At 39.9% G+C, this 138,748-nt stretch overlaps 2 protein-coding genes across 2 annotated transcripts; one reads left to right on the top strand and one right to left on the bottom strand.

The window, feature by feature from the left end:
• Positions 1 to 24,569: 24,569 nt before the first annotated feature.
• On the top strand, positions 24,570 to 91,494 carry TLK1 (tousled like kinase 1; the record flags this gene model as incomplete). The annotated part of the gene is made up of 21 exons (XM_079538990.1): positions 24,570 to 24,711; positions 52,668 to 52,786; positions 55,690 to 55,761; positions 60,395 to 60,470; positions 63,881 to 63,927; positions 64,394 to 64,480; positions 65,894 to 65,983; positions 67,347 to 67,439; positions 68,739 to 68,849; positions 69,446 to 69,582; positions 70,796 to 70,984; positions 77,654 to 77,720; positions 80,682 to 80,779; positions 83,378 to 83,459; positions 83,745 to 83,836; positions 83,923 to 84,012; positions 84,515 to 84,684; positions 85,960 to 86,095; positions 88,502 to 88,613; positions 88,915 to 89,022; positions 91,318 to 91,494. The coding sequence occupies 21 exons, from the start codon at positions 24,570 to 24,572 to the stop codon at positions 91,492 to 91,494; spliced, it is 2,295 nt and encodes a 764-aa protein (XP_079395116.1).
• A 16,452-nt stretch (positions 91,495 to 107,946) lies between these two features.
• Positions 107,947 to 122,455, bottom strand: GORASP2 (golgi reassembly stacking protein 2; the record flags this gene model as incomplete). The annotated part of the gene is made up of 10 exons (XM_079539176.1): positions 107,947 to 108,266; positions 108,969 to 109,064; positions 111,066 to 111,155; positions 111,536 to 111,659; positions 111,774 to 111,906; positions 112,464 to 112,594; positions 113,030 to 113,116; positions 113,558 to 113,761; positions 114,560 to 114,640; positions 122,393 to 122,455. The coding sequence occupies 10 exons, from the start codon at positions 122,453 to 122,455 to the stop codon at positions 107,947 to 107,949; spliced, it is 1,329 nt and encodes a 442-aa protein (XP_079395302.1).
• Positions 122,456 to 138,748: the final 16,293 nt, after the last annotated feature.

The following is a 138,748-nucleotide window of genomic DNA, read 5'->3' as shown; positions in this document are numbered from 1 at the left end:
CTTAATTGAATTTGTATGAACTAGAAATACAGCTTAAAAGAAAAACAGCAGAATAGTCTTTAGGCTTTATCTGAGATTGCAACAGTTTAGAGAACAAATCTGTTTGTTATTTTAGAACAATAGACACCAAAATCTCACAGTTATAGAGTAGCACTTATCCAAAGGGCTGGAAATGTAGGTAATTCTTTGAAGTATAATATACACCATCAAGAATATTAGTGTGACAAAGCTTTGAATGCTCACTGTTTGCCGAAAGTATCTTATCAGTTGTTGCCATGAAATGGGACTAAGCAACAAGACATTCGCATTTTCAGAGTATGCTTACTTGGTCAGGTTACTGCAGTTTTGAAGGGAATGTGAAAAGTAAGAACACAAGTGAATTAGTTCAGTGTCTTCTAGAACAAATTGATGGCATACAATTTAATACATGCTCAAAGAATAATCTGAGTATTCACATGTATTGATGCTAAACAAACCTTAAGTACATTAAAAACACAAACTTGGTGTATGCTTCTAGTTATAAAAACAAGCAAAATATAAAGATATCTAAATAGGACATAAAAATAGAATGCTATGCAGCTACTAAGTAAATCCTTCTCTGTAGCATATCCTGTTCAGATAGAAAAATGTTATGTAAATAGATGGTGAAAATTCCTAGAAACGTGAAAAAATTCCAGATGAATGCAGGTTAGGGAAATGAATGATAAGCGATATGAGGATGGCATAGAATGTGGTATTTTAGTAATTAGAAGGTACAGTTCACCCCTTTACACCACACAAAATCACAGTAAATTACTCAAATTAGCAGGCATCAAATCTACATTGATAGAATAAATATATGTAGTGTATCCTGCTATGTACACTACAAGTAGGTAAGGAATCATAATGTTCATAGGGCTAAGTGATCAATGGGTTATTAAAAGCCACCTTCGTTAGATCTTCCATTTTTAGTTTTATATTGTGTGAGTGAAAGGGAAAATCTGCATTTACTATTTAAGACTTCAAAAAATGTTAAACAAGAAAACAAAATGAACTACCAAGCAGGCTAAAGTGTTTCTTTTTACCTTTTCTGAAATCCTAATATTGCTCAGCAACAGAACTGAAGAATAAACCTGAATACTAAATTGGTTGAGTAGGCACACTTTATTGAATCTAGAGAAGATAGAGGCAGAGAAATAAGTAGGAAAAGAACCAAAAAGGAACGTACTAATTGGCATGACAACATGTAGTTCCGTAATAGCAGCTACTATTTTATATAGGATGACACGTTCAGTGCAGTGTCTGAGACATCACTCAACACACTTTACTTTCACTTACGACAGTTTCTCTTTAAATTGGTATTTAGGCTAGGCGAAAGCCAAGTAAACGTAACTGGTTTGCTAAAAGAACATATGATTGAATAATTACACTTGGATCAGACTGGCTGTAATGGAGGGCTTCAATGCCGAGCCAACATTCTTTTTTTTTTTCTTTAGCATCAGGCACACTCTGTCCTCCATTTCCTCCCAAATAGCAACTGCTTCTCAAATGGAGGAACCCTAGTCCTTCATTCTACATTAAGGAAAGCTTTGCCATTTGAAATGGCTCTGTTTGCTGCATATCCTATTAAGCACAGTAGTCAGATGTCATTCTGAAGAATCGGGCAGCTTAGTTTCCAATGACATTGATTACATTCAACAGTGAGAGGGTGAGAGAATGGTGGGTGGAGAAGCGAAAAGACAGTGCGAGGCATTTCAAGGAGGAGGTTTGTACTCCAGCACTCACATGTGGGTGGCAGTCCCTCTGAGATGCAGTTTTTTCTCTGAAGCAGAGCAGAGTTGAATTCTCTACACTCATTTCAGGTTTAATCTCCATCCTCACAAATGAGCAGTACAGCCTTTAGTCACACGTGTGTTTATTTAAAATGAAGAGAAAATGACAGTAGCAAGAAGCTGCATCTTTAGAATGGTTTTCACAGAGAGACCCTGGCATGTTAATCCCTGGCATAAATGGGTGTAATTCTCAATGACAATGCTAGGCTTGTTTGCACAGAGGCTGAGCTAAACCCAAGGATGATAAACAATGCTGTTTAAGATCAATCATTTAATCCTTTTAAAATTTTTGTCATCTAACAACCAAAGATGTTTGTGTTAATAAAAGATGGTGTGACAAAGCTATGATTGTCACTGAGCATGATTTGCTTTGTGATTAAAAAAAAACAACAACAAAACACATACATTGATAATCTTATTCCAGATCAACGTTTCATCTTGTTATTCAAGAGCGAATATTAGTGAGTTGAATAAATAATTGGCAGTAGTTACCAAACTATGAAGTAAGGTCTGTTTTTTAAATTGGAAAAAGTGTGAGCTTGCTTGTACAAGGAGAGAACACTAAAATCACACTGGCAGTAAGTGTGAAAAGCAGATGAAAAAATGCAGCAGCGTGGCAGTCTGAAAAGCATTTAAGTATTATAATATAATTTAAGATTTTTAATCAGCTACTAAACCACGCTCTTTTCTTGCATCAACTAGCTTGAGGCAAAGTATCAAAGACAGTAAATATTTATTTTATTTTGTGGCAATTAATATTTAGTAAAAGGCCTCAAGGTTAAATCTGAAACTTTGACCCAGATTCCTAACGTCATTTATGTCAGTGTAAGACCAGAAGACTCTGAGTCTGTGGAGTTGCTTCAAGATGGAGATTAGTTGTTTTCAATTAGAATCCAGATTAACCGGTGCCTAGTATTCCTCATAAAAATAAAAATGCAAATACTGTAATACAAAAATGTTCCGTCAATAAGAACATCTACGTTAATCATTAAAAATTCACGATCGGTTCTGCAGAGACAATAGCTTTTGTTCAGTGCTCATTATTTTGCTCTGAGGGCTGAAATTTGTTTGCTCATGTTTGTGTTTATATTTTAGTGTAAGATATTCAGGTTTTTTTAATTCTAAAACATTTTCTAATAGACAGTAAATACTATGAAACCTGGCAACCAACTGAATAAATGTATTGCTTAAGGTAAGTTACTTACAATAAAATTGTTTAGGGGATGTTCATTTCTGCTGTCTCTCAGATTCTTGAGAAAGTACCTGTGAGGAAACATGCCTATTCATAAACATAACATTACTTTCAAGACTAAAGCAACAAAATTTGTGAAGATATGGTTTATAAAAATGAGAGGAAAAAAATGGCTTTTAAAATGCATTTTCAGAAACTGAAAATGTTTCCCATCTTTTTAAATTTCACAGAAGTTTGTTATTCTGTGACCAGAAAACTCTGTGTATCGTTATTTCCTAAGGAAATACCAGTAAAGCATTTTAATTTAAATTTACACTATACATGGGATCTGATTTTTTCACAGTTCTTTATTCTCCTTTTCTGAAATCAGTCCACTGGATTAAAACAGAAAACAAAAACAATAACACTATTTGAAAGCCACAAATTCTTGATGGTAATAGAGACAAATATTGAATGTTGTTTCCGGTGGATTTTCCTGCCATCTGTAATATCAAAGTAGGGACAATTTTGTTTGGTAAGTTCCCACCATTTTTCTTTTCTTTCAGTAGAGATACACCCTATATATGTTTGTGATACTTCATATCACTCTCATATTTTTGTTTCCAGCTACTAAACATTAATAAAATTTTTGGAGAGTACTACTATTTCTATTCATAAAGTGAGTAAACAGAAAGTTTACCATAAATCTCCAAAAATAGCTGCAAAAACAGTGACAGCTTCAGGCTTCTTGCTTTTCATCCCCAGCTTACTAGGCGAAATCAGCAATGAACTTTCCTCAGGGGAGCCTAAAGTGACCTTTTTTTATCTTAGGAGAGGCTGCTAAGTATTTCAATGCCCCCAAACTAAAAAAAAACAAAAACAAAGCCAAGTTTTTCTTATTGCCAAAGAGAAGCCTAAAGAGCTTAGATTATATAACTGCTTACACATGTAAATGCATATATATCTATGTGTACATATTATGAAATGAGAGCGTAGGGAACATCAGCAGTCCAGGAGGTAGAGACCTGTAAACTGGCAGGTATCCAATTAAAGAGAAGCTCCCACATGAGAAACAAACAAACAAAAAATACTTTAAAGAGGCATTTAACAAGGAAAAGAGAAGGCTTGCACGTGCACAAATTCTTCCTAAGACCAATGGTAGCCTGAAGTAGGAGGATTGTTATTAATAGACTTCCAGTTTTTCATTTAAAAAGTATAAGCTGCAAGTCTCACGTCTGGGCTTCCTAAGCACTTTCGTAAAGGGGCCTACTAGTGATCTGGGTTTTCCTGCTGTCAGCATTGGTGCTGCCTCATGAGGAAAGTTCATCATTTGGTTTTAGGTTTCTCAGTGGAGGGGTGAAGATTAACATTCTGAGAATGATGGAATCTTGTATGTAGCTTTGGCGACCTGCATGGTTTAGTTCTTACCAGTGCTCATATCAGTGTCTCAGCTCTGCCTTCATTTTACATAGTCTTGAAAATTGTCACTGCCATGACAAACATCATTTAATTAAAATAAAAGATCAAGAAAGTGAAATGCAGAAGAATGGCAAGTTTTAGTCTCGCAACGAGCACGAAAACTCTCTCAGAATAGCTCATGCACTCTCTATACAGAGAAGGTGGAGCAAGTAGACATTGTGGGAGGTGACAGAAGGATAACCGAATGTAACAAAGATAGCTCCAGTGAAGCCTTAGGTTGGGTGAATTTCAACTGCAATTGGGCTGGTTGGTTTTTTAACCTTTGGTGAATTGCTGCACTTGGTTGGAAATTTTGCTAAAATAGGACCATAGGACCTTAACTGACACTTAAAGAGCTGTCACAGAGGATCAGAGTTACAGAACAGCATTTTCACTTTCACTGTAGATAAATTTGAATAATCCAGTATCATGTAGGACAGTAAGATGAGCTCCTTCCTGAAGAAGCAAGGTTTTACATAGGTGAGTCAGTGCTTTCTTATGACAACATTCCATGACTTCTGCACCAGTCTTAGCGGAAGAAATGCTTTCTGTGCACGTTCCCGCTTGCACATGCGGGGTGGGGAGGGTAAGGAAGAGAGAAGTCCTGCCTGACAACAGTGATGTCTGGCGGGCTGAACGCACACGGTGCAGTGGGCAGCCGCTCTGGCTGGGCAGGCCTCCTGGCTCCTGCCTCCCTCCCAGCACTCAGGGCTGGGGCACAGCACATGCTGTGGAAGTGCCATCTCCACACCCACATGCTGAAGTCTTCCAGGAATGGAAGTCTTGAGCAAACTGAGGCTTGAAGGGTATTGTTGTGGCAGGCCAGGGGGGGGCCCAGGGATACACCAATGCCTGATTACATTGAGCAGATGCTTCATTATTTACATTGATTACAGTCCAGGTACACAAAACACTCAGTGATTTTGAATTAAGGGAAGAATATCTAGCAAACCAAGGGAAGACTATTTTGAAGGAAGATATTACTTTCTGTAAACTTTAATCCTCACTACCGCACAGTGCAAACAGAGCTAATGGGGTGCAAAACATCTGTAGCTGCATCAGGCTCTGAACGATTAGCCGTTGCATCTAGCATGTAGTGCTGTTGTGAAGGCAGTTCACATGCAGCTGATTGGTTAGTCAGAAAGAAAAATCATTACCCCTACTATAAGATGCGAGCTTCAAAATGAGGCTGTGTCCTCATTTACCATGAGAACTTAAAACATGCAAAGCGTGAGGTTCTAAGAGTTAGTCAGCCATGTATAGGTTACAAAACCACAATGCGTTAGAAACTTGTGTTAAAATTTGAAATGAATATCATTAATTTGCTTCCAACTCAACACCAGTTTGATCAGTTTCGTTCTATCTGGTGTAAGAGTAAGAAAGATGGTTTTACAGTAGGAGAGGATTTCTTCATAATATCACAGCAGGATGTAAACACGAATTTCTGATTAAACCAAGGTGGGCGACTGCACTGGCACTTGTCTTAAAACGTACCATTATAGCTCTGCCGCTCTAGGCTGCTTGGCTGATGCTCTGTGACACCTGCTGAACCCTTATTTCAGTCTTCTCACTCTTCAGGCCCTGAGGTTTTGGTCATCCCTGCTAACTCTCAAGATGCTGCCACATGAGATGAAACTAAATTTACATAGCGCATGCAAATTCATTGCATAAGATATATTTGCAGAGTTCTTTGTTGAACATTCCTAATGCTAAAAAGGGCCCACAACAGCTCCCTAGTCAGTGGCCACTATTATGCAGTGTTTTTGCACAAAAACACTGTGCAGTTCCAGTAGCTTTGCACAAATGCAGTCCCTCTTGTAGAGAGTATCTGTAATATGACACTTTTAATGTAACATTGCAGTTTTCTTTCCCATGATTCCTGACTCAAAACTGATACAGCAAATCCTGATTTGCCACCTGGGAAACACGGAAAAATTTTGCCACCAGCTTCACCCAAGACAAGAATTCATCATAAAGAAACTTCACAGTCAGATCTGCAGCTATTGTGCATCCCCATCCAGGTAGATCTCTTCACACTCTGTTCAGTTTAATATGGGAATGTTGTTTTCTGAACCTTATTGATATTTGTGGTTTTACTCTTTGAGATAGGAGAATGTGGAATCTTTAGACAAAATGACAAGGAGAGAGCAAATCATGCAGCTTTAGTGTGTCTGTGTGTTGCTGCATTGTTGCACTTGCTTTTTAAAATGAGTTTTTCAGTTCTCCTCAAAAGTGCTGTAGTAAACGATGACTGTCAGTGTTCAGCAGTCACAGGACAAACGCAGTCCAGAGCCTCTGCCTGCACCTTGCCGACAAGGCCTGTAATGGGAGCACCACGATGGCTTTGTACAAAGAATTTCACAGAAGGAAAGTAAGCTGTTCTCTGTTCTCATTTATAGATGGAGAGAGAGAACTGAAGAGTAACCTTTATGGAACTCACATGGCACCTGAATAATTTGCATTTAGAAAGGATGTTCCTTTCGTGTTCAATTGGTTTATTGAATCTGTGTTAGACTCCTGTAAATGCTGCACAGCTTTTGCATCTCTAGTACTTTTCCTAAATGAAAGACCAACCTTTGGAGTCTGGCTTGGTATATTACATTTATGTTTAGTCTAAAAGAGGTAATGAAAGTCATTGAAGTGAATGGCACAAATTCCCTTGGTCCTTTAGAAGCAGCTTTAACAACAGTCTTACTTGGATCTTCAGAGTGACAGGAATTAACATCATTACTATCCATAGGAACATACTTCTGCTTGAAACAACCCTCACAAATTCATATTTCAGTAATTCTGTGAGGGCAGACTGTAGTGCCAAAGGAGGAAAAGCTGAGTATGTTTCTTATTCCCAAGAGAAATTAAAAAAGAGGCAAGTGCTTTGAGTGGTTAGCAAGTCTCTTCGTGCTGATTATAGTGACCTGCCATAAAGAATTTTGAAACAGAACTCATGTTTCTGAACAAAAATATTTTGAAAATGAGTGTGTTAAGGAGCCCTGGGGTAGGCGTGACTGTGGTCTGAGCTTGATTTTTTCCCTATAGTGTATGGATTACATTTAAAATAAATTCTTGCGGCAGATAGTGGTCATGAGAAGTTTTGCCCTGCAGGTCAGACAGAAAGCTGTACCAAACGTATAGGACCACCTTGTGTAGCTAGGTGGGAGGGACTTCTGTAACACATCTACCTCATCCCCTTTCCATTTTCAGTGGTGTTGTGTAGATCTCTCAATATCTTATGTGACAATTTTATGGACGAGATAGTATTTAACAAGATATTTGAGATATGGAATGTTTGAGGTTTGGTTTGAGATTTCTGTACAAAGGCAACATCTCTTAGAAATCAGACAGAAATCTATTTTGTGAATTACATGGGGGAAGTGCTTTGTGGAAAACACCCACAATCAAGTCACTAATAGGCATTATAGCTTTAATATTCTACTTTATTTTCCCAGCATTAGACACTCTCAGTAGCATTTCTGAGATTACCTGTAACGACTTGTTTGTACTAAGGCAGGGTGGCAGTTTAGCTGTGACTCTGCAAAGCGGAAAAAAGTTGATGTCTGTGAACTCTGCACCCACACTCTCTTTATGGCAACTTTGCAATATCTGTGCAATTGTTTTCTTGAGCCAGAGTCTGGAATCTCCTGAGTTCCTCTGAACATACACTAGCTTCGGTTATTGGTGTCCCAGCCATGCAGATCTCCTTGCCAAACAATCTGGACAGTTTTTAAATGCTGTATTGACAGAAAGGTTATGGATGCAATCCTGTGTTCTGTGCAGCTGCTTAACTGTTTTGGATGTAGACTGAGAAATTGTCCCATCCCGCTGAATAATAATCTTATCTCAGTCAACGTCAACTCATGGTTGAGGTGGGGCAAGAGTAATATAACAGTGTGCACAGCAGTAACTTTGGCATTTAATACTCACAAGTAGCATCAACCAGTGATGTGTACTCTCAGAGGTAAAGGATTCTGTCTGTTTGCCTTCTGTTCCTTGTTGTGCCTTTCCAAAGAATAACAAATCATACCCAGTATGCTGCTCTATTTTCTGTAGGTGTTTCAAAAATGAGACTTGGGGTGTTTAAGGGATCTCATAAAGCTCAAAAATTAAACATGGATCATCTAGAACAATGGGTCTTCCCATTGTTCCCATTTTTCTTCTGTTTCAAGCAACGTAAAAGGAGCTTTACTGTTTTGTGCTCCGCTATAAGGACCCATATTTATATACATGATTGTGTAAAGCAAAGTAAAAATTCCAAAAGAAAGCGAGCTGACTTCTTCCTTCCCAGCTCCATGCAGACAAAATGTTAGAAGGGCAAAAATAGCAATTGTGGTGCTTTATGCATTCCTGGGACGTGGTCAGGAAACAATATAGAAACACATAAAAAATAGAATAGAATTAGAAACTAATGTGCAGAAATGTCTTGCTGCGATTTTGCTTCTCCCTAAATAATGCTATAAATAAATGAATTGGTGCAACTGACATTTCCCCCCGATGACCTAGAAACTTTATTTGGAACAAGGCTTACAGGATATTTTATAACTTCTTTGGGATTTCTCTTTACTTTTTAGTAACTTGGCATATGAATTTCCGAGTGTAATATGGCACTACCATCAAAAAGAAGATCAAAATAGTGACTAGAATAAGTGAAAAGGAGATAGAACTAGCACAAATCTGTATGGAACAAAGAAGTTACATTTATTATCCAAAGTACATCTCCCATTGGGAGCTTGGGTAGCTATCATACAAATCATGATGGAAGATGTCATCTAATGAAGGGCCATTGTTATGGGAAGCAGGTAGTCTCCATTTCAACTAAAAATCTAGGTACAATGATATTAGATTTTAGCATGCAAGGAGCCAAAGGAGCCCCGTCTGTTATTAGGCACTTAATCTCACTACCTGATGTGAAATTGTCTAATAGGAAAATCAGGTATGAATTTCTGTGGAAAAAATGCAAATTGTATACAAAGTTGTCTCTATGAGTCTTGGTGTTAGTGCTTAAAGGTTAAGTTCTGGTTTCAATGAAACAGATCTTGTGGCTGTTCTTGGAGTCTGTGAGCTTTATTAAGTATATGAATATCAAATAACACCATACACTTGATTTATCTGATAGCAAGATATGTTTTCTTTGCCTCCCTTGGATCCTCAGACCTTGACTGAATCCTATCACCTGAGACAGGCATTTCTTTCTCTGTTGTTTCTGTGACATCTGAATGTAAATGTGAATGGGGAATCTGTCTTTGGAAGACATAAATGAGATTTGTTGTCTTTTAGTGGTCAGCTCTGGTATATACGCTCTTTTATGTATCTGCATAGTCTTACATAAGACAATGAATGAGAATAAGTTTTACCTAGGGAGACAGATGAGAAATAAAGGATGAGTAGATCTCCTCATCCACGTGTGAAATTCTAGCCCTATTTATAACAATGAGAGTTTTGCTACTGACTTCAGTAGGATCAGTTTTACCCCTACAGTGCAGTTCTGCTTTCCTTGAAGAACTAATGTATAAAATACAGCTTCTGCCAGCACATTACCAATGTATTAGCATAGAAAGAGAGTAGCATTGAATAACATCCATAACCAGTAATAGCTGCTGTGAGCATCCTGTTGAGCAGTGTACTAATGTTAATCACCAGCTTCCTGGGTTTAGTATATAGTATACTATATATAGTATAATACTATTTTCTTCATACCTGGATGAGGCAGACTTAGTATGAGTTGGGGTTCTTTGTGGAACTGTGGTTAGTTTTTGTTTTGTTTACTTTTTTCTTTTTTTAAAACTCATCAAAGGATGTCTGATGTGGTGTAGCTTCTTTGATTTTTGTTAATAAATCACACCATTTATAACTAAGCAAGTTTTTGAAGCCCTTCGAGGCACAGTTTAATTTTTCAGCTCTTTTAGTCTGGTTCTGCCTAGCTCCTTGTTAGCTTCCCATCCTCAGGTCTTGCCTTTTGTAAAGCAGATATGATCATGCATGCATTTTTGTGAGGTGTCTCTCACCTCATGGAGGAAGAAAAAAACCCTGTTGATTGTGATTACAGACTTCCCTGACCCTCTGCTCAGTAGGTAGTGTGCAGTAGACATTAGTAACATTATAGAGGCTCTTTGGCCAGTGTGTTGCCCACAAATCATGGATTGAAGACCATTGCTCAGTATCTTCCAGGTCAGATTAATATACTTTTTCTGACAGCACTGTTTAGATGTCAGCTAGAAGAATCACTCCTTCATGTGTTTGTGTGAGAACGAATCCTGTAGATAAAATTATATTGCATAATAATTTCCTGCAGTTCTACAGAAACTTGCTAGAGTAGTCCAAAGTTTAATTCAGCATCTCCCTATGAAATTGGATCTCTACTTTGTATTTCTGATTGCTTCTCTGAGGTCAGTTGATGACCTGGAAGCAATCGTTCTTTTTCTGAATAGTGCTTTGGTGCCTCCTACTAAAGTAGTGGAGATCACCTTCTGCTGAACTTGTATGTATATGCAGCAATAGCAGCCACGATGGGTGTTTCAGTGCACTGCGTAAGATCTTTCAAGTTAAGGGGGCTCTGACGGATCAGTTAGTTTTTGTGTGCCTGCATTTGACTGCACAGTTTAAATCATCTGGCTCAGATCAAGTGGTAACTTATAGTTTCAAACTCAGCAGTGTCTGCTGCAGGGGGAATTCTTCTGTTCCTGTAAATGAGAAAACAACACTCATGCTAACGCTGGCCCTGGAATTTCTTTGTAATAATCCTTCCTGAGAAACTCTAGCTTTCTTCATTGCAAATAGGAAAACGCTTGAAGGAGAATGTGCACATGACTGAGAACTTAAGAAGGAAAGAAAAGGAGTTTATCTAATTACTTCCAAAATGTAGAAGTGAGAAAGAAGAATGTATATCAAAACAAAAAGAAGTGAAACAGAAACGTGAGGTGACATAATGCTTTAAGATTCTGAAAGGAAACTGGAGATTTTACTCAAGGTTGGTCAAAGTTCTACATTGAGATAATAGAACACACCATCCTGAGATACTCAGCTTGGTAATTTGAGAGCACTTCATTAACTCTTTTCATCCTAGTGTGCTTCAGACTGAGCATCTCCAATTTTGGCTTTTTATACTACATGCAATAGATTCATTTTTCCTTTCTTATAAAGGAAGAATGGAACTGTCTTCAGCAGTATACTCTAAAAAGCTTTATGGATTCAAGCTGTCCCTTAGTGTTGTGGAGGATGCAATTTTGATCTTTTTCTCTAATGTATGAACTATGATACATCCTGACATACATCTGTCAGACCAGACTGAAAGCATGGAGCATGGAGACACATATTACTAGAACTGGGCCAAGAAATTGGTTTCAATCTAAAAAGGGGGATAGAAATGTAACATAGATGGGAAACAGAGTACCTCAAAGTAAGGTCATAATGGAAGATTTAAACTGCACAATTGAACAGACAGTAACAAGAAATCCTTAAAATATGCTGCAGTATCTGCATACAGATACTGACTTTTACAAATGTGCAACAAATGTGGATTGTTTGTGAAAAGAAAAGCAATAGGTCAAGATGTAAAATAACGGAAAAAATCAACTCTGCAAAGATAAATATTTATTTCTGTGGACAGTAACTGCTTTCTACTAAACCTGACAAGAATGATGATTCCAACCCTCTTTAATATTTACTGAAGAATTAGGAAGCTAATGGGAGAGTGCAGCAAAAATCCCCTCTTCTGCATTCTAGAGAAATAAGCAAGCCTAGCATTGCCAGGCCATACTGAAGAATACTCCAGTGTACTGAAAGCTACAGGTCTGCAGATCCACCTACTAAAAAGCACCAGCACTTGCTACTGAACAAAGCAGAGGCAAATATAAAATGAAAAATCCCACATCAACTGAAGGATGCCGATGAATTCTTTCTCATCTGTTTTTATGATTTTTAGTACTTCGATGAAACGCTGCTGTATGGCAGATTACAAGCAAGAGGTGGATGCATCTGGTTTGTTTTAAAGCCTCTTCCATTAGGGACAGGTAAGCATCAGTGTCATCTTTTCATACTGTAGCACATTTTAATATCTTCTCTTATTCTTTGGGTTGGTTTCCATTTTCAGTCCTTAACTTATGACCTCTTTTCTTTTTGATTTAGACTTTGATTACACTCCAGAAGAGAGAATTCACTTGAACTACAAAATCCATTTCTTATGGTACTAATAAAAATTGTGCCTACTGAAAACTGCAGTGGAAGAGAAAGGGAGGAAGCCTAACAGGCTTAACACCACCTTTTGTCTGTATTGTAGCAAGGGAAGAGGGAAAGATATCCAGGAATTGTCTTATCATATCACATACATGAGCATTTTTGTTCTTCTAATCTTTTTGATTTTTCAATGCCTCTCTTAACCCTTTCTTCTTGAAGCAAGGAAGGAAAATGATATTACAAGTATTCAATTTTTTTCTTTCTCAAGAGCAGCTAGTGTCCCTTGTGTTGAGAAGGAATCGGGACCATGTGGAAAGCTAGATTTCAATTGAGGGCAGTTTGTGGGGTTTTGCCTATAACTAAGGTTTAGCTGAGTTGCAGCTGAAGTATAGTTTAGCAGAGTGCAGATTCTGCATTTTTCTACACTCATGTATTGCTTTCTTACCTCTCCTAATTTTCTGCTTTTCCTTTCCTTCTCTGAAGGCGCCAAATGGAAAGCTGTATAATCTTTTTGAATATATTCTATGATTCTTGCTGATGAATTAGATGAACAGCTGCTTGGAACAGCCTGGGAATACAATTTGGTGAAAAAAAAGAGATGAGATACAAACAGATTCCCTTATGATGCCATTCATTCCATATGCAATATTATCCCAGAGGGGTGGAAACATGGCAAGACCTAAAATTCAATTTGAATTTGAGCTGGTTTTTAAAGAAGCAATTCTACATACACTGCACCCACAAAACCATGTGCAAATTGGCACACACTTTCACTTTTTTTGTAAGAACAGCCTAGTTGGTTGTATGCATTTTTCTCTCTGTGCAGAAGAACTTTTACAGGGACAACTATTGTAATTTCTTTTCACTATTTCCCAAAGTTATGCTAATTCTTACATTATTTGATTCTCATCATTTCTGTGTGCTTTAAGCAAGGTGTGAAGGAAAAAAATGGCTCACATTTTGGCATGCAAGACAATCAAAAATCCATTCCAGTAAATGAAAAGGAACTCATTGATATGTGTCAGTGTTCCTGTAATATCCTCCTGATCACATTCTGCATTGTAATTTTGTGTTAAGACTGGAAATTAAAGCTGATCTACTTCTCAGTTGCCTTATGAATGTTGTACACCAACTGAGCAATGGGCATTTTGTTTTTCTTGTCTTGTTGCTTCAGTAAACTCCTTCCAGGTTCTCTTCAGCTAGCAGCCTCTTGGGAAACACACACAGTATTAAACATGCCTGTCTATAGAGATGGGAGAGCCAAAGAATTACATTGATCTTGGATAAATTATCATTTAGTTCTGATCATTCACACTACTTTAGAAAGGTTGATGAGATTTTTTTCGATGGGAATCTTGCATCAGTACAGGTTGGGGCTGCCTGCTGGAGAGGAGCTCTGCAGAAAAGAACCTGGGGGTCCTGGTGAACAACAGGTTGGCTGTGAGGCAGCAGTGTGCCCTTGTGGCCAAGAAGGGTGGGGTGCATTAAAAAGAGCATGGCAGTAGGTCAAGGGATGTTATCTTCCCCCCCTTACTCTGCCCTGGTGAGGCCGCATTTAGACTACTGTGTCCAATTCTGTGTTTGATGGTTCAAAAAAGAGAGGAATCTCCTAGGAGTCCAGCAGAGGGCCACAAAGATGATGAAGGGCCTGGAGCATCTCCCATGTGAGGAAACACTGAGTACCCTGGATCTGTTTCAGTCTGGGGAAAAAAATGACTGAGAGTGAATCTGATAAATGTTTATAAATATCTGAAGGGAGATGGGAGGCAAATAGACGAGGCCAGGCTCTTCTCAGTGATGTGTAGCAATAGGACAAGGAGTGATGCCCTAAAGCTTGAGCAGTGGAAGTTCTGTAGTAATGTGCAGAAGAACTTCTATACAGCAAGGGTGATGGAGCACTGGAACAGGTTGCCCAGAGGGGTTGTGGAGTCTCCATCTGTGGAGATACTCAAGACCCAGCTGGACATCTACTGGTGTGGCCAATTGTACAGTACCTGCTTTAGCAGCAGGGCTGGACTGGATGATCTCTTGAGGTCCCTTTCAACTCCTGCAATTCTGTGGTTCTGTGATTCTGTGATCGTGGCAGTGTGGAATATGTTACAGCATGTGGCCACACATTCCATATTTTGAACTAGGTGACTCTGTTTTTAGTAACTTGTTTCCTTTTACCTCATTCTATATCAGTATAGTATAAACCCAAGAGGAACTGGATTCCTTTTTTTCCAATTGATTGGTTGGAACACATGGCAAACCTACTATGCTGTGTTTGTTCTGTAAGCTACAAACTTGGTCTGCAAATGCAACAACTCTGAGTTCTAGGAAAATAAATAATTTTATATAAATAAGTTAAAGTTTGTTCTGGAACAGAATTGTTTTCATGCTTGGATGATAGGGAGAGGCCTTCTTGGTAGTTATGTAAAAGTGGAGAAAGTAAGTCTATATTTTTAAATTAACTCTTAGGAATCATCTCATAGCTTAATATTAGTCCTGAAGGCTGCAACACAGATAATGTTTCTGTTTCTTTAAAATGGATTGTGTTAGCTCTGGGGATGAAAACATCATCAGCTCAACTGTAACTATAGCTAGATACTTTGTGCTTCTGTGCACGTGCATAGCTTGATATTATCTGTGTACTGGTAACAGTGATACCTAAGGCTACCATGGATAAACACTGAAGGTTTCTGATGACAGCATCTTCAGCACAGGAGAAAAGCTCTAGTGTGGTTTGTGATACCATCATAACCTGAGGTGCTGACAGAGCTCCATTCACAGTTTCCCTGCGAGTTGCTTTTCTCAATTTCATGTACCATTTTTGTTTCTTGTTGAAATTCATAGATATTTCTTTTCTCTTTAAATAAACCCAGACTAAAATTAAGAATTAAAGTCAAAGTACCTTTTATTACTCTTATTATTTTACAAGAATTCAAAATCTCCGTTGGACATCTTAAAGTTTATAAAATGAGTATTTTGGACAATAGAACTGTATTTTAAGAAGTACTGTAATTAATCAAGAATAATATTTACTTAGTTACATTCAACACAACACTGATATTCTGCCATGTATTTGATCATATCTCTCAACATGACAAATAAACCTATTAGCATTATTAAAAAAGTGTTATAAAAGAATATCAAGTACTGAATTAAGCCTTTGTGATGGGATAGACATGGAGGCTGGCTGAAAAACATAAACAGTATTTGCCATTATAAGAAAGCGGATTGTGTTTTTCTGTTTATATTTGGTTTTGGGGTTGTTTTTTTGTTTTGTCATGTTTATGTTTTCAAGTTGCTAAAATGAGCCTAATTTTTTTCATTATCCTAATAATTTCTTATTTTACTGAGAGGTTTTAGAGAGAGACTTTATTTTACAAAGGCCTTGACTGCAGTTATACTGCTCAACATATTGCAGTCAAGATAAAGGAAACAGATTCTATACTACTGAAATCATTGCAGGAAAAAAAAAGAAAAAGAAAAAGAAAAAAAGGAAAAGAAAAAAAGAAAAAGAAAAAAGAAAAAGAGAAAAAGAAAAGGAAAAAGAAAAAGAAAAAAGAAAAAGTAGAGGGGCGGGAAAAGACCTTGAAAGGTCATCCAGTGCATCCCTGTTCTGAGGCAGGAAATGGGTAACTAGGTCATTCCTGACAGATGTTTGTATAGGCTACTGTTAACCACAAATGAAGGGGATTCCACAGCCTATAAACCTATTCCATCTAATCTAGACTTCAGTTTGAAAGGGAAGGTAGTTGGCTTTTTTGTTTTGTTTTCATCTAGTCTACTCTTCCTTGCTGCAAATTAAGCAATTATTTGTTGTATTTCAGGTAGGAACAAAGAACTGTTAATCATGACTTTCTGTACAATGCCTTTTAAAATATGCATTTTCCCTCCAGTCTTCTTTTCCTGAACTAACCAAGCCTCATTCCTTCAACCTTTCCTTGTAAGTCCTACTTTCAAAATAACTTATCATTCTTGTAGATTTCATTTCAACTCCATCCAAATTGTTTAAATTGTTCTTGGAGTGCATTGCCCAAAATTGTACAGAATGCTCCAGCTGAGGCCTCAGCAGCGCTGAAGATTGCAAAATAATTAGGTCCTGCATCTCACATACTGTGCACTTCCTAATACATCCTGGAATTAGAAATGCTTTTCTGCAGCATCATCATGTTATTGACTCATATTTATCTGGAAATCCACTCTAACCCTCCTATCATTTTCTGCAATCCTGTTGCCCTGTTAAAGAGTCATCATATTATACTGATATGTTCTGTTTTATTTTTGTCATCAGTAGTACTTAGTACCTCTCTGTCTAATTTGAGCTTGTTTCCGTCAGATTGTTGCCCGAGGTACCTAGATATTTTGAATTCTGTTCTGTTTTTCAGTGTGTTTGCAACCCTGTTCCAGATTTTCTGCAAATCTTACAAGTTTACTCTGTTCCAATATCCAAGATGTGAAATGAAAAATTGAACAGAATAGGTCCAATGAGGAATCCCTGAAGGATGTTACTGCAGGAAACTGTTGATAAATACTGTTAGGGAAAAATATTTAACTGCTTGTGTGTCAACTGTCAATCTCTTACTGCATAATTATTTTCTCCCATGTGCTACCCTCATGCCTGTATACTAACTGTCAAATAACCTTTGAGAGTATTCTTCAGTGATGGATAAAGTATTAATGAAAGTCAGGTCAGCTGAACTCGAATTCCTAAGAGAGGCACTATTTTAATCATTTCCAGTCTTCTAGAACCTCCCTCACACTTCATCAGTTCTCAAAAGAAAAAGAATAATCAAGCAGGGGCTATTTTAGCTTTCTAAGTGCCCTAGAATATTTTAGCATATTTTTCTGTGGAAATATTTATATGATCACTAGTCAGGCCATACCATAACTTCTGAACTTGTTACTCTCTTTCCAACCAAATTAGACTGAATAGTAGTGGTGTCAGTGGTACTATACTTCTGTAGGTTTTGTGAAAATGACCAGGTAAGTAGAGTCCCCCACATCAGCAAAGAATTCAGTGTAAATGAAACCATGATTTCAGGCATTGGAAAACTCGCACAAGAACATTGTTATGAGTATTATATCTGAAAATGTGAGTCTGATCTTTTACTCCAGGCTGATCCGAACATGAGACACAAGACTACAGGGCTTATCCACAGCTTTCTTTACACTTTTAAGTTGGAAGGATGGAAAACTGGCTGTCTTAATATCACTTAACTCATTCCCCCTTTTTTTCTGATCTGTGCTTCTTGACTTTTATGAAAACTAATTGCTTTGAGAATCTGATGCTAAGATTATTTTTTGTAGACACGTGAAGCACATTAGGCAAAAAAAGAACACTGAATATTTTTGTCTTTTTTTTCTGTGTTTTATCATTCACTATCTTTCTTGTTAGATACTAAAACTGAGCCTTCTTTTGTTTCCCTTCTTCTGTGTTTACCCTGTGATTGGCTTTCAGTTTGTTTCTTCGTTTAACACTTTTTGCCCCAGCCTTCCTGATTTGATTCCCCCATGACTTTTAGTCATTTGTTCTTGTCTCTGAATATCTGTGACAACCTCCTGGGTTGCTTTTTTTTTTTTTTTTTTTTTGTTGTTGTTGTTGTTAATCACAGAATTCTTGATGAAGCTTTGCTGCTTTCTTTCAGTACTTTCTTTGCATCAACACAGCCTGCTGTTGTGTCTTCTTAATATGCCTTTCTCAGAAACTATCAGCTCTCCTATGTTCTAATTTCCTTCCTGAATGTCTTTCAAAAGATCTGCCCACCCATTCATTCCTTAAGCCAGTGAGACTGCTTTTGGAATCTCATTCTCTCTCTGTCATTACATGCTTTCTTTGCCATCATTAATTTTATTGTTCTGAGGTCAATATTATAGTCTTCCACCTTTGTCTTATCAGTTAATAGTTCCCAATTAAGTAACACACAAGGCAGCCTCTTCCCTCTCATCTCCTAACTCTTGGAAACCACATGTTCTCAGTACCTTTCAGGAATCTGGTAGCTGGCTTATCTCCTGTACTGTTATTTTCCTGAACATTCTGTGTGTGCTGCTGAGGGCTGGTGAGGAAGAAGGTTGGCCCAGGTCTCCTATGGGGACAGTATCCTTCAGTATCCTTTTTTTTTTTTTTTTTTTTTTTTTTTTGAGGGAGGATGTGCATGAAATATGACTTGGACATACATAGGGAGAGGACACTGGACTAGGTGGGTGTCAGATCTGATCAAGCAAAGCAGGTCCTCTGTTCCCAGCACAGTGTCATCACAGTGTGAAGCAGCAGTTCAACAGAGCTAAAGCTGAAAGGGGGAAAAGGCAAGAAATCTGTAAATTACAATATGTCTTTTGGATATCTAATATTTCATTATCTCTCAGGGTTGTAGTTGATGTTATATGGCCAAAATTTGAAGGCCTTATTCACAATTACATTAAAAAAAAAACACTGGTCTCAAATTGGTATGACTTGTCTGAACAAAGCATCAAGATGTGCCCCATTGCTATTAGAAACCATACACAGACATGGCTGTCTGCAAACATTGTCCATCTCTAATGGCTTAAAATCAAAGGCAACAAAATAAGCTCCAAGCAAGGTGGGTACTTCATGAAAGAAGATATAAGGTGTAAACAGTGAAACGCAAGTATGAAAGATGTATGGAAAAGCACAAACTTAAAAAAAAAAATGGAGAGGAAGCCTGACACATAAGAGGAGACTGTTTACCAGAGAACAGTATTATAAAAGGAATAGTCTGAGTGTAGGAAAAAATTGCAGGGAGCAGCAGACAAGTAGATTGCAAGGGATACAGGAAGAAGAACAGTAGAAGAAAATGAAAATAGACAGGTGGGAGAGAAGAAAGTGAATGCGGCATCCATCAGGTTTGGGTTTTTCATTTCTTCACCAGTGAACATTTAAGTCCCAGTTATTTTTGAAAAAAAATGATAAACAGGAAAGGATTGTAAAAGTGTCCTTCATTCTGACTGGAATGTAGCTAATCATCTTAGTAGTTAGAAGAGAGAGTCTGGTGCTGAGAGGAACATTTCTATCGTAAGAACACAGTTTAATTTTTGGTTGTGGTTTGAGAGGGGGGTTGTTTGCAGGCTTCTTAGAGATTTGAGTACAAGTAATCACAGCAGAGGTGGATCACCAGGTCTGACTGCTGGTGACGATAGCAAAGGTGTATGATAAACTCAATTTATGACAATTACATGGATGATAAAAATAGATCTGTGCTTACATGGTGTTTGTGTTCTCAAGTGTAGGCTTTATGTGATACCATTTTTTCATTTTGGCTTCTCTTCATCTTGCTATGCTGGTATATTTAGGGAGGATATTTTTGCTTGTGTATTATTTATGTATGTTTTTGTTACCTTGCAACTCACAGTTGCTAGCAAGTGCTATATTAAAAAAATTATAAAGCATGTAGTGTGGTATGTGGCTTAGGGAGACAGCTCTAATTCAGTGAGCTTCAAAATTGATTTAATCAAGATCTGATAACATTTTCCTATAAAAATACCATTGCTTTAAATCAATTTTTTAAAAGTTTAACTACACTTGAAAATTAATATTGGTATAATTACAACATTCCTTTCTGCTCGTAAGTAGAAATGCTACATGAGAATCAGGTACAAAAGCTGTTAAATCTGCAGGCGTGTTGTACCACAGTAATGCACTTGCTGTCACAGTCACTTGGCATTTTACCTTGTACTCACGCCAAAGCTGCATTTTGAGTCTCCAGGATGCAGCCTGGAAGATTCTAGTCGGCACTGCAGCTCTGATGGTGGGAGAGCATCAGTGTGGCATGGGGAGGGTCTGCAGTGCACGCAGCTCTGTTAGGTGTGGGAAAGACAGTGTGTGAGCTGTGAACCTCTGCCATTCACTATGACAGAGAACAGTAGTTTGAGTTATATTTTTCTGGAATACTACATTCCATCTAACCTAGAAATATCATAAATACATCATTTTAATGATGAAGTAATTTAGGCATTTTCTATTTGAACCAATGTGCCAGTATGTCCATTTTAGTTAAGAGAATATTTTTTCTACCACATTGGCGGCTGGTGCTGGTTATAGGGGGTGTGTGTCCTTCTACGTATGGGATAGGAGAGAGCATGTACATTTGTGTAGGTAGATGGATGTATCAAATTGGTCTACGCTGGCAAACATACTGCTACATCAGCATAGAGCACTGCAACAGCTCATGTTTCTCTTTTAAGGAAATACATCTACAGCTATAAAAACACCTTCCCGGTGGCATAAAATGCTGTATCTGAAAAACTGTGTAAAGAAAAGTGGAGAGAAGCAAATGAGGCCACCTGCCACATATCTGATACGTCTGTGATCCAGAAGTGCCAGGATGACAGGAAACTAATAAAGAGTTTGTGATTTTCATAACAAACAGAACCTCGCTTTTACTGGCATCATAAGTAATGGTGGCCCAAATGAAAGGACCTGAATGGTGTTTGGTGAAGAGAATTGCTTATTTGAGAAAGACAAAAAGAAGTCTGGGCTGCTCCGCTCTTCGTTGAGGAACTTGCACACAGTCCAAGAAGATGGAAGAAGGCCATATACTGAATATTTCTGGTTAAAGATGTATATGAGAGGATAAAAAGATCTCGTGCAATTGTTGACCATATTACAGACCCTAGTGATCTCTGAATCCTGCCATTTCCCTGATCTCTGGCACATAGAGACTGATATAAGTTTGGAAGCATCTAGTTCAATACTTCTCCAGGGGTCTTATCCATACTCATAATTATGGAAACTCTTGCCTTTCAGTCCTAGGAGAAGCACAAACCTGCTAAATCAAGTTCCCCTTCTACCTCAATTTCTTCTGATTGTCCCATGAATGTAAGGTCTCCCTCCTAATTACTGACATAATTTAAGTATGGTCTTATTTACAACTCATATGTAAATATACATTGTTAACATAATTGGTCACATGACTTGGTCAGTCACTGCTCCCACATATCTCAGTATCTATTAGTTGCACGAAACTTCAGCCACTTGATTGAAAAATGATAGCAGATTGCTGGTGGAAAGAGAGATAGGAGACCCCGTTACTGGGAACATGTACTATTTGATTATAAGAGTGCCTGTTTCTCACGAGGACACCAAAATGCATTTGGTGCCAGTGAACAGCAAAGGTGAAGGTCATGGAAAAATTAAAATCTCTGAATTTGTAGCACAATTGTAGCATTCTTCCCCTAGAATACCTGGGTAAAGCTTTGGTTTTTATATGTAATGCCTGAAATCGTCTCTTTGTTCTGTAATAGTTTGTAAAAGTTTAGAAATTGACATTAGACCTGAGTACACAGCTATCTTTGTAGGTGCAATGCAAATGCCTATAGAAGGTCACTCCTGCTGCAGTCTTTCTTATTTTGCTATGCAGCTCATCAGTCCTTTTCTTTAGCTTCTTCCTTATCTCCTAGTTAACTTTTCTTACTGTTCTAAAGATTTTGGGGTAGAGTGTGAGTTTATCTGTGCAAGAAACTTTCATCACAGTAATTCCATTGGCAAAGCTGAAAGCTCTCACCATTCTGTTGTTTCAGATTTTTGTTGCTTGGCATTTCTTATCTTTGGAATAATGACATTTCAAAATGTTTTCCTGTTCTTCAAGTGTCCTTGATCTGAGGGTTGCTGCTGTGATAAACCTTTGCTAGCTAACATTTGACTTACTTTCATGGGAGAAATAGCACATAAGCATTTCACTCCCTTCTGTTCTGATCTGAATTTCAAGGTCCTTTCTTAGCATGTAGTGAAATCCAGTGAGCTTTCTCAGGACTAGGTGGGAATCAAGCCTTCCCTCGTATGCAGATACGCAAGAGCATCTCTGTTTCTATCCAGTGCAATCCTACTGAGTGGAACTTTCCTCATTTATCCCACCTTGAGTCACGCCTGATATCATAGGTGCTGCGTACCCAGCAAACAGTAATTGCAGACTATTCCGCTCCTGAAAAAGGCAAAGAAAAAGATCTAATATAAAAATATTTGTATTATTTTTAACGAAATTAATAATGAGTAATAATTATTTGGTATTATTTGGGCTACATTTCGTTTTTAATGTTTGGGGTGTGTGCAGAGCCCACTGCTCACTGCTGTGAGAAGTCACCCATTTGCCCACCAGGTGATGTTTGATTGTGACTGAAGAGCATTGTGCACATTTATGATGCTACAGAATTAGTCTTTTAGAATGTGTTTGGAGAATTCTAAAACGTACCTGCCTAAGCCATTCTGTGATTCAAATGTTAGCACCAAAGCAATGTGGCTTTACAAAAAAAAGGACACCTTAAAGTCACCACTAGCTCTGACACATTAAGAAATGTTTTTAATGAAAACCCACGTAACGAATGGCATCTCCCCTGTCATTAACTGTTTCCTGCATCATGAAAAGTAGTGCCCCATTGAACCGGGAATCCCACAGCAGCGCTGCAATGGCCTGTGGGCAGGAAGGACGTGTTTCTGTAGGTTTTTCTAAAGGTAGCAGGGCTCTCATTTGTCTGAAGTGGATACGCGTGGGCCACCAAGATTCTGAACATACTGTTTCTCCCTGGGATGGCAGCAACCCACCATCAGTCCACCAGCCATTGTTCCTCAGGCAACAAGGCACGCTTCTGATCTGGTGTGGGTCATGGGCATGGCTTGGTTTTAACTTTGCAGGAAGGAGCTGTAGCAGCTCCTCAATAGCAATACCGCACTGCCTCACTTCATGTCAAAGTACTAGCCAATTGCTGTCATAATTTGCTTAGTAAAGCCTGAGTAGTCTTTTCTGTGATAAGTCCTTAAAGGCAAAGAGGTCCTGGTTAGAGATCATTTCTCCATGCCAAACACATGTAGAGCTGTTCTGGGCCAGGTTTACTTAGGAAGTAAACCAACTGATTTTTTACTTCAGGTTAATGCTGAATTGCTAAGATGCATGCAGTGATGCTGTATTCTTGTGGGCGGTGAGGATCTCAGATAATTTGACAGATGTCGCTTGGAGAGAAAGAGGAGGGATCGGTGATGGCTGCTTCACGCAGTCTGCCACCGGCCTGAGCCGGAGGGGACGGCAGTGAGCGCAGGGCCAGGGGTCTGCTCAGCGTACGGGAGTGCCGTGCCCAGCACGTGGGGACCCTTATTCCCGCATGCAACTCCAATCAATTCGTAAGCCACAGCTCTTCCAAATAAACGAAACCATTAAGTTACACTCGCAACTGGAAAGGCTTTGTTCCAGACCTGACTTTTCCCCGTCTTTCACGTTCTCAGCAGAGACCGCGTTGGCGGTAAAGAAGAGCAGTCGGGCTTTGGACGCGGCCATGCCGTGCTCCAGCCCGAGGGCGCGCGGTGCGCGGCGCGCAGGGGAGGAGGCGCCTGGCACATGGCACGCGGCTCGGCCCCGCCGCGCCTCGGCGCTCCCCGCAGCCCCGGCTCCCACCCTCGGCACCGTGACGGGCACGGGGCCCGCGGCGCGCTCCCCCCGAGAGCATCGCATGGAGCGTTCGGCCGCGGCTCCGCCAGGGAGAGCGGGGTGGCGGCGGGGGCTGTGGGGAGGGGGCCGGGGCAGGTGCGTGCGCGGGGGGCGCAGCTCCCGCCCGCCGCCCCTGGGCGGCTCCGGTTCGGCGCTGCTCGGCTCGGCTGGGCGCCGGCAGAGCGCGGCGCTCGCTCGGCTCGCGATCGTGTTTGCGCATGACCCCTCCCCGCCTGCGCCCTCCCCTCCCCTCCCCGGCGGCGGCGGCGGCGGCGGCGGGGAAGGTTAGCCTCAGCCTCAGACACGGGCGGCTGCTCGGCGGCGGCGGCCGCGGCGACGCAGTGCAGAGGTGCGGGCGGGTCGCGCCGGCCCCGCGCCCCGTCCCTCCCGCGCCCCGCCTGCCTCCGGAGCCCTCCGCCCGCCGGCGGCCTCCCCGCGCCGGTGTCGGGCCGGCCCCCCGGCCATGAGCGCGGCGCTGGGTGTCCCCCCGCCGCGCCGCCTCCCCCGCCGCCCCCGGCGGCTGCCAGGCTCCAGGAAAGTAGCTTGATGAGTGTCCAAAGTAGCAGTGGAAGTTTGGAGGGGCCGCCATCTTGGTCCCGGCTCTCCACGTCCCCACCGAGCCTGCAGGGCTGCTCCGCGGCGGCCTCCCAGCTGCACGGCACGCCGCCCGGCAAGCCGCCCAAGGAAGGTAACCGGCGCGCTGCGGGGCTGCGCGGGGGGCCCGGCCCTCGGGGAGGGGCCCGGCCGCCGCCGCCGGAGGCCGGTCCCGGGCTGGCGGGGAGCGGTGGTGGAGAGGGGGGTGCCCCTCGCGGCCGCGGTGGCGGCGCGGGGTCGGGCGCCGGGCCCGGCGGCGGCGGCGCCGAGCGGAGCCTCCGGCGCCGGGCGAGGGGCTCGGCCCCGCCGCTCCTCGGCGCCTCCTCGTGCCCCCCTCCCGCCGGGCCGCGGCGGTCCGCTCCGGCCGTCCTTCCGCTCGCATCCTCCCTGGGAGCTGTGCCCTCCTCCGGCGGCGGAGTAACGGCGGTGTGCGGAGCGCGGGTGGACGCGGCCGTTGTTTCTGGATGGAAGGAGTCGGGCACTTTTTGCACCGTGGAGGTGGGGTAGGGACGGAGCGGAACCGCGGGGCTCGTCCCTGTCGGGAGGGCCCCCAGGGAGCGGCCGGCCCCGCGGCGGCGGTGACAGGGCGCCTCGCGGCCACCGCCGCGCTATGACTGCAACTTTCTGCTTTCCTCCATCACGCCTCGGATGATAATATTTTCCTCCTCCCTCCTCTGCTCCTCCCCTCTTGTGTTACACCGACAAGCAGAGCGGGGTGTTGTGGGTGTTTGCGGGGAATAGCTGTATGAAGGTTACGAGCAAACAAGTCCCTTCTCTGTTCCGTTCGGGTTATTGTCTGCTTTTCCTCCTTGCATTGAGATGCGCTGCCACAAGATGTAGCAGTTATACAGCTGGAGAGCGGCTCGCGGCTTTCTGCTGGGAGAACTACTTGTGGCGGGGGAGAACTTTTGTGCACGCGCACCCGCGTGCTGAACAGTTGTGTAATTTCTCTCCATTTGCCCCACTTTGATCAGTTCCGCGTAGCTTGCCTACGGATGTCTGCAAAATGTCGCTAGCCAGGCAGGAAACTTGAGAACTTGAAATAGAAATACCAGCGAGAAGAGCGGTCTTTGTTTTTCAAGTCTTCCTGTGGTTTTTTTTGTTTTTTTTTTTTTGTTGTTGTTGTTGCCGCTGTTGATAAGCAGTTTGAGGGCTCAGTGACGGGGATTCGCTCTCCCAAAACACAGGAGGTGCTTCTCCATTTTCCGTGCCTGCAGTTGTCAGACTTGTATTGCTCCCGTCACTCTGCACGAGCTTCTCCTGGCAGCCTGACACGAAATGCTCTAGAAAATACCTGGAGAGGGATTACAGTATATGTTAAAGATGCTGAGTAAAGTGGCAGGCATTTTGTGCTCCTGCGCTCCTGGAAGCCGACTGGCAGCAGAACGGCCGCCCCCAGCTGAACGTGCAGCTGATTTTAACTTTATTAGGAGTAGGTTTCAGCAGTGTCGCAACACTTGTTATGGATGTGTGCATGTAATATTCATATGGAGTGCCTGTGTGGGGATATTTTGGGATGTATTTCAGATACCAGGTGCACAAGCCTGAAATGATTGTTGCAGCACAACATACAGATAACACAAATATATATATTCTCTCTTTTTATATATTTATACATTTATTATTTAAAGAGAACTGGTGTTCCTTAAGCATGTCATCTAGGCATGGAAAAGCAGTTTTGTGATGTTAATTTTTAAAGCGGCGATGATGAGGATGGTGCTTTTTACATCCCTTCTCACGATTCCTGTGGTTGGATTGTTCCAAGTGCTTTAATTTACACTGTGCAGATACGGGGTTTCAGAGCTGTGAAAGCTCAGCTCTGTGTATGGTGCTGTAACGGGCCTTATTTGTGTAGTGTTCCCACACTGTGATGGCTGCATTGCCTCACTGGGCAGTTCTCTTTGGGAGTCAGTGTGAGATATTGGTGGTGCCTGAATCCCTATTTTTGGCGTAAGCTGGCAGGATGGTAGCAGCGCGCTTTGCTTTGTAAGTGTGTATTTTGAAATGGAGCATTTTGTGTGAAAGCAGTAGGCCGTCAAACACTGATAGGTTGGTGTGCTCATAGGCATTGGATTGTACGTGTGCAGGAACGATGGCAGGTCAAACTAACAAGTTCAAAATAACCTGAAACATGGTGTATTTAAAGGAGCTTGTGTGCGTGCTGGTTCTTGACTGGCGAGTCCAGGCAGCGCTGCCAGACTGTCTGTGTTGGAAGCAATATGTGAGGGTGTGGGCCTTGGCGAGACCAGCACCGTGCTTGTACGCTAGCACCAGTGCTGTGTGTCCAGGTGTGGGCCTGCCATGCTTGTGCTGAGCCTTTGGCCTGGGCCTGCCGTGTTTCGTTATGTGATACCTGTCCCCTCTTCTCAACTCCTGTCTTCAGCAGGCCGGCTTCCCTGCCAGATATGCAGGCCTTGCGTGGTGCCTTGCAGCGCAGCAGCTCACACAGCCTTACCTGCAATCTGCTGGGACAGCTTGGCAGTGGCCCACATGGTGCTCACTATGTGAAGGTTCCTGCTACTGGGAGCAGGAACCCCTGGCACCCTCTTTTTGCAAGTCCAAAAAATACTCTCTGAAGCCCTAATATGGAGAAATCAAGCAAAATCAACCAGTCAAACCAACCTCTGACATATGTAGCTGTCAATCAAAGTTCTTTTGTTTCTCAAATTTTAAATGTAATACTCTGTCAATATTGAAATAGGAAATACAGGGTGAAATTGAAGAAAATAATTTATCTGTTTTGAAATGCGTTACAGGTTTGTAGCAGTGCTTCATGAGGTGTTGTCTTCTCTTACTATTTGACTTGTAGGGGCATCATTGCCCAGCTGAGTAGATGTGAATTTGTGCTTTAGAGCTTTAAAATGAAAATATTGGCATGGACTTAAGTAAAATAGTATCTGTACACTTCTCTTGTATCGGAACTGTCTTGTGTTTCCAATTCCATGTAGTATCAAACTTTCCTTCTATCCTTTGTTTCATATGCCAATAATTTATGTGTGGTATATTTGGTCAGTCATTTATTCAGGAACCACAAAACTTAGGCTGTGAGGAATTTGGGAAAACTGTTAAGTAGTGTTACTGTAAACGCTGTATTTACTGAATCTTGTGCCATAACTCAAGTAACTGCAGTCATGCAGCTTGGCGTTTGAAGTTTCTTTACTGTTCATGCGTGGCACTGAAGAGATCACATTGTACAGCTGCAGGGTGCTGGTTTGGAAATGGGAGGCAACCAGGCTATTGCAGAGAGGACAGAGAGGTTTTGGAACGCGTATGTGAGTGTCTTAAATATTTCCTCCTTTGAGGTTGGAGGCAGGTCACCAGTCCCTGGCAGTTCAGCATGGTGCTTTGCAGGTTGTTTTTTTGTGTGTGCTATTGGCTTTGTAGACTTTACTAGGTGCAAAACGAAGTGCTAAACGAACTCTGAATCACCAAAATAGGAATGGGAAGGATCACATCTGGAATTTGAACACAAGTTGAAAGGTGATGACATTGTGTTAAATAAATCCATGACGTTTTTCTAATACCATTTGAAGAGCTATTGTTGTAGTTGTGTATTGATACATGCACGTGAAAGCTACCTGGTTGTATTCAGACTTCTAGGTTCTTCTGTGGTTGTTTGCTTCCAGTGTAGCAACTCAACTGTTCTGTTTTCTTAACCAGTAAGTTCTCAGTAAGTTGTTTTACTGCAGTTTCTTACAATTTAGATACAAAGCTTTTGAGAATTTAAAGGACATAACCAGTTTATGTGAGAGCAAAGAATGGGAACACTTTGTATTTGAGGGTGATGGTATATTTTTACTGAGAACGAGCACAGCAATCATAAAAGATTGTTTAGGCTAACTGCAGCAGGTGTTGTGTAAAACTTGGTGTTGTGCCACTTGTGTGCACCGATTCTAGCTTGTGATATTGCTATCTCTATTGCAGATGTTTCTCATAATGAGCTAATACAGTGCCAAATTCTTATGTGAGATTTTTTTAGTGTGCCCAAGTCAGAAGTGGGGGAAGAATACCTTTCCCACATTAATGTGGACCCTTGTTTGAACCTGAATGTCTGAGAAGTAAGTGCTGTGGAAAACAGAGGAGATTAACGGTTGGGTGATTGTTTTGTTTTATTTCTGTTTTTCCTTGTCTAAAATGGAATTTTGCATTAACTTACTCAATTTTAAAAGGAGAGTGAATCAATATTCTTAAGGACAGGCTGTATTTATTTATTTATTATTACCTCAATTCAAATGACAAGTATGTTCTTTTGTTTTTTTTCTCCTGTCAGCAAATAAAGTTCTTCTTCAGCAAGCTGAAATAAGCTTGTCTCTTTGTAATAACTTTGTTTTGTGGTAGGTATTGATATTACCTTGGATTTTCCTCTAAATGATTACAAAATGTCAGGAAAGACTAGTATATGCATATGTATCATGGTCAAAGTGAGGTCTGTGGAATTTCGCTACCTTGGAGAAAGGAGATTATGAAAATATGGCTGGCTTAAATAACTCTCTGTGCTTTCTGTGTTCTTCATATAAGGTGGTGTGTTTTTTTTTTTTAATACTTGTTCCCAGCCCAATTCACTCTAGTACTAAATATCTCACACACTGAAATCTTTACACATGCAGGAGTTCAAGCTGAACTTACTTTGTAAACATATACTATTTAGTAGAATATTTCCTGAACTGCAGCTCCACTAGAATCTAAAAGCATATGAGGGAAAAAGAAAACTTCTGTCTTTGTGAACTTCTTTTCGTTTGGCTTGGTTTGTTTTAGCTGTAAAAGAGGGAAAGGGAAATTTGGTTTGCTGGGTTGCTCTGAGTGGAAGTTAAAGTTGTAAAGGGGAAGAAAGAGCACCTTCCTATGTTCAGAACGTGAGTGTGGGAGGGCAGTCGCACAGAGCTCCCACTCGTGACTCAGTGTAGCCTTAAACAGAAGCTGGCCTCTGAAATACTCCAGGTGGACTTGAAACTAGAAAATTTCTAATGAAGATGGCAAGGGAGAGGTACTGGGTGCAATGTTTAAGAATTGAATTCTGCTGCAGCAGAGAAGAGCTAATGAGCATTGGAAATTGTTCTGGATCCTACAGTTCCCTACATCTTAATCCAGTCCTTATTGAGATGCTCAATTTGGGATAGGAACTCAGGATCTGCATCCTTCCTAAGCACCCTCTCTCTGCAGGTTTCGTTCCTTCCATTCTTTCCTGAGCACAGCACCAGAAGGTACCAGCAGGAAGATCCTGGTAACCAGCCTTTCCCAGGGTGGCCATGGTAAGGTGGTGGGAGTGCACGAACTTGTAGGCTTTGGCAGAGTTTGCTCAGACTGGCCCCAGCAGAAGGGCTGCAGGACTGGGCTGTTGGACATGCTGGGGGCTGGCCCTGAGAGCCATGGGGAAGGTCTGTGCTGGGAGGGGGACTGGAGGTGGCAATTATATCACTGATTTTAATCATGGCTTAAATCAGTGAGCAGGAAATCCTGATTAAATAATTGTTTTTAATTTTGTTTGCGATTGTGCTTAATTATTTTTCCTAAAGAAAAGTTGATTCTAATTGGTCTAATTTTATCGTGCTTCTTACTAGACAGGGGGGATGCATCTATATGCATTTATTTAAGTAATTACTTACAGCTTCGATTCTTTGTGTTTAAGAAACGTAATTCCTGGTGCTTTAGATAATAAAGTTAGCTGGAAGCCAAATAAAATGAATCCTAATTGTGCTAGGTAAGAAGTAATAAATATATCCAAGTGTGTTTTTGCATTTAATCCAGCTCAAACAGAAGCGGAATGTCTGTAGTTTGAGAAATGCGTCAGTTATTTCTGGTCACAGAATGAGTGGCCACTCTTTCTTGCCCCTCACTGAGGAGTGAAAGTGGCCCTTCCTGCCCCGAGCTGTCAGTTGCCACGCAGTGCTGGCTACCACTCGCTGTCCTGAGCTGCTAGGCAGAAGGTCTGGGGTGCTTCCAGGCTGCGATCGGTTGAGCCCACAGCTCTGGTCCTGTCTGTGTCGTGCTGCTGCCTCACAGTGCCAAGGTTTGAGTTGTCGGAGTGTGGTTGAGTCTGGTAGCTTAGGGATATGGAACTTCACCTCCAGATGTTTTTACTTGAATTTTTACATCATGGGAGGGAAGCAGTTCCCTGGTACCACCACCATTGCTGAAGGGTAACAGCAGGAGCATTAAGAAATGGGCCTTGCCTCACCATATCTGCACAGCTGTAAGTGGGTGAAAACTTAAAGGCCGCTGTGCTTTGTAGTGTCCTTATGAACAAAGCACCCCATCCTTCAGGGTTTGGGATGAGGCTAAGAAATTCCAGAACACCTTTTACAGGAAATGAAACCTAACCATAACTGCTTGAAAGTAAAGCTTGAAGTACAAGTACTGGATTCCTTTTCTTTGGATTTCTTATACAGCTATACCTTTAAGAGAAAAGGAAGGAAAATGTGTTTTTTGAGGAATAACAGGAAGTCTTGATGTGTGACATCACATATGCCTAACCTTTTAGGGAGTTGGCCTGCACAAGAAGGACGTGGGGCTGTTAAAGCAGGCCAAAGTGAGGCCGTGAGGGTAGGGGATGCTTCATCCCTGGTGGTTGTCAAGGCCAGGCTGTGTGGGGCCCTGGGCAGCCTTCCAACCGAAGCCGTTCTGTGACACTTACTTAGCTTTATGTCAGTATGCTGAGATCAAAGCATACAGATGCTTGAAGCACAGTGTCCTGCTGCTGTGGCTTCTGGTGGTGTGAGGTTTGTTTTTTTTTTTTATTTTATTTTTATAAGAAAAATTCTGAACAATATGTGTAAGAGTAACAAACTGGAAAATGATGAATATAAATGTCTTTTCTGAAAGAATATATTTTAGATCATGGTCCTGAACTTCATTCAGTGAGTTTCTGATGCCCAGGATGTTAGCTGGTTTTAACAGAGGCACTTCCCAATTCTTTCACCACTCAATGAGATCTCGATTTTAGGGAAACCAACTCAGATGATGTTACAAGTAGAATTTCTATTGCATCTTTCTTTCCTTCTTTCTGAGACTTGTCAGGCAATGCAATGCATAACTGTGTTTGTTAAATATAGGTGTTTTTCTTCTGGTTAATACTGCATTCTCATTGGTTCCATGCTTTTGTCCTACATTTTGCAGCTGTCTTTCAGCCAATATTGGTTTCTTGTTTGTTTGTTTTTTATAGTTATTCCCTAATATCCTCTTTTTAGTTCCTTGGGTCCTCAGAGAGATCAGTCTTTATTTCTTAACTTATTTCTAGTAAGGGTGGTGGGAGAGGGCATGTCCTTTAATAAGCCATTATGTTCATTATATAAAGAAGCATTTGAAAACAAAATCTCCATGTTATTAATAATATGCTCTTCATTAGTTAAAAAAACCCACAAAAACAACAACAACAAAAACTTGTACCTACTATCGTTGGTATGTAGAGAGAATTTTTAAAATGTTCATTTGTTTAGAAAGGACTGTGATTTTTGGTCTTTATTAGCAAATTCTCCTAGTCTACACAGTAGTGCTCAGTTGTATTAAAAGTTGTATTAAAAGATGTTCTACAAGTTCTGAAATTTCTCAAAGAAAAAAGCCTCTGTGTTATTTTTCATGATGTTCTTCTAACCTTTCTTTTGCCTTCGTTTTCTGTTTATCTGAAGAGGAATGGCAAGTAATCCTGTGTTTGCTATGCTTTGAACTACAATATATAGCTTGTTAGAAAATAATCATGCTTCATCTTTGTTCACATATAGTATTTAGAAGATTCTGTGCTCAACTTTCTGTACTGTCCAATGAAGAAACATGCTTCAGGTAACTTTCTTTACATTCATTGTTGTGCATGTTGCATTATGATCTCCGTTCTTCAGGATAACTTTTTATTCAAAAAATCATGTCAAAATACTACATTAATATAATGAGATTCATTGCTTATGTATAACACCTTGTTTTCTGTAATGACTGATCTATTTAAGATCATCCTCAATGACTATAAACTCTTCTGATAATTTACTCCCTTCTGTGCTTTGGTCACTGAGAATTAATTGAATAAGAAAACTTAAAAATTCCAAGTTTATCTTCGGTGTGTGAAAGAGTTCTGACTTACAAATGAGAAAATTCATTGGATACATGGTGGTGTAAAATGTGTTTAAATCAATTGGAAATACACTAATGCATTTGTCACACAACACTGTTGTTACTAGCTCACTCTTCTCATTCTTTAATTTAACTTTATAGCTGGTGCACACTGATCTTCTAGCCAAATACTTTTTTTTACCAGCTTGTTCTTAGACAAAGAATGTAAATTTTTCTGTCCTCAGTTTTACTCATTTGTATGTTTTTTTGTTCTTTGTAATTTTTTTTTTTTTTGAAAACAAGCTTCGAACTTCAGCCTTATGTAAAAAATAAACTCAGGAAAGAGTGGGAGAAGTTCAACATGATGAAATACCAGCTCAGCTTTTTTCATGTGTGTAGTTTAAAAAAAAAAAAAAGTCTACGTAGCAAAACATGTTGAGAGTGTCAAAGCAGTGCTCTTTAAGCTGAAATGGCTGCTTTTGATAGCTCAAAAACTCAGCAAAAAGTTAGTCTTCTAAGTATTATCACTAGGTGTTCTGGTCTACATGCTGTCACATCCTGAGTATCCAAGTGGTTAATATTAACGAACAGTCAGTTTTATATATTATGTAAGGACACACTTGATTTTTTTGCATATACAAAGTGTGTGTGAAGTCTTGATGAGCTGTTTGGTCATTAGGAGTACAGCTGTTAGTAGGATTTGCCATTCCCCATATCACTCTATTAGACGTGAAGCTTACACAAAAAATGTGGTTCTGTTACAGTAAAATGTTCTAAAGTCTTATTATGTACTTCTTCAAAACCTGTTTCATAGTTTCAGATATATCATTTTGCTAAACCTGTTGATGAATATTGCAGATAATACAAAATATGGTTGCTAGGTTTGTAATGCTGATTTTCCCATACCTTGAGTTCCAGCATTTTCTACTGCTCTTTGCTTTCAAACAGAGGAATGGAAACACGTCAAGTTCACAAAAAGGCATAATTTGGTTGTGTATTGCATCAGTATTTTTTTTGTATTTTTCTCCCATTCAGTATCTTTGCAACATATAACTTAATTTAGATACGAAGTACTGAAGCCATGATGGCAAAACGGTTTCCAGTAAATGACCTTAATAGTGATTTTAAAAAAAAATTATTTATTTTTACTCTTCATGTGGTGTGATTGAAAGCTGACCTGATTTGTTCTCCTGGCTAAATCTCTCAGAGTGTTGTTCTCTGAGCCCTTGCCTTGTTCGGCTTTTCTAGAGGAGTGCAAACAACAGCCACTGCTCCCTGCCCGTGTCTGACACCACCTTACTGGCATTCTCCTTAAATCTTCCTTCTTCATACTTTATTAAAAAATAAAGAAAAGAAGGTGTAAGCTTTGTTGTTGCTGTTGATCTCGCACCTTTGCATTCCTTGCTTTGTAAGGGACGTGGCTGTGGGGCAGCAGTGCCAGTTGCTGTGTGGGCTCCCCTTCTCACTCCCGGGGCAGGCTGTGCACTTTCTCAGCCATGTGCCCAGGGCTGCCTTCCCACCACAGGTTCCCCTTCTGACTGGTGCCTGTCCACAGGCATGACCTCTCTTGCCGTCCTGCTTCTCTGCTTCCTCTCTGCATCTCTTAACTTCATTTTTCCTCTTCCTGCTCACAGCCCCTCGCTCAGCCTTTGCCTGCCCCATTACTGGGTGGCTGAGGAGTGGCTGCTGCCCACAGTTGGTTTGCTGAGGGAATGCTGCCTTTGGAGTGGGGAAGGGGTGGCATTGCCATGCCCAGTGTTGGGCCATGACCCGCATGAGGGTACACTGCTGCGAGGCTGTGCTGCCAGTTTCTCTGCACCCTGACAGCAAGCAAAAGATGGAATCCAGTGTTAGGATTATATAGAGGTCGAACTGAAGGTTTGTTTTTTTGTCAAAAACAGATTTTATTGGTATTTCAGTCTTTAGTAATGGGAATTCCTCAGGTTTTTTAGACTTCAGGTTAAGGCAGGTTATTGCAGTTGCTGTTTGTTACGTCCACTGAGTCACTGAATCTGTTTTGTTGCGGCCAAAAATGCAATAAAATAGCTATCTGTCAAAAACAAAACATTTATGGTATGAGTTGTCTCATTTGATAAATAATCGTCAGTATGATGAATAATGTTAGCTTTTAGTACTCAGGAAAATATTTTGTTATGTGAAAGTAAGAAATGAAAGCAGTGAATTAGTGACTCAGGTAACTAGATGAATACATATTGTGACTAACTATTAAGAATTTAAGTTCATTTCACAGGAGATTTAAGTGGACTTTTTTGAAATTGTGCTGAAACCTACATAGTATGTAGTATATAATCGTTTATGTCAGATGTGCCACCACATATGTAGAAATTTGCCTGTGTGTGGGTTTGTTGTGTGCATGCCCTGTGCGTAGGCAAGCAGCATTCCATGCCCAGCCCCACTGCTGGGACTGCCACTCACTTGTGTGCCTTTCTCCTTGTGAACTGCACCTGGCAGAATGTTCTCATTCCTGATGTGTTTTGATTGAGTTACTTTTGCTAGATCTTGCATTTCAGTTGTCTTTTTGCTCTGAGGTAGCTTGCTAAAGCAGCACACATAGGCGAGGGGCACCCCCGGGTGCCTACCTGCACCTCTGCCCACTTGCACAGACTCTGGGCTTGCTTGGGATGGAGAGTGAACCTGGCAAGGCTCTGAGGCCCCTCTCCAAGCCCACTGCAGATTTAGGACTATGTATGGTTTGCTTTTTAAAAACATCCTCTGTGCATTTAACTTGGTGCTTAGCTATTCCCAAAGTCAGGATCGTGGAACAAATAAGGTTAGCCATATGCTGGGCAGAAGGCATCCAAATTTGCCATCAGGAGTAAATGGTTGACACTTAGTGGTTGATCACTATCAAGCCATTTGTAAGCATAAGGCTCTGTGAAACTCGCTTCTGCCATACAAGGAGTTCCATGGTCCTCCCTTACTTGTTGCCTGAACTCTGGGAAGGAAAACTCTTCCTTTGTCTCTTGTTTGGGAATGAGAGCTTGGGTCACAGTTGTTACTGAAGTGATGGCAGTGGTTCACAGGAGCCACCGTGACATTATCCCTTAAAATAACTGTTGTTAGTTTTGTGGTGCTCCAGATACCATGCAGCTGTGTTTCCAGGTCTTTCTACAATATAGGTGTTAATTGCACATGTTTTTACTGATATATATTGAACATATCTATGTACACATATGTATACATTTGTATATCATTTGCAGTGCCTAAGATATTGGGCTGCTGTTTTCTTATTCCTGGTTGCTGTGAACTGTAATGATTTTACAAAACCTAATCCAGGTAATCGCAGGCTTTGTCCATTCTTTGTTCAGTGAGCAGGATGGACTGTCCTCAGGAAAGGAAAAAAATGAGAGTCTGTTTTATTCTAAAACTTGAATGAATGAAAGTGATAGTATAGCAGAAAGAAAGTTGGTTTAAAATTAGGCAGTGAGTACTGGATAGGAGAAACAGCTGTAATGCAGATTTCTTTAATGATGATGCTGAGCAAGTTTAAAGCCAGATTTTTGGTGGATGATTACTTATGATATTTCTTTGTGAACTGGATGAGTGCTGAATAAAAAATTAAAATGTATTTTTTCCTTTTGATTTTTCACCTACTCATCTGTGATTTCATAGAAGTCTTACTTTTCTTCCTATCTGTAGAGAGGGAGAATGCTGCATAGGAAAATGTAAGTGTAGTCAGTGCTATATCAGGTGTGTGTGTGTAACTGATTTACTTGGAGCTGCGTTCTGAGGCAGTGCTTCCTAAAAGGAGCTCTGGGGAAGTGCCTCAGGCGGCAGAGCTTGTATTTTATCAGCTGGAGGCTGCTGGTTGGGTAGCCGCTCAGGAGGAGCAGATGTAGTTGCCTGATTCTTCGAGCACCACCTAGCCTCCAGATAGGGTGCCTACAAGAGACAAGCGATCAGTCACGCAATTAGCGTGGCCCTACTCAGCACAGGGACGGGATCATGGCTGCACGCGCTGCCCGGTGTCGTGCTGTTCTCTCGGCGAGCTTCTGAAAACTCTGAGTGTAAATTTTGTTTCTGTTTCTGGTGTTTTACATGCTGTGTGCGCTGGGTGGCTATTTTGAGAAGGAAAAAAAAATAGGCAGTGTTGATGATGTTTTGAGGTCAATACCTTTTTACTTAAAATGGTGTAGCTGGAAAGCCAAAATGGTTGATGAGCTTTGAGGTTACAGTCAGAGATGAGTTGACTGTCTCCCTTCAGTCTTAGAGGTGTGATTATGTATTAATATATATCTATTTTTTGTAGATGTGATGTGAAATTGTAGTCTCTTCTATTAGTATAAATGGATTGAAGTTGCAGCTGATCACCGTGTTAGGAAAGAAAGGAAAGGAATAGATTGCTAACAATGCGAAAGACTCAAGGCTTCCTTTTCATTTCTCCTGATCAGCATGTTGCTCGCCGTGCGGCACAGCTGGGCTGTAGCAGTGCAGGCTGGGCCTGTGTGCTGCAGGGGCACCTGGGTGCTGCGAGCTGCGGTTACCCCCACCCCACAGAGCTGGGCGTCTGCTCCCGAGAGGCCTGGGAGATCAGACAGGCAGGGGCGGCGGTGGGAGCTGCGGAAGTAAGGCGATTAGGAAGTTGGGGGAATTAACAACTGCAGTGTGCTCCTACTGCTGCAGGTACGGCTTTCAGATACCAAATGACTGGCGTTGTCACTGAGGAAAATAAGCTGCATTTTTTCATGAAGTTGTTTTGTTTTTTTTTACTCTATAGATAAATTCTGGACAAATCTATGTGGGAAAAAAGGTATACAACTTGTTTGTTCCTTCATGGTTTACTTTTTCCAAGTGAGAGAAGCAGAAAAACCCGGTGGGTGGGGGGCACTGCTCTCCTTCCTGCTTCCTTGGTAGGTGACCTCTGCTTTTAACTTCCTATTCACTCTTTCCTTAGATAGCAGAAGCTGCTGTTTGTTTTTGATATGTACAAAAGGCCTGTGCCATTTTAAATTCTTGCAGAACAGCCATTTCGTGGGCTCAGGCGTATAGGGCTCCTGGTTTGTTTCCTTGTAACTGAGTGCAGCAAATGAAATTGGCCATACTTTCTGGTGTTTCTTTAGGTGGATGTTTCTTCTTTGTGATTGCTCTGGGCTCTTAGTGCTTTTCAGCACAGAAGTAGAGAGGGATGGAAAGGGGAGCTTTTGTAAGGGTGTGATGCACTTTTTTAGAGTATCACAAAACTCGTGTTACCCTGTGACCTGTTAGTCAGTGTTGCCAAGAAGTGACCCATAAACTTCAGGCATGCTTCTCCCTACTTGCTGCCTGTTTACCAGAGGGGACAGGGAGCATGTGTTTTTGCAGTGAATAAAGCTGAAAAGGGCAAATTCTGCTTCTCTCTTTCTGTCTGCGTGCCTTTTATAGAGCTGTCTGGAAGCAGCAGTAATTGCTGCAGATTCCTCTGCAGAGATGAAAAGGGTAGAGATAGGCAGGCAGCGTGTCACCTGCATGTGTTTGGCCTAGGCATTGTTATTTTTTTCTCTCGTCTCACATCATGTTGTGTTGAAGGCAGATGTGTGCTACCTAGGAATACAGTCTTCTAGTGTTTCTGTCACAGGTGTCTTACTGTAACTTTGGCCAAGACCTTTGTTGCGTTCTGTAAAATGCAAATAGGCTTTCCCTTTTTGAGGAACTGTGTGCATAAACTTAGTTTATATATCATATATTTGTTTACTGATATACTATACAATGCAATGCAGTAACACTGCTTTATTCTTCAGGGCACTAAGTGGACCTTTTTATTTCTACTTGATTCATTACACATGTCTAGAATACCTAAAAACAAACAAATGAAAAAACTCAAGCACCACAAACCTCAAGTAGCACTGTCACAGTCTTTCTATTAACTTGATAGAATACAGTCATAGATACAGTGTATTTAATGCAGCTTTTCCTTAACCAAAATGTTGTTGTCAAGGAAAGTTACTGCTCTTGACCTTACAGTTATGATGTGTGTCTAGGTTTCAGGCAGCTTTCTCCTGAAAATGGAAGAAATGATGGTTTAAGGCTTAATAGACTTTAGATAGCATTACAGTCATGTAGTCACTGGTCATAGTGATCAGAGATGACAAGAAACATCAGGAGGATATATTGATTGGCTACCCAGTTGCTGCCAATCCTAGAAGTGGTCTTAAAGGAAACTTTATTAAAAACACTTTAAATGAGTACTTGGTTCTTCTGATTATTCTGTCACTAAAGGAGATGTTCAGATCAGATGGTGTAATTAAAAAGATTTTATTGAAGATATGTGTCTTTATTGGTATTTAACCATTGTTCTAAATGGACTAAATGCTTAAGTAGTGGTGTAATTAGCAAGAATAGATAGTCACTTATCATGCTCTCAAGTATGGCTTTCTTCAGATGTTTGCAATGGAGAGTTACCAGGGAAGAGTGTTAACAAACCTACTTGTTTCATTGATACACACAGGCTCTGCCAGTTCATCATTAAATGCTGTAAATTGATGGTGTTGGAAAGCCATGGAAATCTTTCTGCCAAATCAAAACCTACTCTTTGATCACTTTTGGTAATTGAGAATAATCCAAAGAACAATTGCAGATGAGTAATCTAGATTTAAAAAACGTGGCAAAATTTATTACTCATAATCAAATAATTAACAGGTTTTAAAGGAATGAATATCATTTCCTTTGAAGAATGTGCTCAGAATATCACCAGTCTAGTTTGCAAATGTACAGAGTTCTTTGTCAAACTCTTTCTGCATACAACTTTGTAGTCCACAACTCAGGAAATCTGTTTTTAGCAAATGCTTTATTATTTAAGCTCTTAATTTTGTGAGTTCAGAGTTAAATTTTTGTAAGTAGGATATGGTCAAAAGGGTTATTATTCACTGTTAATACTTCTCCTGCGGAGTATGTTCTGTTGTGGCTGTTTTGATTGATAGAAGAGGACCTTGGTGGGAAAAGACCCTGCAATTCTAGATTTCAGCATGGGAAGTATGCTCAGCTCTTCCTTAGCTCAGTATTGTTTTTGAGTTTACTGGGCATGGGGAGGGATCTTGGATGTGGGGGATTCTTTGTCCAAGTGAACTGTTCTGCAGTTTGGGCACGGCAGGTATTTCTGTTGCTATACCCTTGACCTGATCTGTTGAACTCGGTTTTTCTCTAGTTAAGGAGCGTGGAGGAAAGGAGAAGATACAGTGGTACCAATTTTCAAAATGTAGCCTCATTATTGCTGTTGCGGGGTGCCCATTCCAAGGTAAAGGATTTCAAGATTCTTGTAATATACTGTACAGTTTTTCAGTGGTCTTTTTTTCCCCCCCCTTTGTTCATTGAGCTAAATATTATTCAGAGGACTGAGGACCTTGTAGTGGTTGTTGTTCATAGTGCTACTTGCTATGCTCATGCTTCCTGTATGTGGTGCTCGTGGAATTTTGTTAGATGCTTGGTAAACAGGTAGGTAGGTACAGTATGCAATGTTGATGCTGTATCTTATCTTTACTAATTATTTTATACTTGACAATTGCTGTCGTTAAGATGGGGAGAAACACTGTGAATGTAATGACAGTAATTTCAGAGGTGAAATGGGAAAAACCTATTCCGTTAAGAATTCCTGTAAGAAAAATTAGAAAGAAAAAGTGTGGCTAAAAACTTACTTGTTGTAAGGACTCATGCCAAATTAAATGTTGAATCTTATCTTCGAATAATGAACAGGACTGGAATGAGACATGGCATGTGATTGTTTCAGTGAATATTACAAAAAGATCTGCCCATCAGCACCATCAATTATTAGGCAGACTCCAGTCTTGAAAGATGTCATAGATGTGCTCCATGTTTCATCTCAGGTCTGGAATGTGATTTTTGAAGATGCTCCATGAGTTGTTTTTCATTTTTCAAGTATTTCTGTTGGCTGCATTTGTCCTTATCTTCTGTTGGTACTGTGCTGCACCTCGAGTAGATTATGATTACGGAAGTGCAGTAGATTCTTGCCTGTGTCACTAAAGAGGAGCACAGTTATTCTATACAGTACGTAGGGAAGATGTTGTCACTTAGAAATAAGAACTCTTGGTTGCTTCAGGAGGCCAGTGTGTTGCTCATGAGGTCAATTCAGTAGGACCAGAGGGACTTGTCAGAAATGAGGAATCACTGACATGCCTTGGACATGGTTGCATGCCCAGTTCAGCCCCACTGACAGTAGAATAAATCCTAGGGGAGCTATTGTCCTCTCAAGTGTATGAATCATTCCTGAGATTTGCATGAGCCATGCTAAGTTTCCATCCCTGTGGCACATACCCACGCACATGAGCATGTCTTATTGGTTTATATCCAAAATGAAAGCTTTGGTAGGCAACTTGTAAATCCGTCTCTGCTTCAGCTGCCTACAGCCATCTGATGAGGCACATAATAGCCAAGAGATCTCTAGGATAGATTACCTATATGAGAGGTGGGAAGAATGACAGAATCTTAGATTGTTACCTGCATATGCTTCCTCGCTGAGTTGGAATGGGATCATGTGGCTTGTTAATAATTCCTTCTTTAAGACGTTAGTGGAGGTTCACTCAGGAGCATGTTTCTCCACAATTCACTTTTCCTTTCCAAGTTGTTGGCCAGGTAATTGAAATCTAAAAACTGACAGTCTATAGATGGAGCCTGAAGATCATTAGATTTCTTTTCTAGCATTAAAAAATTGACTTCTGTTATTTTTCTGTAGAATAATTTGCAGAAAATAACTTATCAATCCACCAGGCGGCTCTTCTCTGTTTTGGATCATATTTCTGGACTGTTGAGCTGTTGAAAAAAGTGAAATGAATAATCTTTAGACAGCATTAAAAAAAAAAAAAAAAAAGATCTACAGTCATTTGAAAAAAAGACTGCGAAGGACTCCTGAAAATAAATGGACTGCATCTTATGGGGAGAGGGAGAAAGACACAGAAGATTTTCCCATTGTTTCAGCATGAGGAGAATTAGCATTGAATTTTAGAATGCAGGTAACCCAACAGCCTGACCAGCTCTTCCTCTTCAGGTCCTTATTTCATGGGAAATCAGTCAGAAGTTTTGGCACATTTTTTTTTCTCCCCATCAGAAAAGCATTGTTTTCTTTACATTGTATTTTAATAAGGATGCATCAGCAATCACACAGCTGTAATCTTTTGTAAAAGTTCTCTGGAAATGAATTTTACAAATCACATTTGCTATGTTCTTTTAAGCCAAAATTTGCCCATTTTTTTTCCTACCTACATGTTTTACATAGACAGAGGTCTGATCTGTCTGCCTTCTAATTCTGCAGCATTTACCAAAGCAAAATATTCTCCCTCTGTTTAGCACCCCCTCTCTAGTAGCAGCAGTAGTTGTCTTTCACTTACATTGCATTCTGATGTCCATTCTTTTGGACATTATCTAAGTTGTAAAATACCTGGGTAGTTCAAAAACCTTATGGCTAGGTGAAGGGCTAGCTAGAGGTCTGAAATTTGTTTTGAGTTTACTGTAAATACATAAAGGAATAAGAGGGGGGAAGAAATAACAACAAATGCGTCAATTTGAATTCTAGTCGCATTTCCAAGCAGTGCCTCTAAGAATACTATTAAAAAATACAAAAATAATTCATAAGCAATGTTGTGGCCTTATCTTTTTGGATCAAAACACAGAATTCAGCAATATCTTCCAGTTGTTATTCTTTGTGGTTAGGTGTGTTTGTGGGAAACAGAACTGCCTAAATTTAGGAGCTAACTTAAGTTAAAAAAAAATACAGTTTTCCCTGCGTTCCCTGTTGTGTCCTTTGATGTTACCAGCTCGGGGACTGAGAAATGCTGTGTTTTCACTATTCGTTTAACATCACTCTTGATTAATGAAATGGAATCTGTTTTTTTTCCTGACCTTGGGCTTAAGATATGTCTCTCATTAGGAATTTCCTATCACTTGCTAGTGATAGGAACAGTATCAAACAGCTAGTTTCACTTGAGCATTAGGATTTTCTAGTATTTTTTCCCTTTCCTACTTCATGTACTGCTACCATTTGACTTCAACTACGATAAAGGTTTTAAAGTCAAATGTAGTACTCCAGTTTTTCATGTCACCTGTGTGGAGGTTGTAGTAGTAGCTACCATAAAAGAAGCTAGTCCTCTTTATTGGAATTTCCAGGTTGTATATGTGGTCATGAGTAATCTGTAGCTGTTCTTAAGTGTTTTGAAAGAGCTGCAAGCTTGGAGTCTTGGTAACTGTGGCTGTAGATTTTTGGATATATAGCTATATATATGTAATACATACGCATATTGTTTGGGTATATGTAGTTTGGTATATATAGTTTGGGATTGTTTTGTTTTAAATTTCAGCTTATTTTTTGCTGTTTGTCCTGTTAACTGCTGGTTTAGCTTGGAAGGGAGCACTTTGACTCCTGCAGCCCCAGTACTGCGTCCTTGGTGGTGATGCACTTCAGAGCTCATCAAAGGGGTGGGCTGTGCTTTTGCTGGTATCTTGGAATTGAATTCTTCCTTCCCAGATTACTGGTGGTTGGCTTAATGCCATCATGCTAGCACTGCAACTTGTTTTCCAGGCATGTTAGAAGCTTTCAAGGCTGTTTCTGGTACTGTTTTCTGCGATTCCCTCAAAAAATACTGCCAAAGAAAGGTTTAGCAATACAGGTCAGCTTTGTGGTTTTTTGGATTTGTTTCTCAATTACACAACCCAAATGTTATCTTTTAACCAGTACAGGTATTTTTCTAATGTTAAAATGAAGAAATTTGCATTAATTCCATACAATTTAATGCTTTTACTGTATTCTGATTTGCCTTTTTCACATGCTTAGACTTGTGTTTTAAAGCCATGTTCCTTCACTGACTGTTGGGAGTAGCTTTGTTTCCCATTGGTTTAATAAGGTACTGAGACATAAAGCATAAGCTGTAATAAATAGGAAGTTTTATTATTAAGAAGAAGAGAATTTGATCAATGTGACTATTAGCTTGCCTCTGTACCACATACTTTGTTATGTTGGAGACAGGAGCAGTAGCTTGCTTACCTTGTTTACCTGCAGAATGAAAAAGTCTTCCTGAATGGTTCTGAAGGAAGGAAGGCTTTCAGGAGAGAGAAGAAAGAAGCTGAATTCATAATTTTATGTTTTTTATTTCCCAAATGGTATGCAAGGGAAATACATGCAGATGCACACAGAAAGAGGATGTATCTTCTTGTTGGTGGATTTGCAAGAGAATTAGGCATATGACAATTTTTGCAGGACTGCTTAAGGATTTTAAAATCTGTAGTATGTTTTGCATCTGATACATTGAAGTTTTAATTGTCTGCCAGTACACATGTGCAATGAGTTCTCACACTTGATTGTTAAGAAGTTGAACTATCATAGCATCATCATAGTAGGTTAAATACATTTTTGGGATGCTCCAAACTAAAATAGTTAACTTAAAGCCTTTCAGAATTGCAAGGCAGTTCTGTTAACTGATGCCTTCTCTACAGGAAGCTTGCTGTTCATAGCTTTAAGAGATTGTTTGATACATCTATAGGAATTATTTTTTTTTTTTTTTAAATCAAAAGTCTGCTTCCCAGACTGTTATTCTCACCATTTGAAATTGAACCTTTCTTGTTTTCCACTCCCTTTTAAATTGATATTATATAGATTTACTGATTAAAAGCATGCTTCTGTCAGGGAAGAGAATATGTGCTGGTAATATAATCAATATTAATGTGACGTGTTTAAAAAAAAAAAAGTGTAGTTCTCACACCACGTGTATCCCCATAACACTTCATTGTCTACTTGGAGCATATTAGGATATTCTGTTTACATTTTGGTTAATTGTTGAGCTCTGGTCTTCAATAGCATCGTAGAATCACAAGGTTGGAAACGACCTAGATTCATCTAGTCCAACCGTCTCCTCATCACCATTGCCACCACTAGCATTAAGTAGATAAGGCTTTGTGTTGAAGTATTTTGTTGTGCAGTTAAACTATAAAGCTATATGTGTAGAGGTCTGCTGAATGAACCCAACCAAACCACTGTACCTTTCACCTAAGCGAAAGGCGGTCAGTGCTGTCTCTGAATTCGGGGGAGCAGACCTCAGCCTGATCACGAGGGTTGCTCTCAGAAGAGTCTGGCTTCTGCATAGTGAACTTTATCTTCATCATTGAAAACTGACAATGTGTGAAGCTGTTGATCTTTCTTCATCTGGAAACTGTAATTGACTGCCAGCTAACAAAACTCCACTCAGGGTAACAAGAGAGTTGAAAATAAAGATTGAAGCTTGGGGCTCGATTCCATACTTAGTAAAAAACATGTCTGATCTGTCAAGACCTTTGAGTGTGCAGCTCTGTAATCTAGCACTGTTCAAGGTGGAGATCACAGCATGCATGTGTCCCAAAAGGTTCTGTTTACAGGAGGCTAAGACAGCAGCCGGCGCTCTGCTACACGAGGGCTGGCTTACAAGAATTGTTGCACTTCATTGTTTTCTGCTCACCAAACAATTCAAATGACTATGGAGAATTCTCTGATTCCTTACACACCTGTTTTGATAAGGTAGACATACAGTATGACTGAGGATACTGAATGCCCTGAGAAAAACCTTGTAAGTTATTTCTCTGAATTTAGAACTTTTTATATAACCCCTTGTAAAACAAATTCTCAGAAGTTTCACTCCTGCATCCTTTGCAGGATAAAGTGCTGGGACTTCTGTGTTAGAGACTGTATGCAGTTCTGAAAGATAAACTCAGAAGGTTCTGCCACCCCCCCCAAAATAAAAGAAAATACAGCAGCTACGTAGTGTTGGTTATTTTAATTTTTCAAAATGAAAAAAAAGAGGCTTTGTAGAGTGGTTACAAGAAAAGTAAGTTTTTAGAGCTCATAGTGAGGATCGGGTAATCTCAGAGACATTTTCTGTGAAAGGTAGTGGATGCCTAAATGGCAACATTTGTAGCAATGCCATTTCTTCATTTAGCATCATAAATGTGCCTCAATGAAGCACTTCTGTGATGTGATTGCATGTCCTTTGAATTGGTGAATTGAATTTCTGTAATAGGAATGAAATTAGCTCAGCTAGTCGGAGTGTATTTTTAAAACTGTATATTTAGTTTATCTTGTGAACAGCAGTTGAATTTATAAAATCTGATGTTTATTTAAAAAAAAAAAAAAAGTAGTCTTTGTCCTGCACCGTTAGCACTCTGAAGTTGCCTTTAAAAGCAGAAGCCTTGGTGTAGCAATTGGACAGATCAATATGATGGGAAAAAAGTGTTTCACTAGAGGTGTAATGACAGAAGGAGCAGCATGATAGCAAGGTGCTATAAGGGAAGGGGAAAAGATTGCTTACCTGTATCAGAAGATTCTAGATTTGTAGGGGAAAGCTCTAACAAGGAGGGACCTCCAGAAAGAAATCCTTTCCCAGTGGCAGTCAGCCCTTAAATGAGGTCTAAGAGAAGTGCAGCCAGGCTCCACCCCTTCTGGTCACACAGCTGAATTGCCTTCACTTGTGCTCCTTGGCCTGACCAGGTCCTTTCCCCAGGTGCTCAATCAGTGCTTCAGGCGGTGACTCAATGGTTCCCATACACTAGGGCTGTGAGCTGAAGAAATATAGAGAACATTATTTTCTTGAAAAAACAGCTGCATGTGGAAGTCTGTCTTAACTGAGGGAGGAAGTTTGGTAGACATCTAGGATTTGCTTTGTGTTGAGAGAAAGCTTGACTTCAGCTTTCCTGACTTGTCCTTCTTATCACATGGATGATGGAGTGTACGTGTTCATTGTGTGGTGCTCTGTGGTTCTGGACATTAAAATCCAAAAGAAAAGCGAAACTGCAGCAGTGATAATGAAGAGAATATAGTGCATTCATTAGCATGTGTGGACTTCAAAAATGGAACAGAAAAAAATGAAAAGTTGTATTTCATCTGTGTGGTGAAATACCCACCTGCCCGCTCAGTTACTCTCTTAATGGGTAGAGTGGCCCAGGAGTGTTGATCTCTTCAGTGCAGTAGTATTCCCACCTCAGCGACGCAGGCGGCGCCCTCCCCGACCTACCTTGGTTCCTCAGGTGCCCCTAAGTAATAGGTTTGAAACCCTGGAACTGGAGGGTGAGGAGGCTGAGAACAAGGTGGTGGAACAGCCTCTGAGCTTTGCTAAGGAGAGGCGGTTGGCTCCACGCTTGAAGACCGCCTCTTCTGGTAAAGAAAGGAGGGTGATAGTTGTGGGAGACTCCCTTCTAAAAGGAACTGAGGGCCCGATATGTCGTCCTGACCCCACCCGGAGGGAAGTGTGCTGCCTCCCTGGGGCACGGGTCAGGGACATCTCTAGAAAGCTGCCTGGGCTTATTCGCCCATCTGACTACTACCCCTTATTGGTAGTTCAGGTTGGCAGTGATGATGCTGCCTAGAGTAGCCTAAGGGCTGTCAGGAATGACTTCAAGGGTCTTCGGAGGGTACTGGATGGTGCGGGAGTGCAGGTGGTCTTTTCTTCTATCCCTTCAGTGGCGGGGAAGGACTCTGAGAGGATCAAAAAAACCCTCCTCATCAATAAATGGCTTAGAGGCTGGTGCAGGCAGAAGAACTTTGGTTTTTTTGATCATGGGGCAATTTACTCAGCTCCTGGCATGACGGCTGCAGATGGAGCTCAACTGTCTGCAAGGGGTAAAAGGATCCTAGCCCAGGAGCTGGCGGGCCTCATTGAAAGGTCTTTAAACTAGGTAAGAAGGGGGAAGGGGGCAAAATGGGGACTGCTGAGGTTCAGGTAGTTCAAGGTTCAAAAGTGAACTTGATGGGTGACGAGGGTGGAGTTCGAAGGGATGGAGTGTGGCAGGGGAATGCTGCCTCCCTGAAGTGTCTATACACTAATGCGCGCAGTATGGGAAATAAACAGGAAGAGTTGGAGATCTGCGTGCGGTCACATGTCTATGATCTCATTGCGATCACAGAGACGTGGTGGGACAGCTCGCATGACTGGAATGTTGTCATGGAGGGCTATGTGCTTTTTAGGAAAGATTGGCCAGCGAGGCGGGGTGGTGGAGTTGCTCTTTATGTAAGAGAGCAGCTTGAATGTATTGAACTCCACCTGGGGGAGAGTGGTGTAGCAGTGGAGAGCTTGTGGGTAAGAATCAAGGGGCGGGCTGGTATGGCTGACACCGTTGTGGGTGTGTGCTACAAGGCCCCCTGATCAGGAGGAGGAGGTTGATGAGGCCTTCCACAAACAGTTGGAAGCAGCGTCACGATCCCAGGCGCTGGTGCTTATGGGGGACTTCAATTATCCAGATATTTGCTGGAAAAGCAATGTGGCCAGGCATGCGCGGTCCAGACGGTTCCTGCGATGTGTTGAAGACAACTTCCTGATGCAGGTGGTTGAGGAATCGACGAGGAGAGGGATACTGCTGGACCTTATTCTCACTAATAGAGAAGGGCTTGTCAGGGAAGTAAAGGTCGGGGGTAGCTTGGGTTGTAGTGACCACGAGATGATGGAGTTCAAGATCCTGAGTGGAAGAAGTAAAGCAAAAAGTAGGATTGCTATCCTGGACTTTAGGAGAGCCGACTTCCATCTCTTTTGGGACCTACTTGGAGCTGTCTCATGGGCTAGGGTGTGGGAAGACAAGGGGGCCTGTGAGAGCTGATCGGCATTTAAGCAGCTCTTCTTCCAAGCTCAGGATCGGTGCGTCCCTGTGAGGAAGAAATCGGGAAATGGTGGCAGGAGACCTGTGTGGATGAGCAAGGAGCTCATGCACAAACTCAAAGGAAAGAAGAAGGCCCATGAAATGTGGAAAAAGGGTCTGACTACTTGGGAAGAATACAGGAATGTTGTCAGGGTCTGCAGGGATGCGACAAGGAAGGCTAAAGCCTGCCTGGAATTAAATCTGGCAAAGGGGATAAAGGATAATAAAAAAGGGTTTTCCAAGTACATTAACAGTAAAAGGAAGACTAGGGAGAATGTGGCTCCCCTGCTAAGTGACGGGGGTGTTCTGGTAACGGGGTATGCTGAGAAGGCGGAGATACTGAATGCCGCCTTTGCTTCCGTTTTCAGTGAAAAAGCTCCCCCTCGGGAATCTAAGACCCTGGAGGTGAGTGAGAGGATCTGGGGAATGGAAGACCCCCCTTCTGTCAGGGAAGAGGTGGTCCAGGAGCGCCTAGGCAACATCAATGTTCACAGATCCATGGGACCCGATGGGATTCATCCACGGGTGCTGAGGGAGCTGGCAGAGGTGATTGCTGAACCACTTTCTGTCATCTTTGAGAAGTCTTGGAGGACGGGGGAGGTGCCTGAAGACTGGAAGATAGCCAGCATCACCCCGGTCTTCAAAAAAGGCAAGAAGGAAGACCCAGGCAATTATAGGCCAGTCAGCCTCACCTCTGTCCCTGGAAAGGTGATGGAACAGCTTGTACTGGATGTCATCTCCAGACAACTGGAAGAAGAGGAGGTTATCAGGAGTAGTCAGCACGGGTTCACAAGGGGGAGGTCGTGCTTGACCAACCTGGTAGCCTTCTATGATGTTGTCTCTGGCTGGGTGGATAGGGGGAGAGCAGTGGATGTAGTCTACCTTGATTTCAGCAAGGCGTTTGATACTGTCCCCCACGACATCCTTATAACAAAGCTGAGGAAGTGTGGGATAGATGAGTGGACAGTGAGGTGGATTAAGAACTGGCTGACTGGCAGAGCACAGAGGGTCGTTGTTGGTGGTACAGAGTCCGGTTGGAGGCCTGTAACTAGCAGTGTTCCTCAGGGATCTGTGCTGGGTCCGGTCTTGTTCAACACCTTCATCAATGACCTTGATGAGGGGATAATGGCCACCCTCAGCAAGTTTGCTGATGATACGAAGTTGGGAAGATTGGCTGGCACGCCTGAAGGCTGTGTTGCCATTCAGCAAGACCTGGATAGGCTGGAGAGCTGGGCAGAAAAAAACCGGATGAGGTTTAACAAAAGCAAGTGTAGAGTCTTGCATCTGGGGAGGAATAATTCCATGCACCAGTACAGGCTGGGGGATGACCTGCTGGAGGGGAGCTCTGCAGAGGGGGACCTGGGTGTCCTGGTGGATGACAGGTTGGCCATGAGCCAGCAGTATGCCCTTGTGGCCAAAAAGGCCAATGGCTTACTGGGGTGCATTAAAAAGAGCATGTCCAGCAGGTCGAGGGAGATAATCCTCCCCCTCTGCTCTGCCCTGGTAAGACCTCATCTGGAGTACTGCGTCCAGTTCTGGGCTCCCCAGTACAAAAAAGACAGGGATCTCTTGGAAAGAGTCCAGCGGAGGGCCACGAAGATGGTGAAGGGCCTGGAGCATCTCCCGTATGAGGAAAGGCTGAGTGAACTGGGTCTGTTCAGCCTTGAGAAAAGAAGACTGAGAGGGGACCTGATCCAGGTCTATAAATATCTAAGGTGTGGGGGACAGATTGGTGAGGCCAGACTGTTTTCAGTGGTGAGTGGAGACAGGACAAGGGGAAACGGCTGGAAACTGCAGCATAGGAAGTTCCGCACAAACATGCGCAAGAACTTCTTTACAGTGAGGGTGACGGAGCACTGGAACAGGCTGCCCAGGGAGGTGGTGGAGTCTCCTTCTCTGGAGATGTTCAAGACCTGCCTGGATGCCTACCTGTGCTACCTGGTGTAGGGAACCTGCTTTGGCAGGGGGGTTGGACTCGATGATCTCTGGAGGTCCGTTCCAACCCCTACAATTCTGTGATTCTGTGATTCTGTGATTTAGGCACATAATAAATAAACCGATACCAAAACCTGTGTACCAGTTGTACCCTGTACCATTTCCGGTGAGCCTTAACTATCCGTAGGAATTCTTGCTTCCCCATGTTTCCTAAAATAAGCAATACTGGGTATTGCAGTATCTGTTTCTGCAGTATGCGTGTGGTATGCTCAACTTACATTGGTAAATTTAAGTAAGCTCTGAACTGTTATGGGCAGTGGTTAGCAAGTAGGAATATTGAGTATTGCTAGTCTTACTTCAGTAAGTGGGTTGCTTCATGCTAAAATTGATTGTTTCAGAATGGCCAACACTTGAACACTTCTACTGCTACGAAGTGAGACAATGGCCACTTGAATGTGTTCAGTTTTTTAGCTCTTACTAAAGAGTACTTCCCCATTGAGGTATATATTATGTACGTGGTAGCAAGGATATGGTGTATAGATCTGCTTTAAGAAAGGCCTAATTGCCCAGTGTGTAAATTTGAGGAGTATTTTTGTGTAAACGAGGAAGTGTGCACTTTGTTTCTGAAAACATTGGAAGCAGTGCACAAGAAGATTATGGAAAGCAAGAATTTTAAAGAGTATTCCTGAATGTTTGGCACCGTGTGTGCACATAGTAAGGCAATCGTTTCCCCCGAGAGTTTAGTCTAAAACACATGGAAATTAGAGGAACTTCTGCTGGCCCATTTCAGGAGCAGTGTTATGACTGCAGATGATAAGCCAACTGCAATTTGAAACCAGTCCTGCATTCTTGCAGTGTTGGAAAAGGCCTCCAGCTCCCTATGAGGCTCCCCACTTCACGAACAAGAACCTGGCGTGCTGTGCCAGCCACTTGTGCCTTGGTTGTCAAAGGAAGATTCTACCAGCATGTTTTCCACATGTCTCCTTTCTGACTGTTCTTTGCCTGGTGTGAAGGAGTGCTGGTACTCTCATTCCTGCCACTGGCCTTCCCACTGGAGCAAGGCATACACTGCTGCTAAGACTCAAGCAGCTTGAATTAACAGAGTGACTGAGGCAGGACTTTCCATGCCAGGAGGCTGAGCTGCATGGCTTGCAGTAGCCAGTGTTTAGAGGGTGGTAGGTCTATCTGGTTTTTGAATGCCAAAGGTTGCTGAGATAGCCAGGAGTCGTAATAATCTGCCTCTTGTGTTCTGTTAACAGTGAGTAGAGCTCTGCTGATGCCTTGCTTGTCAGGATACTTGGCGAAAGATACTTGGTGAAAGTCCATACGGACACTCAAATGTTGCAAACTAGTTTTCATGAAAAGTAAATTCAAACCTGTTTTTTTTAATAGTATCACTGGAGTATACATCAATATTACTTCCTGTCCTTACAGAACTACTTTTCTGACAATGTATGTTGTCCTGTGTGACTGAAAAGTACAAGCTTGATAAGCTGTATCTTAGTTGAAAAAATGAGGCTGTATCATTTTGCATGGTGCTTGAGGGATATGTCTTTTAAATAGTGCATAAGGACTTTGGTATTAAATAACTTACTTAAGATAAAGCAACTGAACTGTTTCCAATTTGGAGATAAATTGAATGTTCGAGTAGTTGAAGAGATAAAAACAAAGAACACAATTTGTTTAAATATGGAAGGGTGTTTGTCTAGATGATCTTTGAGACTGATTAAAAAGTCGTAAGTGATTTAAATACAAATAAGAAGGCTACACATCAGACTGCAGTCTACTATTGTAGCTGAACTGCTGAGCTCATCTGGGTGCATCAGAAACTCCTTTTGTTCATCCATTCCCCTCCACCTTCTTTCTTCTGCTGATGCCAGGGGCGTTGCTTTACCCCCTGTCTGTAGGAGGCACCACCTGTGTGAAGGACTCTGCTACTCCTGGCTCCTTTCATATAGCTGATCCTGTTTCTTGATTCCTTGCCCTTCCAGTAACACTGTATTCCCTTTTACATGATGGTTACTATAGCCCATGACCTCATTTTCATTTTTCCTATGATTTTTACTTGTCTAGCATATCAATATGTTGATATCCTAAATAATTGAAATAATACTGAGAACAAGAGCCTTGCTGAATTGAAGGTTTTATGCTGAAGAGTGTTTTGCTCCCATTGCTTGTTTTTTCATCTATTAATAATCAACTGGTTCGTGTATCATACACTGTAGGCTCCATGACTCTTACGTGCCTCTAATAGATTTTAGTTTTCTCTAGAACTGACAGGGGTATTCTGATACAGGGAAGTTTCCTCAAAATTTCTAGAATTAGTGTTAATTTGTTATTAAATAACAGATGGTGAAATGTTGACAGTTTGAGAGTACAGATTTTTCTTTTTTTGTGTGTGTGTGTAGATCAGTGGCATATTTGGTTTACTTGTAAAATATTCTACTGTAATTTAGAGAATATAATGAATTTATTTATTTGTTTGTTTAGGAGCAATGGATGAGCTTCATAGCCTGGACCCAAGAAGACAAGAATTGTTAGAGGCAAGATTTACAGGAGTAGTAAGTGGCAGCACTGGGAGTACTGGAAGTTGCAGTGTTGGAGCTAAAGTAAGTACTAAGAACAGTTATCCAGATCTTCCATTTTTGAAACAGTATTTTGTATTGTCTCTTTTACATTGCCTGTGCTATTTACTGGTAAAGGATTGGAATGGAAGAGAGTCTCAAGAAAATTATTATTAGTCACTTATTTTGATTTGAGATAGACTTCTTTATCCTGAACCATTCACATGTTTAATTGTTCTTAAAAACCCTGAAGTATAGTATTATACAGGCTCTTTTGTGGTTTTGTTCTCGTATTCATGTGGTCAGCACTGAAAGTTATTCCCAGTATTTAAAAGGAGCTATTCCTTCTGTAGATAGCCAACTACTTAACTAATGCTTGAGATAGACACACGGACCTCTGTTTTCAAAATTAATTGTTTTCTTGTTTGAAGATTTTTTATCTGTATTAGCAAAACCCAATTATTTCAACTTTTCGAGACACCTACATCAATTTTATGTATTTTGATTGTAGAATTTGTGCAGTCTGTCCTCTAGTATCAAAACCAAGATGCAGCAGTTCAGGGAAGACCTTATGAACATCAACTGCTATGGCTTAATTACCTTCTATATATTGTATATTAACCTTTAGTTAATATATTTGCCAAATAAGTTTGCTTTTATTACAAATCCCATTCAAGTTTATTTCAGTTTCCAAGACTAATTTCTGCAGTACTGTTGCCTAGATGATACTCCATTTTGGTTTTGAGTATTTGGAAGTACTTCACCAAATAAATTTAGTTATTTTTTAACATCTTTACTAATTCTTAATCTAATTTCACTCATTGCTAAAATATTTGGGAATTCTGTTTCCAAGCTCTATGTAATGCTCTTTTATTTTAAAATTTCTGTGCAAGCTTTATTAGCACTTTCCCTTTAATGTTTGATGTTTTTATTACCAGTCTGTATTACACAGCAGAATACTACCTGATAGCAGAGGTTGATGAAAGAAATCAGGTTGAATTGGTACAATGTAACTGATGCACTGCTGTCTTCTCTTCTTATTTAATTGTCTTTGAAGTGTGCCTACAAAAGATGTATGCTTTACTCTTGTAATTAAAAGAAGATTGAGGGAAAAGTCAGTAATTCTGGTTCATTTTTGTTACTTTCCTGTAACAACTTACTTCCTAATTTATTAACTCATTATAATTGCTCAAGTAATTACTTAAAATTCAGATGACTTTTTGTCCTTTTTAATGACTAGCTCTTTAAATAGATATACTCTACAAATGATCTGCAATGCACCTTGCAATATATGTTTATTTCTCTGCTTATGGGAATATGGAGGGGAATACCAATATCAATTGCAGTTTATCCCACCATTAGTGAAGTGGCAATTCTGTCAGTGTTGTTGGTTTTTCTTTTATATCTTGAACTCATTTCTTACCACTCAGTGTATCTGGGCTGCTTGGAATTTTTTTTTTTTTTAAATTTATTTTTTTATATAGTCTGTAGTCTTGTTGGTGGACATTATGAGAAGCTTATCTGATTTTTATTTAAAAAATGACACAAGCTTTTTGATCTGATGCCCAGAGGTAACTGGAAGAAGGAGATGTACTTGGAAGGCAAAAATGAGAACACATCCTCTTCACATACATACCTGATTCCACTCACTGGATTCTCATTTTCTTAATCTAGCAAGACAGTGCAGAGGCTGCAGCACACAGATGCATGCAGATTATTTTTCGAAAACATGCTAGGACTTTATTCTTCTAGTAATTAAATTGAGATGGAGTCTTGTTTATTGAGATTATTATTTGGAAGGCCTATATGCTGAATTGTTCTTCAGCTGTGGAGGAGGTAAAGTCCAGCATCTTCAAGCTTTTTCAGTAAGCAGTAGTGAATACATGAGTGTAGATGACTGAGATTATTGTTCTGACCCCGATGACGACCTACTGAAGAGTCACAAGGCACAACAAGGCATTTTTAAACCAGAAACTATTTTGGGGGAAAACACACGTTGAAATTTTGTGGGATTAATTGCATTTCTCTAGAAATCTTAATTCAGACGTGATCTAGTTATTCCAGGAGATGTCACAGATCTGTATTGTAAGCTGATGCAATGCTGGAATTGAATGCTTTGAAGCAAGTATTTGCCTTAAGTTGTTGCTTTACTTCAGAGTGTTTGTTCTGCCTTTCTATTGGAGAAGAGAATAATTCAGCAGTACAACATTTTTCTTTTAATTAAAACAAAAAAACAAAAAACAAACCTCATGTTAGCACTTCTTGTGTGAATGGAGCAGACTCTTTCAATAAAATGTCCTTGTTGCCACTCTCTGTTCAAAAGATCTCTGAAAAAATCAGCTGTGGAACATTTCTATAGAAATAATATAATTTGAAACTATTACAGTTTCCTTTTTTTTCTTCTTTTTTTTTTTTTCCTCTCCAGTAGTCTGAATTTGTTGTTCTGGGGGATGTGATTTGTTGTAAGAATATACAGTAATATTGTCAATAAGTCATTCTTTTCTTTTGTTGAATGAGTTTTAAAAACAATTGCAATAGCCTAGTGTCTGACTTAAGAGAAAGTTAGAGCCTCTTTTGAAAATTGTTAAGTCTCTCACACTTTGAGCAATATAGAATGTATAAGTCCATTCTGTAGAATCACCTTATAAGGCTCTTCCTTGGATCTTTTGCTATTTGCAAATAAGATTTTGAATGTTCCAAGGCTTTACTTGTCTCAGAAGAAATTAAAATACAGAATTGATTGCACTACATCAAAACACATAACTGTCAAATTTCTTATCCCCATTGCATATCACAGGGACTCCATAGTTCATCGGCATAAAATTTGATCACTGTTAATAGTTACAAGTGTGATAGTAATGCCCTACTATTTATATGTAATACTTAACAACAGTGAGGTACTTAACAAATCTGTTCGTAATACATAAGTATTGTATTTGTCTTGCTAGGCCTCAACAAATAATGAAAGTTCGAACCACAGTTTTGGAAGCTTGGGATCTTTAAGTGATAAAGAATCAGAGGTAAGTATGCTAGGGAGATTCATTAATACCTCAAAGCTTTAATGCTAGCATGTCATAATTTATTTTCTACTCTGCTTTGCTTTATGTAGGAGCTTTTAAAGCAAAATACAAAAAAGCTAAATAAGAGAAAGCATACATTACTATGTCCCATTCTTTGGGGTTTTTCTGGTCATGAGACTAGCTTTTATTTACTATCTTTCTTCATATTCTTCTGGACTATAGGTATTACCTATATAGTCATGCCATGAGGAAAAACAGTTGAAAATGTTTAAATAATTTCCTAACTTTTTTCTAATCAACAGTAAGGCTTTCATCAACACAAATGTTGATTAATGTTTAACTGTGTCTTTGAAAATATGCCTGTAATATTTGGTGTAGAAGAATGTCATGTTACACTTGGACACATGAGATGCAGAAGCAGGATGGTTTTTCTAAGGCATGTAAATCTGATAGTTCGCTCCACTTCTTCAGTCTCTGCACATGTTTTAACCTCAAGCCATGTTTCTGGATGGGGATAATATATATATTCTACTACTTGGATTCTAAAATAGAAATGCTTCCATTTTTTAAATGGTCCCTACACAGAGCAATTCAGTGTTCCAGGTTTCTTCTGTTTTTTGAAAGTTCAATCTTAATGACATTGAATAATGAAATATGGTTGCTTGACCCATTTTCAGAAGTTGGCAGTTGTATTCGCTGAAATTAAATTATAATTGTAATGCCAAGTATGTTAATAAGTTTTCAGAGTTTAGTTCTTAAAATATTATCTGGTTTCTTATATGCTGTAATCTTACAGGAAGTACACTTTAAATCATAGTACTAGAAACAAGATCTTTCTCTCTTTTTTTTTTTTAATAGTTTGACATTTAAATTTTCATAATAGAGAATTTCTGTAGTAGAATGTAGAATAGAAGTGCAAAGACTTATTCATAAGGAAAGCAGCAGCATATTTTGATGTTGTGAGAAAAAGCTGCTGTATGGTAAGCAGGTATCAAAAGAAAAAAAAAGTACGAATGCAATTCTTAAAATCATTGAAATGGATTTGTAGCAACAATCTCAGTTTCTTAGCACATTGTAGTGGTGCATTAATCATTCTGGGTTTTTCATTGCTAAATTAGGAAGAAAAAAATGTCATTCTCACTTAGTTTTCAAAACAGGGCAAGCTTCCCCCAAAACCATTTTTGTTTTTTATTTTATATTTCATTTTTGCTTTCACAGTGCATCTCAGCAAATACAACTATAAGAATTGTAGTCTTTTTTTTTTCTCTGCCAGATGCACCAAGAAAAGGGCAGCATAATTGAATAATAGTTTGAAGAGATACTTTACAAATTAAACTTGGATCTGCAGAATATGGATCTGCAGAATAACTTGAAACAAGCATTGCAAGCAATAAATGTTAACTGGCAATTTGAACTTAATATCTAGACCTGTGTTTCAGCTTCTTTTTAAGCTTATATGTTGTTACTATTTTATGAAATGCTTTATTGCTGTGGAGCATAATTTGAGTACGTATTAGCTGCTTGTAGTTAAGCTAAATTGGCTACCTCAGTCTGTGAATAGGTGCTTCTGATAGGTTTTCAGTATTTTGGCCTTCTTCCACCATCCCTTGTTCAAGTGGATTACTCCTCCTTGTTTTGGTTACAAATATATTCTTTTAATTACAACTAGTATTTTCTATTCTCTGTGGATAATGAATTATTTAAAAGAGAAAAGCTTTGTCTGTGGCTTGATTTGTCCAGTTTGATTAGCTACTTAAATGTTTTGCTCTGCTTGCTTGTAGCTGTTGAGTTGCTTCAGTTCCCATTAATACAAAACCCTCATTATAAATGTAATTTCAGAAGTAACTGAAGGTTTGATCTAATTGGAATTTATAATGCGCTACTGAGGAAAACAGCGTCGCTGTATTTGTTTGCTGTAGCTGTAAAGCTTTGGAAGGGATAGGATTTAGAGAAAAGCACTTATGCAAAACTATCAACTCATTCATTGTGCAAATGAAAAACATTAACAGCCAAGAAAGCATACTGGAGGTTTAAGTGTTGAGACAAAACAAAATTCATTTTATTACTTTTTTTTTTCCCTACAAAAATTACTTCCTGAGTTCTATTGTTAACAGTTCTGCAATAATGGTAGAAAACAGTTCTGCACATAAAGTATATAGAAATATTTATCTGAGTATCGTTAAAAGGAGATTAATTAGTTGAGAGTTGGTACTTACAAATGTTTATTTCATTAAAGAGTATGTTAAAATCCAGGAATCAAAACTATGAGTATGAGGAGAAGGCTCAGAGGAACCTCATTAAAATTAAAAAGTAAACTAGGATCAAGGTTGTGATGTGCAGAGTTCTGCTGATATGCTAAGCTCTAGGTGACTTTAACATAGTTTTAAAAGTTAACTTTGGATAACTTCAGAACTGTTTCATGTTGCTTATGAAATAACGGGATTTTAATCTAAATCTTGGCTGTAGGTACATCCTTCTGAAGTGTCTCAGAGCAGCTTCAGTCTTTACTAGGAGGCTACTCCTCAGCCCCATTAGTCTTCAGCTTCTTTTAATTCCTATGGTTTCATTCATTAGAAAGGATTTTGGAGAACATTTGCTAGTGTCTGAATATTGTACACTGCCATGTGAATATTGTTCTTAGAAAAGGTGAGTGTGACCTTGCTGGGTAACATCATTAGTGTTTTTGGCTCAGAAAGTTAAATCAGATACTAGAAGAAATCAGAAAAGCTTGATGAAATAGATGTTTACTTTTGGATTATTTTAGTTTTAGTTTTAAAACTATAAACCTCTTTAAATGTCTTCGAGTGGAATGCATGAGTCACTGCAGTTGGAAACTAAGTTTCTTGGGTGAGAATTTTAAACGGTTAAGCACGAATTAGCTTGCAGACAAGGTTTGGGGAGTTTTTGGCTCGATAAGGTAGGTAAAACTACATTAGAAGGATATTTGCAAAATTAAAAGTAGGTAAGTAAGGAATAGGATGAAAGTGACTGGCTAAATAGATTCAGTTCAGTTATGTGGAGAAATAGCTTAACGTTAACAATTTATGTGATTTATATTTATATAATTTATACAATTACAATTTATATTGCAAATGATAAAAATAGTGTATCTAAGCCACATGTTCTGCCGTGAGAATCATGTAATTTTTAGCTAACCTTGTTTTCAGGAGTCTACGCTGTACAGTCAGCTAGTGTACAGTAGGATTGTAAAGCATACGCATTGTAGTTGGAAGAATTAATTTAAAATAATATTTAATAAATATATGTAAATTTAACTACATTTGTAGCCTGTTAGTAAAACAGTTACAGTTGTAACAGTATGTTGTATAAATATTTGTAATATAAATACGTAGTATAAATTAAGGAAGTTTGAGCTTTATTGTCCTGGCTTTCCCCTTCTGGGCTGATGATTTTCTGTAGATCACAAGTAGCCTCTTTGCCAAAATAAATATTCTCAGATTTTTGTAAAAAATTTATGTTTGAAGGTATCCATGTGAAGTTTTTGGAACTAAGATGTATTTAAAGTTCTTTCAATGATCAGTTGAAATTTGAATTATCATTACATTTACTGTTCTGAAAAAAAGAATCCTTTGAAGACAAACTGACAAACTTGGTCAAATGATTAAGGCATTGGTATCATAAAAGAATGAACCATCTTCTTACCTATGTCATATTTAGTCCAGGATACTAGGGACCATTATTTGACTGTAAAATAGAGTTCATGTAATTGCTTCTGTGATTTCTCTTGTAACTGGCATGAGGTCCCTTGCGGACTAAGTGCACAGAAGCAACATGTTTGCCTTGAACCAAGGTAGCTTGTACAATGTAACTTACATTAAGGGGACTATCTGTTTTGAATGCTCAGTTCAGAGGAGAACAAATAAAACTTAAAGGAGCTTCTGATCAAAACTCTTTCTTGTTATCAATGTTGCCCAGAAATGACAATCAGAGAGTGCAGTGATTTATAATATTCCTGAAAAAAATTTGATACTTTTTCACCTATGATTAATGTTTTTATTTGACTTCATTTGAGATACGGAGAAATTGAGGGTGGAATGGGTAGATGTTCACATTTTGAGCTTTTAAAAAACTTTCTAAATCTAGAAATCTATAAATTACATTAGCTTAGAGATGACTTCTATACTTAGATATTAGGAACATTATTGTCATACTGAAGCACTAAAATTCTATATTTATTCTGGGGCAGTGTGTAGTAAGTTCAATCAAAAGTCAGATTATTTCGTTAATGATAAAAGAGGTTGTGAAATACCAGATCTATAACCTGAAGATTTCTTGAGTGAAAAGCAGCCTGGGCCAAATAAATTTGGATGTTCATAAACCCCAAAGCAGATGAAAAGGTATAATGGCTTTACAATTAATATACATAATTGCCTTTTGGACAGATATTTAAGAATTATTTCTTACTTCCTTCAGTATCTATTCTAGTTCATATTTGTTTGATTGACCAAGAGTCGTTATCTACTTCAACTAAGATCTGAAATAACAGCATTCCTGTTGATTTGTGAAGTCATAGTTTATGAATGAAAAGGTTCCACCTTATTTCACAGTACTGTAGCTGTGATAGAAGTGAAATAGAGCTGTTGCTGGATCACATTCTTTCTGTTATTCATAGACTCCAGAGAAGAAACAGTCAGAACCTTCCAGAGGAAGAAAAAGAAAAGCAGATACTCAGAGTGAAAGCAGCCAAGGTAAACTGTAAATGAATTATATGGTTATTATATACATTTGATTAAATGATAATGCACAAATTTTTGATGTTTGCCAGGCTTAAAAATTCTGTAGTATTGCTTGTAAGACAGATCTTGGGTTTGGGATGACAAACATAAATCTTTTCACCCTACCTCAAATTTATCCATCAGTCAAAGGGATGTGCAGTTAAACCTGGGCTGTGTTGGTACTTGACCATAAGAGTTGTGCATTGCTCTCTGCATAACTTGCAGCAGCGTTGGCATTCTGTGTACTGTTTAAAAACTAGCAGTACTTTTGCGTTTTGTATTTCTTTTCAGTAGGTAAGGGGAAAAGTGGATTACTGGTTATGATATCTGAGTGCTTGTTTTTTACATGTATATTTAAAAATAATTGAATTTCATACTTTCTTACTGTGGATACAGCGTAGTGCTCTAGAGCTGTGGGAGGCTCGGGGTGAGACAGACTTTCAATTGAATGTTTACAAAGCTTGTTTTGTTTTTGTTTTTGTTTTTTTGTTTCTCTCTTTAATGTGACTTTTTGAGGGAGGAAATAGAAATTTCAAGGCAAAAATTCATCAAAAGGGAAGAGAAACTAGTTTTATTGACATCTCCTTTAGATTCTTTTTGTTTCTAAGCTAAGAAATGCCACTTCAGATGCTGTCAGTAGGCTCCATATCCAGAGGTCTTTGTGATACAACATACTACTACTTGAAGCTTTATATGGTTTCACTAGAATGGCTTTCTTTGTCTTACTCAAGAGACCTGGTTTGTTCAGAGAGCTTCAGTGAAGTTTCCTATTTTCGTTGGTCTGGTAGCTTGTCCTTCCTACTACAAGACAGAGTTGCAGTTAGAGAAAATAAAGATTAGTTAAGATAAAGATTAGTTAAGATAAAGATAGTTAAGAACTTTTTGGCATACACAACATGATTATAATGTCTAATAATTAATGTTTTACTGTCAGTAGCAGTAAACTGAATAGTCTGCGCTGCAATATTTTGTAGGAACAAGTGTAGAAAACAGGAGTGTAGTGGAGTTGTATAGTTGAAGCACATCAAATACTGCTATTGGAAAATGAGGAGCAAGGGATCCAGCTGTTGTATACAACATACCTAGGATTTTGTCTACCATAGCAAAATCATCCAGAAAGGTTGGACTGAATATTTTTAGGACATGGAGCTAATTAATTAGAAAGTGGGATCAAGACCGTGTGAATCTACTTCTAATTGACTGCCAAAATAAGTTGATGTTGTCAGTCCATCTGTGCAGAGTCCTCTTCAATATCTTTATAGATGACCTCGATGAGGGCATCGAGTGCACCCTCAGTAAATTCGCAGATGACACCAAATTGGCTGGAAGTGTGGATCTGCCTGGGGGTAGCGACGCCCTACAGAGGGATCTGGACAGGCTGGAGAGCTGGGCTGGAGCCAATGGGATGAGTTTCAACAAGGCCAAATGCCGGGTCCTGCACTTCGGCCACAACAACCCCAGGCGACACTACAGGCTTGGGGCGGTGTGGCTGGAGGACTGCATAGAGGAAATGGACCTGGGGGTATTGATTGATGCTCGGCTGAACATGAGCCGACAGTGTGCCCAGGTGGCCAAGAAGGCCAATGGCATCCTGGCTTGCATCAAAAACAGTGTTGCAAGCAGGAGCAGAGAGGTGATTGTTCCCCTATATTCAGCACTCGTCAGGCCGCACCTCGAGTACTGTGTCCAGTTTTGGGCCCCTCACTGCAAGAAAGATATTGAGGCCCTGGAACGTGTTCAAAGGAGGGCAACGAAGCTGGTGAGGGGTCTGGAACACAGGCCATATGAGGAGAGGCTGAAGGAGCTGGGAATGTTCAGCCTGGAGAAGAGGAGGCTCAGGGGAGACCTTATTGCTCTCTATAACTTCCTGAAGGGAGGTTGTAGTGAGCTGGGGGTCGGCCTCTTCTCTCGTGTCATTAGTGATAGGACCAGGGGGAATGGTTTCAAGCTACGCCAGGGGAAATTCAGGCTGGACATGAGGAAGTATTACTTTTCAGAAAGGGTGGTCAGGCACTGGAATGGACTGCCCAGGGAGGTGGTGGAATCACCGACCCTGGGGGTGTTCAAGGAAAGACTGGATGTTGCGTTGAGGGACATGGTTTAGTAGGAGCTATTGGGAGTAGGTGAACGGTTGGACTGGGTGATCTTTTAGGTCTTTTCCAACCTTAGTGATTCTATGATTCTATGATTCTATAACATGACGTGGAATAGAATTTCTATTTAAAAGAAAAGCCTTTCTAATTTACCTGGATGAAAACTGATTTAATTTGATAAAGTGAGATGTGGGAATCAAGCACAAAAAAGACAAATCTAACAGAATCACATGGTATGTAAAGACCTGTCTAGAGGGCAGTAGTAGTGATGTACACAAATAGGGTAAGTACTGGAGGAATTATCTGTGTGCTATTCTAGGTCTTTCAGTTATCTGAATATTTCTTTTAAAAGTCTTTGACACACAGAGGACTGCCATATATCTCTTTTTCTTCATGAGAGTGTTGGTGACAGAGTACTATGCAGCAATCCCAGTATAGAGACATGCTTGACTACAAAGAGTTCTTGAGAGTTGAAGCAATAGGAAAGCTTGAAAGGCTTTGCTGAAAATGGCAGAAAGATTAGTGGGAATAATCTCCTAACTTATTACAAAAATTTATTCCTGTGAAGAGGTTTTGAAGTTTAGAGCAGTGGTCCACGTCGTCTTAAAGCTGAATAGAATATTTATGTTATTTGATAAGGCATTGGTGAAATTTTTGGAATGCTGCATATGGATTGTCAAAGAAAGGTGAATTCAAGTTGGTGCTCTTGTCTTGTTACTGGTTAAAATAAAAGAAATTCTGTTATCTTGTTCTACTGTTTATCTCTGTAGTGGAGGCTGTGACTTCAAATCTGATTATTACGCTGGGAGGAATGGAAGTACTCATCATCTTCCACACCCACAGTGTTAACTGGCATTTAGAGAAGTCCTTGGGCTGAACATCTGGGCAGAATAACTCACTTGGAGCATATAATATTAATGGGTTAATTTGGTATTTCAGATGTGGGTGAATTTGGAGATAACGCTTGTAAAAGGGAGACGCTGCTAGAGGTTTCATCTACAGGATGAAGGATGTGCTTCCTGTTATCTAGAAGAGGTCTTTCTTACTGCTAAGCATGAACTAAATCTGATTGAGAAGTATGGGTTGATTTCTGATTTCTGAATGGAAGGAACATGCAGATTTTGTTGTTGTAACCAATCTCTTAATTATCTAACGGTGGGGGGTCATGTATTATCACATCAAAGAAAACCAACTAACAAGTGTTAAGATTTTGCAATAATTATTGTACAGGTAAAAATGTAACACATCTATAAGTAATCTATTTAATCTATTATAATGTATTTATTTCAGGAAAGAGTATCGGGGGACGTGGCCACAAGATTAGTGACTATTTTGAGGTAAGGGTTTTGTCTTTAAAATTTTTTTTTTTTTTTTTTTTTTTTTTTTTTTTTTTTTAACAAGCAATTCTAGGTGTACTTGTGAACTCCTTAATTGTCAAATTCTGCAGTGACAACATAGCCTTGCTTTGTTTTTAGTAGGCTACCCTTCTTACAGTTGTGTATGAAAATACTAATTAGAATAAAGTACAGCCTTTCTTCATATGATATACTTTTTTAAAATTTTCAATGTAAGTTTAGGTGCTAAACCTTGAAGAAGAGATTCAGTTTCTTGGTGCAGCCTGACCTAAAAGACAGAAAACAGTTTCTTCTGCACTTTTCTTCAGGTGACACAGGGCTTCAGTAATCCAAATAATACAATCTAGATTATGTCTTCATTGTACAGATGAGCTGTGTCATTCAGTGTTTGTATGATATATTTTAATTAAAGAGGTTGAATAATTTGAGGGTCATATCTTCTCTTCAGTACCAAGGTGGCAACGGCTCTAGTCCAGTTCGAGGTGTACCTCCTGCAATCCGATCTCCTCAGAATTCACATTCCGCCCCTTCTTCTGTAAGTTTGCGAACTTCATGGCTGCTGGAGTTTCCTTCTCTAAAAGTAGCATGGCTTAAAAATATCTTTATGCAGATATTTTTCTACTTTTTCAAAGGAAGGAACGATAGGAAGGAATTCATTTTTGAACAGCATGGGGGAAAAAAAGGATCAAGTTGAATGTTTAAAACTAAAATTTTCTACAAGTAAATTCTTAACACTGTTGCGTTGGGTTTTTTTATAAAACGATTTTTGAGCACAAAGCAATGTGAAATGACCTATACATGTTAAAATGTTCTTTTGGTGTTTATTCGAAACCTTTGCACAAAATAAGTGGGTATTTTATTACTTTCAGGGAAGGTGCACCCCTTATGCAGGACTTGAAAGCTAAGCTTTTGATAAATCTTAAGTTTTTAAAAAATAATTTGCCTGTTATTAAATGTTTTTCTTAGTCACAAATTCATTTTTTTCCCCTCGTGCTCATTTTTGCATTAGGTATACACATGTGATTCTTAATGGCCACACAGATTCTGCCAGTTGCAGAAATGATTTATTTTTTGTGATGGTGGACATTAATTTCACTCCGTGTTCTTTCAGACATATTGCTAACTATACGGAGGATAATAAAGATTGTGGAAGTCGGCTTGAATATACTGTCTCATAGAATTGTTAAGATTGGAAAAGACCTCTAAGTCCAACCATCCTGAAGTCCAGTCATCAACATATCACCCCCATGCCCGCTATAACATCACAATGTCCACCAAACCCATCATCCTTTGGATGAAGCCCAGTCTGGAGAAGCTTAGCCCCATTTTTTGGGACTCTTCTGTCCCAAGTTCACCCAGCTGAGCCCCCTTCATTTACTGTTTGGGTTTTTATTAGGAGAAAATCAAGCCTTTCACAAGTCAGCACTAAAGCTAAGCGTTTTCTGGCCCTCACATAAGGGCTTGAATGAAATTTATGGACTGCAATGCCTAACACACAAATCAGTGTTTCTGGGAAGTTTCAGTAACACAATTTGTGTTCTGATCAGCACTAGCTTCCCCTTTCAAGTTATCCCATGGGAAATAAACTCTCCAAAAATAACTCACATTATTTTTTGAGTTGCAAAATCTTAGAATCAGAAAAATAAGTCTTTATAAGACAGGCATTGCCTTGTGTCAGTCTTGTATTGTCTTAATTCTTTCCATCTGTTTCCCAGGAGTGACAGTCCTAGTTTTCTTAGAGTATATATTGCATCCTTTCTGGAATACAAGTTATGTATGACAGCATAGCGATAATTCTCAATGCAGTGTACCATATAGTACCTTGTGTATTTAGGACACTGTATTTCTATGTTCTGTATCATTGTCCTGGCAAGAGTTGTAAACAAGGTTATGTTCATAATTGAATATTACAGTTACATCTAAAATTCTTTGTTTTCATGCATTCCAGGTTCGACAGAATAGTCCTTCTCCTACTTCATTAGCTTTTGGGGACCACCCTACCACGCAACCAAAGCAGTTATCTTTTAAAATTACTCAGGTAAGCGCTTTTCAGCATATAAATTCAAACTGTAGGAAAAACTGGTAGATGTGTTATATCTTGGGTTTCCAACTATTAAACTCTTAAAGGATTTCAGAAGCTTTGCTTTTTAGTCTTCAAAAGAACTTTTGTTTTTAAGTTCAGCAGCTCATAATTGCAGTCTCTTGAATTAGTTTTGTGTTTTGCACTCTGCTTCCAATTTTGTGCTTTGTGAGCAGTTAGACAATGTGCTTGGTATGCTTCTGCAAAAGATTTTAACTGTTGTGTGAACTTAGAAGGAGAGACTTCCAGATAATACTTGAGATGGCAGCTGCTGTTGTCATATAACTGCTTAAACAAAACAGAAAAAAAAGTGAGATGATAGTCAAAATGCAGTATAGTTCCTGTCATGGCATTAAAAGCCAATAGCACGTTTCATCATCTCTGCCATTTCTAATGCAATTTGTTCTTCTTTTCACGAGTTACTTACAACAAGATTACCTTGGCTGTTGACAGATACACAGGATTTAAAGTAGTTGTGTATGTCACCGAGAAAGTAATGCCTCCTATTTATTTCCATGGAAATTACAACAGATACGAAGAGAAAAATAACACTACATAGTAGAGTGAATTCTCAGCTACCAAACACTATTTGTCAACATGGTCAGCACCGTTAGCTCTGCATTTTTGTCAGCTATGAGCAACAGCTTGTATGTCACGCTCATAAAAATTTGCATGGTAGTCTAGAACATGGCTTGTCTTTCCCATCGCTGTCAGAACTGATGAAATGTACCAGCCACTGCTTCACTGTGCTCGCATCTACTGTTGGTCTCCATAAATGTTCCGGAAGTGTCAGTGAATGTTAACAGATGTGATTTTTTTGCTGCACGATGAAATTCAATGGTACATTTTTATTTTATACTCAGTTCCATGTCTTATGCCATTTTGCCAAAGTGTCCTTCTGCTACAGTCTGTCACATGGCAACAAAATGTAAAAGACTACTGTTGAGAAGGTTCAACCTCTACTGTACCACCATGTGTCTCTGATGTCATGGACCAGTATACTAAAACAGGAGCATTACTTTTGGAGCAGCCCTCGGTGTTGCCATCTATGTTCTTGCCTTGCTTTATATTCTTACTTGTGAACTTGTCCATGAGTGATGAAGTCTTCTCATGTTGTTAGTGATTTGTTCCAGCTGTTCCTAGCTCTTCCTAATGAAGGGAAAGAGCAGTTTTGAATATGAAACTTCCGTGTCACTACCAAAATACATGGAAGTAATATGTGTTGCTGGTACAAGTTGATTTCCCTTTGTAACAAACATGACAAAAATAATGCTGTAATTATTAAAGAAAAGTATTAAATACTTTAAAATGTTCTTTTCAGACTGATCTCACAATGCTGAAATTAGCTGCACTAGAAAGTAATAAAAATCAAGACTTGGAAAAGAAAGAAGGTCGTATAGATGACTTACTCAGGGTAAGTGTAAGATCTGCGGTAAAACTATTGAGAGAAAAAGGCAATGGATCCTCAGCAAATATTTTAAATGCTTGAATAATCAATGTTTTTCAATGTTACCCTGGAATTACATAAATAAAAAGTTGAAAAGTGTTCTTTTTATTTTTTCCTGAAAATCTGCGAAGCCTGTAAAATAAAAGCTTAAGGCTTTTTTCTTCTTCATATTACAACTTGTTAATAACTAAATATGTATTTCTATACTTATTGGGTTTCCAAAATGCTGATGTTGTTTTTCAAACACTTGGTTAATTCCTTATGTTCTTAATATAATTTCACACAATGGATTTTTGTTTTGTTTTAATTGTGAATAACAGTCGTCAGTGGGACAGCTGCAGTTTCAGAATGAAGGTGGTTGTAGCAAACTGTCACGGGCGATAACTACTTTTAATAAGAACCTACCCTATGCTATACTGTTGTTTTTTTTTAATACTTATTTTCAGATAAAGGAGTCTTAGTGCTTATATCCCTGAGTGTAGGATTGCAAAGGTGATATTTTGGAATGTGAAATAAACTGCATACTAAAGAAACAAAAAGCATTCCACTCACAACTCAGAGGCTGTTATATGTGTTTGTATGTGTGCAAGTATATATCCATGATACCATACATATAAAATTCTGCTTGCAGGCTTTGTGGGTACCTGGTTCAGCTCATGTCCAACAGTATGAGGTAGAAAGCTAACCTTAAAAACAAAAAATCAATTAAACAGAATAATGTGTTTTTCTAAGTTGATAAAGATAACTGCAACATAGGAAACTTGGTATACTTTCTACTCAGATAATTTAAATTTTTCACACTAAAAGTCCATAATGTAAGAGTTTCATTTTATATGAAAAGCATTAGAATTTTGCATTATTTGGCAATCGAACACGAAGGATCCAGAGCTAAATTAACATCAGTTTAGCTCTGGAAGACTGGAAAAAAAATCAGTACAGTATCTTTATACACAGAAAATATACGAGCTGAATGCTGTCTAATACAGAATGCAATTTGGTGTAAAGGAAGTGATGTTCTTGAATGCATTTTATTTCAAGTATATTCCTGTTTTTAAAACAGAAAAACATCTTTTACACATCTATTCTAATCTGTAGGAATGATATAAACATTTTCTTACTATATGTGTGTATTTATGTATGTTCCCTGCGTCAGCTGTGTGAAAGATGCATGTGTTGAAGGTAGATGCCTTTATTTTCACTGGCATCTGATTTAAAAAGAAAAAAAAGTGTTTCAGTATTTCTTCTAATATTTCTTGTATCTATTAGGCTAACTGTGATCTTAGAAGACAAATAGATGAACAACAAAAGCTACTTGAAAAATATAAGGAAAGATTAAACAAATGTATTTCAATGAGCAAGAAGCTTCTAATTGAAAAGGTAAGCTTACTTTTAAAATGTTTGTAATAAAAACTCTGGAGGGCTGTAGAACTCTATTATAGTTCCTTCATTTTAGGTTTTACTTCATGATTAGTCTCTACTGAAACTTTGTATTAATGATCTCTATCTGGAAGTAAATATTCTCTTATAATCCTGCTCATATTACTGCAAGTTAAAATCTATTGGACTTACGTCTATGTGCAGTCCAGTCCCACCTAGAGGTTCCTGAATCTGATGACTTTGGTTCAAGTAGTAACAGTATCCAAGCTGACTGGAGCTGATCACTCCTAGTGCATCTAAGATTTGTTTATTATAATAGATGTGTACAAACAGAATTTGCATAATATACTTCCAGTGCTGATAGTTTATCGATTCTGCTGTATTTACAAATGTTCTTTTAATTATGAACATAAATGAACTTTATAGGGAAACTGAGTCAAACTCATCAGCAGCACTGATTCTGACAAGCGCAGATATTTGTGTTCTGCAGAAGTTAGAATAAAAGGAGTAAGGAAATAAAAGGGTTTTTTTGGGTTTTTTTATTTTAGTTCTAACACTTTAGTATTACTAAATATGAATATATTTTGTTTTCTTAGAGCACACAAGAAAAGCTGGCAAGCAGAGAGAAGAGCATGCAAGACAGATTACGCCTGGGGCATTTTACAACAGTTCGTCATGGTGCTTCATTTACTGAACAGTGGACAGATGGCTTTGCATTTCAGAATCTTGTAAAGTTAGTCAATGCAGCGTTCTTAAATTCTCACTTAGTTCCCTCTAGTGGATTTTTTTTTATTTCCGTGATTCTAAGTTTGGAGCAGCTTTTCATACATTATATGTTGCTTTGCCTTTTGAATACTGAGAGTACAGCACAAGCTTCCCTTAATCAGCTGAGGGAACACTGAGGCTGGATGTCCTTGGAAAATGATTCGGTTTTATTTGATTTTAGCCATCCTTACAGACATATGTGAATATACTAAATGAGTAGCTTTTGATTATTCAGCTCAGCTTGTAGGAAGAGCTGTGAAATCATATCAGTGATGTTTTCAAGCAGCTAACCAAGTGTCAGTGTTGATCATTGGGAAAGATGAGTTCTGTGACTCTCTCACTGGTCATGTCGCGTAGGTGCTCTCTGCACATCCGTGTTTGTAGCAGCTTTTTCAGGCATCCAGCTCCTTGTTGCCATGAAAGGTGAGAGACAAATCTGGCACACTCAGATAGTGTAACCCAAAGGGATGAGAGAAAGTGGCCAGCTGGAAAAGAGCTGCTGCTTCAACAGGTATTTCAGCACTCTGTAGAAGTGGGGCCAACAATGAGCAGTTTGGGAGACAGTCGGGGATGGTGGTAATTGTGGAGTGCATCTTTAAGATGTACTTTGTTAATGAGACTGAGGCAGTCTGTGGCTTTATATATGTAATTTACCAAGACATTGGTTTTTGAAGGGGATTGTGTTGTCTTAACATTTTGTGTGATTGCCTAGATGTTAAGATTGTCTAAAAAAAATCTATGTATGTGGTTTGTAATTGTTCGCCCCACAATCAAACCAATGATTTACTTAAGAAAGGTCAGATCAAGTTCAGCATTTGGCCTATGAAAATCAGATATTCCTTTATTGCTTTTGTTACATTTCTTTTGATGGTATAAAACAACATATCCATCAGCTGAGATATGTATTATTTTTTTCAGTACAGAAATAATGTGAGTCCTTTGGAAAAGGGGGGAAAAAAAGAAAAAGAAAACACAAAAGGAAATTCCAAAACTTTGAAGAATCATATTGTTATTGTTCCAAAAGTTTGAAGAATCGTATTGTTATTTTTCATAAATGTTCTTGTATGTACAGTATATTTGTTTAAGAAAATATAAACTTAATGCTTCACTCGCTTAAAACATAGTTATTTTAAAATGCAAAAGAATGAAACTTTAATAACACTTTTTTGGGGGGTTTACAGGCAGCAAGAATGGGTGAATCAACAAAGGGAAGACATTGAAAGGCAAAGAAAGCTCCTGGCCAAGCGAAAGCCACCAACTACAAATAATTCTCAGGCACCATCTGCCAATTCTGAACCCAAGCAGAGGAAAAATAAAGCTGTGAATGGGGCAGAAAACGATCCCTTTGTTAGACCCAATTTGCCACAGCTGTAAGTTTAACATTTCAATCAGTCTTTTACATAAATTCTCTGATATTGTCTATGTGAGTTCCATTCAAATAACAGCATAAAAAGACATTCAGTATATTCAGTAGCTGTGTTCTCACTGAGGACTTGCTGATGTTAAGGAAATTTTCACCACTGCCTATGAGATACTGTACAGTTGCCCAGGTTATTTTTGGTAGAGTCACCAGAGAAAGGTCTGTACTGTGTTTATGCAGTGTTCCTTCTGTTTCATAATGTAGAGGAGTTCTTATTCTGATTTCTTGTTCTTGAAATGTTATTGATTTCTGTTGAACTGTTACTCATCCTCTTTGGCTTGGGAACCTCTTCTTTAGTTATTATTATTTTTTTTTAACAGTTGTTATCTGGCAAGAAGAGTGTTAGTATTTGGTGACATGTATTTAAAAAAAAAGAAATGGAAAAATTCTTTTTCCGAATGCAGGTCTCAAGAGCAACTGTTAGCAGTTACTGATCCCATTTCACATGTTGACACTGGAAATTTTTCATAGTTTACACATAAAATTAAGGGCTATCAAAGAATTCTCAGTTTTTCAAGTGGCAGTATTTTCTTATGGACAGAAATCCAGGGCACAGACAAATATATTCTTGTCATTTAATTGAGCATTTTAAGAAGTTTCTGCTTGCATATGGTAGTTACTGCCCTTGTTGTTGGGAGGCTGTAGCTGATGGTCTGTCTGTTCCTCATTTAAATGAAAAGTAAGTAGGTTTAGAAAGACTAGCAAGTTGATCCTTTTTCTTTGCAGAAGGAGGCTGAGTTTGTTGCACATTGTCACATGTCACCTCTCACTTGTGTAGGTCGTTTATACCCTGGGGGGAGGGAACTTCTAAATTCCTTCAGTTACGTCTACAAAATGATTTGTTTGGGGCATCAGTTCAAAGAGCAGTGTGTATGTTTTACATAGCATGTCATTCTTAAAGACTGCATTGTGAAATTGTTTGGCTGTGACACAAGTACCATGAAAATATACTAGCAAAGCTGACAGTGTAAGCATGTCTTGATTAGTGTTACTCGTGTCCTTTGGCAGAGCTCAAGAATGATCACTCAAATTGATTCTTTGCAACACTTAGTGCCTCCGCTGCTTCTCTGAGAGCATAATTAATACTTCTGAATAGCAGTAGCTTACTGTCACTTTAAAAATACCTTTTTGTTTCAATGTAATAAATGTTAGTAACATTTAAGGAAAGAAAAAATCTGAAAAGTTACAGAACTTTTAATTCGCCAGCATGTTACATTTGCAAATGTATAACCACCTTTTATAATGGCCACTTTTAATGGCAATGTCTATATTCCGTAGTAAAAGAAGACAAAGCCTTTTTTTCAGTTGACACTAAGAATTAATACAATAGGCATCCAAGCAATATTTTCAGAGCATTTGAGTCCATATAACTCTAGCCAATTCTTAGCCTCTAATCAGTAATCAAGAAAAGAGGTATCTTTCTTTTAGATGTTTACCATGTCAGTGAGAGATTAGTATTTCTATAGTTGGTGGGCCAGTGTTAATGCTCCAGACTGTACTTGGGATATATTTCCTGCTATAGAAGCTACCATTAAGTTTCCACATTAACAGCAAAAGTTCATATAGTATTATTAACTTTTCAGGAGTTGAACATTTTTAAAATTTCAGATATGCAAAGGAATTTTATTTTAGAATCCTTCCATGAATAATGGCTTTATTTTTCTGTATGTCATTTAACAGTCCATTGCATTGTATTAATTGTGAAATAGAAATAAACATAAATAATGAAATTGTGGCAGTAGGAAGTTTGTATTTCTGGTTTATTTTCTTTATTCAGGGAATTCTGTGCTGCTTTTTCTGCTTCTCGTTATATAGATAATATTTAAATGATTACATGATTATATAGATTGAATGATTAAATGATTATTTAGATACATTTTTAAATGGATTTTGATAACCCAGCAAGTACTGCTTGCTGTTTATTGGTATACCTAACTGGTGCATTTGATCCTGTTTTCCTTCATGTTAAATTTTCTTAATTGTGTTGTTATTTTAGCAGGTGATTAAAATGTACAGTCTGGGGAAAAAAAATACAGAAGGTAGGGTCTAGTTCATAATAAGACCAAGGCAAATTACTAAACAAAGAATCAGTTTTTCATTGAATTCAGCTTAACCAATGTGTTAAATGGCACAAGAAAATGCCTGCTGTAACAGAAATGCCCAGAGAACAGTCAGAATTGCCCTTCTGTGTCTAATAAACTGTTACCAAGTTGAAACTACTTTTGCTTAATTTGATCACATTATCATCTTCATGTAAGATTTCTTGTTTTTATGACAAACTTATTAATGTTATTTCAAACCTCTGAGGTTTCTAGTATGTCCTGAGATTACAGAAGCATTAGGCTGTGTCATGCTCTTATGCCTTTACTTGAAGGGCATTAAAAATGTTTACATTAAGGATTTGTTACGATGTTACACAGCAGTGCTGTGTGTTGACTCCTCTTTGCTTCTGAGATCAGAACCTTGCTGAAACAATTACTAATTGTGCTCTCCCATTTTTGTGTAAATTTGTCATCTGCGTGTGATCTCCTCCTATTACATTGTGCTTATCACCGTTCCTGTGTTATGTCAGAAGTAATGATCTTAATTAGTACAGTCAAATGGAAGATGTTCTATTTATATTAGGCCAGGGAAAATGCAGAGCTGCTGAGATTAATGAACTATAACAGTAATAAATCAGCACAACATACATGCAAGTGATTAGGCAAATCTTTTTTAAGCAAACCAACAACTTGCTACTGCATATTAGCAACAAGTGTCCCTACGTTGCTAACATTATTTGCTTTAGAAGTTATCTCTAGTTCAGCTATTGACAAGAGAAAATGATCTATAGCTTTGTGTAACAAGCAGTGTTATTGAAGCTATTTTTGAAAACAGTGGTTAACTGTTTTGAAATCAATTTAAGGTGTTGTCCGAGGCATTCTTTAGTAAGAGCATTGCTGTGTTTTAGCAGGACATGTTCTCCGATATCAATTTAAAAGCAAAGTCTTGGCACTGGAGTTACCAATAGAGAAGTGGCTATCTGACATTGCTCAATGAGTGAAAGGTGATTTTGGGTGTTTAGGCTCATCCTGCATCTTGTTTTTTAAATGCTGTCCTGATTTTCCAGCATGCATTCAGGTTTTGTTTTTTTTTTTTTGTCCCCAACCAAAAATAAAAGTAGTTTTAGTTTTGAGAGATCCCTCTTTACTGAATGAAATAAAGTAGTATATTGAAATATCTTTGAAGAAGGAACATTATTTAAAATACAGTTAACTTTCATAGCCCTGGGAAAATGTGTTTCCATTTCCAAATTCCAGATTCTTGATGACTTTAGAGAGCTTTGAAAGTGCTTAGGTTTTTTTAAACATACTATTATTTCTGGAGGCAAAACTTGATGTAATTTGGGTGGTATAGTCCTTCCCATCCACCTTCAGGTGTATTGGTTGTATTTAACACTCAATGATTTCTCTGCTTGCCCAGTTACTCCATGAGAGTCTGCATGCATTCTCATCCCTGTACATAATTTGAAATAGGAGAGCATAAAGAGCTGGCAGAGTTTGTTAATGTAGCTGAACAAATGCATCGTTTAGAGAGAGCATTCTGTTCTGCATGGAACAAACAAAAATATTTTCAGAAACTTTTTCAGATTGAAGTGCCAACAATGTGTCTTGGGCTTTACAGAATGAGTGACAACAGCTCTTTTCCTGAGGCTGTCTCTTTTTGAGGCAGACATGGAAACAATGGAAGAAATGGGACATGGTGAAAAGACTTCAGGGAAATCTTGAATTGGTCAGCTTTGCTGCCCATCTTTGTAGAAATTCTAGGAACTTGAAAAAGTTTGAAAACCCCCCCCCCTCCAAAAAAAGCACTTCACAAATTGTACCCAAGTGCTTCTATTGGATGTGCAAATTGCTGTTTTGGGCATAGCAGCATTCTGTATGTATGTACCCATGATGATTTTTCATCTGGGAAACAGTGGGAAAAGAGATTGTTGTTCATGTGCTGGGTTTAATTGTCATGACAACAAAGGAGTGTGTGGCCATTTGGACTTTTTTTTGTCTTGCCAGTGGCCACTAGTAGGTATGTTTTTATCACAGATGAAGGTTTTGTTCTAACCTGTGAGGAAGAAGTGCAGAGGTTGGTAAGGTTACCTATGCATACTGTGTCAAAGCCTTAGAAATTCAGCTATGAACATTGTTAAACTATTGGAAGGCTCTTTTTTTTTTTCTTTTTTTTTTTTCCCCCTCCCAATAAAATAAATGCTTACATTGTGATACCTAGCTTTTCAGGCTTGGAAGGCTGACTGCTTTCTTATAGTGACAAATAAATACGGCATACCAAGGCTTTAAATGTTGCAGATGTGCAAATACGCATGTGTAGAATATATGGAGTACTTTTTTGGAATTTCAGGAATTTATTGCATGCGTATGATGTTAATTTGGCTGCAGACTGTTAAAACACAGCATTTATCGCATGGTAGTTTTGAGTGGAAGAGGTCATGGTCAGGACCCAAATGTTACCAGATTCATTCACACTGCCTACCCCCAGCTGGTCTCTTCCTCCAGCACTCCTGTCAAGCAGAAGCTCAACTTTCCAACTGCAGTGCCCTTCCTGGATGGTGGCAACCTGTCACCAACCACTGTCCCTCCCATGTGTGCTCATTGGTCTTTCCTCCTCCACATCTGATGAGACCTGCCTTGGTCTTGGGTGACCTGAGGAGCAGCCTCTTCTGCAGAAGGTAGTGGTGTCTTGTAGGTCACCTGTTGTCAGGTGTGATGACCTCAGGAAGTAGGTGGTGGAAGCACTCTAGGCTTAGATGTTTTGGGCCTTTGCAATGGGGCAGTGGCGTGTAGCTAGAAAACAGGCAGTATGCATATTGTCCTTCTTTTGCTATTTGTTATATACTGTTTCAAGAGCATTAATATAAAGTGTATTAATAGATTAAAAAAAAAAACAACAAACCAGCACTTCACCTCTGTGCTTTTTAAATGAGTATATATGTTTCTGAATGTAAGAGGGAAAAAAAAAGTCGTTTTTCAAAACTAAGCTAACAAAATCCAAAGCAACTATCTCTGCTTACAGTTCAGAATTTTACATGCTTTCTTCTGAAACATAGTGGTCAGTAACAACAGATTTAAATCGTTGTTAATCGTGCTGTGTCTCTAATAGAATTAGATTTGTAAGGAAATAGAAAAATGAAAATAGTGATTTATTGGGTTGTAATGTAGACATATGGAAAGAGTGACTTCAAATCTTAATGTTTTCAATACGACCTTGAACTTGTGCTTTGCACTGAAGAGAGCTATTTAAGTACTTCTTGGAAGGCAATACTTATTAGAACCATCTAAGCACTTTGTAACTGCGTAGATAGCTGAGATTTAATTAAAATTTAAAAAGACCATGTATGGTCCTACTATTTATCGTCTTAATATCATGAATCTTTGGTTTTAGGGCTTCTAGTGTTCAAAGAAATTTCTGGCATATCTTATGTTACAGATTTTATATTTTCAGCGTGTTTTACTTGTGATTCAGCTTTTCTAATCCACCTAAAATACTTCTGTTTGAAAATTTCACATAATCTGCATTTCTGGAAATAGATACACAGACCTGCTATTTATACTGGAGACAAGAACCTGGAAGGAAATAATACTTAACCTTATTCACCTTGGTTTCCTTTGCTTTTTTTTTTTTTTTTTTTTTTTTTTTTTGAGAGCCTAATCCATATTAGAGCGGTTAGCTGTTCAAGGAATACTGAGAAAAGCATCAGAGATGCTGCTGTGAGTTGTCGAACTTGGTGTTGTCTTTGATGGATCTTTGATTAGAGCAGGAATTAGAGCACTGTTTCAGGTTTCTTGCTGTCATTTGGGAAATGCAATGCCAGTGTTCTTAGCCTATTGAGATATCCCATTTCACATTTGCTTTAATGCCTCTCCTTCCTTCCCGGAGGAGATTCTGTCAGGAAAAAAAATGTAAAAGTTTAGTGCCAAAATGTGTCTCTAAGGGAACCTTCTCTTTCTTGAAGAGAGAGGTGAATTTCCTCGCTTTTTGCCTTCAGAATGCTTGTGGATTTCTGATGGCTGCTATTCATTACAGTAGGAAAAAAAATGTGGGGTAAGTTTGTGTAATGCTGCTTTAAAAAAAAAAAAAAAAAAAAAAAAGAGAAATTGCTTCCTTCTAAAATTGATAGGGACATAACATAGTCACGAGTGTTGTTCGTTTGCTTCTTTTTCACTTGAATTGGAGTGTTTTCTGTATATTGTATTGCTTGCCTTCTCAGGACTATTGATGATTGAACTCAGTAAATTATGGACTTCTTAAAAATATGTCATGCTCTTAGCTTTGGATAATGCAAATAACAAATCTAAGTAAGACAGTAAAATGTGTATGCCATCCAGCATTAGTTTTTTCATCACTTAGTGTGTTTTTAGCATTTCTTGTGGAGGCCGTTATCTTTTTTTTCCCCTGTTACATACATTTGCTCCTCTGGAAAGCATGTTTTTACCCTGATATTACAGAAGTGAAAATTCGAAGGGTTCAAAAAGACAGCTTTGATATTGTGATTTTAAATAATTAACAAAACATGTGTGTTGTAGCATTTAAATAGGAGTACTAAATAAGATTTTTTTTTTTTTAACAGTTTGACTCTAGCAGAGTATCATGAACAGGAAGAAATTTTCAAACTTCGATTAGGACATCTCAAGAAGGTATGTGTATGCTCTGTAGTTCTAACACTGTTGGATTGTGCCCCTAACAGTCACAACTAATATTGTCAGAATAAGGAGAGGGTTTACTTACTATAGACATTGAGAGTAGAAGGGAGCAGTAAAGAATCATTGTAACAGTGATGTAACCACAACTACCAGTCTTGCTTTAGAGCTGAGAACATGGATTCAAATTTGATGTGACTTCTTACATTGGTATTGGACCTTTAAAAAGGTCCGGTATGGGACATTGAATGAACACTATGTTTGGGTAATCTGCCGTATCCACTTTAGTTGTATACTATTTATAGCAAGAGAGGAAAGAGTATTTCCTAGCTCTCTCGTCTCTTAAATTATGTGTGCATTATTCCTGTTTTTGACTTTTGGAAAAATCTAGCAGTGCTTTTTTCTTGAAGCCAGCTAGGCCCTGTGAGAACACTGGTGCTGTTTTTGGAGAGTATGCCTAGAGAACACTTGAACCTACAGTAGAAAATTTGAATAGAAACTTGCTGGCTCTGTGAGGTAGACTCTGTCCACTTCATTTGCACTTCGTTGCAGTAGAAATAGCAACAGCTTCATTTAAAATTGTGTTACGAAATTCTGTAGATTGCATTATCTATTTTTTTTTTATATCTATTGGAAATTGTAAGTGATATCTGGAGAAAGCTGTTAGAAACTTGTTTAATACCCAGATTTGGTTTAGACCTTGAGTATCATTGCTAAGGTTCTCTGTGCAAGAACAAACTTGACTAAATGTCACAGGGAAAAAAATACTATTTCTTGGCAAATCATGTTTGAATAAATATGAAAGTAATAATAAGCATACATTCTTGCATTTTAATTCCCGTATATGATGAAGATTTTGTTGGTAACTAAGAAAAATAATTTTGCTACTTTTTACGTTACTGTATTTCTTTTGTAGTGCATCACTGCTGATTACATTTATTATTCTTTCCTTCTGCATATGCTGTTTTGCTGTCTGTTCCTTTTCGCTGTCCAGATGCTTTCCTGGAGCTCTTTTTTTTTCTTTAAATGCCCTGTACGTTCTGCCACCACCAGTTCTCTTCTTCCTTCTGCTCCCCAGGATATTCTTTTCCAACTAGCTGCTTTAGTCCTGGAGAGAGGCTCTTGTTTTCTCACTTCCTTTTATACAGCAGTGACCTGAGGGAGCTAAGCTGGTTCACTCTTGCTTAAAGGTATTCACAATCTGAGTGTCCTAAATAACAGCTGGAAGCAATGCAACCAGCCAGTTCTCTTCGGACTAACACTGACCTATGAACCATATTTTGAGAACAACTGAATTGCATAATATATGAATAAAAAAGTCCAAAAGAGGTATAACTGATGTGTTGGTTTTTTTTGTCAGCCTTTAGGAAGAGCACAAACATGTATAAGTGTGTGGCCTTTTTGAGGAAGATAGAAGGATTGGAATTCTTCTTAGAGGACCTGTGGGTTATGAGGAACTGCATATAATTTCGGAGTATTTAATGGAGATCTACAAGTATTAATCTAAATATGAAAAAGTTCCAAATTCTGTAAACAGGAAAAAAAAAATGCAAAAGAACCTCTTAACCACTTAAAAACAAATTATGTATCATTTGATTTTATGATAGTTTGCTCTTGGTTCCTAAACTTATTTGACAGGTTTCTAGATTATATAAATACGGGTGTTGTTTCAGAATGGTGTTTTATGATGTACAGTGTTCAGAAACGCTGACTTTAAAGCATTTTTTTCTCCCCCATGATGATATCAACCTCCACTCCTTGTACCATGACTTGCTGCCTTTAGATTGTGCAGTTACAGTACAAATTGGATCAGAAAACTGATCTTTTATCAAAAAACAAATACACACATGTTGGCAAGGCTTGCTTTTTTTTTTTTTTTCCAAGAAAAGGTTGATCAGTTTTCAAGTCTGGTGCACCATGTAGCTGTACAAACAGTTTGTGCCAAAATAACAAGAAGATGTGGGGCACTGGTGGGGAGGAAAAAAATCCACACACACAAAAAAAACAAACACAAAAGATCACGTATCAGATGCCAGGCTTTCTTTCTTCTTTTCAGCTAGAGTACTTTTGTAATTATTAGATTTCGTCTATGGACTAATTTTGGCTCCCATTCTTTCAAAGTTTCAAGTTTTAGAGGTGCTTACTCTGAAATAGATGCAGCTCTTTTGACAGTCTTTCAATGAGCGTACCACATGGATAGATGTGCGGTGTCCATAAATTAGGTTTTGTGCATTCTTTCCCTTTGTTTGTTGAGATTCTGAACAGATAACTACTTTAATGTTTTCTTATATGCAGCATAGAGATGACATAGTTCTAAGTGACAAGATTAGTTAGAGAATATCCTCATAGCTAACATAGTATTTTTTGAAATCGCATTTGAGGTTTTAGATAATACGTATTCTATGTTTATAAGTTTAGTAAGATAAAAATGGATAAATCTTTTGAAATTAGCTTTGTTTTGGTGTTCTGTATCAGCACTTTAAGAGCACTTTTGCTGTAACAATTTATTCTGTTATGTTTTTTGTTTACCCTCCAACCTCTAAATATTTCAGACATGTTTTACTAATCTGCCAGTTTGTACAAAATCTGTAACTGTGCATATCCATTTTTTTCTTCATCATACATCGATTTTAGCCTGCTTCCCAGATAATTTCTCTCCTTGGCTGAGGTACAAAACCCAGCTGCCTCTCATTTTGAATAGCATCCCTACAGAGCAGAACAGCACTGTGAACATCCCATTCCCTGGGGATTCATGAACAGGAAGTTCCTTGAAAATATTTTTTGCCTTATCTCTCTGAGATTTTCAGGCTTTAGAAGAAAAGCAGTGCTTTCTTCTAGATCAGTATGGTTTTGTAATGTAATGTTCCTCCATCACCACTAGTATTGACGCAGGGGCAAAAATATCCTTTTCAAGTGAGGAGTAAATGAGCTTTTATACTTAATTCTTTTCATTTCCAGGAGGAAGCTGAAATACAAGCAGAACTTGAACGTTTGGAAAGAGTTAGGAATCTTCACATCAGAGAGCTGAAAAGAATTAATAATGAAGATAATTCACAGTAAGATTTACTGTCTTGATTTTTGCATGTCTACTTTAAAAATACGGCTCTAAAATCAAATTGTTTAGTAGGATATAAGCAGGTTCATGATTTTTTCTTCAGTCCATTGTTTGTTTGCGTGCATTTTAAAAAACAGCATATGTAAGCTTTACCAAACAAGAAGTAATTTTTTTAAAGCTTAATAGTTCACGGAATATGCAGGAAATAATACACATACACAGATTGTACTGCAGGAATGCTAAAATTTGCAATATCGCCTCACTAGGAAAAAAAATATCTTGGAACCAGGAAGAAATCTTGGAACCATAAGCTGACAGTAATGCAAGAAAATGGTGGGGAGGTTTGGTGCTTGAAGAACTATTTGGTAAAACAGTTAAGTCAGTTAGTTTTATTACACCATAATTTACATTACAGGTGCCTGATAGGAGAAAGACAAACATAGAATCTTCTGTGTTATGTTAAATTTAGCTATACTTCAGCTCACGTGGCAGTATATCCTAATGTTAAATTGGCATTTAAGGTTTACTTTAACTTCGTAGATTCCAACTAATAAAGTTAGTGTGTTTTCCATGGTGAGGAATACAAGCTCTAACACATAGTGTTTCATCAATGCTTTAAGGTGGCAATGTTGCTTCCAATAAGTTTGTTCTGCCTATCTGCTGTTTCCTTATACCCTTGCCCTTTTTCTTTTCTCTTGCCAGCAATGGCATTTCTCTAGTGAACAGCAGCTGAAAGTTGATCCAAGTTAAATTTCCAGCTCCCATGGTTTCTTTCTCTGGATTAATTTTAACTCCAGCTCAGTCTTCTGGTCTAATTTTTCCTAAAACTAGCCCTAAACCCTTAAAGTTTGCCATGGGGTATAGTTAGCAACTGGCCTTAGATTCATGAGTATAAGCATCTCATCACTGTTCCGAAGATAGGTTGAGTATTCACTACCCTCCCCCAGTCTCCTCTCCTTGATAGGCAGACAAATGTAAGAAGTAACATCTTACACAGCAAACATTAATTTGATGCATCTCTGAGCTTAGATGTTTTGATGTAACTTCAGAATACTGATTAATTTAATTTTTTTTTTTTTTTTTTAGACTATTTCACATTTCAGAAATCACGAACAAACTTTCTAATTTTCTTGTTATTGCCAATTGTAGTAGTATTTTATCTTTGGTTCTAAAGTGATACAGTAGCACCGTATGAGGTCACCTATCACTCTTGAGTGACAAAACTTGCGAATTTTTGTATTGCGTGTGTCATTTACTGTCTGTTTGCCTAAATATTTATCCAAGTTTTCCTTCTCTGAAGAGCTTTTCTAGAAACCTATTTTTCAGAAAGTGTAAACTGAAATCCAATTTCTTGTTGGAAGGACAATCAGTTCACCATCTTGGTTTAACAGGAGTTTGGCAGCTGATAAGAAGTGTATTTCCATCTATTCCATCCATTTCCAAAGCCTGAAAGGGCTACAGTAGCTATCATGTTTCACTGAATCCGTTATGCTCTTTTCCTTCACTGTCACTAACATAAGCAGTCAGACTCTGGCTACTGGTTTGATTGAAGGATGTGTTTTATCTTCTGCGTATGTCAGGAGAGAGTGTGGTGTTTATCCTGCAACATCATTTTGCATTTGGGAAGAGTTTTTCCTTCTTGCTTTTCATGAGAGTGTGAGCAGATACGTAGTCATTTGACATGCTTTCCACATGTTACTATTTGTTATTTTATAACTTCTTAGTCTTATATATAAGTCATTTTGTTGGAAGATGAATATGTACAACAGGTCTGGTCAAGTTTTGTGTGAAATTGGAAGTGTATCTTCCTCATCAGCTCCAGAAATCAGAAGCTGACTTCTTGCAAACTGGGATCATTGAGCAGAGCACTGCTGTATGTCATTTCTTAACCTTTTATGCAAAGGAAGGGTTTGGGATTTTGGCAGGATACCTCTGGAGGATGTATGGAAGAGAACCACAGCACTCTAGTGATACAGATTGCAAAGCAGTGTTCACCAACATTTAGAGTATTAGCATTGCATGGTTCCTGGGCATGTTTATTAACAGGGGTAAAGTGAACAGATTGGAGAGATGAAAAATGTGTTGAAATTCTATTCTTATTTCTGGTTATTCAGACAGTATAGAAGCAGAGCTCATGCTATGGAGTAGATGCAGGTCCTACTGATTCTACTGTTGATGATATTGATGATGATTACTGTTGTTGATAGTGGTTTTGTTTCAAAACAAAGTAAATGTAACACAGAATAGTGTTTTCCCTATTGACTCATTGTGAGCATAGTGTTTACAGAGAGTGAGTTAAGGGTGGTTTTTTTGTTATCCTCACAAAGAGAGAAAAATGGCAAACAGTTTGCCAGAATTAGGGGATTTGACAGTAATGTTGTGATAGGAGTTTTATGCTAAACAGTTGAAATTTACTGTTGTATAATTGCACCATAAAGTTGCACATGGTTAAATATTCTTCAGTATGTTATATGTCACTGGTAGAAAGAAAAGTTCTGTTTAAGAAGGAATACCCAGATATTTACATTTTAGGCTGTGTTTTTATACCTTAAACAGAAATGAATTAAATCTTTTTTTTTTCTTTTTTTTTTTTCTCAAGGTTTAAAGATCACCCCACATTGAATGAACGGTATTTGTTACTCCATTTACTTGGCCGAGGTGGCTTCAGTGAAGTATACAAGGTAGAGTGTGTTGAGTTTACTAAATCTAGTGTTTGAAGCATATACTCTTGTCCATTTGATTTCTGGGACTGGAGTGAAAATAGGGATCTGAATAAGCAAGAGGATTTTAATGTGTATACTTGTTAAACAGTGATTGAGCAAAACCTTCTTGATTAATCTGTGGAAGAGAGGTAGCATTACATTAGGCATGTGAATTACATGCCAGTTTTGTTTCTTTCTGTTGGGTGTTATTTTTATCATCATCTTTGGCTATAACTTTCCTGTATTTGTGGGTTTCTTTTTTAGGCTTTTGATCTTTATGAACAAAGATATGCTGCTGTGAAGATTCACCAGCTTAACAAAAGCTGGAGGGATGAAAAGAAAGAAAACTACCACAAGTAAGTATTAATGACTTACGCTTCATATGTTAAGTTGAATAGCATTTTATCAATTGTGGAAGATTAATGTATCAATCTTCTTCTAGACATGCCTGCAGAGAGTATAGAATACACAAAGAACTGGATCACCCCCGGATAGTTAAATTATATGACTACTTCTCCTTGGATACAGATACGTAAGTACATGAGAATATATGTTTTCTAGAATGTGACAGGGGCTTTAGTGTTGTATGTTGGATAAGCAGAAATGAAGAATATTTGACTTTCAGCCAAAATACTTACAGTTTCATTAGGGATTCTTTTTATTTTTTATTTTTTTATTTTTTTGAAAAAAAGAAGGGGAAAAAAATGGACAACGACAGCACAAAAACCCCAACCACTAGTTGCAGAAGTTTGTTGCAGATAGGTATATATAGGAGATCTTCTGTAAAGTGATGAAAACACTGTTTTGTAACACCTGTGTGCATAAGCTTTCTTTCTTGGTGAGTTGTTTGCGTTCTGATTGATATCAGGTTTCATAGTCTAATCATTATGCTACATGTTTTATTAACAATTTTGTTCATGTAATCTAATATTCAGTAAGCTGTTGTTAAAGTTACTGGTATTAAACTATATTGTCATAACTTTGATCTTGCAGTTGCATATGCCGTTTAATTTTGTCTGTAAATTTTGCCGTAGGTTTTGCACGGTGTTAGAATACTGTGAAGGCAATGACTTGGATTTCTATCTCAAGCAACATAAATTGATGTCAGAGAAGGAAGCTAGGTCCATTGTAATGCAAATAGTAAATGCACTACGGTATCTCAATGAGATCAAGCCCCCTATTATACACTATGATCTTAAACCAGGTAAATGAAAAATGGCAAAATTGAAAACGTCATCACATTTATCAGTTTTTTTTATAATTCATGCCTCAAAATACCAAAATTATCTTTGACTTGTCAGGTTTATTTTAATCTGAGAGGTAGATACTTTTCTTTCCAGTTTAATGTTAAAATGATCTGTCTTTTCTTTATAAAAATACTTCTTACAACTTTTTTCCTTTGTGCTATTTTGATTTGTATTTGTAAGAAAGTGTCATAGAGCCAGTAGATACATTAATATTTAGTAGTATAAGTATTTAAGATCAGTATTTGACTCGATCCTATCGGATCATTATAAAATGTGGATTTGTAAATAATTTTTCCCTTTCATATTTCTTACACTATAAAGGGTTGGAATAATCACTTTCTACATCTAAGGATAAGTGTTTCCAACCAGGACTTTGGAGAAATATTTTCTAATTCCGAATCTGTTTTTTCTTATGCATCTTGCATGTTTGTAGCCTTTTTTTTTTTTTTTTTTTTTTTTTTTTTTAACTACCTCTTTATCTGAAGTAGTTTAGTTTTTTTCAAGAAGCCAGTGTAAACACTGTTGTCACTTGGATCTCTTCTCTAAATTCTGGTCAAGTTTTCTAGTAATAATAATGAATATTGCCTTAAATGACGTATTCCATCTTTTATGCTTTTTGTGTATTTTAATCTGCTAAACTTCCAAGTCTAGGGTTTGTTGTGTAGCTATTAATGTCAGGCTGTTTGCTTGCTGAATTCTTCATATAGATTTCTATTAAGGAATAACAGATTTCATATTATGAAGTTGTACAGAATGTAATCTTAGTCTCATTAGTTTTTGTTCTATTTTTAGAGGAAACTCATCAAATGATTTTTTAAAATCAAATTATTGCACAACTTTAACATGTGGAGCTAGATTTTTTTGAGCTGCAGCATGTCTTGGCACTATTTTCTGGCATGTGCAAACCCTGAAATGTGTAGTTTAGAACGTTTTTTGGACAGAAAAATATTAAACTTCATTGTGACTAGTATACTGTTTTATATTGCTGTCCAGTCAGCTCCAAGTTGGGCAAGCCATCTAAGATGATAGTAGTGATAACCTAGAGAGTTCCTGAGATGGCACTAAAATGTCATAGTCTAGTTGCTCTAGACTTGAGATCATAAAGATGATATAAAGATATCATTCACCCTCATTAAGTTGAATGTTCCTGAAAATTGTGGCTGGTTTTGAAAATGAAGTATTCTGGTGGCGTTTCTTGAAATTAAAAATGTATTTTTTCCCTCTCTGTTTAGGTAATATTCTTCTTGTAGATGGAACAGCATGTGGAGAAATAAAAATTACTGATTTTGGATTGTCCAAAATAATGGATGATGATAGCTATGGTGTGGATGGAATGGATTTAACTTCACAAGGAGCAGGAACTTACTGGTAATGCCTGATTTGATTTTATTGTTTAGGTCATTTTTGAGGCTTCTGAAATGCTTTCATAAAACTAATTCCTAGTGATAGCTAGGATTAAAAATACTAACGTGAATAACAAAGATTTTTGTGCAGTGCTGTGGATCTTGATATTCACAAAAATTCCAGAATAGTGCCATAACTGAAGTAAGTTAGGAATCTAGATATAGATAGACATACATTTAAAATGCGGAGCAAATCTCGGTGATTTATAAACATTGTTTCCCAGAAGAAGCAGGTGTTTAATCTTTGGCTGCAGGTGGTTAAAGATGTTTGACAGAGCTGTGATGATTAAGAGTGGGCGCTTAGTCCTTGGAAATCTTAGAGCAGGGATTACCAGAAGGTAATGTCCTTAGGATAAAAGAGTACTTATTCTTCCATCCTAAAGGTTAATGACAGCTGAGCAGCTGTATCTTGTTTTCTGTGTGTATCCACATACTTGTCCAAAAACCTGAAATTGTAGATCTGTCTACAGAGCAAGAATGACAAAAAAAACCATTTTATTGCTAACAGAAAAGCTGTTTGTAGAATTTATTCTGTAAAGATGCAAGCTGACACAATAGATCTTTGAGCCTGTGTGCACAGTACCTATGTCAGGGTGAGTGGAATAGAAAGCCTATATTGACTAGATGATTATTTGTGAATTCATCTGTTTGTTTTTCTCCTCATTCTGTCTGTGGCAAGACAGGTTTCAGATTTCGGTACTTAACTCTAAACAGAGAAGCCAGTGTCCTTCCTATTTCTTCTTAAACTTTTCCTGTATTTGAAAGTCGCATTTAACAGATTGTCTTTTCCTTGCAAATTTTTAGGATGCGCATCTCGTGAAAAGACAGTCATCAAAGTTGAAGCATTTTAGAAATGTTAGATTGTTGCTGCTTTCCTTAATGCTCCAATTTAAACAGGAGTTTAAATATTTAATTGTAGGAACACTATTCAGAAAGTTTGGGTCTTTGGCTTTCATCTAAAGCACCACATGCACTAGTGGTGTTGTGAACTGGGAGATCTAAAATTGTCTGTGACCTTTACACAATGATGATAAATCTCTGTGTTTCTAACTTTTGCTTCCTCTGAGGGAAAGTTTTGAGTTAGTTTGAGATGGGGATAAGTCTGTGTAAGGCAAATTGCATGAACTCGGCAATGGAGTAGTGGGAGGGATTTCTTCAGTCCCCGGGTCGAGTTACCTGTCCTTCCAAGCGTTCTGGTCATGTAATCTGTTCTGTAGACTTAGAACCGTCTGTATTAAATTCAGTGTTTTGTCCCCAGTCATCTCTGATTTGAAGTTTGTTCCATAACCTCAGTTCTGTGGTCATTAGAAACTTAATCTTCTAATTTATAGAACTGTTTGCATGTAGCCAGTTTGTACTTGTTTGTTCCTGCACCAACACTGGCCTCCTTTGAATTAGGTTGTTTCCCTTCCTGATACTTGCTCCCTTGTGTTTTTAAAGTGTTTGGCTTCTCTCTGAATTGTGGCTTTCAGTTCTTCATGCCATCTCGATAGTTTTTTTTGTGTGATTGCATTAGTTTGAGTACATCTTTCTTGCATGTTGTAATCAGGATTGTGCACAAGTATTCTAGAAGAATTTTTTTTTTATGTTGTATGAAATTCATAGTTGTGTTGCATTCTTACTTCATTTTTTTGCTTATTTCCATTTTCACAGGCATTTCTGTAAATTATTTTTAAAGCCTTACATGCTGTTGATGAAAGAATGTCTGATATGTCATGGCTCTGAAGGATTTTTTACCCCCTTTTTTAGATTTTTATTGCAGTCAATAATAATTAACTGCCTTCATAGTGATATTTTTGGGTTTTGGTTTTATTTTTTTCGAAGGAGATTGCATTGCATAAATTCCTCTGTAATTCAGGGATGCCATAAGAACTTAATTAGCTTTCAGTTTTTCAAGTATGGCTTCCATGGAAATTATAGGCATAGAAATATGATCACATTTACGTACCTTATAATTCTCTTATTAATGTCAGCATTCTTACTGAAAACTTTAAAATCATATGTATGTTACATTTGATTCCTATTGAGACCTAGCTTTAAATGTCCTGTATGGTTTTCATCTTTTCATGTTCAAACAGAGACAGAAGGTGTATATTTACCCTAATAGGATCCCAGTGCTTGAATAATTAATGATTATTAGTGGTTTAAGTAAAGAATAGGTTCCTTATTTGACTGCCTGACTGTACAAAAAATTGTATTGTCGGTTTTGATCAGTGTTGTAAGTGTTGGAATAAGGATCGTAAGATAACTGCACAGTTGTTCAAATATCAACTTGCACAGTTTTTTTTGTATACCATTTCTGATCTTTGAACAAGTTCTAGTGATTCATACATCTGCTTGCTGACACTGAGGCACACGTTTTCTTTTTCAGGTACTTGCCTCCAGAGTGTTTTGTAGTTGGCAAAGAGCCACCAAAGATTTCTAATAAGGTTGATGTATGGTCAGTTGGAGTAATCTTTTTCCAGTGTCTTTATGGTCGAAAGGTAAGGAAAATATTGTTTACCTATCTTAAATTGTTAGTACAAGTGCTTGCCTGTTTTCAGTAGAATGTGAACAATAGTTGTAAATATGTGAATCCATATGGAAAAGACTTGTGTTAGCTTTTGCTAGTGTGCACTGATACTGTGAGAAATGTAAAAGGCTTTGACTGAAACGTTTTTTTAATTGAAAAGTGGTTAGAAACATATATATTAACACTGTAATCAGTTTACTTTTGGATAAGTATTTATGAAATCAAAATGGTTGCATAACTGTCATGAAGAAAATCCCTTGCTTATTTTTCAGCCATTTGGCCACAATCAATCTCAGCAAGATATCTTACAAGAAAATACAATATTAAAAGCCACAGAAGTCCAGTTCCCTGTTAAGCCTGTTGTTAGCAATGAAGCCAAGGTAATGTTTTATATGAGCTCAGAGCAGTGGTTAAAACCTGTCTCATTTATTTTTAAGGATTGTGATGTTTTTTGGGGTTTTGATAATTTTATTTTGAAACTGTATCAAACACAGTTGCACAGACCAGTGATTAAGAGAACAGATTCAACTGATTTTCTGGTGGTTTTTTTTGTTTGTTTGTTTTTTTTATTGCTGATGTGAGCATCTATGACAAATCCAATTTTGTGAATTTGGAAGAAAATATTCCCAGTTACTTGTTTGTAAAAGTAAAAGGCTGCTAAAAGTTTAAAGATTTTAAGACATTTGAGCTTCTGATAAAAATGAAAGGCAACACAGTTTTAGAGGATGTAGCTTCCCAAGAAAACAGTTATGTCAGGGACATAAACAGTAGCGGTGTGTTTGTGTTGGCTGTATTTTCTGGAACTAGTTTTAATGAATGAGCTGCAGTTAGAATTATGACTATTTGGTTGAATATTACAGTTTGTCCTGTTAGTTTGGAGGAGGTGGTGATGGTTGTTTTTTGTTTTGTTTTTTTTTTTGTTGTTGTTGTTGATTGATTTCATTTTGGGGAGATTTGTCTCAGTTCAGAAAAATCATCTCCTTTGAGTGCAGTTGACAAATATGCATCATAGAACTCATAGCTGGTAATGTTATGTGCTAGCAGTTTATATTTCTGTCTTTTAACTCTGCATTTCCTAGTGATAAGTAGTGTTTTTCTGAAGGGCATTGGAAGAGAGCAAATAATTCACTGTCGTTCTGATGCAGTTAGTTACTTACTTTATATTCTCTGTTCCTTGTTTTGTTTGAAAAAGCAGGAGTGGAGAATAATGAAAGATTATTAACAATGTCACGATAGCTGTAAAAGAGAGGGAGAAATTCTTCTGTTGGAAGCACTATAAAACAATTTCAGACTAACTTGTGAATTTGGATAGTTTATGATGACTGCGTAAATTTATAGACCTAGTAGTTGGAAAAGAACAGCAATAAGCAATAAATAAAATCAAAACAAAGTTTTGATTTGGAAAACATAGGGAAATAAATACAAAATCTGAAATGACACTGCTAGTTTCCAGACTGCAATTATCCTTTAGTCCTTGCTACTTTTTCCTAATTTGTGCTGTGTCCTGTGCATTGTAGTAATATTTACACTGCCACAGAACCACAAAGTATTCTACAAACATTTTAGAAACAATCTGTTACTCTGAGAACCTTGTAAACTACACTTACCAGCTCATTTCTTAGGGATTCATTATAAAGAATTCAATTAAATCCACAAATGTCCAAGAACATGTGAATTCATGTTAAGATGTGCATGTTTTTATTTTGTGACTAGTTCCTGCAAGATATGTGTATGTTAGAAGGGAATTTTAACAGGATTCTTCAAGATTTACATCACAGATTAAAAACTGGAGATTAAAGGGAAGTTTAATTGGAGCAAAGGACAAACAATTGAAGGGATTTATCAAGAGAAGATATGTAATTTTTTTAAAATTCTAGATTAAGTAATGATGTGCTAATGAGTTCTGTAGCAGTAATCAGGATTTTCTGTCATTAAATGTTGAAGCCCAAGTTCCCATGAGACTGAGTGTTCTGTGTATATTAGACATGAGGCTTAACAGAAACTTGCATCATGCAATAATTGACAAATATCATGTGGACCTTGATGAAGGGCAGTACAGTGTCTCAAAAGCAGCTCTGGAGATAAACAGAGATTTTTTTCCTGGTTTTTAAGATATTTTAAATCAGTTGGAATTGACTCCTTTCTGAGAGAGAAATTCCAGCTAGGTGGTGATTTCTTAAATCATCTGTTGGTTAGTGCCTGTTGAAAGTGGCAACTGTCCCTACATCTTCTGCTATTCATGTGGTGCACTGCTGGATGATTTTAGAAGCTCCGTGGAGCTCCTTTCTACTTTCTCAGACATCTGAGGAAAAAAAAAAGTAAAAGCTTTTCGCTTTTACTATGCTGCTAAGGGATAGCACAAGCAGAATTCTCCCTGTGTGAAATGCTAATGTTTTGCTTGTAAATATAGTTCATACATCTTTTTGTCTGACGCATGTGTTTGAAGCGTGATTATTTTAAGCCAATTAGGCTTGCTGATTTTTTTTTTTTTTCTGCTACAATGTTCTCTGTTTTTCATTGGAAACTGTAGTAGAATGTTAGGCTGTCTTTGAATGGAATTATATAAGAACAAGAGTCTGTTTAGAAGCTGGTTTGTCTGGGAGGATGTGCTTATTGATTGTAAGCAGATGGAATTACTTGGAATGGTATTGTAACTTTTTGCATTCCTCTTCTAGGCCTTTATCAGACGCTGCTTAGCATACCGAAAAGAGGATAGATTTGATGTCCATCAACTGGCTAATGATCCTTACCTTCTCCCCCATATGAGGAGATCAAATTCTTCAGGAAACTTACATATGACTGGGCTAGCAGCATCTCCTACACCACCTACTTCAAGCATTATTTCATACTGAAATTTCTCCAACTGAGGAATGGCATGATATCTTGGTGTAGTTTCCAAATGCATACTTGAGCTTGAGAACATATGGGTGTTTTTCTTCAGGACAAGTTTGATAACTGTGTTTTCAGGCTGAAGTCCTCCTACATAGTGTTGTTGTATGATTGGAATGGGTCATGGACTGTGAATAAATATACCCTTCAGAGAACAGCCTTTAAATGTTGAAGGATGACATTGCCTGTTGCACACTAACAGGTATACTGTGTTTGAGACTGAAGAAAAGGTTTTTAGTTTTTTTCTGGGGAACATTGTAAATAATCTTTTTAATACTTAAAGTACATTTGGTTGATACTGGAAAGTTCTAACATGAAGGGTAGTTTTTCATTATTTAAAATTTTTTTTAAAAGGTAGTCAGCAAATTTGAGAACAAGAAAAATTCCATGTCTGGTTAATAAATTAAATGAATTGCTGTGTTTCCAAGACATTGATCTTCTGAAACCAAAGTAAGAAATGCAAGACAGTCAAAGCTGTGTTCTACATCAGATTCCTCAATGAAATTACAGTATTTTATTTGGCACTCAGGCTTGTACCTCCAAACATGTGTTCTTTCACAGAATTTAGGTTGATAGGGAACTCCTGGTACTTACTTCTCAAATAGGTTGCTAATTTTGAAATAAGCTTAGTTTTCTAAATATACTGTACTTGCTGTGGTATTGAAACTTGTGAAAATTTCCAGGCCTCTGATAAAAGCAGACAACAGTATGAAACCAAATGCAGACAGGTCATGTATAATATTCTATGCAGGAATAATGATAAATTCCCTTCTAGCTCTATTGTAAATTGTTGTACAGATGTCACATTTTCATTAAATTCAGCAACTTATTCCTGTACAAATGTTTAAAGTATGGCTTTTTCTAATTGGATATTGTATTTTTTTTAAGTCTCCCTCAAGGCGCTTTTAATTGCTGCTAAACAACGTTGCTTTTACTTCAGCAAAAGAATCAGATGACCTCCTTAAGGTGCAAGTAAACTGTACGTTATAGAGAGACTGAGTAGGAAACTCATTAACAATCAAGGCATGTAAAACCGAGCTGTGTTGGCCGTATGCAGTACAGTTCTGTAAGTCAATTAATTGCACTCTCAACCTGTAGAGTGCATCAGTACTAGATGTAGAAGTTGCTCATGGCTATTCTCTATTTCTGGAAGTTCCTATCAACAAGGAAATGTTTCTTGTGGCTTGTACAGGTATTTTAAAATGTGAAACATTTTCTAATTGCCTTGTATGGTAGAAACTTATTTTTCAAAACAGCGTATCTCTCTGCAGTTTCACTATTCTTTTTATTGTCCCATTCTGGATGCTGAATACTATCTGTAATTTTGTCCATGTTTCAGAAAAAGGAGGCTGTTATTACCACAGGTTTTCATTTAGTATTGTACAGTTAAACTGTTGCTCTTGTTTCTGATGTTGCAAGCCATTTTGTTTTCATTGTATATAAAGAAACATTAACTGTCTCTTTAAGATGCTGCTGAAATTGTAGAGAATGTAGCCAAAACAGTAATAAACAATGACAGTTGAAATTTCAAGGTTTTCATCCTGTGTTTTTGCATTTTAACAAAGGACAAATCTGTTTTCCTTATTGCTGAGCTACATTCACTTATTAAGCAAGTTCACTTTGATGGCGAACAGAATAGAGTAATTTACTCAAGCAATGTTAGGGCTGAAAGGGGAGACTTCCATAAAATTTGAAGCATCTGTCATAACTAAATAACCGTTATTTCAATGAGTAGGCCTCACAGAAACAGTTCCAATTATTTCAGTAAGTTTCTCTAGAATTTGTTAGTCATAAAAATAGACTGATATTTTCTGCCTTTATGTTATGCCAGAGTACTGGGATTGCATCCTTTTCACCATCTGCCAGTGTGAAACCGAGGTGGTGGGGTTCAAGGATTTTGCCATGGCTGCACGCTCACATTAAATTTCATTATATCCTGTTCTGTGTCTTGGAAGTTACACACTGTTTTGCCTAAGGAAAAGAGGTAAGATTGTGTTAACAATTTTCATGTATCTGGAATGTGTTGTGGTAACCTCTAGTACTTTGAAGCTTAGCAATACGGTAGAGAACTGTTGAAGTAACCGAAAACTGTAGAGCTACCTAAAGAAAAGGGGGGTTATGCATCGTACCAATTATGTGCACACTTGTTTTTCTTGTTAGAATCTGGGAATATGGGTGGTTGTGGCTGAATACATGACAGTTACTCCACCTTGACAGATGCTTACTTCTGAAATCTAAACACTTGTTTTTAATGCATTTTCATATAGATGCACATGAAGAATCACTGTGTCATCTTTCAAATCGAAGTTGCAAGATCTCAACGCGAGCACAACCTGTGTACTGGAGGTAAGCATCTTATGGTGCTGTCAGTAAAAATTTTGTATCCCCATGTGGATTTATTCTGTCTTCACAGCACGTCCAAGTTGGTGTCTGATGGCTGATGCTCAGCAGTTTGTGCTTGGCATAGAAGTACCCTTGAGACTGAATCCAGAAGCCTGAATTACTGCGACTTGTCGAGAAATGCTGATCACTTCTGGGTAATTCATACATCCTTTGCTTCGACTGTATTTCATGCACATTTTACTGGATTCATCACACACCATCCATTGCTGTATTTCCCAAGTTTTTCTGCTTATTTAGTAGCGGGTAGACTAAAGAAATGATGTTAAACTTCATCAATTCTTAATGAAACTTGTAAGTAAAAGTCTTACTTTACACATGTAAATATTTTTAAATTTCTGTGTGTACTGAAAGATGCTAGAATTCTACATTACTGTGTGATATAAACACCTATGTGTGAGTTATAGAAGCAACTGCAAGATGAATTCTTCATTTTTACTGTGATTACAGTGTCATTGCAGCCACAATTAACAGTGGTTGGCTTGTTTCTTTAAAACAGCTGTGTTTTAGCACTGTTTTATTTGTTTGTACTGAAGTTAAATCTGTGGAGCGTTTTTCACCCTTAACTTGGTTTGTACTGGTTGATAGATGGGGATTTCGGAGAGACTAGTTATCGCTAATTTTCTGAAGGGTGCTTTGAACGCTGGCAAGAAGATGGGAAGAGCATTGTGTTGCTGGCCAGCTGCCCAAGTGCTGTTGACCGCACACACCGCAGCTATGAGCAAACTGCTGCATAATTAGAGAAGCTTTCAAAAGCCCACAAAGCCACCAGCCCTCTTGGTATGCGAGTCACGGGTATGCGAGGCACAGCACCGCTGTCTGCACCCCTCAGCTTGCTGGGGTGCTGGGTGTCACTGGGACTCTGTGCAGGAGCTGGGGACCTAGCTGGGTGACTGGATAGGGTGTGTGAAAACCGTGGAAGGGAAAATACGCCTTAAGTCTTAAGGCGTCCAGAAATTCCTGCTTCTGCTTCCCTGTCTTTCTGATCATGGAGAAACACAGACACAAGGCAGGTTTGTAACCAGCCCACAATGGTGGCTTCTGAGCTTAAATCTCGTTTCTCCCCTCCGCCAAAAAACACAAGCTGGGAAGTATGGTATGAATCACTGTTGTTCTGTGAGCTATTAGCTCCCTGGGCAGGGTGGTGAGGTCAGACCTGTGTGCACCCTCAGGCTGTGGGGCCACCAGGAAAGCAGAAGCTCTGGGATGGTGTCTCTGGGACATTTCAGAGGTGCTCCTGGAACCCGCTGTGCTACTCCAAAAGAAGGAGATTTCAGTAGGAAGGTTGTGGGGAGGCCTGAGTGGGTGTCAGGGCAAAGGCAGACTTTGAGGGCAATGGCAAGCGAGCCTCCAGGTTCCAGTGCCTGAAACACTTCAAGTGGAGTGGCTGGTTTCACAAACCAGTCGTGTCTTGTGGCACAGTGCTGCAGTCCTGCTCTCTGTGTGCCTGCAAGACCAGCGTCTGCTGGTTGTAAATAGCCCTCCTGAGGACTTGAGTTGGCAGTGCAGTATTGGTAGGGAAGGCAGGACTGCAAACAGCCCACAGGCATTTCCTACTGACCAGCCCAGCTGTATCACCTCCCTGTGACCACAGTCTGGTGGAGGGGGCCCAACTCAGCAGCCGGGCTGGGTGCACCAGAAGTCTTCTTTTTGTATTTGGTCTGTTACTTCCTGTCCTGTGTGCTGTGCTGTCAGGATCAGTTCCCTGCCATCCCACTGGTGTGTATGCAGCTGAGCAGGTTTCTCTCTCTTGGTTTCCTTTCATCCTGGTTTGTATGTGAGGCTGCAAATTCAGTATTAATTTGTTACTAAATTTGTCTCAGCATAAGCCACCCAGTGATGTGAGCTGCCATTGGAAGCTGCATATGCCTTGTTTGCTGCTATTCTACTGGAGTGAATGTTTTGGTAATACAAACAGAAAGAGAAGTGACTTTTGGTTGGTGCTGGGCAATGAGTGCACAGACAGGGCAAGGCCGGGCTCCTTGGTGGGGCAGATCTGCCACCATGATGGTGCAGGTGGGGGGGGGGGAGGGGGGGGGTGACTGCAGGCCAGGCCACATGCCACAGGTTGGGCATGCTTAGCTCACAGGGTTCGAAGTAGTAAAATGTCCTCCCAGGGCTGCCACACCTCTGCCTCGTCTGCCCTCAGGCTGAGAGTGACAGAGGCACGGGGTCTGCCAAGTAGCTGCGCATGTGGGACTGGCTTAGTGGGAAGGTGTGGCATCTTCTGTTCTCCTGGGTTAGGTTGTGCCCCTAAGCAGCTACATGATGAGTTACTGGGCAGCTTTGAATATTTGCATAATGGAAAACTTTCTCACTGACAAAAATAACCTAACTCACGTAGAAATGGTTCTTTTCAGGCTTACAGCTGTGGCTCAGCAGCAGCTGGCAGAGTTCTCTCCAACGATTTCAGCACTGGAATACCTTCCCTGTGTGCCTTTCTATTGAAAAGCCAGGTAAGTTACACGTTAATTGGCAAACTACACCTGAGTGCTTGTCTGTAATGAATTTAGAGCATATTATTCCATTTCTTCAATGGCGATTCACACTCGTTGATGTGATATCATTAAATTCTCATGTTGCTTGTAGGGTTACACTAGAATATACCAAATGCTGAGGCTGATTTCATAGATTGCCTTCTTTGAGCTGTTACAAGTTGGGACAGTTTTATTACTGAGCCTTAAGACAGTTTTATTACTCAGCCTTTGTGACTGAGCCTAAAGACATTCTAATCTAACAAATTAGCATATCATGAAGGTTATTGTCACATCATGCAATTAGCAGAACCCAACTACAGAGGACAGAGGAGTTATTCCTCTTTCATCCTTTATTTTCTGTCCCAATTCTTGTACTTTTAGTGAAATTCATCCTTTTTACTTTATTTTAATGTTTTCACTTACAGGCAAAATAAATATACGTATATATGATTAGCAAGTTAAACAAAACCTGTTCTTAACAGTGAAAAGTATGATGAAAGTTGTTTTCTTCTTAGCTCGGAGGCACCAGGACCTCCTTCCATCTGCCAGGCAGAGGATCTACGTGTCATCAGCACCACTGTTGTTAGACACTGGCACGCTGTATCAGTACTAGAATTTGACTAGACATGGCTATCTATTAATTCAACAGATACTAAGAGTATGCTGTTTCTCTTTACAGTTTGTGTGAAGCAGGGAGGAATGTCTGGAGCAGAAGGTGGAGAAGAATGTACTGGTTTATGTAATCCCTCTGAGTGGAGCAGCAGTTTGTAAGTAAAGATTGGGACTTCGGGATGGATGTGTGGCTGCTGTGGGGGCTTTGCAGCAGCATTTAAAAGCAGTTTATACTTAGCTGCAACTGTTCTGAACTTTATATCTCCTCAGTTTTGGTGTTAAGTGATAGCCTATTATTAAAAAAAAAAAAAAAAAAAAAGGGGGGGGGGAGGGGGAACTTGGGAATTCAGGTGTTCGATTACCATAATGATGACTATAAAATTCATTGATGAATGCCAAATAGTTTCAAGCAAGATTCAGAGAATACATTTGCAATTGAAAATGGCTGGAGACGTTGTACCTCAGCTCTTCTCTTGGTTCTCATCGCCAACTACCATCCCTGTCCTTCAAAACGATGCAGTCACAACTCAGAGGCCTTTGGAAGTATCACTTTTATCACCTTCGTGTCACATGTCCACGTGTGATGGTCACTGCTTATGGTTTCCCAATGGTATTTGTAGAATATTGTGGATGTAAAGATTTACTAGCAACAGGAGATGGTGGTTGTAAATTAATTTCTAGTAAGGTGAGGGACATAGTGATAGTTTGTACCTTATATGATATGCTGTTAATAGCATGTTGATTGTGTTTTAGGGCAATGAAATATCCTTTCACCCTTACAAAATGGGTTGAATTTTTGACCCAAGACAAATGCTTAATGATGTGAAAATTATCTGAGTGCTGCACGAAGGTCAATTCCATGAGGTGCTGATGGCACGGCAGAGGCATCCATGTCTTTAGAATTAAAAGAGTACCATTTGACACTCATTTGTGCACCCGTAGGGAAACCACTGTTGTACAGCTACTGATCCAAGTGGCAAAGGGGGCGGGGGCCGCGACGCCCATGGTCTTTTTTGTGCTCTGTGGTAAGGTTACCTCAGCTGGAGCTGTATGGGTGTGTGTGCTGGTGGGCACGAGAAGCTGGGTGCTCTTCTGGCGCCAGGGCAGGCATTGCCCACATGGCGGCTGTAGGCGGCAGTCTCCATTGTCTGTGCTGCACAGACGTCTTGGCAGTGAGTTTCTCATGTGGTCGCTTGCTTCCCTCTGCAGTTGTGCAAATAACTTCCTCCTCCCGTTGCCATCCCCCAGCACTGTATCCAGTTGAAGTAGTGGGGGAAATTCAGACACAATGCAATGAAGCCACTGGAATTTCTTTGTTATAAACCCTGGGGGCATGTTCTCATTAGAACCACAAGTTGTACCCAGCGTTAGGCTCTTTCATGTTTGCATGGTTTCCTACTGAACTGCAGAGATTAGAGCCTGCTGTTAGCGCTGTCTGTCGGTCCCTGCTTGGTTTGACAGCGAGGAAACTCTTCAGCTGGAGCTGGGAACGAAGTGGCTTCTTCCCCACAGCAGCTGTGAGTGCTGCCTGAGTGGGCAGCAGCTTTACACACCGACCCAAACTGGTGGTGCTGTGGGGAACGTGGGGAGTAGGAACAGTGCAGTGCTATGGCCCAGCAACAGCAAGGAGTGGTGTGCAGCAGCTGTAGGGGATGCAGGTGCCTCACATGGCCGCCTTGTCAGGGTTCTGTGCAGCCCACAAGTACCTGACCACACAGATGCACATGGGAGCCATCGCGCAGCCTGTGCTGGTCTGTGCTGTCTGCTGAGGGATTGCACAAGTCCAGAACTTACAGGAAGCCACCACGGTGATATAAACACTACCAGCATTTACACACCATTTCTGCACCTTTGTTTCTAGAGAATAAGAGCTGCAAAAACCCTCTCTCTATTTAAGTGCTTCCTAACTGCCCTAGTGCAGGAAGAAGCTGGTGTTCTGCTTATCCCATATCTCATGGGCACAGAAGTGATGACTCCTGTAGGTCCTGCATGAATTCAAGAATCCAATCATGTACCTGCATTCACTCTCCTTGCACATGCCAGGCTGGGCACACACTGAGTTTTGAGGGTTCTCACTCAATCAGTGGTTAGATGGGGTTAGACTAATGGTATTTATAAGTCGGAATGAAGCCACTGATACGGAATTAGCAAAGACTGATGCCACACTAGGCAATGTGTTTGCACTCTCTGTGCTTTTAAAAATGCCAGTGATGTTTTGGAAATCTCTGTTTTTAGATGGGGCTTCTTGAAGCTGTGAATTTCTGACCAGATGTGGAAGGGAAATAGGAGTTTGCTTCTCTCTCTCTGCTATCCTGCCCAGTTCCCTCCTTTCAATACTGGCTGTGCAGAAATGCTTTCTTCAGCTGGAACTGGAGGAGTTTCCTGTTTCTGTTTTGTACAGGTAGGGTGTGTATGGTCTAAGGGCTGCCTTAGGGTGAGAGGAGAGCTGACGCGGGGGGCATTTTCTGCAGGGCCAGGGAAATGGCTCTGCTGTCTTTTTCAGCTGTACCCATGTGGAAGACCCAAATGCAGGGGATGTATCAAGCACTGTACAGAAATGTACCAGCGACTGAACTGAGGCAAATAGGTATGTTTCTTGCCACGTCTGTAGTGATGAACTGGAGAATAAGTTGAAGTTAATCCCAAAAAGGGATGGATTGGGTCAAGTGCTCAACTAAGAGCAGGTAGAAATGACCTAAAGTCTTATAAGTTCAGGCCAAATATTGTTGTCCCTCAATACTTTGCGTTTAGACATCTAGATAGGTGGATATACACACATAAATGCCTGCACACATGCATAGTGAAAATGTCCTGCCTCTGCCTTGTTCAGAGCACCGGGTCCTGAGGCAGAACCCTGCCACAGAGCTACCACAGTGAGTTGAGAAGTCAGCCAAGTAATCTGGATGCTCACTGCTGTGCAAATACCAGAGATAAGGCACTGCTAAACAATGTTTCCTGTTTCTAAGAAAGTGGTGGAGGGTCAACATCTTTTTTATTTGTGACTCCAGCAGATAGATCCTTAAAGTGTTGATCTTACAGGTGAGAGAAATTTAGATATGGAGGGGATTACAACAGTAGAAGCAAGTTCCTGCTCCTGTGAATACTTGCGATCTATGTTTAGAATTCAAATGCAAGCATAATTAAACAGTGCTAATGAGACAGAAGGACTTATCTTCATTTAGTGTATAATTGGTGTCACTGATTTCCTCATTCATTTTTTCCTAGTTTTAAAGCCATCTTCTTCCAGCAAGATCTGGTGGTAAAAGTTATCCCCAGCGAGGAAGTACCTGGCCCGGAGTGTAAATCCTTTTCAGGGGTGCAGAGTCAGCATCAGTAACTGACAGCAAAGTTACAGCCAACAGCCATGCCAGGTGCTCCTTCTGCAGTGTAACCTTAAAAAATGCCATTTCGTGTGGCGTTACAAAGACCGTACTGGAAAGGAAAAGATAACATCTTACTTCTGCTGAGGCAAAGAAAGCCTGGGAAGAGTACATACCTACCACTATCAGCTGAAGTTTCAATCTCTCAATACCCTCCTGCTCATCCATAAATTTGAAGCTTCCACGGCAGCTTAAAAAGGGTAGGTGTGACACTGGGGCATGGTGGTGCCAGGTCGATGATTGGACTAGATGATCGTGGTGGTATTTTCCAGTCTTAACGATTTTATGAACTCCAGGTGTCACTTTATTTTTCACTGAAGACCCTTTCTGCTTCTCATCTGCATCTCTGATTTGCTTCAGGCCCCTTTTTAGCAAGTTTGAGGGTTTAGTCTCTGCTTTACAGCTGTGCTGCAAACTGCAGCAGTATCTGCTCTTTCCTGTGAGGTGGCACATTAATGACCACAGCTACGTATATTGCAGTGGCAATATGTGATAGTGTGCTCGTGCCCACCTACCAACGGAGAGCACCTCGACCTCCTGAGCATTGCAGCCAGCACCCTGCTCTCTCTGGCTGCTCACGGGATGATGCTCACTGCTCCTTCCAGCCTTCCTCCCTGTGCAGTCACTGATTGCCCATCACCTGCCAAGCCGAAGCAACTCAAAGAGGAGAGCTGCAGCGCTTGTGAGCGCTCTGCTGGGGGGGAGGAGGGGAGCGAGAGCATCCCACACAGCAGCAAATGTTTCTCGGCTTGCTCCACGAATTCAGCACAGGCTTGTGCTTTGGATTGCTGAACCCAAGACTTTATTTCACTCTTTTTGAATGGGAATTTGAATGCTTGTCTGTAAAGAAAGTTACGCTGATTAATCTGAGACATAGGAATTACTATGTTTATTAACTGGAAAGCCATCTGGCTTTTCTGTCCTTTAACATACCTCTTTCAGCCTCTTGCTTCCTATATATATCACAAAAAACCACCTTACTTATTTTTAGCAAGCCTGTGCTAGCTTTTGAGAATGAATGACAGTGCAAGGCACCGTCCAGAAATGATGTGGGCTTCCTTTGGGTGAGTAAGGAAAGAAGAAAATAGGGGTGGGAGATGCAATAAATGTCGAGAATCTGAGATGCCCTTAGGCTTTAGCCTGGAGTATTTCCTCTGCAGCACAGGATATGGCAGCAGCTGCTGCCGCAGCAGGTCCTTTCTGACAGGGCCTGTTCATATTCGTACTGAGACAGCACCCAAGGCAGAGGCCTGCAGGCTGAAGGTGAGCACAGCAAGGACGAGACCCAAGGCTGAAGCAATCAGTGCTGCCAGCTGGGGCTTCCTAGAGGCAGCCAGGTAAGGATGTGTTGCCAAGGCTCCCTGAGAGCTGTGTACGGCAGTTCCCAAGAAGCGTTTCAAGAACATCTGGCTCTGTACCTCAAGGTTCTGGCCGCTTCACCCCAAATCCCTCAAAGCCTTCCTACTCCTTTATGACATGCAGTTTAAAAATAATCAGAAGTATAATGCAATGCAGAAGGATGTTATTTTTATTCTCTTTTTTTTCTTTTTTTGGCTGCTGAGAATGAAAACGCACAAAAAATGTGTTAGGAACAGTGCGTTCCTTTCCATTGTTACACAAGGCATGCCCAGAGAGCAAGCATGGTTTTTTCCTTTCTCTGACCAGGTGTTGCTTATAAGCTGCACAAGAAATACATTTCAAATAAGAAACATAACCCTTAAACAAAAGGTAATTGTTTTACAAATTCAGCCACTTCCAGTGCCCAGCATGCTCTTTGGCAATACAAAGGCTTCCAGTTGCTTCCTATTTTCTTAGCAGTTGCATTCCAGCAGGATTTTATCCAAACACTGTTTATATGTACAGGAACATCTCCTAATGTCTGAGGAGAGGGCTGAGCCTTTGGAAGCTGCTGCCACTGCCTGGGACCACATTTGTTCCATTCCCTGGTCTGTGAGATCTCCAGCCCACCTGAGGGCACAAACTGCATTGGGAAATGACTTCTCATACCTTTTCAATTCCAGCCTTACCATCATGAAGGATCAAACCTGATGGGTGCCTGCTGACTGCTACAATCGAGCCATGGTCTATAGCATTTTCAACATTTTCTTCCAAATTCTAATGTTCCGTAGGTAAGTTGTGCTGTTTCTCCCTTAGCTTGATTTCTCCAGATCTTAAAGCCGTGCAACCAGTGTGCATCTGCAAGCCCATACGGTGGGAGATCTGAGGTCTTCAGTTTGTTTTTAAGGAGGACTGTTTTGAAGATTCAGAAAAATGTATTTTCCGGGGAAATCAACTTGGAGGATAAGGCAGAGATGGTAGCAAGGTGGGCACTGCTGACTCTTAGCTAGTGACCGAGCTGTGTGACACAGCACACGCATACTGCAGTGAGAAGAAATCAAAGCTGTTTCTCTAACAGCAGGTGAGTTTGTTGAAGATGCTTGGTTGTTTGTGGCTAACATTCATGTAGGAGCAGGACCTCTGGAATTAGCTGTTTATTCCAGGCAGTGCTGTAACAACCTCACAGCACAACAGAAGGTCCAGAGGAACCAACCCTGGGACCCCATTATGTTCAGCACCCCTTATCAAATGTACAGCTCATAGGTCTGCGTTGCTTTTTATTAATGACTGTTACTGGAGGAAGGTCCTTTAATTAAGTGAAATCTTGATTTATCTGCCACCGTCTTCTTACCTTACTAAGAAGCCTGTTTCAAGTACAGGCTTTGCGGCTTGTGTTCACCTCTCATTTTTTGTTTCTCAGTCTCTGCTGGGCTTTCATAGCTCACCTAAACTGCAAATTCCATGAACCAAGCATGTAAATTTGCAGCCACTTGCCTCTGCAAAGAGTAAACAGCTCTCAGCCATGAGAACTGCTATTAAAGTGGGCTGTTTTGCTGGCAGAAGTGGCTTTCTCTGTTGCCATGGGTTGCTCAAGGTGATCCTGACCTCTGTGGTCTCTCTGAAGTTCTATTGTGGGTGAGCTGAGCAACAGCTTTTAGAAAGGATTAGCTGAGCCTAACAAATACAGGACACTGCACTAAGAAATTAGTACAACATTGCACAACTAAAGGAGGAGCCCTATCTTCTTATCCCATAGGATCAAAGGCTGAGAACTCGATTATTTGGTAGGGCTGTACTCTGCTTGCAAGCACAGCACAGTTGCATTGGCAGTCTTCTCTTAGGGGCAAAGTTCTGCCTTTGCAGGTGCACGAGTGTGCAGCAGAGAGGGATATGTGATTGATGGGCAGAGATGGGGCTGCACTCACCTGCTGGGACTCAGGAGAAGGAGCCTCGCTGAGGAGGAGGTGACGAACTGGTGAACCCCTCTTAACACTTCTCAGCCAGAGCAGGTCTGTGCATGCCTGTCCTGGCTGGATCTGTGGCCTTTCACTTCACTTCAGTCTTGCTGCAATCACTCATGCCAAGTATAACATGTCATAAAAACTGTGCCTTGGTACTAATGTGCAATTGAAATAATGTGCGAAGGATGTTCCTAAGAATGACTATTCAGTTTCCAGAGTGAAATTCTTATTTTTTTGGTTGCATACTGGCACCATAGTACATCTGTACACTATTCTGGCACCTAACGATTAATACGGAGTTGAGGCTTCCCAAGAAGGGCATGTGTGTTCCTTGCTAAACTTACTAAATCCTACAGAAATCTGATGTCTGACAAAATATCTCTGCTTTATCTTTCACAGAGCTTTAATTCTTCAGCTGGAGTAGGTGATGGGCTGGGCAGAACTGATGAAGAATCTCCTGAGCTGGATGCAGTTTTGTTTCACTTGGGGAGCTGTTTTATGAGATTGTTCTTGCACCTTAAATAATGAATTTTAAAAACCCCAGTGAGCAGTGGTGAGTATTGGCTCCCCCTTATACGGCAGCTAAAACCCAGAGTTTCTACCACAGATGGTGTAGGCAAATCACATTAAGAATTTTTGCTTTTCTGTAGAATGCCCAGCACAGCTCTGCCCGGACATGTAACGAATCCTTGGCACTGTCCTGAAGAATGCACAGAAGGCGACTACAAAGCGTGAGTTGCTTACACACTGTTTACAGATGGAGAAATATTTTCAGTGTGATCTTTTTGCCTATATCCGTTACAGGATTCAAACCTAAAATGAAAGAGATTCTGGGTGCCCAACCCCAACTGATGAGCCAAACCCTCAGCTTGATGCCAGCAAGGCCTTTGTGGCAGGGGAGGGATTGTGAGCACATTTGACTAGTACAGACCAAGCTTGGTGTGTAATTGAGGAAGTCATCGCAATCGAACATCATTGATCCTTATCCCGTCCCCTTCAGCTTGATTCCTTAATCAGCACTCACTTCTCTGAGAGGCTGGAAATATTACCCAGAGCTTTTCTTAAGCATTTTATGATCTAAAACAAGTCCCTGCCTGTAAAGAGCTATTTTCTTCAAAACAAACTTTGTCCCTGCTCCCATGGTTAGCTTGGAAAGCTGGCAGCAGAACTCTGCATCTTTGAAATAGCCTAAGCTCAGCCCATTGCTGCCTTCAATCAGTTGGTTTCACAGTTACCTCTCTGTGATTCTTCACGGTATTATCTAGCATACAGCAGCCAGCTGGCAACGAATACACCGTCTGCTGGAGAAAAAAATAACAAGAGGAAATATCATCACTGCAAAGCCTGATCTTATGAATTCAGCCAAAAGGAACTATTGCATGCCATCTCGTGGCACCACACAGCTATTTCTCAGAAATACACTGGGGCTCCAGCTGTGTCGATGAGGTTTAATGTTTGATGGGTTTGCTTAAAAAAATGGCTGCCAGGATTCTAGAAAAGAGCCTATTGTATGGCCAGGCTGAAGCTATGAAGCATTCATCACTGTTAACCCATGTTTGTGCTCTGGCTTTTTGTAGCCTCAGCAGCCATCTCCTGGCACTGCAGCAGAGACTCAAGCTGCAGAATGCACCTCTTCTACGTGTGCGTGTGATTACTCAAGCAGAGCTGTAGCTGTGCCCCTGCATTTGAAACAAACATCTCAACCATTGAACAGCACTGGCCCCAGAGCAGCTTCTTGTGGAATAGGATGCTTCACCTTACAGTAAGTCACGTGCACATTCTTCATTCTGATTTACATGCAGGGCTTAAGCTGCCCATAGTATGGTGGCTTTGTCTTCTGTCACACAGGAAGAATTCCGTATGTTGGTGTTTAAAATAAAGCTAATATGCCTATTCCTAATTGCTCATTAACAGATGAATACATAAATTCATGGAAATGTGGTTAGGTTAGCTGTCAGTCCCTCAGTGTATCTTAAGTACCTCTGTAAAAGTCCCTCTGTTCTAAGGGGAGAAAAGTCATCGCAAAACTCTTGTCAAGAAGTGATATAGGTACAATTTCACTAAATCAAGCTAAGGAAATATGAAAAGCCAGGACAGAGTACAATTGTATGACTTTAGGTCCTTGTTTAAGTGCCTGGTTTTTGACTTTTTTTTTTTTTTTTTTTTTAATGGCTTTTTAGCTGGGAAATTACAGCTGAACTTCTGCACCACTGAATCGCTTCCAGATTTGAACCTGTGTTACCTTTAGCAGAACTGCTTCTGGCTACACTGAAACACTGCCTTCTTCCATTACTCTCATAATCATCACAACGTGGATATATAAAGCAGTCAAGAAAAGACCTTAATATAGCTAATAGAAATGCATGATTTCAGCCTAAGCATTCTATTCTATTTTTTGGCTACTGGAGACATCTACGCAACTACAGAAGTCCACAGCTTGCATTTGGAAAGCGTAAAACATGCCAGGTAACCTGAGGTATTACTGCAAAGAACATCATTCCACACTAACAGAAAAGGCATTAGGTTATGATCAGCATCCTGTTAACAATTGCTCTACATTGGGTATGTGACAAAACCTGTATTTCTACTGCTCTTGGATTAGAGAAGGAAAGCAACTTTGTCGAGGGCTCTGACTGGGACAGTGTGTAGAGAAGTTCCAGGAAAGGCTGTAAGGCCAGTGAGGCTTTATGAAGCTCAGGAATAGCAGACATTCTTTATATACAGCAAAGAAAAGAGGGAACATCCTTATTACAAAGTTTAATTCTGATATATATGATACCGGAATTACAAAATAAATCAAAAGATACATTCTGAGAAGCTCTGAGCCATGTATTTACCAAGGCAGAGGGACTTCAAATTCCATGCAGTTGAGAAAATAAATTGCTAGCAATGTGAAAAAGGATTTGGGGTCTCTAACAGATCTCCAAATAGATAATAGGTGATGAGGGAACATGCAGTGGTGGGCCAGAAGAATTCTTAAGGGAATAAAGGTAAGATGGGACAACAAGTGTTAGATAAGGCTTCTACTTGAACTAATTTGAAACGTTATGATCAGCAATCAAATGCAGCTACTGTTCTTAAGAGTGATCAGGCACACTGCATTGCCAAAAGGAGACAAGCTCCAGATAACTGATGACAGCTAGAAGTCAGACCATGGTTGAAGCATGGATAAGTGAAATTCCAGTAGTACAGAAGGACTGGAGTAGTGTGGAAGGAGCTGAGGCTGTCATTGGAGTACAGCACACGCACCAGGCTACACAGAGTGTTTCATCTGCTCTAATCCTGAACATCAGTTTCAAGAAAACATGAATCACTTGCAGGCAGATTTTGTGACTGCTACAGTGGATCTAACCACTGCTGACCCTGCCTGCATGCTGAAGTCTGGCATTCCTTCTTGGATCCATTCCTCAGGAAAAGAGCCTTTTTACTGGTTTGTACTAGAGAGCTGAGCTTAAACCAGGAAAACTTACAGCATTAAGCAAATAAATGTGCTATTTTCTCACACAGGATGAAATTCCAGGTATTTATTGCTGTATGTCTGCTTAATCCATTAATTTGTCTTACAGTAGTCATGAAGTGCCAAATCGTGTGCTACATGTAACATATCCTGTATTCCCTTCCAAATGCCATTTTACAGTGGGGGTGTGAAGCAGCACAGCAGCAGTCACAAAACATGGCTTGAGCTTCTCTCAAGAGCTTAAAAATAAGATTTGTATACAAGCTGAATACCGACATGTTAGTTAACAGGTCACTCAGCAATTCTAATAGAAATATCTTCAGGTGGAAGTTTGCACTGTTAAAATTTATGACTCAGACCAAACATCCTCATCCCCACTGCAGAAACAAGATACTTGCAAAGACAAGAACTATGGTATGTAAATGTCACACGCAAGAACTGCTTCATTTCTATGAGAAGCAAAAATTGCTACTTAGAAGCAAGGAGAGGCCTAGCTAACGCTATCACCTTTATTAAAAACATACACGTCCAAGTTTGGCAGTGGAATTCTATTTACCACCTTGAATGTTTCTTTATTGTGGGTTTGGTTTTTTGTTTTTCTTTTTGGTTAAGTACAAGTACTCTTCTTCCCCTCCCACCAAGCTCACTTTATAAATCCCCTTTATTTTTATTATACCTCCATATTATTTACAGGACTGCTAAAGATTAAGTACAAACTAGTATGAAATTAATGATAGCTTGCTCTTCAAATATGTATCCCATGGCTAAATAAATACCAAGTGATCTGGAGTTACGATTCAGAAGCATGTGTATCTGTGATGCCAGATGCCTTCTCATTCACAGCAGGGGATTCACTCGATCTGTCAACAATAGCTGCCTTAGAAGTTGGGGTAGCACTATCCAAGGTGAGCGGAGAGGTCTGTTCTACATTTACAGCAGTGCCAGGGTCAACAGAAAAGCTTCCAGCTTGAGTCATGGTGGGAAGCAAATCTGTAGGCACTGTAGATACCTCTGTGACCAAAGGAAGCAGAGGAACGCATTTTGGTGGCATTAATGGAGGTGTTATTCCCATTAGATTCAAAGGCGGCAAAGAAGGAAGGGTTGGCATACCTAAGAATAAAAAAAGAGCAGTCAGCTGCTATATACCACACACAGATCTAAACAGATTCTGTGTTAGCTTAACATTTTCCTTTTTTCTAATCCCCTGTATATCCTTGGAGAGAACTCAGCAAGTTTGTTTCAAAGGCTGATGCATTTATTTCAGAATCAAAAAATCAGAACAAACTCCAGTTTGCTTCTAGTCCTCGAGAGAGATGGGACTAAAATACTAATACTGATTATTAGATTTTTCTGGCCAGCAACAAGAAGTTAGTGAGAACTTCTGTGCAAGCTTCTAACTTCTTTTTGCTTGCTCCACGTGCATCTTCAGCACTTTGATTCAAAATATACAGGTAATATTAGTTGAAACCTTTGGCTTCCAATCAAGGTTCTTTGATCTTTGCTAAACAAGGAAACACTCTTTTTTCTACCTGTAAAACTATGTACTTTCTTCCTTGGCACAGGACAATCCCTTCGAAGAACATAAATTGTGTAACACAAGATGAAACAAATAAACACAGACAGCAGCTTAGCGCTCCTTTCTCTCCAAACATCTTCCTTGCCCACCCAATCTGGGCAGTAACGTCAGCTCCCGTTTCCAGCAAACGCTCCATTTATCCTCTTTAGGACTCCACCAGGTGGTTCCAAATGAGCATCAAAAATCATCACAGAGAGACCCACTATTACAGCATTTCAGTTTGCAGGAGCACTTACCAGGCTGTACCATTTCCGGAACGATGTGCGGTGCCGGCAAATTAAGTTTGGACAGATCAGTCAGGTTGGGGAGCCCCGCTGGCAATGGCATCAGACCTGAGAGAAGAGTGAAAAAATGACAGTTCACAACTCGTTGTTTCCTATCTCTGACTGCTTCTGAGATCTTACTGGTTTTAGTTAAATTTTACGATTCTGCTTTACATTTTACCATTCTTACATACAAAAATGCAGGTTCTCCTGAGTTTCAGCTATGAGGTTGTGAATGAACAGTTGCCTGCTGCAGGAACCCTGTACCAGTAAAATACATAAATCCCAATGCTTTTCTTATTTCAAGAAATTAACAGGTGTTTTTTCCAAAGTTTGGTTTTCAACAAAGATAGTTGTCTGACTGCAACACTGTACCAGAAGCCCTCTTTTCTTAATCTGAGCATAAAAGATTATAATAGAATGAAATTCAGAAGAAAACAGCATTAAAAGGTCAGAAATCTTAATATTAGTACTCGTTTTATAATAAAACACAAAAATATATAGAAAAGGCAAAACAGCAACTTTCAAAGTTGGGAAGGGTTGAAAATACAACACAAACATGCACAAAACACAACAGATGCCCTTCCATGATTGTGTTTGCTGCAGAACATCTTTTCCCTTCTGATTTTCCTGTCCTAGCAGAGCTGCAGTTCTGGCACAATGGCTCTCTTCCTACTTCGTGGTTTGATTAGTTCAGGGACGTTTAGCTCTGACTTGAATTGTTGACACTACAGTAACAATGGGGAGAAGAGGGAGAACATCTAAAAGCAGACCACAGCACAAACATTTTGATTAAAAGCAGCCTTCCTGGCCTACCTGGAAATTTATTAGCCACAAAGGCTGACATCATATAAGTCAAAGACCTTTCAGTTCAGTTACAAGCAGTTTGTTTTGATTCTTTGCAATTCCTAATCTGAAAAATATGGAACTTCACACAGATTCACGCAAACTTTAAACCTTGATATATTTAAGGCTGACAATTTCACTATTATGCACATGCAAATTGTAAGCAATATCGTGGTAATTTTCCAAAAGGCAACCACATTATTCAGAGGGCAAAGTGTATGAAAAATCTGTGCTTTCAGGTCTGGGGAAAGGAGTTATATGCAACAGGAAATGAAAAGCCATTAACAGAAGCTAAACTTAGTGATCTGCCATTTTACCTACACAGTACAAGACTGAAGTTCCCTCCCTGTAAGCTGTAACCTTCTATGTTACAGAGCATACCTGCAAATATTACTTCAAATCTTAGTCTACTTGTCTCACAGCATGCACAACAAAACAGAGTTCCTTCAGCATTTTGGGACGCACAGCTGGGTCCAATATTACTGCACCAACAACGTGGCAAAACCCCAGACAAACCTTATTTGCACTACAAGTATTTCTGGCATACCAGTGCTCAATACATTGGTCGTTATCAGAAATAATGCACAATACTTCTTTAGACAGACATTGTTTTTGTGTTACTGGTTTAGGTTACTAAATAATTCAGAAACAGTAACTGCAAGGTGCAGCTGTATGCTCTTAGCCATCTAGTTATATGAAGAACAAGCTAAGCATTAAAAAGAAGGCCACTAAAATGGAGTCTTAAGAGGTGGAAGGAATGCAGCAACAGGCAAGAAATGCCTTCCCGCATCTTTTTGCTACCCTGATGTCTGAGAGAAAAATACAAAGTGGCATGCAGCTTCACAGTTTCCAAAGTATTTTGCAGCATACATTGTATGAAGCGTAACAAGTAACAATGTACCACCTCCAGGACCACAGCAAATTGCATAGCTAACGCCTGGAGAAATCCCAATGGTCTGTCTATTGTGCAGGAGCCTAACGGGTCAATGATTATCAGCTCTCTTTCCAGCTCAGCCCTCTGTGCTACAGACATGCTGTGCACATGGCTCTTCAAAAACAATTCAACATTACAGAGGATGCATAAAGTGTTTTGATATTAAATGCCTACGTTGTGTGAAGCTGTAGTCCAACCACCCCCAAAAAAACAGTGGAAGAGACTGGCCTTTTCCTTTTTCCTTTTAAGTTTTTGTTTCAGGAAGGTCTCAAGCCATGTTACCTACTCACCAGGTAGTGTTGTTGCTGGGTTAACTGGTGGCACGGAGGTAAGGGACTGACTGACCTGTGGTGGTAACAACGGGACTGTCGGAACTCCTGCTGGAGCACACAGGAAAACAAATGTCAATTTTAAGAGTACTACACTTCAGTGACTGTAGTCCTCAAGAGAGTACAAATGAGTAATTGCTCACAGGAAATTTCTTATTTGCCTTAAGTAACCATGAAACACAAAAATAGTATACGATAAAAATAGAATAACACACATTATCTTTCTGACAGAAGTTATCAAATCTCTTCTGAACAAGTAAAGCACACTCACAGTGTGAAATACATTATTACAGCACTCTAGTCTTTGTTGTTCAGCAAAGTTTAGGAAAGAAAAAGAGAGAAGTTTATTTTCCCTCCTGCCCTCTTTTAAACCAATGGAAACACGATAAGTTTTTCAGTCAGTCTACCTGGGCATTTCATTCCATACTGACCTGTATTGAGAACATTACTGACAGCAGTCGAGGGTGAGCTAATAGAAAGTCCTGACAGACTCTGCTCGAGTCCTGCTGGCCCAGGGGGTAATGCCGGTGAGGGGTTAACTGATGACAGCTGAACCTTTCCAGCAGGAAAAAAAGAAAGTTACATAATCAGGGTTGGTTTTTGTAAGAGCCAATAAATGCAGAATCCCATAATCCAAATTACAGAACCAAAGAGGTGACTACAGCTTACCTCTGTAAAGCCATCTTTGAGAGGACTGAGAGATGCACTGGGCAGCTGTCCTGGGAGAGAGATTTTCTTTCCCTCTTCAAATGGGCGTGTAGGTATCCTATGCAAATAACCATAGCCAATGCCACACCCTAGGCTTTTAAAATATGAACACAGACGTCAGTAAAATGACTTCATTATTAAGACTCCACAGGAAGCAATGAACAAATGACTCAAGGTGGCAGCAAGTTTCAAGATCAGCTCTGTACAATCATTTGTGTTTACAGAAAAAAAGGCCAAGTATCTGCTATGCAGAAACAACACCATGAGACAACAGAACCAGGAATTCTGTAACTTTCAGCAATAAACATTTAGCACAGAAGTTTCATTGTTATTTAAACCAACCAGTTGTATCAGCTGTATCACTATGGAATTCAACTCGTACCTGTTGTTTGCAGCTGCCTGTTCAGGGTACTGTGCAACAATGCAGGAATATACTACAGCCTCTGTTGTATTTGAACTCTAATGCAGAAAGCATTACTAACTAAAACTGAATTTGAAGTACATATGTAATTGACTACAGCAGAAACCCCTTGGATATAAGGCAAGTCTTTTTTGAGTATTGCAAAGAACTGAAGCAAGCAGCTTTTAGACTAGTGCTGTAAGAAAGTTGTGCCACCCCCTTTGCTCCCAGTAGTGTACTTTTTCCCTTACCTGCCTTCTCCACCCCAGGCAGAATTTGGAGTTATCACCACTTCCCGGCAGTTATCTGTGTCTGTGTTATATACATAAAGTTTTAATGGCTTTGCTTCATGTGTTTCAATAAGGGAGAAGAGATCTTCAGTCTGCAAAAGGATAATAACGACCTTATTTATCACGTTGTCATTATAATTTGACATGACACCAGCTTCCTAGTCCTAATTTTCCATAACAACCTAGTAACTGCTACACAGTGCAGTTGTGGTGCTGCTGTTTTATCCCAATGTCAGCTGTGCTTCGCCAGCGCAACTCAGAAGACATATGGGACAACCTCAGATTTGAAATCTGCTGTTTGAATTACTTAACATTAGCATTTTGTAGTCTAATATCTGCCTTCATAAAGATATTTAGGAGCAATTCTTAATTTCCATAGTTGCATTTAAGCACAATGAAGAAGCAGTGAGTCAGAACTTCTTTTTTGTATTAAGTTACTTCACTTAGCACTGATAGAAACAGCCCTAGTGTATTTTCTATTAAGAATAAAAATAAATGAACGTGAAGAAACTTATGTACACATATACCTCATTCATGACAGTATCTGCTCCAATGATGTAATCACTATGAGGTCTGAGCCCAGCTAATGCAGCAGGAGAGTTTGGTTCCACTTCCTAGTTTTAAGAAGGAAAGTTACAAAACATTATAGAACAGCTAGGGTGCTGCAGAACAGCTTCCATACACACTTCACACAAGTTTGGGGTCAGACAGACAAACCTCTCCAACTCTGATCCAGTTTTCAGCCCAGGGAGTAAAACAGACCCTAAGCCTATAGAACAACATCTGCGTGACAGTCACAATAGTTGCTGTTACAAGGAGTTCTGAATACTGTGCAGTAACACTGATAGAAATACAAGACTTCCTAATGTTCTCAGACACTGTTTTACTTCAAAAGCCTTTCAAAAAAAACCACAGCCAATGAACAGAGAACCGAGCAATTTCATCTCACACCTTGCACTCTCCCTTGCAAGTCACTTTCCAGTAAAGAGACTGAGAAGGTTTAACAGCAAACAACAAATTTTGGAGAAAGAAAAATAGTTGGAAGTTGTACGTACCAGTACGTGCCACACATTTTCATTGGCCCCATCGAAGCTGCAGAAACGGATGCTCACCCCCAGCAGGCCCTGCCCACCCCACATGTTGCTGGGGGTCACTGATGTTTCCCTCAGTTCCAGTGTCTTGCTGCTGTACACCAGCATTTTTACAGGTTTTTCAACGTTTGCTTTCAACAGGTCCTTGAGAGTGTCATTGTCTTTATTCTGTGAGCATTCAAACAAAGTCTGATTTAGTATTGAACACAGCAAGCATCCCATTCCACAGCAACACTTCTGTATTTCAGAGGCCCAATGAATGCAGGCATTCTTAACTCTGCAATTAAATTCTTATTACAGAAATGCCAGAAGACCAATTCCAAACTGCAAGTCTGGAGAACTAACTACAGGGCCTACTTCTTATGCCTCCAAAGAACAAAATCCTTTCAAGTAGAGCAGATATGCCCAGAGAAGAGATCAGGATAATTCACTGTAGGCTGAGCTCTTTCCACAAGCTCTCAGACATGCCCTGCAGCTCTGCAGAGGCTTTCATGAACACAGCCACATGGGAAGAGCTTACCCACAGCTTCTTACTACTGCTCTGATGGTTTGCTCTGCTTGGAAACTTCCTCACATGATAATAGCTTCCCAGCTAATAGCTTTGACTACAGTTCTTTCTATCAACTTGTTTCGAATGAAACTAGTTCACAGGTTCTCACGCAGGCAGTGTTAGGACGTATGGTGGGCACTAGCACAGGCAGTGGGAGGTACAGCAGCAGGCAGCAGTCTCTCCTGCCAGTGCAGATGTTTGCAGAGCACTGCATCCCCAACCCTCAGCTTCATTTCTGATAGAATTCTAACTGTAAGCTGAAAGAAATTGATCTCTGAAGCAGTCAGGCTTTCCTGTCTTAAGCCAAGGATATATTATGCACATTTCAATAAAAGAAACAGAATTATCTATAGCAGTAAGATTCCCAGCACACTGCTTGTTTCACAGTCAGTATTACACAACAGCAACATACTTACCAATCTCGAACCGTTAATAGATACAATAAAATCAAAGAACGGCTCCAATCCAGCCCTGTGACCTGGGGAGTTTTCTTGTACCTAAGAAAATTAGACAAGAGTTCAGCAGAAGTGTACCAATGCTGAATTACAGAATAGAGTTGTATTTCCAGTTGAACGAACTGTAGTTTTAGAAGGTGTTGATAATTGTACGTATTTTTAATTTGTTCAAATTTAAAAAGAAATCTCTCAAAAATAAATAAATAAATAAATAAATAAATAAAAGGGAAAGGCATAAAGATTATTTTAATTGAGGAGCACCAACAGTAACCACTCGCCCAGTCAAACAACAATTCTGAAAATGTTGGTTAAAAAGCAGCATTTTTCCCCAGAAGCACCAACAGCAGGACCTGCTTTTAACCTTACACTTACTAGAGGCAAAGGAGAGCTGCATCTGTGTAAGCACAGGTACCACCCCATGCTCACACGTCACCTGCTGACATTCTTGACCCCGCTCTCTGAGAGCACCTACACAACCTGTGATGTGCTGCCATACCAGCACAAGCAAAGGGACGTGTGCCGTCCTGCAGCCGCCGCCACTCAAATCATTTGTCTGCTGCACTCACACGGGGCACAGCTACTGGCCACACCGCTCGAATGTGAAAGTATGCTTCTCATTCCAAATGGAGCAGCTGACAGATGTATTTTTGTGTGTTGTTTATTCATGATGACATGCATTGCCAATAGGCAAAAGAAACCCCAATACAGCTATCAGATTTCTCCTGCAGCCTTTGGAGCGAAGTGTACCTGTCTTCATTTGTAAGCTGATTCCTTGTTAGCTTTTTCTTTTACATGCTACATTCATCTTCTAAAAGTTCTGTGAAGTGGCAGCCTTTACCGTGTGGTTGTCACCTGTTAATCCACCTGACAGACCCGGTACAAATCCGGACACTCGTTCAGTGCCCGTCTGCTTCTGCAGGAATTGAGCTTTCTTAACATGACTCATCTAGAAAAAAAAATACTGTAATATGAGGAAAAAAACCACATTTGCTAGCTACTAAAATTGGCCTGTTTGAATCTGTTTACCTCCTCCTGACACATTTACAATGTCAGAGGTTGGAAAAAGCTCAGATGACTCACAGGGAGCCTGTTGTAACAGATGCCAGAAGCCTAGGACATTAGTGCCCCATAGTCTCAACATTCATTAAAGAAAAAATAATCCGGAGTCAGTAGTTCCACTAATTGCTTTCAAAATTTGGTTAAGCAGCCAAGTACAAATTCAACATTATCCCAGTCAAAGCAATAAAAACAACTGAGTACAAATCCACAATTCCAAGCAGAAGTGTCTCTGCAAGGTGCCTGCCTGCACCTCGGACACGCTGCTCTGCACTGGGGTGCTGGCTGTCAGCTCAGCAGCCGTGTGGCAGCTGTGGGAGCACAGCTCTTGTGCCAGGCAAACAGCCCGCAGCTCTGCCAGCCACACTTGTGGAGACGCTTCTATAGGAGCACCTACAATAGATGAGGACTGTACATGCTCAGCATCCATCAGCATCAGGCTCACCAGCACCTGAAATTGACAGATTCTGTGTTCCAAGTACATTACTTACAGGCTGCCCAAATGGATGGAGGGACTGTGAGTTCCCAAGTTCTAACAGATCTGATTGCAGCAATTATCTCCACACGTTGCACACCTCCTCCCAAACCCATCAGAACCCTGAACACTTCACATGGTCAGTTTCTAAGAGTGCATGCAGAGGCTGCCAGGAAGCTGTGTTTGAAGGAAATCAGGGCCTTATAGCTGCATAAATCACATAGAAGTACACAGCTGGACAGCCCCTTTCTGCCACCCTGCTGCCCGTGATGTACAGGTTCAGGTACAGTTCTATATTTCCCAGCCTTGTTTGGGCCCAGTGACGCGGACAGAAAAGTATTTTTACACCTGACAGCCCCAGATAAAAACCCAGAAGTGCTGAGCTCAATCCACAAGAGAACTCCCCTCTCTAAGCAGGTGACAACTTCAGCACCCCACAGCACCACCATGGCCCCCAGCTTTCAGTTGCATCCCACTTCCAGCCACCAGCAGCCAGCACCCAGTGCACTGCACGGCTCACTGCAGGGAGCTCTGAGGTCAGGGTGCTTCTGGGAAGTGCAGCAGTAAGAGATTGAGCTCTGGTGAGGCTGCACCTCGAGTACTGTGTCTAGTTTTGGGCCCCTCACTGCAAGAAAGATACTGAGGCCTGGAGCAGGTTCAAAGAAGGGCAACAAAGCTGGTACTGGGTCTGGAGCACAGGGCTTATGAGGAGTGGCTGAAGTAGAGGGAATGGCTTCATGCTGCACCAGGGGAGATTTAGGCTGGACACTAGGAAATACTACTTTTCTGAAAGAGTGGTCAGGCACTGGAATGGACTGCCCAGGGAGGTGGTGGAGTCACTGACCCTGGAGGTGTTCAAGGAATATTTGGATTTTGTGTTGAGGGACATGGTTTAGTGAGTACTACTGGTAATGGGTGGATGGTTGGACTGGATGATCTCGTGGGTCTTTTCCAACCTTGGCATTTCTGTGATTTCTGTGGTTTCTGATAAGCAGTGTTCTGGGAAACATGAGGGCACACAAACCTTGCTATGACCAACAGAAATAATAAAGATCCCATTTATCTGTGCGTAAGTTCTCAGCCCCTGGTGCATCTTTGTACTTTGCAAGTATTGAGTCACTTATCTTTGTAACTGAGTAAAGATCGAGGAGAAAAAACATAATCAAGTGATACCACTCACAGTTGCTAGAGCAGGCAAGATTCTACCTGTGGCAGCTTGGGAAACCTCGTTCTCTAAAAGCCAGCTGTTATTTCAGACATATAAGTTACAGACACTGTGGGTAAATGCCATGACTGTCTATCAGTGAACAAAAGCAGAGGCATAGACTATAGGCAGAAGCTGTGGAACTGCCACCCCAAGAGGCTTTTTAGAGCAAGTGAAGAAAATCCATGGAATGCTGAACGCCAGGAGACAGAGGAAGGCCTTGTGACCCCTTCAGCCCCATCTAACTGTGCAGGACTTCAGTTGCTCACTGAGATGGTTGCACTTTGCTGTCAGGGAACAAGTTTCAAGGTCAAGGCACTCATAGTCAACTGTATCACCATGAAAACTTTTCCAGTAAACACAAAGTTTCTTTTTGCTGGAAACACTTTACTTTCAAACACTGTAACCCTATGCCAGATGGCAACATGGCAGATGTTACATTTTACACATTATAATAAGGCTGTGGTCACAATTTTAGGCCCTGAGCTACAGTATGTGGAACTGTGTGGAAACCATGATTTCTGAAAGCAGACCAGGGCTCTCATCACCTGTGAAAGTAGCATATCTTCTACAAGAGCCACTTAAACCTCACAGAAGCCTAGCTTCAGTATGTAGTTTTAGTATGTATTTTAGGGAGCAGAAGCTCCAAAGCTTCCCCCCTCCAAAATAAGAAATCCTTACTAAGTATTTACTTTATTAGAAACAAAGTGCTGCAGAAATAGGTTGGTTTGGTACTTCTTTTACACGCTCCACAATGGGTAATAAAAGTTCATGATGTAGTCTATAAGTCATTCTTGTTATGTCTCACAGAATCACCTTTACTTCCCTCAGATATTTCAAACACACGACACAGTATAACTGCATTGAATTTCTTTACAAAACAAACTGTTTTTGAGACAAAAAGCTCCACAAGCTTTTTGTAAGAAATAAATTCCCTCCACATGGCATCAGATTTTACTGTTAGTACAGAGCACTTACATCAGGTGTTCAAAAGCAGCCTCCTTTAGAAGAGAAAAATCCTCTTTATGGCTGCCTGCTTGTAACTTCACCACAGTGAATGGAGGCACTCCAATTAAGTTAGAAATCTCAACTTTGGGCACTGTTGGTGAGAACAGCACACAACACAACATAATCTCCAGCATTTTAGATCATTTATTTCAGAAGGAACTGACAGATTGCTCCAGATGTGTGCAAATTGCAGCAGTTATCCATTTGCTCTGCTGAACAAGTAAGTTTTCAAAATTCTGTTTCTATCTAGTTTGAAGAGCGTACACAAATTTGTATTGAACATGCACAGAGGCAGACTGTTGCCCTACTCTGCCACATCACTTATGTTAAAGGTGCTTCCACCTTTAACATAACGTGGTGCTTCCACGTTTGCTTCCACCAGAAGAACAACCAGCAGTGACACCTCCTAGCAGGAGCTCAGGACACGTGCTGTCAGGCTGGGAGGCACTAATGACAAACTTAGCAGCTCACTGCATGAATCACTAAAGGAAAGTCTACAGCAAAAGCATATATGACAAAGATGTGCCCTAAAAATTGTTCCAAACATGTCACAGATTATTAGGTCTGCCTATGAAGAGACTATGGTAACAAAACACTTTGTAACTTTTGCCCCCTCTTAAAGAAAAACCAGTTGTATTTCAGGGCCTAGGAAGCTCAGCAGGGCAATCCCCAGCAACTCTTTCCATCACATATGCTTGTGATGAAATTGCTTTCCTTCTACAGTGGATTCATGCTTCCTGTTATATGTCCATGATAAAAAAAAAAAAAAACTCACAACAAGAGCAATACTGCTAAAATGCAGTGCAGAAGTGACAAAAAGACTCAAGCAACCTGCAGAAAAGATGAGATAGATTAACAATTAAAACCTTCATATTATTCACCCACTCCATGTTTCTGGTCCTGTTTCAAGTGACCAGCACAACACCTCCCACCAGCTCAGCAGGGAAGTTCATGATGTAGTTCATGATGTAGGTTTGCGCTGTCTCAAAGTCTCACTGTAGGCAACCCAGGCCTCCCAGCTCTCGCTTGGTTTATCCTTGCTGACAACTTCTTGCAGGGCTCCAGGGTCCTTCTGAACCACATACCCCACTTGTTTCATGGCTTCCTGACACACAGCTCTCATTTACCCACCCCACCCAAAGAAATACTTCTAAAAACCGGAAACAGTTCTTCTGAGGTTTTCCAACACTGATGAGATCTTCAAGCCCTAGCACTATATTCATTTATAAAAGTTTGGCTTCTCCAAAGACATCTAACCCTATCTGAAATGGATCCATAACACAGGTATACGCAGATACAGATATATATATATGATTTGCCCAATTAAAACACTGAGCTCACAAGTAAAGCCTGCTCGGGTTCAGAATGGAAGTCAGAACAGCACTGCCCAGCACTGCTCATCAGGGTCAGGTGCAGAGCAGAGCTCCTCTAACAGGGAAGTTGAATGTTCTGCCATTGAAGAACTGCTTGCAGAGCACCAACTGCAGAGTCACACTTGGAAAAATTAAGGAGGAAAGCTCTTGCCAATATATGTCACGTATATTTCAATATAAGCAGTGCACACCACAGTTGTTGAACTTCAGAGTTTTTCTCTAATTTGGGCCTGAGATCCCAACAACATCCAGTACTGGTTGAGCTCCTTCCTGACCAGGATCATGATGCAACTTCAACGTCTAACAACAGAAAAAATAGTTGTTCACAGTTGTGGCATCTGAAGACATCAGCAGGAGGGCAGGGCAGTGACAAAGACCCACAGAAGTGCCTGTGGGTCCTTCCCTGTGCTTGATGGGGAAACGCTGTCTTTGCACAAATGCACTCTGTCACCATGCACCTAGCAATTGCATTTACAAAGACTGTTAATTAAACACTGCCACCTCAAGCCACAGCAAAACCACTGCAATCAAAAGGTGCACAAATGACAATAAAATTGTCAGATTCTAGGATTACAACAAAAAACACGAGGATTAGTAAGTTGTGATGCACCTCTTACAAAGCACAGTGCACTCTAATCAAACGGCATGAGCTGATGAGTCTGACAGAACTAACTGCAGACTGCTTATTCTACAGCCACCAACAGTAAAAAGCAGCCAATATTATTACCATCCCATGCTGAATGAACAAGTCTCTTTCAGAACACACTTTTCACCTGTCAAACTATAAACACATATTTTGAGGTGGAAGAAAAAACCAAAATGGATTATTATACGTTAGTTAAATAAGAAGAAATAAACAAGGACCAACATGACTTTAGCTTATGTGGCAGTTTCAGCACATGACTGTTTGGATCTGCTCAGAATGTCACCGCCTGCTTCCCAAAGGCATCACACAAGATCTTAACTCCTGGAAGACTCTCCATTCATTCTCCACACACAGAAACCAGGCAAAGCAGCAGTAATTATCTGGACAGGCTGGAGAGCTGGGCTGAAGCCAATGGAATGAGTTTCAACAAGGCCAAATGCCGGGTCCTGCACTTCGGCTACAACAACCCCAGGCGACGCTACAGGCTTGGGGCGGAGGACTGCGTAGAGGAAACGGACCTGGGGTACTGATTGATGCTCGGCTGAACATGAGCCGACAGTGTGCCCAGGTGGCCAAGAAGGCCAATGGCATCCTGGCTTGCATCAGAAACAGTGTTGCAAGCAGGAGCAGAGAGGTGATTGTTCCCCTGTACTCGGCACTGGTGAGGCCGCACCTCGAGTACTGCGTCCAGTTTTGGGCTCCTCATTGCAAGAAAGACCCTTTCTTCCAGAGGCCCTGGAACGTGTTCAAAGGAGGGCAACAAAGCTGGTGAGGGGTCTGGAACACAGGCCATATGAGGAGAGGCTGAAGGAGCTGGGAATGTTCAGCCTGGAGAAGAGGAGGCTCAGGGGAGACCTCATTGGTCTCTATAACTTCCTGAAGGGAGGTTGTAGTGAGCTGGGGGTCGGCCTCTTCTCTCGTGTCGTTAGTGATAGGACCAGAGGGAATGGTTTCAAGCTACGCCAGGGGAGATTCAGGCTGGACATGAGGAAGTATTACTTTTCAGAAAGAGTGGTCAGGCACTGGAATGGACTGCCCAGGGAGGTGGTGGAGTCACCAACCCTGGGGGTGTTCAAGGAAAGACCGGATGTTGTGTTGAGGGACATGATTTAGTGGGAGCTATTGGTAATAGGTGAACGGTTGGCCTGGATGATCTTTTCGGTCTTTCCCAACCTTGGTGATTCTATGATTCTAATTCACAAGGGCAGTTCCTGTGCCCCTTCACGCTCCCAAAAGGTGGCACTGGCTGGAGGCAGAGAGCTGACACGAGAGGACTGGATAACAGCAGCCCCCCAGAGCAGCACTCACCATAAGGGTGCTGCGTGAGGCAAACACGCAGCGATGTGCAGATGGCTGTCAGCTGCCGGCAAAGTTCCTGCACTGCCCCGCGCATCAGATCCCAGGGCAGAACCCACCCACCGTGCTACAGCAAGGACTCCCAAAAGGCCGCTCACAGAACAGCCTACCGAGATATCTGCCGCACGCGGAGCCGCGGCGAAGCAGAGCTGCGCAGTTACTCCCGACAGCAGCGAGGCCTTCCCGGATCTCGGGACCCGGCCGGTAGGCGCAGCGCTGCCCCGCAGCACCCGACGCGCCTCCCCGGCAGCGCCGACGCATACCGCTCCCGCCGTGACGGAGCGCCTGACAGCAGCGTGCGGCGCAGCCCGGCCCTACAAGCGCGTGGCCCGCGGGCAGCACGTCAGAAGCGCTTCCTGAAGGGCGAAGAGGGAGAAGCGGCACCCCGCCCGCCGCCCCTCCGGCCCGGTAGCAGCCGATGCGCAGCCCTTCGCGGGCCAGGCCGGGGCCCCTCGGCGCGGCCGAGAGCTCGGGATCGACCCCGGGAGCGGCGGCGTGGCCCGATCCCGCTGGCTGGGGCTCCCCGCCATCTGGATGGGGACCGCGCCGCGCCGCCCTCAGCCCCGGCACGGGGTAACCGCCCGCCCAGGGGCCGCTCGGGGCGCGGAGCCGGGGCAGAGGCCCGTCGGCGGCCGCGGGCCTACCGGCCCCCAGGGCCCGCGCCCGCCTCCCTCACCCGCAGGACGTGGTAGCCCTCGGTGCCCCCTCCGGGGATCTCCACACTCGGCGACGCGCCCATGGCGGCGGCGGCGGCCGCACAAAGCCCGGCGGCACGGACGTGGCACTCGCTCCCGCCCGCCTCGGCAGGGGCGGGGCAGGCCGCGCGCGGGGCACGCCGGGACGCCGCGCTGCGGCGCCCCCTGCCGGACGCGGGCCAGAGCCGGGAGGATGTCGTACGGCGGCCGGCAGAGGACATTCAGCCGAGAGGAGCGGCCGCGAAGGCGGCGCGGCGACACCGTGAGTTCCTCCCATCCTGCTCATCTCCGGCGCTGCGGCGCCCCCTGGCGGCCCGGAGTTGATATGCCGACGGAAGGCGCCGTCTCTGCTCTGCCCGTCTTAGGAGAGCGCCGGCGGCAGAGCGACGACGGCGGGTGGCAGCAATGCTTCTGGGACTGCGTCCGTCCGCTCGGGCGCTGCATCCCCCGGGAGCTGTCACTTTTGTTGTCGGTTTGTTCTCACAGAACCAAAGAAGTTCTGTTTTCCTCTTCCTAGGGAGATCTGTAAATGTCTCGTGCCAGCATGCGGCGATCCCAGCAATGGGCAAGCACTCTTCGTTCTTCAGCACCTTTCAAACCAGCCCCTTTTGGAGAATAACCCGGCTGCAGGCGTTACTGCAAGGCGCTCCTCCTTAGGGCAGCAGCCTTACCGCAGCGCCTCAGCTCGCCCTCAGTGCCACCGCTCGTCTCCGGCTCGTTCCGCACGTTCACTGTGGATGAGAAGGAGAAGGACGTTCGCTGTGGATGTTCAGCGACTCCCATTAGAGGCTGAACTAAAACACCAGATTTATCTGATGAAATATCTGTGAACCCGGTCCAGTGTTTTGTAGGGAAGGCCAGTCTCTAACAACAAAGAAACATAGAAGACCCTTTTAAGGGAAAAGGACACAAAGCCTACGTAGGAAATATGGCACAGAATTACCTGAAAGTGTAGCTTAAGAGCTGATGAGAACAAACCCCATTTGCAGAAATTAGCTAATGCTATAACCTACCTGTTCCTTTCTGTGTGTATCTCGGCAGCTGCATTTCAAAAGAAATTAAAGTTAATGAGCTGTGCTTTGTGGTAGGACCATGAAAACTTAATTGACATAATTAATTGTGAGATAGCAAGTGCATCTTCCTGGATAACAACATGTCATCATCTGATAAGAATAATAATGCACCTAACAAATAAATCAAGGCCCTTCTAATATGTCAGTAAAATAACGAAGTAGAAGTGGCACATATGTGCAAATGATGAATTATTAGTCTGGAGACTGCACACATTGTGTGAATAAGATGGATGTGGAAGTGGCCTTTCTGAAACTGTCAGCTATGGCTAAAATCCTGTTCTCAGCAGGTGAAATGGCCACGGCGCCCTTCAGAGAGGACGTGCTCCAAACCCTTCCAATGCAGGCTGTCTGCAGAGCAGGAAATGCAGTGGCTGAAGAAAAGCAGCTTACTTCCCTCCTTAATCCCTCCGCATTATGGGCGCTAGGCAAGCAGGAATAAGATGGATGGAGAAACCAATGTGCGTGTGGCAGGAAGGGAGCTGCTGGATGCAATACTCAAACCTCTGTGTTTGATCAAAGCATTCAGAAGCTTAGACAGGCAGAAAATGATGATTTATTGCAGAAGTGGTCTGAAAGTCAAATATACACAAATGTGCCTGAACAAAAGATTATGAAGCATTGTTAAGAATCAGCACATAATTTTAATCAATGTGCACCTTTAAAATTAAGTGAACAATACCAGAATTACTGCATCTCTATAGGTAGGGTATTAAAACGCTCAGAAGGGAGTGTTTAAGGCAGAAACAGAGCAACAATGCCTAGTGACTGAGAAGAGGATAGGTCACAAGGCAGCTGCTGGTCATAACAACTTTTATCCCTTAATCAATCTCATTCATTCCTGTTGTTAGTGTATTGCTCGGCACAAAGAATTGCAGGTCAGAACATCTGCTTGCTGAGTCCAGTCACAGCACAGCAGGACTGGGCTTGCAGGGAGCCGTAAACAGACTGATGGACGTCTGCAAACAATTCATCTGTTAGCAGTACTCAAGGAGATTCTGTCTCCTTTGCAAGCACTCAGGGAACAAACTATGGCTACTTGGAAGGCATCCACCTGGCTGTGCACCCTTAGTACCTATTATATCACTTTTCTACAGGGCATAAAGCATAGGTCCTTCAGCTCTACAAAAGAGTAGCTTCAACTTGCACAAATGGCCCCTAAAAGCCTACTGACACAGGGAAGACTTACACCTATTTATTAGGCTGCAGCAGCACTTAGACACTGCTTAATCTTAGTTCAGGAGCAGTAGGTGTTTTGAGACTGAGCTTGTCTAATAATAAGACAGAGGAGGTCAGCATGTGTGAAAATGCGAGAGGTGTGAGGATGAAGGACCTGTGTTTGACCTGCTGCAGAAAACATCTGCAAAAAGACCAGTCTGCGTGCAAAATGTAAAGACAAGCAGTAGTGAATCACTTCCGATGGAAGTCAAGCGCCAGTGAGCCTCAGATCAAGCAATCCCTGAAACTAGGCAGGCTATGATTAAATACTATGGTCTGATGCTCTAAAAGTTAATTAAATACAGGAGTAATGTGGGGCTTTTAAGAGCTGTTTTTATGGTCATTAGTTGCTATGCAGTTGAAAAGGGAATGAAAAACAAGTTGGGAAGGTGCTAGCTGAGCTGGGAGCTCTCAGGCACAGTCTTCCCAATGACAGTGCTGCAGGTCTCATTCTCCCTTGTGCTCACCAGGACACAAGGAGACCACTCTGTCTTGACCTGCAAGTCTCGGCCTCCTGACATTTTTTTCTACTATAAAATATCCAACAATTCTCATTGCATTGATGTGGATTTACACCAATGCTCAAGAGAGGAAGCAGTTAGTTTGAGATAGTGAGGAGTGACTTGTCCCCACCAGAGGAGCTGGAGCTAGTAGGCCATCAGCTAAGAACTCTAACTTGCAAATACTGTGGTGTTCAGCATCTTCCTTTTGTCAGTGGGAGGAAGGGCCACAATATCAGCAGGATCAGACCTAGCCCACTGCATCTCTGTAGGGTGGCAGATAGCAGGCAGAACTGCTCTCTGCTTTCCCTCCGAGCTTCTGGCAGGAGGACACATCAGAGATGTAGTCAGTATTGTCATGCTCTGGTTATTATCAGGAACAGTTCCTCTGGCTGCTGTAATTTGCACTGAGGACTGCAGATGCCATCAACAGATCTGAGGGAGAGGGATTGTAAAGGTACTCTACAGCCTTCTTCTTCAAGTAAGCTGAAACCAGAATTTAGGCTTTTATTTCAGAAATCAGAAACTCTGCAAAACTAATTTTGTAGAGGTGCTATTAGTAGGACACAGGAAATGAATTGGAACTTTAATTACTTTGACTTGTATAAGTGATTGGCTGTGATATGGGCTACTTATGCCTATTTCCCAATGCCACTGAAGCCCTAGTAGTTTTCTTTGAATTAGAAACTGGTAGATGGTTTTCAAACAAATTTGACAACTGACTTGTGATGGTAGTAGGTTCCTGACAGAATAGCTTTTCATGGTCTGACAACCTCTACTTGCTTTTTGTGGCCACAGTGGTTTCATCTGAGACAAGAAGACTATAAATGAAACACCAAAATACACACCTTCTGCTTCTACAAAGCTTTGAAAATACTTGCCTGAATATTGCAGTGGGCTTAGCAAAATGGACGTCCTCAGTCCTCTGACTTCAGAAGTTCTTGTTCTACACTCGTTATCACAGAATTGTAGAATTATAAAGGTTGAAAAAGACCTCTGAGGTCATCTAGTATGACTGCCCACCTAAATCTAGTATTGCCCACTAAGCCATGTCCCTAAATATGATATCTATGCATTTCCAGAACACTTCCAGGGATAATTTCATATAGACAAGTCAGACCCCCATTTCTGGCCTGAAGGACAATACTAAATGTTTTTAAGGGGTGTATGACTAAGAGCAGGCATATCAGAGAAGAATAATCTTTAAGTGCATGTACTCACAATAAAAGATGTATTGATGAATTGCTAGGAGAGGGCACAGAGTTAATGAAAAATGTCAGAATGTTTCAAAGATTTGCTTAATTATTAAGTAGGAAATAACACAATGTACATGAAATCATGGACAATGGGTTGGCTTCACTGTTAAAACAGAAAAGATGTCTCTTATATATACTGGGCTGAAAAGAGGGTTCATAATAGAAACATTGATAGAATCTTAATTATAGAAGTAAATTGCACAGACTAAGGCTCCGACCACCCAATTTAGGAATTAGAATGCAAGTATTTAAGAGGCTTAATAGGCCTGCTACTATTCAGCTGTAGATAGCAGCTGGCTTTGGGGGTACTTTAGCCAGAGATGTTGCATAAGAGGGGATTATAATGGAGGATAAATTAAGTAATTTTCAACCACTTCATTACACAATGCTTACGTGTTGTCAATCATTTTCAACCCAAGAGGTTAGCCAAAAATTTGGAGTTTTAAAAATTGCTTACAAAGTGATTCCTGAGTGATAGTCAGGGATTTGCTGCTACAATTCTTTTTTATTTATCAAGAACACGTTAAATTCTGGGTTTGTTTTTTTTTTTAAACATTGTCAGTTCAACAAAAGAGTTTGTCTGGGTGTATGTACAGTGATATCTATTATCTCTGTTATGGCTCTATGAGGGGCTTTAAGATCTTGTATCTTAAATAGAGGTCAGCTATATTTCGCTTCTAGCAGCCATTTTTGAGAGTTGACATTGAAACAGAAATGACACATTTCAGTATATGCAAAAAATATCCAAAGCCCTCCTCTAAGTTTTCCAATTCAAGTTTTGTGCTTCAAGATAAAACAGTAATAGAACAGGAAAGCGAATGTATATCTTGACCTTATCAATGGACAGTTTCTGCTGAGAGATGTTAAGAACATGCACAGATGAAGATTCTACTGGATGAGAGGAGCAAAGGGAAGGGCTTATGCTAAAGAGGCCCGAATTTTAAAATTAGTCATGGGTTAAATCTTTTTGTGTCCCATGCTGAACGATGCTCCATTTGTGACACTTGCCACAAAGGCTGAAAATATGGACCTTCCTGGCAGAAAGTCAGAGTTATTGCAAACATGCTAAACATTAAGGAAATAAATTGCACTTGGCTTGACAGACTTGACCAGGAGTGTCAAATATAATTCTTGAGTATCAGGGACAAAAGACATCCTTGGGATCATTTTATCCCCAGTATTCAATTCTTCAGATTTGGCTCTTGGACCACAAGGGCAGCTCTATGAGCTATAACAAACAGGAACTGCACAGGTACCAAGGTGCAATTACTGGAGATTGTTAGCTCTTTGGGAAACCGTGGCATTTGCTTCTGTTTCCCTGAAAGCCCCCACAACTGTGTATTTCTTAAGCTATTTTTAAACCCCATTTAGAAAAAAAAAATATTAACTCCCTCTCCTTTATCTTTTCTTGCTCTAAGAAGTCTTTTGTGATTTATATTCTTCTGCCATTGTGGCTTATAACTTCTTTTCCTTCAGGCCTCGAGGAAAAGGACTCTTTTATCTTCCACAACAAGTAAGTGCGTATATATATATTCTTTTCAAGCAAGAGTAGGATCTCCTGGGTATTCACTGTTATTTATCACGTCACTAAGATGTGATCACTAAGACACCAGGATACCTCTGCTAGAATCATGTGAACATACTTTATTTGGTGATTAGATCTGGAAGTTTGAATGTGGTTGAACAAACCACATATATTGTGAAGTAACACAATATATGGCCTGGAAGTGACAATTTATTCTAACAATCCTCAAATAATTACCTTGAAATTCTAGTAAGAATGCCACTTTGTAGCACCATGCTCTATGTAGAGTTCATTAAAGTCAGAAGATCTTTCTCTTTAAGAGATGTCTGTGTAGGAAACAAGAAAAAAAAAATGGTTAGGAAGGGAGACTAACTTAGAGGTATAATTAGATCCTATGAGCATACCCGTAAAGCAGTGTCATTCTAATACAGTACCCTACCTTTCTCCTCAGAAATGAGACTGCGTTCTCCCACATGTACTAATGAGAGCGGCTGGAGGCTGAAGTTGAGGTTAATTCTTCCTTCACTGGCTTTCTCAATGTTCCTGGCACTGTTTCAAAAGAGGAAATGCTACAGGACTTAGCAAACATTAGCAAAAATATTTTGTTTTGGAAAAAGCAAACATGCCAGAAGTTATTTCCACAGCCATCCAGATATGTTACACTAAGTTAAAATATAACTCATGGCAAGATTCAATATCCCTGTATAGGCATTTACTCCACAGGGTTTTCCAGTTCACTGCAGGCAGAAGGAGCTCAGTTTACTTTCTACAGTGCCCCAACGGCAGCAGCAGAGGGTGTCACCCATGTGTTGAACTTAATCATCAGATGTACAGTTTGTCATCTAAAATCACCACAGTGAAAACCAGATGACACAGAGCAATAGTGCTTTTCCATGCTGCTGACAGATGATTCAATAGTCCTCACTAATGCTATCTGCTCAAATAGCTCTCTCAGCAAACACCAAGTTTGGAAACGGGAGCTGGTGAGCCCAGCTGGGTCCCACTGGGATGTGTTGGAATATGTTTATTTTGAGATGAGATTTGCAGGTTTCAACTTAATCAACAGAACTAGTTATTTAGTGCAATGTGCCAGCTGGAAAGATTGGTGCTGCCCTTTTATTAAACCTGCTGTCTTTGGCTCTCCTCTTGTTGTTTGAGACAGACCACTGTTAGAGCCAAGATGTCTGAGTCCTGCAGGGAGCAGAGTACCTCTGTGAATGCAGCGACCAACTTTTAAGCTACAGCACACTGTGGAGATAATTCAATAAAGATTGAATCTTAACCATTAGAAGGCTTCCTCCTTCCTACTTCTAGCAGTAGCTTTTTGTCATGTTCAAACTGCTGAACAAGGAAAGCAATGACAAGGACTTTCAAAGATGTTTCTGGAAAATCTTACATCTATTTCCAGGAACAGAGACATCATCTATGAAATGGATTTACTGAGAGTCTTTCCTTGCTTTGACTTCAGACTCAGTGACCTAAGAGATATTCCACATGGCTTAGAATCCCATTACAAATCAAGAAATTATCCGAAGCCCAGGCACTGCTGGAGCAAGAATTTGGGCTGAGAAGCTTCTAAGAAAGACATAGCAAAGCAACACAAAGAATACGAGTTACACAGCCGAAGAAAAATTAAAGACATAATCATTTGAGATTTTTCCTATTTAAGTTAGCATGAAGGGGACAATTGGAGTCACCATAAAAAGCCCAACAAACTGTGCAGAGGAAATTACTGTGGCCAAGAAACAAGAAGAATGGCAGTTTACCCACTGGTTGCAATGGAAGCCACAGAAATGCTTAGAAAAGGAACAAGGAGTGATTTAAGAGTCAGAAACTGCAGGCTGAGGCTCTGACCCAGCAGGAGCTGAAGGAGTCACAGGCTGACAGCCACATCCTACCTGGGAACGATTCCCGGGTTCAGGTTCTGATGTGAGCTCTGTTCTAACTGAGGCACCTCTGCGCTATTTTCCATCCTCAGGCCTTGCATCCAGCTACTGCTTTCTCTTCAATGACTACTGAAAGCTGAGTGGGATACACAAAATCTACTTTGGCAGGGGGCCTACATACAAACTTTATAGAGATGTATTTTTCATATTAAAATATCAAAGGCAGCAGGACTATTTCCATTACAAATCTCCATTTTGTATAAGAAAATGTTGCCTATTAAAAAACATATTGTAATATTTGTTTTTTAATCTTTTTTTTTTTTCTATTTTACCTTGTTTTGCCTCCTTGTACCCACTCTAATAAAACCCACTACTGTCTTTTGCTCAGTTTTTTAAATGTCTCTTGTACGGAGAATAAGCTGGGAAAATTGGAACTGGAAACTGACAATTTCTTTATGTGAATATGTGTTGAGTGAAGAAGTGCAGAACGTACAGAGATATCCTTGAACATGGGCTCTGATTTGTACTGAAGAATTTGATCTTCCTTTTTTCCTTCCTCTTTCTTTTTTCCTTTCTTCCTTTCATTTTGACTTTCTTTTTCTTTCTATTTGTTCCTTCATTCCATTTTTGACTTGTCACAATAATAAGAAAAAAAATCTTCACAGAGAGCTTTTCAAGTAATTACTATAGTATGGACAGCAGTTTAGAAAATCCTACTCAGTTAAAAGAAAAACCACAGGTGAGTTTCCAGTTCCTTCAAAAAGCTGTGCTTTTTGGAGCGTTTAGTGCAAAGCTGCTGAAGGAGATTAAAACAAGAACAACTCCTTAAAAACAGCAACACAGTTTTAAAAATTGTCTCCATCAATACCAGATATTCATGGACTAGGCCAAGCACATCAGTCACAAAGGGCCCCATCTCTTTTCTATCTTCTCCCTTCTTAGACTATAAGAGCTTTCTGATGATTGACACCCATCAAAAACATTATGGTGATGAGGAATAGGTTTATTTCTCCATGGTAAATATTCAAAATAATCCTTCACCGCAGTGAGATATTTCTAGCATCTTTGTCAGTATATCTTTTCAGGCCAAATAAATATCAATAGAATTAAATGTTGAAATCTGACTCTTCAGATGTTTAAGATGGGGATGGAAAATCTCATTTTGACTCTTCCCCCTCTACTGCAAAAACTTTATCTGTTTATTTGCTATTGCAAACTTCTACTTGGACTTTATTAACCAGGTCCTCCGATTCCACTGCAAGTGGAACAAAGTACTCCCACTTCCAAGTAGATGGTGAGGCTTCTCTGTCACATACAAAAGGAAAACAGAAGACAACAGAGGTCAGGTTCATCCTTAGGAGGTTAAAGCCGTTGGATGTTTCAGCCACAAAATATGAAATCTGAAGTTGTAGCTGAAAACCCAGGTGCAGGCTGACAAAAGGGATGCAGAGCACCTCCTACGGTCACTCTGGGCTTATTCTGGGCTTATTCTCTTTTATTACTCCTGCCTTGGCCATACATCTTATAGAACCATAACAGTGCACCCTGGTTAAAACCACTGTATTTGGTCCTAGTTTTCCTTAATGTAATTTCACGAAAATTTGATAGAATTATATGAAGTTGTGGTTTGTGGGTGGTTTTTTCTGTGGTTTTTTTTTTTAAATTTTATTTTGTATTGTTTGTTGCTGTTGTTTTTTTAATTTGATCTAGGTTCTATATCACCTCCTTATTTATTGCATTAGGTCTTAATTTGCTTGAGAGCTATCAACACATTGAGACCAAACTGCATAAATTTGTTGTTGTCATTTCCTGGTGTTTTTTTTTAAGCAATCCCACTAAATTCGAGCAATTACAGTCAACTGCAAAACAATTGCAGCTGTTACTGAACCAGCTAAAAGCAATTCAACAGCTGTATCTTCTACAGCATTACTGAGTCCAGAGACCTACAAATTATACAGACCTCATAATACCAGTTACGATTACAATGTGGCTTATGGAGCATGGAGAAGAATGAATTACATGATAAATATCTTCAATTTATAAGGTAGTTAAAAAGTTATTTGTAGTGTAGAGTATTACTAAAGCAAAATTAAATGACTGCTAAAATCTTTCTAACATTTTATGCATTACTATATATGTGTATTTTAGATTTTTTTTATATTGCTTTCTTTCCTCTTCATAGAATATCTGATCCAGATATTAGGTAAAAGTCAGATGCAGAGATATGTACATACCAACACAGTCCTCCATGAGAATTTTGGTGCAATTTGCTATATAAAGGATTTTCCAACAGTAATTGAATTAAAAGCAAAAATAAGTGTAAGAGTACAAGTATGGCTTATTCCTTGTGGAAAAGTACCTAGCAGGTCTCATCTTCCCTTCACAAACAGGCATAAAAACCAGGTTTTATAGTGTAATGTGGAAATAGGCTACCATTCTTCTGAATCTTTCGTTCTGCTCATTGTAAGTGCTGAGCAGCTGCTCAGATCATTGAATTTGCATTTTAGAAAGCACATCAGATGCAAAGCTAGAAGAGATAGGCTAATAATTTGTTAACTCACATCACTTGTTTTTACAAGTCATTACAGTAATTTTTCATTGTATGGGAACTGCTGAGTCACGGCCTGAACCTCTGATTGATCACCTGAGGCGAGCCATGAGTCAGCCAGAGGAGCACAGGTGAAGGCAATTCACCTGTGCTGCCAGAAGGGTTGGAGAATTGCTCCACCCCTCCTAGACCTATTTAAGAGCTGGCTACCAGTGGGGAAGGATCTATTCTGGAGATCCCTCCTTCTGGTGCATTCTGTAGGTGAGCCTAGTATACAGGTAAGCCTTCCATTTATTCTCCTTATTATCCTAGTCTATTTTGTTTAACTCTCTTGTTCTTTTGTGGTTATAACATCTTGATATCCATTGATTATACACTTGTTTTATATTTTAAAGGCCAGTACCCTTATTTTATATGCTAGCATTATCCATACACTTTTGTAATCGCACTTCAAGCAGTCAGGACTTGAAACCAGCTTACTTTATGGTCACAGATACAGTTCTGCAGATCTAAGTAACCGCACTTCTACATTCGTTGATTTTTGCTTCTAGTGTCAATTTTTAGGCTTTCTTGAAACATTAATTTTTCTCCACTACCTATCACCTGTAATGATGTTATACATTTTCTCTCACGCTGTTGTGGAACTACTACTTTCCATATAGAAAAAGGCCAAAAATTTTCACACAGTAACTCCTGCCTCAAACCAATAGTTCACAGATGAACTAGAATGATATCCTGTTAAAAAGCATATAATTTAAGAAATTCATGACAGAGATGAATCGTACGTAAAGGTATGCTTATTCAGCTTGAAAAAAGGTATATTCAAGTGTTGAACAGATAACCAAGTAAATAGCAGAAATGAATCAAGGCATGTGTTATCTTCTAACTTCTCTCTCATCATTACTAGACAATGTTCCACTTTTCCTCGGTAGATAAATCTGTTTAAACAAAGAACCAGTAAGTTAATCATTCTTTACCAAGCACACAAAAAATTTCTGCAGCCATCTCTTTAATAGATTGAATTTAATCTTTTGCCTTCCACTGATGCCTCATCTTTTCATTTCCTCTTGGCTAGCTTAGTTCCAGTTCTTGAGGAAGTACTCCAGATTCACGTTCCACCACCAATTTGCAAACAATAAGCCACAGATGAAGAAATTCAGGCAGATGTAATTCTGTTGCCCTCAGTGAGCTATACCTAGCTACACAGTCTCACTGTTGCCGTAGCACACTGTTGATTAAACAGTCTTTGCATGTGCTGAGTATTCCTTAATACTCACACGCTATGCAATCCTCCTCTGTTGCTTTATTTTAGTGCAGTACACTATGTTATTTACATGCTATGCTAAGGGGCTAGACTTCTTAATACATTTCTTTGCAGCACATATTTATCTCATGCCTTTTTTTTTTCTGCAGGAAATTATTTAAGTTGGGAAAAAAAAAACACAGTTCTTCATAAACCTTATCCTACCTGAAGGATGCAAGCCTTAAATAATCAAAATCAAACCTGTGGTACATGTTATTAAATATCAATTACTTTTCTATAGATAATGCACCAGGCAGTAACACTTTAAAATATCTATTAAATATATTTACTTTAAAATATCTGTGACTCTTTATAAAATACACTGTATTTGTCTGATGTCAACTGTGTTATGCACAGCCCCATTCCTTTCCTTTTTTAGAGAGAATATAAGAATTTTACTAATACTTTCTGCCTCAGGCTTAGGGTCTCATTCTGTGGTATTAAGAAATGGCCTTTCAATCCCAGAATGGGAAAGACAGATTCATAGAGTCAGCTACAGTTCTTCTGTGACCATACAATTAAGCTTCTCTTGCAGACCTTTCCCAAGTTATCCTTACACAATGTATTTATTTTACTCGCAATAATAATGGGCCAATCTTATCTGCATTTCAAGAAAACATTTCTAATATAAAAGACTGCATGTTACAATGTTTAATACGAAAGTGGCTGAAACTTCTGCCGCACCAGGCAGAGCGGAGCAGGACAACCCCTTCCTTTGCCCGATGCCAGTGCTGCCCCTTACACAGCCAGGGAGAAAACAAAAGAGCTCACAAATAATTGTAGGAGACAAATAAGACAGCTTTAAGTTTGACTTTTATTGGAAAATTTAAACTGCATTGCGTATCTTCTTTTTAACTTCAACATTTCTTTAACCACAAAACAGAGATTCTGTTTAAAAAATCTCTTTGTTTTTATCACCATTCTAAAAACAGATTATCAACTGAGTAACAACAATTTTAAAATCCTGGGCTACTACCAAGTCCCCTGGTTCTGCGCAATGAGTGGTATAATCTAACAGTCTTCTCCAGAGAAGTACCGTTAGTAATACAATCAGAATTTTTCTCATTCAAAATCAACAGCTGCTGCTGGTTTTCATCTAACGATCAGCAATTTCCATAAAATTACTTCAATTCACAAGCTCTGTAACTACAAATTCAGCCTAACACTTGGCTATTATTTGCTTGATCTGAATTCACCCATCCCAAATTACAGTGATTGTCAGTGTAACTTAAAAGACAAAATTGCTACCTTAGAATGTATTCTAAACCTCAGAAGAACAAAGTTACTCACCTGAAATAGTAATGCTTTGAATTAGCCAATATTTCTGTATGTCCATACCTCCTGAACTCTCACAGCCGGTAGAGCATGGATTAAAAAAAAAAAAAAAAACAGGAACATCCCAGGTAACCTTTTGTTTGAGAAGCTGCAAGATATTATTCACAAATGGAGATTACCTACTGAGAAGAAAACACAGATGAGTTTTCTTCCTGGTGAATCATGGAATCATAGAATGGCTTGGGCGGGAAGCAACCTTGAAGTTCCAACTCCTAGTGAAAAGCAGCTAACCACATTGGAAAAAATTATGAGCCCTGTGACTGATACTAAAATGAAGAAAAGATATAATTGTGGTATCACCTGTGACAAGACACAGCACTGCAGAAAGGCAAGATAAAATTCACAGCGTTGACAAATGGATTTAAAGTACCTGTCTCTGGAGAAAACACCTCTGTGTTAACTGACTCATTTCTGAGGCAAGCTGGAAGAGCTCGGCTTCCTCCTGGATACAAATCGTCAGCTACAACCTCTGATGCTTCTTACCTCCAAAAAGCAAGATGCTTCACTAAATGAAGCAGCAGAAATTTTAGCAAGCAGAACACAGACTGTGTGCTGAGGAGATCTAGTTCTATTTCTGACTACATCACAGGACTGCCCAAAGCTTGCTGTATGAATGCCAGTAAACCGTATTACAGTCTGTCCTGTGGTTTCACAGTCAGTTACATCAGATAATTCTCTGTAGTTCACGTGCTTCTAAGGAATATAAAATTTTCAAATACAATTATTATAATATTGAGAGGATGAACTGGATACCAGATCCATGAGGTTAAAATGTTAACGCTAGAGAATGAAGTGTAAGCTGGATCTTACAGTTTTCGTAATACATTTGGTGAGTTAACTTGACAAGGGAGCAAAGGAAGGTCAGTAGTTAACTGTCTTTGATCTGACTATCCTACTCACATTGTTTCTCATAAACCACAAGGACTGAGGGAGATCCTTTAACATTCTGTGGCTGGACTAATAGGTGAGGAATTGTGAGAGACCAGATCTCCGACGGAAGACTTTCAATTGAAATGCGGCAAGCTCTTTCCTTTCAAAGCAACTTCTTTCTGCTCTTAAAAACAGTTCCCAGTGACACACCATATGATTTTGCTGAACAGCTTATAACGAATGGCAATGTTATGAAAGTCGTTACTGAAGTCAGTATTCACACTGCCTATTTCTGCGTGGCAGGCCTCAGGTCTCAGTGCAGATGTTTACATGAAAAATGTTAACTAGTGAAAACATAGCAAGATATCGGCAATATAATTCAAGAAGGTTAATGCTTAAGTTGAAAAAAGTAAGATCCTAACTCCATTGTATTGACGAAAGTAACCTCGTAACAGAAATATTGTGCTGTGGAAGGGGAATGAACAATACTCCTTTGAAAAGCTGGAAAGGCTGTGCTGCATGATACACTATTTACCATTTTAAGATTCTTCCTTCTATCCGTTCTGACCCTGCTGAAGATGTGAGACAGCGTCCTCAGAAGACAACCCATGGGATCTGCAGGATGGAAGTGCCTGGTATCTTGTAACTGTCTCGCTTTCCACAGGAATGAAGGGGGGGTAAAGAGGATGTGAGGATGGCGTAATGTGAGTTCACTGAACATCTGTAAAATACTTTTATTACTGATTTGGAGGAAAAAGAAAAAAAAAAAGGAAACCCAGCTAATTATTGACTTGCAGGGATAATAGACCTAGAGTCATATATGAAGAGGTTTAAAATAAGCGTATTCCATTTATCACAATGACAGTAATTCTGTAGACAGAGAACTATTGAGTTTTCATTTTGTTCCACTATTCTGCTTTCGCTATGGAGTTTTCCACTTTTTAGTATTGATTGTACAATGATTAAAAGTGAACAAGCTGCAGATGACTCTGGTGCCTACACTTTGAAAAGTCTGGCTGGTTTAAAGCGCTGTGACGTGTCAGCTGTATTAAAAGATTCTGAGATGAATTTCTGTTCCTTTCTTTTTTTGTTCCAAACATACAGTGAATTTAATTTCACTGAAAGAACGATGCTCATTTAGACTCCCTCGTGAATGCTACAGACCTGCAGGAATTTCCCTACAGAATTTACTTAAAATGGTCATAGAGATTAGTCCTGACATACAACTCAAAAACAGGGGCCTTGGTTAGCAACCAGTATTCACTAGAAAAGCATTCAGAACATTTAACAGACAGTCAGACGTTACATTTAATAAACTGAGATTTCTAATAGATTAAGGGGATTTCATTATTTGACAGCCTATGTACAATGTTAGAACTCCTTATAGTCAGTAAAATTATCTGTAAATTATCATTTTAAGGGCACTAGGATTTAAATGAAAGCGTTAGCTAATACTTTTGTATCTTTTCTTTGGCTCACAAATACACTAAAATACCATAAACATTATTTAGAACTTCAATAATATATAAATAGGATACATTACAAATGGAAGAAAATACAAGACAACTCTTCAGCATGGTAAACCTCTGCATATAAATCAGCAAATATTTTGTATTCCTACAATTCAACGATTACCTTGCTGTAAAACTATTACATTTAAATCCTTTTACACAAAGTCATTTAACAATAATATACACAATCTACACAAATTAACCTCTAAAAATACAGCAATAATATACCTGTTACAATGACTCTGCTACTATTATCCCCGATGTGACACTAAAGGGAAAATACAACTATTTTACTCCAAGGTGCTGTTGGAGATTGCTGTTTCGTATGTGACAGAAGCACCAACAACAAGATTCAGTACTGTTACACATTTTCTTTAGCTCCTAAGATTCTACTTTTTTGAAATGTTTCTATGTGTCTATTTACCTGGCAGGAAAACCTGTAGCACATTATCCACATCATTAGTTGTTGAAGGAAAAGTTAATTTTCTTAAAGTGGAAAACATGCTGTGGCTTGGATCTAAGTTCATAACCTCTTTATATATTTATATATATATATATATGTATATATATATAATTATAGATATATATTTATACTGTACATACATACTGTGCAGAGTTCACTTAATTCTCTATTTTCACACTTACTAATTTCCTGCTGACAAAAAACAAGACCAATCTAAGAGTCAACAGTACTTCAACTCCAGGATAATACATTTTCCCTCAGTACAGTGATCTACCAATACACATATATTTCAGTAGCCTCTAAGGTTTTGTCGCTGCTTAAGGACGTCTTAGGAGATTGAAACTTACAGAAAGAGAATTTCCTTGAAACATGTTCTGCAGAACTGGGTTAAAAAAATAACCAGTACTGGAATACAGCGAATTAGAGAAATGAATAACTCATCCATTGTACTACAGCTCCTGCCCCAATCTCTCTATTTCCTCAATGAGGAAGTCTATGTCAGACTTAGTTGCTGCTGGGTTTGAGATGACCATTCGGAAGAAGTTGACCTTATCGCCCTGAGGCTGATATCCAACCATGGTAGTACCTGACTCCATCATCAGGGCTTTGATTTTCGGTGCCACCTTTAGAATTGAAAATAGAGGGAGGGGAGGAGGGACACAAAGAGAGAGACAGAGAGAGAAAAAGAGATTCTGAGAATTGTTATTTTTTCTTTGAATATCGCAAGCTGTCTAAATGTAGGGAAAACAAAGAGGAATGAAATGGACAGGTTAGAAAAGCAATATAAGATCTGTAAGAGAAAGCTGGAAAGCTTCAGAGATTGGGTATTTGAAGTAGAATTGAGAATTATAA

The sequence above is a fragment of the Tetrao urogallus genome (assembly GCF_951394365.1).
Source record: "Tetrao urogallus genome assembly, chromosome: 8".
Classification (NCBI taxonomy): Eukaryota; Metazoa; Chordata; class Aves; order Galliformes; family Phasianidae; genus Tetrao; species Tetrao urogallus.
Note: the sequence above shows the minus strand (reverse complement) of the source record. Positions and strands in the feature narration are given on the sequence as shown.